Source organism: Tyto alba, unplaced genomic scaffold, assembly GCF_018691265.1.
Source record: "Tyto alba isolate M040663 unplaced genomic scaffold, T.alba_DEE_v4.0 Super-Scaffold_45, whole genome shotgun sequence".
Taxonomy (NCBI): domain Eukaryota; kingdom Metazoa; phylum Chordata; class Aves; order Strigiformes; family Tytonidae; genus Tyto; species Tyto alba.
Genome location: NW_024881321.1, coordinates 27,957,509 through 28,078,822, shown reverse-complemented (window position 1 = coordinate 28,078,822; position 121,314 = coordinate 27,957,509). Strand labels below are relative to the sequence as shown.

Below are 121,314 nucleotides of genomic sequence, written 5' to 3'. Positions count from 1 at the left end.
CAGACAGTGTAAAAGTGCAATGTAGTTGGTAGAAAAAGAACAAATATCTAATATTGCTATTAAAAATTCACCAGAATGTTGCCGAGTGTTAAAAACAAAGTCTTTGATTTGTTTCCAGTGTTTAGTGGACTTCCTATTGCTCCAATTATTGCAACAGATTCTAAATACAAAAAAGTTAAATACCACACATGTCAGACGATGGACAGTGGATATTTTTCTGAGCACAAACCTGAGCTTGGCTGAATGGACTCACTGGGTGAACCCAATGGGTTGGAAGAGGGATATGCTCTGCTGAGTATCTGCAGAGGCTCCCAGTCAAACTCCGCTTGTCAAAGGAATGGCTGGAGCCAAGGGGAATTGCAGTCATCTTGGCTGAGGTCCTGCCTGCGGCCTTCCCTCTCCTCATCACACAGAGGTATGTAGCACGTGCCCCGAGACTCTTGGCCATATGTAAATTGCAACATGCCAAGAAAGGGGTTTGAATGGTTAAAGAATCCCTGTGCTAAAACTGTCGTACCTGTAATTACCTTACTGTTCACATACTGGAAATTATGTTAATGGAAACACAAAAAGTCACCAGAAATAACACAGAAATTTCGGGTTACACTCACCCAAGAAGTGAAAAAAGTTTCATGATGCTCTTCTTGTCATATCACGTAGGTGTTCACCACAAATAAGACAGACAGGACGCTATTACAAGAATATCTGTGTGTAAAGTAGATAAAACTCACAATCAGTGAGTTCACAGGTGTTTCTTTAGAGTTAAGTTGAATTCCCTCCTTGTTTGGGAGAAGATAAATGAACCGTGTGGCCATCTCAGTAAAATCCAGCTAGATCCATTACATCAAGATAAACCTTTACAAGAAACTGCTTTATTTGAAGGAAATAAGATTTAGTTCAAGAAGGCCCTGAAGTACCCAAACTTGAAAATGAAATTTGTTAAACTATGTGGGGCAGTGTCTCTCCAAACAGCTTAATCACAGCTGGTGGTGTGTGCTGGAATGAAGGAAATGACACAGAGAAGACAGGAGGGTGGTTCATCCTAATTGTCTTTTATATGCTTTGTTTTCCTGTGATAAAAATACATATTTAAATAATTTCCTCAAGTAAACTAAGTGGTGGAAAGATTGAACGAATGGAAGTATTCTAGGCATTAAGATTGAAAAATGTGCAGTGGAGGGAGTTGGCAGGGAGGAAAAGATTAAATACACTGAGAATCTGGCTAGACTCATTATTATACCTGTACCGTGCTACTCAAGTCATCTTTTCACCAGAGTTAATAAATACTGGTATGTATCACTCTGAGCATTCTGTAGGAGAACGATTACTGAAAAGTCTATTTCTCAGTTGCCAAGGCAGGTTTTCCACTGTCCTCCCAAATTAAAACATCTTGCAGACCATGTATGGTACCCTCCTCCATTCCGCAAAACGTGCAGATAATTTTCTCACTTAAGACATTGCACCAGGGCCCCAAGGGCCCCGCCAGGCCTGGCTGTCCCTGCCTGGCCTCCCCTTACCTGCCCACGGCCCAGCACCCCGTGCCATCTCCCCTGGGGTCCTCTGCCCCTGCCCCAGCGACACCACAGCAGGGCTGGTCTCCAGCTCCCCACAGCCTGTCCCTGCCTGCCCACGGGCCGTGCCAAGCCTCGGCCCGTCCCTGTCCCCAGAGAGGTGCCCCCCTGCCCGGGGCTGGGGCTGCCCCGGTGCCCCCAGCTGCCATGCTGCTGGGGCGTAGGACGGGCCCTGGCTGCCGGGTCCTGCCCTGCTGCCCCGTGGGGAGCAGCCGGCCCACGCTGTGCCCTGACACCTTCCACAGCTACCCAGGACGTTTCCCAAAGAGCCACGGCCAAGATGCCGTCGTATTTCACCCGACAATCAGAATAATCTCTCCTTTTTCTCTTCTCCAGTTGCAGGTACCCTCCGTAAGCCTCACAAATACCTTGCTCCAATCAAAATGTACTAGGTTTACTTCTTGCACTTTAACTCATTTTCCTCATCCCATTTTTATTCTTTAATTCTTAGCTGTCCTCACCAGCTTCCCCATAAAAGTCTTTCTACTTACTAGAAACCTCAGGTCCTCCCTACTTGTTTTTAATGAATTACACCAACAAAAAACATATTCAGCATTGCACTGTGTCAACGGAATATGGAAAATCCTCTCAGAAGGGCAGATCATACAAAATAGTTTCATAAAACCGCCACACACACAACCAAAACACGTTGCCAGAGTCCTCTATATTGAGGACTTAAGTAGTAACATAGGCTTAATATTATTTGATAAGTTTGGAACACAAATTGGGAATGTTCTTTATTTAAACCATTCCTCACAGTAGGCTGGCATGTGGAAAATAATGTGTTAGTGAGCAAAAATGAGACTAGAGTAGGAAAAACATATAAAATTTGAAGTGTGAAAGCACTAGGTAAAAAGGTGGGAATAAAACAACGCAAGGAGAAGAAAAGGTTTTGAGTTAAGATGCTAGAAAGTCTTAAGTGTCTCCACCCAAATTTTAACTTATCAAAATGCCCTTTCAGCTCTCATCTAATACTGTAAAAAAAGGGCGGTAGCTAAGTGAAGCAGCTAGTATTTCACTGTCTCTCAGGCACCTAAAGAAAAAAATACACCACCTTGTCTGAAAACACCCTGAAAGTCTGTTTTAGTGCTTCATGGGGTGCACAGGCTGGGTATACCCTTAAACTAGTTCACTGGAGGACCATATGCCACGTGTTGTCACAGTGCATCTGTTAAATGTGATGGTTACTGAACTTCAGAAGGCAGCCAGCGGAGAAAGTTAACCACTGCTCAAGGTAGCAATTCATAGGGTACATCACCTGTGCAGCTGGGGATCAGCTAAAACCTTCTAGGCAGGAGTAGGTGCATGTTGGATTTATGGTGGTTGCACACCACTGCCTGGTTGTGCATGAACAGTGATCACCTGTTTGCTCCGGCCAGACTGCTGGCTGTCCTAAACCTCCTGCATCAAGTCTTGCTGATTGGGAAAAGCTAAAATGCTCTGGGTCCTCTCCTAGTAAATCTATGCATGTTTTAGAAGACTACTTTTGTCACCAAGCTACAAGGTGAGGAAGGAGAAACCAGGCATTAATGTGGGTTAAATAATGCCTGCTCTTGCCAAGTCAGGCTGTACCACTTGCAGCAAGTAATCAAAGATTAATCAAGCTATGGAAGAAAGTAGGAGGGAAAGAATGAGACTATCTAGCAGATGGGGTGATGGCCCTCCCCTCACAGAATAGAAAACTTGGTTCTAGCTATTGTTCCAATGGCTGCTTGTGTATTTTATATTAAACAGATAGTAGAATGACAGATCCAAGTATTTATGCGTACTTCATACATACATCAGCAACATATACACCTCATCAACTGATGAGAATCTCCAACATTTTCTCACCCAGTCAGCATTTACTTTGATAAGAAGAACAGCTTCAGCAAGAGATCCTTAGAAGGCGTGCTGAACAACCTATGGTGTTGCTGTTCAGGCATTTTAAAAAGGCATGGGGTATAAAACTTCTTGGGCACAGAAAGGACTGCACCTGCACACCTCACTTTCCAAGTGCATGCTCCAACCATTCACACAGTGTGCTCATCAACTCGTATTGCATACTTGCCTCTAGGCCTGACCCAAAGAGGCTGTGACTGTCACATTGCTAGTTTTAAAAGTCCTCTCTTCATTAATGTTGATGAAGGTCTACCACCTAAAGCCTTGATATCCCCATCTTCCTCTGGCAATGCCTGCTTTAGCAATTAGTGCAGCCCAACAGGAGCAGATCTGCTGAAGCAAAAGTCAGTCTGAGGACTTGACATCCACATTTTACATGTGTTCAGGTTTTCCTGCAGACTAGCTCCAGCCAGATCCTATTAACTGGACGCCCATTAGTGACTGGAGCACACTGAGGTACCTGTAGGTGACTAAAAACTGGAGCACTCAAATGATTACTTATCTTCTTAAATCTGGTATACACAGCATGTGTGCCCACAACAACACTCTTGCAACAGAATTTCATGGTTCAGGAAAGAAAGTTGGCATCTTGGTAAGTCTCTGAGCATGCATATTGGGAGCCAAAGAGTTTTCCAGAGCTTATTGCCTATATACTTTGGAAAAAAAAATGGTGTCTCCCTGACCAAATGGAACTCCTCAATGAAGATTAGGTGTTGTAAATGTGCAATGGTCATCTTGTCTGCTGAATTTGCTGGGGTATTTTATACTAAATATATACTATTTGAAATTTTTCTCCTTGCCATAAAAACTGCACAGTATATATTTTGGAAAAACACAATTTAAAACCTTGTATGGAAGAAGAACAAAATTAGGAGGATCTGATGTAACCTGTAGCCATTTACCGATTCCACCTGCATGATATTTGTGCAAAGCATTTGACACTGTCCTGCACAACATTCTTGTCTCTCAATTGGAGAGACATGGATTTGACAGGTGGGCCATTCAGTGGATAAGGAATTGTCTCGATGGCTGCACTCAAGAGTTCCGGTCAATGGTTTGAAGTCCAAGTGGAGACCAGTGACAAGTGGTGTTCCTCAGGGGTCAGTGTTGGAACCAGTGCTGTTTATCATCTTTATCAGTGACATGGACAGTGAGACTGGGTGCACCCTCCGCAAGTTTGCTGACAACACCAAGCTGCGTGGTGCGGTCGATGGGCTGGAGGGAAGGGATGCCGTCCAGAGGGACCTTGACAGGCTTGAGAGGTGGGCCTGTGCAAACCTCATGGAGTTCAACAAGGCCAAGTGGAAGAGGCAATCCCAAGCACAAATACAGGCTGAGCAATGAGTGGATTGAGAGCAGCCCTGCGGAGAAGCACTTGGGGGTATTAATGGATGAAAACCAGGCTATGAGCCAGCGATGTGTGCTCACAGCCCAGAAAGCCAACCGTGTCCTGGCCTGCACCAAGAGAAGTGTGGCCAGCAGGCCGAGGGAGGTTTCTCCCCCTCTACTCCACTCTCCCATAAGACCCTACCTGGAGTGCTGTGTCCAGCTGTGGTGTCCCCAGTATAAGAAGGACATGGACCTGCTCAAGAGGGTCCAGAGGAGGCCAGGAAGATGATTGTAGGGGCTGGAGCCCCTCCCCTGTGAGGCCAGGCTGAAAGAGTTGGGGCTGTTCAGCCTGGAGAAGAGAAGGCTCCAGGGAGACCTTATAGCGGCCTGCCAGTACTTAAAGGGGGCTACAGGGAAGGTGGGGAGGGACTCTTTGTCAGGGGGTGTAGGGATAGGATGAGGGGTAACGGTTTTTAACTGAAAGAGGGGAGATTTATAATAGGTAGAAGAACAGAGTTCTTTACTATGAGGACAGTGAGATGCTGGCACAGGGTGCCCAGAGCAGCTGTGGCTGCCCCCTCCCTGGAAGGGTTCCAGGCCAGGTTGGATGGGGCTGGGAGCACCCTGGGCTGGGGGAAGGGGGCCCTGCCCGGGGCAGGGGGGTTGGAACTGATTGGTCTTTAAGGTCCCTTTCAACCCAAACCATTCTGTGGTCCTGTGATTCTATGATACAATGTATATTTTTCCCTGAACTCAATCTCTTCACCTAAAATACCTTCAGGAAAGCATATTCCTGCCTTACCTTTGCGCTGGAATCAGGTGTCCTCTTGTTTTGGCACGCTTCAGGAAAGCACCCACGAGAGAGCCGCCCCCGCCACGGGAGGTGACAGACAAACATCTCCCCCGCCACGGGAGGTGACAGACATCCAACATCCCCCCCGCCGCAGCCCCCCGAGGTGCCCGCCCGCCCTGCCGCGCTGAGGGGTACGCTCCTGCAGCCGATGAAATGCACTGCTTTCGGCGGCGTCCGCGTGGCAAAAAGTGCCTTTAATTTCAGGAGTCAGCGTTTGAAAAGCTTCTTTTAACTTCCACTGTATTGAAAAAAAAAAAAAAAAAAAAGCGGCTTCTTCTGGTCGGAGAGACTCGGGGCGCCGCTCCTGGGATAGGACCGAGACAAAGGACATCCCGCCTGGGCACAGACATCTGCCGGGCAGCTTTCAAGAGCCGAGAGGGGCCCCGCAGCGCCAGCCTCGGCCCCCCGCCCCCACGGAGGAGCAGGAGGAGCAGGAGGAGCAGGAGGAGGAGGAGGAGGAGGAGGAGGAGGAGGAGGAGGAGGAGGAGGAGGAGGCGGCGAGCTGCCTCCCTCAGCTGCACGCACCATCAACCGCCCAGGGCGGGAGCCGGGAGCGGCCGCAGCCGCACCGCCCCTCCGCGCCCGGCGGCGGGGAACCGCGCTCCACGGAGCAGCGGCCTGAGGTGAGCGGAGGGGCTGCCCCGCCGTGTCCGTCCCCCCCCCCCCCCCCAAACCCCGCCGCGGGGCCGTTGGGGCGCAGGAGGGTGAGGGGTGTGTGGGGGGGGAAGCGCTCGGAGGGGCCTCTCCTCGGGGGCAGGAGGGAGGGAGCGGGGCGGGAGGCCGCCCTCCGCGGCGGGCCCGGAGGTTTGGGCTGGGAGATGGAGCGCGGCTGAGGGCTTCCCGCAGGCCCGGCGCTGCTCGGCCGGCTCCCGCGGCACCCCCGCCGGGCCCGGGCCTGGCCTGCGGGGCACGGCCGGGGTGAGGCGCGGCCCTTCCCCTGCGCCCCCCACCCCGGTGGGATGGGGTGTCCGGGGGCGCAGGCCTCCTCCGCCACCCTCGGGTCACAGCGGGGCCCAGGGGAGCCCCACGGGTAACTTCTGCGTGGGCGCAGCTCCGAGAATGGAGGATGGAGTAAATCTGATAGAAAGGAAGGAAAGAAGTGATGGGGAAAGGCTGTCTCGGCCTGTGCGTACTCACTCATTCTGCCTCCGCTGAGGTATCTGGGCAGCTTGTGCCTCTCCTCAGCTTCAGGATGCACCGTTGCGAGGTCCCATACAGCTAAAGCAGGCTTAGTTGGAGCAGCACTCCGGATATTCCTGACTAAATACGTTGGTCGAGAAGAATAAGCGTATCCGTGAGTTTGGTTTAACTTTGTTGGCTTTAAATAACACATGTTTTTTATTAAACGCATGCATCTGTGAGTTAAAGACCCTTATTGCATGTGTGCTTTTGCAGGCTCTTGCTTGACACACAGATTCATAGTTTACAAAATCAATGTGTTTTCTATGTAACGAAATTTATGTCAAATAGAGCATGTGTTAGGCTCAGATCTCTAGGAGATGGATTTCATTATGTACAACTTCACAGTTCCTTTGACTAGAAAAAATATCCAAATACAAATTTTCAAGGTGTTTTAAGGAATTTGAGGCATGAACATTTTAGACAGTAGTCACTATTTGAGCACTTTTTAAAAATCTAGCTGCTTACAAATAAAAGTATATTTATATACTGTAAATGGAAGTGAGTCTGAAGAATATTAGAAATAGCTCCAAAGGAGTTTATCAATATCTTTTCTTACTACTTAAGGAGCCAGAGTACTGCAAAGTTCAGTGGTAAACCAGGCAGATCTATATTTGATATATATCAAAAATGTTAAATAGATTTCTTTGAAGGTAGCAATTGCTGGAGGCCCTGTTCATGGTAAATGAGTTGGTAAAAATGTCATCCTTACAGGTGAAGACTGCAGTGTTACAAACACCACACAGTACATTTCTAAATTAAAAAAATATTGTGACAAGTGATGGAAGAGTCTGAATGGAAGATGTACTAAACCTTAGGTATTGCAGTAAAGTGTGGCCAGTAGGCCTAAGGTTAAAGGTCCAAAAAGCAAGCTGTAGTGCCAACTATTGTGGAAGATTGCCTGCCAGGGTGGCTCGAGCCAACAGGCAGGATGTCTCGCTATCCTGTGTTCGTGTTATTTACCTGTCGTGGTTTAAGCCTGGTCGGCAGCCAACCACCACGCAGCCAGTCTCTCCCCCTTCTCTTCTGGCAATAAGAAGGGACAGAGAACCAGGCTTGGGGTTTGAGATAGGACTGGGATGGGGAAAAAAATCCCCCTTTACGGTCACGAGCAAAAGGCAGACTCGTTAGGAAAGAAAAAAAAGAACATACATTTATTACATACACTAACAACATGTAACAGATTAGGACAGTGAGAAGCATTGCCACATACTGAGAACACCTTCCCCCCACCCCTCCCTTCTTCCCGGGTTCAGCTCTGCTCCCAATATCTCTACCTCCTCCCCCCAGCGGCGCAGGGGCAGGGAATGGGGGGTGCAGTTAGTGCTGCTGCTTCTTCCATCTTCAGTGGGGGGAGCTTCTGGAACTTGTCCTTCCTGCTCCATTGTGGTCCCCCTCTCACAGGAGACAGTCCTCCACAAACTTTCTCCAACATGAGTTCCTCCCACGGGCCGCAGCGTTCCCCACACTGCTCCATCGTGGGTTGCTAACTTTCTCCAACCAGATTCCCTCCCATGGGCTGCAGCCCTTCCTGAGCTGCTCTGGCGTGGGACACCCCCGCATGCTGCAATCCTCCCAGCACTGAACTACAAAAGCGGGGCTACCTTTTCCCACAAGACCCCGGCCTTCTTTGGGCACAGCACCTTGATCAATCAGGTGGAAGCCACAGGCCATAAATCAATGTCTGCTCCACCGTAGATCTTCATGGGTGGCAGTGGGGGGCCACCCTGCCGTCTCACCACAGGATACAGGGGGGTCTCTGCTCCGGCACACCTCCCCCCTCCTTTCTTCCTCCGTTCCTCCTCTGACCTTGGTGTTCACGCAGCTGCCACAACTCCTCCTCCCAAGTCCAACTGCCCATCACCACATCCCTTCTTAAATACATTATCACAGAGGAGCAGCTGATTGGCTCAGTTTCCAAACAGAAGTGGAGCTGACTTGGAGCTGGGGGAGCTTCGAGAAGCTTCTCACAGGGGGCTGCCCCTATAGGCCCCTCCCCTGCCACCAGAAAAACTCCACCACTCACTCAACCCAGGACATTACCTCTCTGTTCAAATTTCTGATACATTGATATTCATTTTGTAGATTAAAGAAACCTTGTGCTGGCCTTAGATCTGTTCTTGGAAAGGTTGATTTCAAGCTTTTTGCAACAGTGGGGGAAAAAAAGGGTGTAACTTTTCAGTGTGTGGATGAAGCAAGAGGCAAGTTCTCCTGCTTCTCTGTGGGTATGAAAAGAAAGGGATCTCCTCCATCTTTCCCTTTGTGTGGGGGTAGGTAAGGGTGTGAAGAATAGGAGAGACTGGTAAGAGTTGGACCCTGGGTTACTGAAGTGAGTGTCTGACCCTCCCTGAGACTGATCTGGGTCTCTCTGGCACTGGGTCAGGTTTTGGTAGCTGAGGGCGGGAGGAAATGCTTGGGTCTGTGCTGTGAAGCAGAGGTGTGTCCCATGATTGTGGTTTTGGGGTGCACTCTGGGTGCACTGACTGCAAGGAAGATACCTCTGCTAGGGGTTTTCAGTATCAGACCCCCATTTCTCCCTGTCAGAGGTCCTTCTTTTTGGAGCATGAGTCTGCTATGTGCCCAGGTTTCCTTTAGGAGGAATGGGGATGCGCAGCCTGCTGCTCAGCTCCTGATGCTGAATCAGAATGTAGCCAGCGTGCGTGAGGAGAGCAGAGCTCATGGGGGGCACCACAGGGGAGCTGTCCCAGGGGTTGCCCTGACCATAGGTTGGATGTATATTGGGGTGCATCAGACACAGCATATCCAGCTGGTCAAGAGAGGTGATTATCTTGCATGCTGTGTGCAGTTCTGGCCCCCACAATTTAAGAGAGATATTGAGGTCCTTGAATGCGTCCAGAGGAGGGCAACATGGCTGGTGACAGAGCTGGAAGGCATGTCCTGTGAGGAGTGGCTAAGGACTTTGGGTTTGTCCAGTTTGTAGAAAAGGAGGCTGAGGGGTGACCTCATTGCTCCCTACAGCTTCCTGAGGAGGGGACGTGGAGAGGGAGATGCTGAGCAGTTCTCCCGGGGATCCAGCGACAGGATGCGTGAGGATGGTTCAAAGCTGTGCCAGAAGAGGTTCAGACTGGACATTAGGAAGCATTTATTTACTGAGAGGGTCATCAAACACTGGAACAGGTTTCCTAGAGAGGTGGCAGTTGGACTAGATGATTGTTGTAGATCCCTTCCAACTGAAATTATTCCAGTCTAGTCTGTTCAGTCTATGTGTGCTAATATGAGGGGAATTAAATGAGGCCAGGTTTGTAGGAGATCCAGTGTATTTTGTTATATCAATTCATATATGTGGGAAAAGTAAACAAGCTTTTCAGCACAAAGAAACAACATGAAAACCTACATGAAACTGAGAGCTTGTAATTTGTGAGGGAAATGGTCCTTGCATCAGTGCATATAATGTGAGTATTTGCATGGAGGTAGGCATGTTGTGATTAATGGTAGACATGGTACTGTTCATATTGGAAAGGGCAGCATTAAAAGTGTATATGAGAGATGAGGTTCATTGCAAGTTCCTAGGAGGTGAATGGAGGAAAATATTAAGGGGGACTCTCAGGGATGTGGAGAAGCAGAAAGGGGACAGAGGAGGGCTAACAAGATGGTTAGCGTCTAGAGCACATGAGATACAAGAAGAGGTTGGGGGAGCTGGGCTTGTTTAGTGTGGTGGAGAGAAGGCAAAGAGGCACTCTAATAGCGGCCTGCAGTTACTTGAAAAATAGTTGCAAAAATATCAGAACCATTTTTTTCTTTGTAGTAGCAGATACTTGGTGAGATATATTAGGAAAAATGTTTTCATCAGGAGGAGAGTACAGCCGTACAAGAGGTTGTCCAGAGAGGTCATGGACTGTTTGTTCATCTTAAATGCCATAGGTGATGTGAACTGGTGTTGGTGATAGCCCTGCAATGGGCAGAAAGTTGGACTAAATGATCACCAGAGGTCTCCTGTGTACAACATTTCTGTGAGTCTATGATATATGAAGTAGAGGAGCCTATGGAATGGAGTGTATGATCAAGTATATATTGTGGGACTGTTCTTGGAGAGGTATGTATCTAGGAATAACCAGGAGGATGAGAAACTGAAGTATGTGCAGAAGAGAGTGAAAAGCCAGGTAGGGATAAACATGGTGGTAAGACAGAAGCAGCATAGGGGACTGAAATACTAAGAAATGGTAACAGAAGATCAGGTTTGTGGAGAGGAGTAGTAAGGATGAGTAAGGGAATAGGATAATTTTGTATGATGGAGGAGGATGCACCTGCCTGGGGACAGAGTTTGACGCAACTGAGCAGGAGCAGGGAAGTGTGACACGCTGAGCTGGCGAGTCCTGGGAATGGTGGTGAGGCATGGAGATAGGCACCGGTTGTTGGTTGCCTTGAAGAAAGGTATTCGGGCGTGAATGGTGAAGTAGGGGATGCGTGCAGGCCATGAGGTGCTTCATGGGGATGAAGTGTTTGGGATCGGTAGAGTGAGGCAGGAATGACAAACAGACATGGTGAGGGTGTTGGGTTAGATGGTTGTAAGAGGTGGTCTGGGGTGTAGTGACACCAGACGGGCCTGTATGGGTGTGATGAGGGAGGAGAGCATCGGGAAGCGGCATGTGAGGGGTATATGACCGTGTTAGGGTGAGGAAGGTGTGTGAAAGCCCCTGGCAGGAGGTTGGGTGTGGAGTCGCACCGCAGGGATTGCATGGAGCTACCAGCTGAAGCACGTGAGGGTGCCGCAGCATGAAGCAGATGTAGGGAGAAGTGGCGTGTGTACCGTACAGTGATGGTGGGGAGGTGACAGGTGTCACCACATTGGGGGGGTGAGTAGGTGAGGCTGGAGAAGGGTGTAAAACAGCACGGGGGTGGAGTGGTGTAACGGTTTGGTAGGGTGAGAAAGGTTTGTGAGTCAGGAGCAGCACGGAGGAGGGACAGGGTGGCGGGTGGGGAGGCACGTTGATGCAGCGAAGTGAGATTGGTCTGTAGGGTGCCACGTATAGACTTCTGTGGTGTAGAGAATGTGGAGAGAAAACGTACGGTGTGTAGCTGTGATGAGGGTCCATATGTGTAATAGCGTAGCTGAGGATGTTTTTGTTGGTGTGAATAACGTGTGAAGATGTCAGGGGATGCGTGGGGCATCCAAGGCAGGAGGAGCGCTGGGACCCGCGGGCGAGGGGGTGCTGAGGGGAGAAGGTACCGGGCCGGAGAAGGGGCCGGACTTTGTGCCGAGCGCGGAGCCGCGTCCCTGCCGTGGGACGCGGGTGCCGCCTGTCCCGGGGAGACGCCGCCGCCGCCGCCACCCCCGCGGCGGGGCCGGGCCTCACCGCCGCCTCCCCCCCGCGCAGGCCGAGGCTGCTATAGAGACGCGGAGGACGCCGGCGCCGAGCGGAGCGCGGACATGGTGAGCGCCGGGCCGGGCCGGGCCGGGCCGGGCGGGGAGGGGAGGTGGGTGCAGACCCGCGCTGAGCCGCGTCTCTCCCCCGCAGCCCTTCACCGAGCGCGCCTACTACCCGCCGGCGGCGGGGGGAGCCGCGGCCGGCGCGGGGCCGCAGCCGCCGCCGCCGTTTCCCGCCTTCCAGTTTCGCGGCCGCCATGAGGGCCCGGACTGGCGGCGGCTGAGCGCCGTGGACGTGGGCCGGGTGTCGCGGGAGGGGGACGTGTCGGCCCTGCAGGAGCACCTGGAGCACGTGACCTTCTGCAGCGCCGAGCGGGAGCGCTGCCCCCACTGCCAGGGCCCCGCCGACCCGCTGCTGCTCAAGCTGCTGCGCCTGGCCCAGCTCTGCACCGAGTACCTGCTGCACTCCCAGGAGTACCTCAGCGCCCAGCTCGGCAGCCTGGAGGAGGCCCTGCGAACGGCCCAGGCCCAGCGCGACCAGCTGGGCAAGGAGGTGGCTCATCGCACGCAGGAGATCAAGGGGCTCAAGGAGGAGTGCCGGCGGAGGAAGAAGATGATCAGCACCCAGCAGATGATGCTGGAAGCCCGAGCCAGCTACCACCAGGTGAGAGGAGAGGGCCCGGTCACCCACACCTTGCGGCTCCCGGCTCACCGGGGGCGGGCGGCAGCGCAGCCCCACGCTGCTGGGGTGCCGGCTCCTGCTGGGTGAAAGGCTGGAGCTGCAGGGACCAGTGACCTTACAGAAAGGGAGCGTGCGTTGCTTGCAGGTGCTTCGCTTCCCACTTACATTTCACAGACTGGTATCACAGACATTTGGGAGGGTGCTACATCATCCTTAACAAATCCTCTTTTTTTACTAACAAGTGCTCATTATTCTTCGATTAACTTTTGATGCACCTGAAATGTCAGATACACGCACGCACAAAACCTGTGATAAGCGTATTACTACTTTTTGTTGCTGTCTTTCCTTGCCTGTCAACTATGTGGTCAGTGAACACACAGGGCAGACACATCAGAACTGGTGCGGAGCAGTAACCTACCTGTCTGCAACTTGTCGCTTTCCTTCAGTAAGGTTGCCCAGGCACAAAGTTTCTGCTTGTGTGTGTGACTCAGAAGTGACTCAGGCATGACAGTAAAGAGCCTCAGTAGGGTAACACATCCCTAACTCCACAACAATCTGTTCCTTAAGAGTCTTCTTTAAGAGCCTTAGTATACTGCTGTTCTGACTCTGTGTCATGGCACTCTGGCTTTTTTGGGAGGGGTTTTTGTGTTCTGGGTATAATAGTTTGATTTAAATATTTTTCAACAAGTTTCGGGAATGCAGATTGCACCTTCAAATGTAGTCTGAAGTCCAGAGGGCAGATTGGACACACATGACAAGTTCAGCCTAGTTCTTTGTGTCTATTTATTTACATTTGTAGTTTTCTTCTTTTTATTTATTTTTTTTTTTTAATTCTTGGGATGCTGCCAGTCCTGATTGTTGAAATTCTCCTTAATCATGAAATAGTTGCAGTACAGAACCAATGCAAGTTTTCTTATAGTAAGTACAGTCTTATCCCACAGTATGATACCAATTTCAGCAGGTAGGCAAAATTTAATTTATTAAGACATCAGCTAAGTTGGCTCAAGTATTTCTCTAAGGGAGAAGGTACCTTATGTCCCAAGAGTAGAGCTATACATATGTTAGACTTCATGGGAATCTTGTCTGAGTGCATTAGAGTGTTAGCCTTAAGGACAAGATGATGATGTAGGATCAATTTTAAAAGCCTTTATGCAACTTACAGAGCAGTATGTCTGTCTGGTGTTGCAAAAGAAAACTGGTTGCATGCATCATTTTATGTGTAAATTTAAATAATTCTTATACTGTGGTTGCCAGCTAAATATTACTAAGTTTTCCTGAAATACTTGTAGAATACAAATGTCTTGGTGGAAGCTGGAGACCATGGTAGTGAACTTGGCTTATCACTAAATCTTCTGTTCAGTGGCATTTACAATAGAGCAGAAATAGAAAGCTATTTCAGATTTTTAATTTAATTTCATATAAAGTAAACGTCTGCCCTCCCCCCTTTTTTCCTCTCTGATACTAAATTCTTGTCTGTAGAAGTTATTTAGTCTCATGTGGGAAAAGTGAGTTTGGGGAGTGACATTGAACAGTTCCTACGGTGTTTTCAGGATTCTGAGTGTGAATGCCAGAGATAAATTAAACTCTTCCTAGGGTTTGTGGATTCAGGGCAGCAGTGTGATCAGTAAACCATAATTGTGTATTGCTTATCTGTGCCATGATCTTGGCTGATCTGCAGTGCCAGACAATAGGGGGTTTGCTGGTGTTCCTGAGCGGCTAGTTCAAATTCCATCCTCTCAGATTCCTGTCTGTTTTGCAAACAAGCATGTAAACAATTACTTGCCTTTTTTAGTGGAGGTACACTTTATATCTAGTGTAACCATGCTTTGGAATTAAGATTTAATGCCTTTAATCCACCACCAATGTAAATTTAACCATGAAATACTACTATAAAATGCCACTGGTACCAACAAGTCATAAATTTAAGACTTGTTGGTCAATACCTTCATCTGAGTAATACAAATTTAATTTTAAATAATAATTTTTCACTCTTTTGATACTTTGTTCAGCAATCTTATATTCTCATGGACAGGGTAGGCATAAAGGGCATGTTGTGTCTAACACTGAAAAGTAGTTGCAATAATTCAGAACCTAAATATTCCCTGTGTTAATCCTGTCTCCTGCAGTAAGGTCTGTCTTTCACTACCAGCAAGTCAAACTGACATGAAATTTGTGCTTGAATGGATAACATTATTTCACAGCCAATTTCATTCCATAAATCATGTGCAGTTTTACACTGTAAGCTCCCTCTTGGTTGGCAGCAATGCTTTCCTGTCATACTGTATCTCTTTACTTTGGTTTCATATTATCACTTTTTTGCATTCGTCCAACAAATTTTGTGTTAATAATTCATGGCTTTAGTATTTGCTGAAAGATGTGTTTAATAGGATATCTGACTATCAGTGTCAGTATTTTAAATATTAGATGAAATCTGGGGATTTGATTATGGTGACAAGATCTTGAATCTGTTAAGTCTCTCACAGTCATATCATACTGATAAGGAAAAAGGACTCAGCTGACTATTTGTTGTTTGCTACAGTATACTCATTTGAAAAAACGGTGTGAGAAAGAGGTAACAAGCAACCCTACCTAAAATGATTACGGACTCTGATTAATAGTCTTACTAGTATATTGCAAAATCCGTAGATGTAGCTTCTGCCCTTGTATGACCGATCTGTTTTTGATATTCTGAAGGTTAGTGGGATGTACTTTGAAGATGAACAAAAAAAAAAATCTTTTAAAATGGGTAGGATCCACATTTGACTTAAAATTGAACTTAAATAAAAAAAAAAGTATAGGTACCGTAATTTGAACAGTATTTCACTTCAGAAGGATGCTCGGTATCATACTAATATATATACATATATAGATATATAGATATACCTTTTCTTGCAAAATTGTGTATTGTTACTTTATTTTGGTTGGAATGTCCGATCTTTTTACATATCTATGGTCCTTCTGGTATTGTTATTTTACAATTCATTTATGTATACTCATAGCCGTCTTTGTTGGTTTTTTTCTGACTGTATGGTGCTCTTTTTGCTGTGATACAAGAATCTTAAGAATACCTGAGCACCTAGTTGACTGCAGTTTGTGTGTATTTTGCTGAATAGTGTTGTCGTTTTCCTTATACTTCTCTACCTGTCTATATTCATCTCTTATCTGTGACTTATGTATGAATTTAAACTTACTTGATCAGTCTTTTTTGTGCAGTTTGTACGGTGCTATCACAATGGGATTCTTGCCCCTGAGCATCACTGAGACACATTAAATAACACAAATATACTAATATAACTTCACAGAAATTTGTCATCATGAGAATTTTAGTCATTATTCTTGTGAAATGGAATTTTATTAAAGTTACCTACTTCTGACATCTGGACAAAATGTAATAATCTTAACCACTGTACTTACCAAACAGATGTTACTAGCAATAACTAAAATGTTTTTATCTGCTTTTTGTAGTGCCAGCTTTGTGAAAAGGCTTTTATGAACTATTCCTTTTTACAAAGTCACATGCAAAGGCGTCATGCGGAAGGATCTCAGATTGGTATGTACTTAATGTTATCAATAAAATTAAATAGTTTAGAAAAGTGTAAATATAGTGAGGATTTGCAGTCCATGCTATTGTGTAACTGCGAAGAATTATTTTCATGTTCCATTTTTAGGTGGTAGATACCGATTTGTATGAATGCAGACAACACTGACTGATAAAATGTATTGGGTGACACATGTTTCAGTTTCTGGAAAATAATTAACAAAAAATTGTATGCCATATTTACAGTACCTTTTCAAACTAGTATTTCCACTGAATACTTTAGTCAGCAGCAGAGTTCAGAGCACAGTTTCTCTTTATGCATGTGTGTTATGAAGGTGTGAGTAAAATGAAGTTGTCCTAAGGAGAATAAATTTTGTGAATATCAGTATGTGAATTATCAGTACAGAAATTATCCAGCTCACCTGAAATCAGTTTGAATAGGAATCAGGCTCTCCTGAACTAAACCGACTAAAATGTAATGAGAAAAAGAAACTGTCAAGAATAATCTAAATTCATGTATCTGTGATAATCTTGGTTGCTATACCATGAATTTATATACTTTTTTCTCTCTTCATTGAAAAATGTTTGGTTTGAAAAACATTGCTCTCAAAGTTTGTTTCATTCATCTCTAAATTCTCTCCTTCCTGTTAGGCTGCATGCTTATGATTTATTGCTAAGGAGTAACAAGTATTGACAATTAGAATGATTAGAAATGATTAGGCAGTGATTGGAAATGAGTTAGGAAAAAAGAGCATTTGGGAGGAGAAAGAATGGGAAGAATCTAGCAAGGTCTAAACTGTAGCTTGTCGTGTGAATAAAACAGCAGGAACAGTGAGAGTGGTCTGAGGAAGCAATAATATGTTGGGAGAAGAAGGAAGCTCTTGTGCACTTTACATTTGATAAAAATGGTAGTGGAAGGTGCTGCAGAACCAGTTGAACTAATTATATAAAGAATTTGTCCAAAATGGCTGTACGTGGGAAATAATCCATGCAGTTATTTCTGAAATAATATCTGCATTGTGCTCTGGTTCCCAGATGCTGGGCAAGTAAATCCTTGGTAAAATGATGAAATGTTTCAAGATCAAAGGTTGTTATCATTTTTACATATTTTAACATGTTTTATTACAGTGACATTCCCTCTGACTCATTCCAGATAAATAACGAGTTGTATTACAAATGAACTCCTTATAAAAGTTATTTAGAATAAATTTAACCTAACAGAATTGAATATTTGAGGTTCACTTTGTTCTTCATATGCCCTTTGTTTTGAGCCTGTGTTGCTTAGATTTCTTTGAATTAGATTGTATAATACTTTTTCTTGTAATTATTTCATAAACTGTTTATATGTGAGTAATATCAGTATTTTTCAGTCTTTGAGGATAATAATAGCAGTCCAGAGAACATAGGTATTTAAAAGCATCTTTGGAGAATCATGGTAGTGGGAGGGGTGTCTATGAGAGTCACAGTTCATAAAGGTGTTATTGAAATGCTACAGAAACACATTCACAGTATTACATTTCCAGAAATTACAACAAACATTTTTTTACGTATGTGTTTCTTTCAAACAGAACAGAAGAAGAAGGCAAACACAGACAAATTGCAGGATGAGATTGATAAATTGAAGGAGCAGTTGCAGCTCACCAAGTCTCAGTTAGAGGCTGAACAACAGGCTAATATGGTCAGGTTTTCTAAGGTAATACGTACTGAATAATATGAATCTCTCAAAAGAATTAGTACTTTGAATTGTGTTTGCTCATTTTGTAACTGGAACAGAACAAAGATATTTCTACACTTTGCATGCCTAGCAACAAGGGTGGTTGGGCATTAGAGCATCTCTTCTGCCTGCCCTCCATAATTTTGAGCATCTGCTTTCTCCTTACTTTTGTTTTAGACATACTTTAAATGAATGCTTAAGACAACACTTTTGTTAGCAGTTCATAAGGTAAGCATGATCTGTTATTGAAGCAGATAAAACTGCCTTGCTGTGATGAAATAAAAGCTATTTCTAATATTACGATATTTCATGATGATTAAACATTTCTTATATATGACTGTGATTTTTATATGTGAGTTTATAAACTGAGTAAGATTTATACTTTGCTGTGAAGAAGGCAGTCAAAGAAGTGAGATTGAGAAGAAACAAAGCAATCTAGACCTTTATCCTGGTTTCAGTTGGGATAGAGTTATTTTTTCTTCGTAGTAGCTAGAATAGTGCTGTAGTTTGGATTCAGTATGGGATTTGGTATGAGAAGGATGTTGATAATACACTGATGTTTTCAGTTGTTGCTGAGAGATCAAGGACTTTACAGCTCCTGGGTCCTGCCCGTGTGCAGGTGCACAAGAAGCTGGGAGAGAGCAGGGCCAGAGCACCAGACCCAAACTGGCCAATGGAATATTCCCTATCATGTAACATCATGCTCAGTACATAGAGGAGGGGCGGCCGGGAAGGAGGGGGGTTCTCTCTCACTTCCAGGATTGGGGTTGTGGGATTTTGGTATTTCAGGATCGCTAGCCGGGAACGGGCTGGGCATCAGTCACCGGGTGGTGAACAGTCGCATGGTGCATTGCCCGTCTGTACTTTCTATGATTCTTATTGTCTTATTATATTACAATTATTAAACTGTTTTCACCTCAACCTGCAAGTCTCCCTTTATCCCCTCCAATTCCCTCCCTCATCCCCTGGGTGCAGGGGAGGGTGAGCGAGTGGCTGTGTGGTGTCGGCCAGGTTTAAGCCATGACAACCTTGCATGGTGGTCCTTAAATGCTTAGAATTTGGTTGGCCAGAGAGCCAAATCAGGAAGTAATCTTAGCTACTGCTGTGTGAATAAAAAAGCTTAAAACAAAATGATTTAAAAGCAGTAATTATCTGCTTGTAATGACATGCAAGGCTTTATTTAGGGTAATACTGAGTCTCATGGTAGTGCTTACTGGCTCATAAAGAGAAAAAAAGAGTCTAAGTTACCTCTTTCTGTTTTTTTAAAAGCTTGATAATTTCAGACCATCTCCCAGTTTTAATTTCTGTTTAATTAAATATAATCATATAATATGCTATCAAAATAAGATGGAAATTTTTTTAAAGGGGGGGGGGCTGTGTGATTCACTAAGGAGCAAATTATTGGCATAAGAGACAAGATACTTCTAATGGTTCATTTAGATGTTGTTCTTGGTATTGCAGTTTGCCCTGTGTCACATTCAAAAGCAGGGTTTTGTGGCTGTTAACATGTGAGAACCTTGTTGTAATATATCACCCAATACTCAGAACTTCTCAGTGGAGTTTAAGGACCTTCAGACATAAACCAAACCATTAAGTTTGGAAAGGAACATTACATTTTTAATTTATAGGGAATCAATAAAACGTTGCTATCATTAAATATTTTCTTCCTTGTTTCCAGAGGAAAAGTTGGTCTTCTGTAAAACATGCAGTGTTTCTTTTCCTGAACACAGCTTCAGACTCTCCTTTCTTTGGCCCTCCTGTTCCCCCTCTCCTTGGACCATGGACCATTCAGCTTCCTTTTTTTTTTTTTTTTTTTTTTTTTTTTTTTTCCCCTCCATTTTCAAAAGTAACTGGATGATCCAATGAAGAGTGTGGGTAGTGTTTCCCCTAGGAGTGCTAGCAGGGTCAGAATAATGAGCCTTGGCCCTATGTGGATATCTGCTAGGTAGTCTACTCACTCATTCTGTGCCTCAGTTTTGAGAGGTACACCTATAACATATTTCTCCTGCCCCTGAAGCATTGTTTTTCTTATGAGATGGAACTTAGAGTATTCATAACAGTGGAGTGTAGATTTTTTTGGTGCCTTAGGGGCCTATTCTTAGCTGAGACTTCTAACTACAAGGGGACTGCCTGAAATGTCCTGAAGCTACAGCCTGCAGTGTTACACAAGAAGCTTTCAAAGCTTCTGTGTTTTTCTGGGATGTCAGGGAAGATAGTAATGTGAAGTGTGTCTGGTTGCAGTTTGTCTGTCATGACTGACAGCCACTGTCAACTCAGGTCTCATTATGTTGTTGTCTTTTGATTGAAAGAGCAGGAGATCCTTCCCCTGTGGTTGTGTTTTTGGTTTTGTTGGTTTGTTTTTTTTTTTTTAGAACCACTACTGGAGGGAATTTGGGTAAAAACTGTCAGGTTTCCATTTCTTGGTCCCTTCCACTTTTCTGAGGTGAAAGGATACAGAAGATCCTGTTCTTCATAACTGTACAATGATTGCTTGTTATAGTTAGGGAACAAATTCAGAGTGAATGCTGTAATGGAAAGATGTAGGGGTTGCCTAAAAAGCATGTGTATTCTGGACAGTGAAATGCAGGGCTTTGAACAGGTTGAGGACTATACAAAACTGAGTGACTGGGTAATAGAATGGTAAAAGTAATTTAACAGGTAAAGTGGGATAAATGTGTATGGGGAAAAAATAATTCAAACTTAGCTTAGAACCCATCATTTTGTAGATAAAGCGCTATTACCGAAGGGCAAAATCTTAAGGTTGTGATGCATAGTTCTAGGGAAATGTCAGCCCCGTGGTTAGTAGAATCCAGCAAAGAAAATCAAATATTACAGATTATTCTGAACAATCATTGTGTAAACCACAGTTTAGATACTGTGTGTAGGTCTAGTCCCTACATCTCAAAAAGGTTATGATGGGATTATAAATGTTACGGACTACAAGGATGATCAGTCTGTATTGAGAATGACTGAGCCTGCTAGGAGTTGTCAGTCTGAAAAACAGACCACAGCTTGGTGGGTGTGAAGGGAGAGATACTGATGTCATGAGTTACATAGAGTGAATAAGTATCAATCATTCACTCTCTTTTCCAGTTCAGGACCTAGCATCCATCAAATGAACCCAGCAGGAGCCAGATTCAGACCAAAAAAAAAAAAAAGTACTTGGCTCTTCATGCAACCTGCAGCAGACCTGTGGAGCTCATTGGCAAAAGGTGCTGCAGTTGGTGAAAGCTGAGGCAGCTGCAAGGGACTACTGCAAAAGTGTTTGAGGAGAAATGTATGGAAGGTTACTAAGTTTACAAAGCTGTATCAAGCTGAGGAAGTCCTCTGAGCTGAAAACAGTTGGCAGCTTGGAGACTATGAAGGAGAACCAATTGCCCTGGTATTATCCTTTTCCACCGATCCGCTTATGGCCTCTGTGAGAAACAGGATGCTGAACTAGGTGGATCTTTGATATGACTAAGTAAGGTCATTTGTGTGTTATTCAATGAAAAATAATGAACTACCGAAACTTCTTGAAGTGTACTTGTTTTGCTAGGAAAATGTATAGTTCTCTGCCCCGGAATTGTTCAGAAACCAGTGTTTTTTCATGTTTTTTCATGTCATAATGTTGCCCATTGAAAGTGACTGTTACCCACATGTAGTTGGAGTGCTTGAATGAGTATTGGATGTGGGGAAAAATAACAAGTAATGTTTTAAAAATAATTTCAGGAGTGTGAACAGCAAAAATCAAAAGAAGAAGAAATTCTACAATCATTTCATAAATGGAAGGAGGAGGAAAAAGAGAAATTGGCTGATGAAATAGAAAAAGTGAAAGAGATGTTTATGAAAGAGCTTAAGGAATTATCTTCAAGAAATTCAACGTTAGAAAATGTAAGTAATTTAAATTTTCCAATATTTTAAGGCATGAATCCCTTACAGTAGCTGGTAGTGAACTTCACATATTTGACATGCGATGTAGTCATCTTAGAGGTCTTCTTACAAAACTTTAAAAATAACATTTGAGTGATAGCCATAATTGTATTTTTTGTATACTGGTACTTTATGAACATAATTTCAGTTCTTTTTAAGATAGCATTGTTTTGGATGAATGAATTATGCCTTCAGCAACTAAGTCAGATTTTTGTTACTCCTCAATCTTTGAGTTCTCATTGATATAGATACTGTTGTTATTGCTGTCTGTTAGGCATCCGTTATACTAATATTCTCGTGAGTGGCATGGAGGGGACGAACCTCTGCATTATAGTGCTGACAGCAGAACTCCATATGTTTTCAATAGATGCTTTGGAAATGCTTTCCAGAGTTTTAACTAGAAAGAGAATTGTAAAAGTATAGGTGTGTCAGAACAAATATGTACAGCTTTACCAGCAGCTTATATTTTGTAGCTGATAGTTCCTGTGTATATTTGCAAAGTATATTTATGTTAGATGTCTATATTAATTATTACATGAAACTTGATAAATGCTGAACTTGTGCGAAGTGTCTGATGCAATCTCTGAGAAGTTATGTTTAAAGTAAATTTTTTATTAAATAACAGTTTTAGAAAACAAAATCTGTATGCATATTCAGGTCTTAATTTTTTCCCCCCTTGTTTTAGCAACTGTTAGAATTACAAAAGGCCAATATGCAACAAAAATCTAATTTAGGGACGCTGAAAGACAGCCAAGAATTTACAGAAGAGAAACCTCAGAGTCCTCAGGATTATCACAGTGTGGTTAAACTTCTTGAAAAACAGGTACACTGTAGCTTTTAATGTATTGCTTTTGACAGGCTACTTGTCTTATTTTCATTTTTTTATATCCCCAAGTAGGATTTTAAGTCCATAAGTAAAATTCTTATCCCTCTCAATGTCTAAACAGCTGTTTTTAAAGATTTACTACTATTTAGGATAATGTCTGTAATGAAAATCAAGGAATTATTTCCCTTACCCTTTATAAATAAATTGTTATTTATTTACTGATATTCTCTTATTCTTTATTATTAAATGTATCTAGCTCTAACAAGTATGGTTGCAGTTCAGTTCCAGAAGGCTCTAATAAACCATTTATGTCTGCTGATCTGTGAGGTCACTTATGGAAAAATTGGAATTTTCTATTTTCCAAGGTGAAAAAAAAATGTTAAGAAACTTTCTGACAGGATTTGTCAGCCTGTAGCTGATAAGGAAATAATAATGTCTTATTAACAAGAAGTAAAGCTGCATACATTAAACTAAATGGTAATGTGTTATTAAGAGGGATTAATACTGATTTCCTCTATGCAGGAGAGTAAGTGGACGTCTAGAATACAAGCCCTTCATCATGACCACGAGACAGAAAAGTCCCTAGTAAGTAGCACAGCAAACCACTTAAACTAAAAGGGGACTTTTTTCTTATTTTCTTACACTTTCAGTAGTTCTTGATATGCTATAATGTATCTGTTGGATTAGAAAGTCTAGATATCAAGAGTTTACAAGAGTGTGTCCTCTCAGATGTATTTATTATCTCTGTATTTCTGTTATGCTAGGGTCGTGATGTTTCAGTTAAGGCCCAGGGTTGAAACAGAATTTATAATTTAAGAATCTGACAGACACCTGAAACTGCATCTGTCTTTTGAAAAGCTTACAACTAATTCTGTGAGCACTTTATTATACAGTGTTTTCTGTTTTATGTGGATAGGCTGGATAGTTGAGATATAACTTGTCAACATGTAGCTTTCATCTACCCTGTACCTTCTGCTACCATGGACCTATGGCATATGTCTCAATCTTTTTTTCTCTTTTCTATCACTTCTCTGCTGCTTTTTCTGTTGTAGCTTTCTAACACAGAATCTGTTCAGCTTTTCCAGGAAAAAACACCATGGCATTTTATTTTGCATCAGTTTATATATTTTACTGTACAAATCTTTATTCCTCAGATTTTTATTTTTTTTTTTATGTTTGCATTTCCTTTTAATCTCTTTCCTGCTTTGTTTCTCTTGCTTCCTTTCCTTTCATTTTCCTTTCATCTGCGTGACCATGTAAGAACTGAGCAAATCATAGTGGTCTGACCAATGCTTCTCCTCCTCTGGCAAGAAAGCAGTGGGGAGGAACCATGGAATATTCCCCAGAAAGGATGTAGTTAATGATACACCCACATACAATGCAAGAATAGAATAAGGGAGAAGTAATGTAAGTATTACTTTTGGGATGGTGCACCTAAAATACTGTTCTCTTTCTTCTGTGTTCAGAGCTAATATATTAGGTTTATCATGCAAATTCACATCTCATCTCCTTAAGACAGCATTACTTGACACTTTTTATAACCAAAACCTTTTTATAGAATTGTGTGCTTTTTCCTGCAATCTTATTTTTAGTCAATCTCAGCAATGTGTTTGTATGTCCCTTTGTTTGTACTGAGATTTTGGTAGTCTTTGTGTAAATAAAAAGTGATCCAAACAGCTGTTTTGTAATACATGCAAGGCCCAGTGAACTCGCAGGAGACATTAAGTTTTGCTGAAAAAAATGTTAAAAGTATTTAAGCATGACACTTGCTTGTTTAAACTTTATAGCATTTAAATATTTTATATAATATTAATATGAAGTTACTTTTCTTCTGATTGCCTTCTAGCTACTGTCACAGATTGAGAAGCTTAAATCATCAGTGAGAGAAGACCTGAATAAAAATAACACCTTTTACAAGAGGAGGATAGAAGAATTGGGGCAGAGGCTTCAGGAGCAGAACGATCTGATTATTACTCAGAAGAAGCAGGTCTGTTTTGAGAAGTACTCCAGAGAGCATATGACACAGATAAACATTTTACTAGCATTTGGTCTTCGATATTCTCTGGTTGCATATTTAATATTCCAAATTTGTAATAGTATTGCTGTAATATTTGGGTTACAGTTTGGAAATTATGTTGATAGAGAAGAATAAATCTGGAAAAGAGACACAGGAATGTAAACCAGGATTTAAAACACAATTTTGAAGGAAAGGCTTAATAAGCCAAATGTTTTTAATAAGTTCAATGCAAAGTTAAAAGATTAGTAGGTCACAGTCAAAGACCTCTACAGATGAAAAATTTCTGATAGTAAAAGGATTTAATCTGCCACAAAATAATAATGAAATCTGGCGTTTGAAATCTGTAAATATGTTACTTCTCACACTAAAAATAAAGTATCATATTTATTGCTGGAAGAATAATTAATGAAATTATTACCGTATGAAGTTTAACAAGAACAAGTGCTGGATTCTCCACCTGGAACAGGGTAATCCTGGTTATATGTACAAATTGGGGGACGAGAGGCTGGAGAGCAGCCCCATGGAAAGAGATCTGGGGTTTTGGGTTGATGGCAAATTGAATGTGGGTCAGCAGTGCCCTGGCAGCCAAAAGGGCCAGCCATGTCCTGGGGTGCATCAAGCACAGCATAGCTGGCCAGCTGAGGGAGGTGATTGTCCCGCACTGATGCGGCCCCACCTTGAGTACTGTGTGCAGTTTTGGGTGTCTCAATAGAAGAAGGACATCAGACTACTAGAGTGTGTCCAGAGGAAGGTAGCCAGGATGATGAAATGTCTCAAGGGCAAGACTTACTAGGAGTGGCTGAGGTCACTTGGTTTGTTCGGCTTGGAGAAGAGAAGGCTAAGGGGTGACCTCGTTACTGAGGGGTGACCTCATCACAGTCTACAACTTCCTCAAGGGGAGCAGCAGAGTGGGAGGTGCTGATCTCCCTCTGGTGACCAGCGATAGGACACGGGGAAATGGAATGAAGCTGCATCAGGGAAAGTTCAGACTGGGCATTAGGAAAAGGGTATTCACTGAGAGGGTGATTGGTCACTGGAACAAGCTCCCCAGGGAGCCTGTCAGGGCTCAGACAGCATCTGGACGATGCTTTTAGCCATACTGGTTTAGTTTTAGGCAGTTCTGTGAGAGGCAGGGAGTTGAACTTGATGATTCTCATAGTCCCTTCTGACTTGAGATAGTCTATGATTCAATGAAATTACTTGTTTGAAAATGAATTGGTTTTTCTTAAAAATGTACTTTTGTTCGAACATGACTACTGATTTTTTTTGAGGTAGTTGGTGGGTGGAGGTTTGGTGGTCCGTACAACCTATTCCTCTATTAGATGATGTGTTCTTTACAAATCAACATCTAATTTTACACTTTCTTTCTTGAGGTCAATGCTAAACATATATTTAAGTGCTTACAGAATTGGAGAGACAAATAATAGCTTTTATGTCTCCACCTCAACAAATTTGATAGCTGGAACTATAAAGGACCTAATCCTAGACAAATTTCTTGCAGTAAAGTGACATTTTAAAACAGAACGGTATGACCACAGATGTGAAATAGTTCAGGAGGATCTTAGTTTGGTGTTTGTGGAATAAAGTTGTGAAGATCTACATTCTCAATCCCTTGAAACTGGAAGGGGGTGAGAAATAGCTAACACTTTTGTAGAATCCAAACTGAATGGTCAGTGAGCCGCGGCACTACTGGCTGTAAGCAAACTGATAAATAGAAGAGGACCAGGGTCCAATATCTTGTGTGTGTCTGTATGGTTTGAGCTTAGCTCCTGTTTGGGGAATTGGAGTGCAGGCATTGTTTTAATGATCAAATTACAGCCAGCTTGTTTCCTCTATGCTGTCAGTTTTGGACAGTGCATGTCTTGGATGTCAAATAGGCAAAACTGTAGAGCAGACAGAACTGTTCATAGTTTTAAAATCAGTGTGTAATTAAGTGTTTTCCTGGAGTGGAGCTAGACTTGCAAAATTGAACGTGAATTGCTGAAGCGGAAAGTATTGAAACTTAAGTGCTGAAGTGGCCCATAAGCCCAATCTCATTTCACTTTATAGCTTGTAATAACAGGGTGTACAAAGCATGAGTTCATACAAGACAACAAACAGAAATAAATCTTCAGCATTCATTAAACATGAATAAAATATATATTAGGCAGTAGAATAGAGTTCCACAACAGTAGTGTTTTTCTCCCCAAATCATAAAGAGTAGTTTTTGCTATGGAATAGTACTGAAACTATGTATTTTGTACTGAATGTTCATTTCTAGATACTGATCATTTACATTTGTAGCTATTCATGTATCTGTCGTTTCTCTCTTAGATAAAAGAACTGTCCACAAGATCAGTTGCAAGCATTAAACCATATGATGGTAAGTACAAACTGTAAGAAGAAGCAGATTTTGCTTCTGATTGCAGCAGCTTGGCTGAAAGAAATGTTACAATTCATTCAAAAATATAGACATCTACTTTACTAAATGAAATTGAAATCAAATCAGTACTGGCAATTTACTTGTGGTTCACAGGGTACCTACCTCTCTCCATGCTGTGATTTGGAAAGTTCGTGTTTTGCAGCTATAAGGACTTCTAATGTACAAAGTCAGTCACTTGAGTAGTGAAGAGATGTGAAATATAGCAACTCTATTTTGTATTATGTAAACTTTTGGCTTTGCTTTATGAAGTGTAATTTTAATTGTTTTTTCATGCCTGACTGTCCTTAGGCTGCAGAACTCACAAAAGGGAAAATACTGAAAGAGTATACAAAATGATTAATTTTTCTGTTAAGATACAGATGTTCAAAGAATTTTACGAACTCTGATATATTTGTCTGTGCAATGCTTTAACATCTGGAGTCCATTACAAATACCTACACCTGGTAATAATGTTTTAAGATGCAGTCCTGCACCACAAACACCCATATAATTGACGCTGCAGTTGCAGTGACTTGAAATAGGTTTATTGCAATAGATGATGACAGCTGAATTCATTCTAATTCCAGTTTGGAACCCATCTTGATCTATTAGTAAGATATTGGCTTGAACTGAATCTAACAGCAGGGAGTGGCTTAGGAGCTGGTCACATTCAGCTGCACTGAAGCACAGACAAGGATCCGACCGTGGCACACAAGCAAGTTTGCTCCTAGGCCCCAAGCTGATCTGAGGAATGTAGAATTACAGTGATAATTCACTCCAAGGCTACACTCTGTACGTGATATAGATAGGGTTTGCTCTAATTTAGATGAAATGAGGGTGCAGCAAATCCTCTTTGGGGAATACAAGCCTCAATCAGGCTGGACTTGACTAAGTAGCTTTGAGTCAAGGCTTCTTCCCTGGATCACAAAGACAGCATACAGAAGTGACCAAAGAGGTGATCACATTCCAGTTCAGAGATGATTTAGTTACTAGTTTTTTTCATGATTCTGGAAGTATTAAAAATGTTAAACATACGTAGAGATGTACTTCTGTGTTGTGAAGGACCATTTTTTACTTTGTAAATTATTTAACTTTTACCCCATTAAAGCCAAAAAATACATGATTTATAAATATGATTAAATACCTATACATTTAAGAATCTGTATATGCCTGTTATTGTTTACTATAATGCACTTACATTATTTTCTACTTCTATGCTGTTTTAGTGAACACTACGGTAGAGCCTCTTGAAGAATCTAAACCAAGTCTACCAGTGATGCATGGTGAGTTGTTTTTGATAGGTCCAGATCCAGTACTTTCAAATCTAACACTCTGTCTTCTCAAATGTGTTGCTTGTCAAATCATAGCTGTAAGAGTAGTTATACTGAAAGAATGTAATTTCAGTTGCTTTGCTGTGTCAGTACTGAGAATTCCTATCACGTAATTGTAAAGGTGCGCTATTGAAATGAATAAATGAAAAATAAAATAAAAGAATTTGAGAATATTTCCTAGCACGTGTATCTTATTGAAGCACATTAAGGTGAATGAAACAGAAAATAAAATTATGTTTTCTTATAGCATGTACTAGAATTTGTACAGGGAAGTATGTGGAGATGTTTGTTTATAAGTCTTTAAATACTGTATTTTTCATGTGACATTGAATGGCAAGGAGGAAAAATACAGAAGAAATAATCAAAATAGACAGTCATTCTGTCTAGATAGTTCTTCCAGAGTGTGTCTGTAGTTACATATAGACCATTATTTAGCTATTTTAACTTGTGGCATTGTGATACTGTTTAGAAGTGAGGGGAAGGGATGAAACTCAGTTTACATTTTGTACTATGTGAAAATATTTTTTTTCTCAGTATGCAAAGTAATGGAGAGTATTGTTACCCTACCAATATTCTGCAATCAGTTAATTCTTTATTTTCTTTTTAAGAAGCAAAGTAATGAAAAATAAACTTGGAGCAAGTAAAATGTTTAAATGTTGGAAAAGTTTATTAATTTGAATTATTGAATCCTAATTAAATAATGGGTTTTTATTATATTTCTCTTAGTTTTAAAACATGTCAAAGGGAAATGAAATGGAATTTGTCTAAGAAAAATGTACACAATTTTTCTTTTTCAACAAATTCAAAGTCCTGGAAAGGTATATGGGGAGAAGGAGCAGTATACAATAGAAGCTTTCAATAAGTTGATGAAGAATGAAAAACTGATGAATATGAAGTGTTGTTGTAACAAGAATTATTAAACAAAGGAAAATAGTTTTTATTTATTATATGGTAGCATTATTTGAATAATGCAGAGATTTCTTTCTAACCTGTGCAAGGCTAGTAGTTAACTGCTTGAAGCTTTTTAAGTGAAGCTATATAGATGAAGTGTTGTGTGGAGAAAAGTAATAATATATTAAATATAGATTATTAGTAATAGTATTTTAAATAATCTAATTATTTTTCATTCAAACCAGCTTCGTTGCACCAGCACAATAGTGCTGGTTCTGGCTAAGAAATCTCACAGCAAGTAACTTAGCTATTGCCCTGAATTTAAGAAACAGGTTTCATGAAGAATATTGCTGCTAAGGGCTTACACACCAAGCTTGTCAAGCATTGGTTTCTTAGTGCATGTGCTTTCATTTGTACTGGGGAGGAAAACAGTTCTGTGAACATGAGTATTTTCTGTACTTTGACAATTTGAATCAGCTCATGCAGATCTTTCCTGATTTCTTATTCCTCCAAATATGTTTGTGACACCTTGTGAAACTTCTCAAGATAGAAGAGGCTGTTCCTGCCATTGATATACAAAAGATTCACTATCAGTTTATTATGAAACCTCAAAGAAGGTGTTTCCTTCAGATTCCTTTGCTGATGATTATTTTATTTATCTCTGCAGGTCTCTCTGTCTGTCCCCTTTATTCCCTTCTGGATTTTTTTTAAACTTATCCTACACAATTTCTGGATATAAAGGTTAGCAGAAGTTATAGTGTCTTTCCCAAAATTTTCAGGGCTCCTCAAGGGATTGACTTGCATACTGAATTAAGACATCATGGCTGTGTCTCATGCCATTATGAAAATGAAAACGCTTGCTGGTAACTTCTGTATGCAAATTTACTTAGCACAGAGCATCTCTGAAATCACAAGAGCTGTAGTTTTCCTACCAAACAATTGCCTGCATATGGAATCTCTCTTTTTTTTTTCCCTTTTTTTTTTTTTTTTCTTTTTTTTTTTTTTCCTGTTTGAAAGAAAATTAAGTCTGGAAAACGCTCTCTAATGTGACCTTAAGTACACTTTTCAAAGTTGCTTGGAAGCTTTTGTATCTTAATATTTGTTTGTTGCATCCTAAATCTGTGTTATGAAAAGACACCCAAATTACAAATAAGGTATTTTAGGTGTAAAGTAGTGGAATAACTGTGTTAGTCTGGTGCTTTTGTGCTAATGATCCTAATTTCTTGTGAGAGCTAATACTGTGCCTTGAATGCCATCCTGGCTGACCATTTTTCTGTCTGTTTCTGAGCTAGCTGTAGGGCTTTGTGCAGATATAACTTAAGTCTTATTTTCAAAGATTACTTCAGTCTCACAAAAAGGTAACAGGTTAATTATGATTAAAAAAAATGTTTTGGCTCCTATATTACTCTTGAAATGTTGATACTTGTTCAATGTTTAATCTTTGTATGATCAATAATATTAGATAAAATTGAAGACAGTAGGTAAAAAGCAAAGATATTAATTAGATTGCCCATTAAAACCTATGTCTCGGTCTTCAAACACAATGCGAACTGAGGCCCAGCTATTATTAGGGACATAGCTGAAGCACCTGAGGAAAATTTAGTCAAAGTAGCCCTCCTAGACAGTTAACAGAGAAAAGGGGCATCTTCGGAGTTTGGTTCAGCTGAACTAAGATCTGAATTGCTCTTTGAAGTTGTCTGTGTCTCTTCGTTGACTGTAGGAGTCTGAGATGACTAGGCTTCTAATTTAGAGGCCTCAGGTAAGTGTCAAAAATTTATCATATTTAAGAATATTCATTTAAAATTTATATTTTTGCTACTTATGTGCATTGTAAGGCTTCCCATTGATTAGTTAGGAGAAAAATATACAAAGTGCATTGACTCAAAGACGATGGTCAAAATTGCAGGTATCACAGATTAAGTCTGGCAGCTTTTTGGATGTGAAATTTGAGTACAAATTAAAGGAGTGTAAAATTACTATAGCCATGAATTACATTCCTTACATCTTTAAGAAGTGCAGGAATTTACAGCAAATAAGTTTTATATTTTATCCTAGGTTTTCATATTGCAAGTGCACAGTGCTGACTGTAGGTGATACTCCACTATAGATAATTGTAACACTTCTGTTCGGACTAAAAGTTCTTTAGCATTTCATATTTTGGAGCAAATAGGCAGAATTTCTCCTTTAAGTGTTGGCCAGAAGACTGCTTTTTCAATAGTACTGTCAGAATATTGGGGTTTTTTTAAACTAGTCAATAAGAACAGACAAATAATATATGATATGCTTGAAATATACACAGCCTGGATTCTTCATTATTGTGAAATATATTTTCCCATTCCACCTGCATAGAAATTGTCTTCAGATATTATTTAAAACAGATATTTAATGATTTGTCAAAGCATGCCAGGCACATAATTTTTCAGTAGTATCATAAGCCACTGAAGAAATTAAGGCAACCTGTACTTTTTATATATCTCATCCATCTTTCCACACATACTAGCTGGCAGAAGAGATATTCTGGAAGATGTGGGACAGCAGACACATCATTGTGGAGGTCATCTTAAGGTTGCTGGCCTTACCGATGGCTAGTATTAATATGGCTGGATTCAGGCCAGTGAGAGATGAGTATGACCAGCCTGTGTGGACCGGTGTTGGAAGCTGCTATTTAGTTTGGTTCAAGCCTGAGGCTGACAGGACCCGTTCTTCTGAGGCTAAAGATAGGGCTAGGTTTGGGACTGAGGTTGGCTAATGACATATGGGGAGGACGTGTCTAGGATTTGCCACTGGGCCAGGTGTAGGATTTAGCAATAACGCTGTTGGGTAGGGTCAGGTGTGGGACTGTGGGGGAGGACTGAATGAATCAGGTTTGAAGTTAAGGTGGTTCATGCCAGCAGAAGTAGTTGACTTATGGCAGAGTCTGCAAAGGGCTGGTATCACCCAGAGACATTTGGTTATTGCTGAGCCAAAGTTTGACAGGGATCCCTGAATTTGGGTTAGGATTAGGTTTAGACAGACATCAGTTGGAAAAGAGAATTATGATGTGTTAAGAAGGATCAATTAAGTCAGGTAGCAGCAACAGAGCCTGACTGAATAGGTTTAAGTTTGAAGTTGAAATTTATCTCTATTTTATAGCCAAGAAAGCGGTGGAGATGAGAGACAGGATTCAAATTGCGTCAATGAACAAAGTATAACGGAGATTGCATTTGAATTGCAAGACTGATGTAATCTTCAGTTCTTCTACTACCCTGGTTATCCAAAGCAGGTCATCTTTTGGAGCACAACATGCCTTTTGCCTTGCTTCTGCCTCCAGGGATCCCCTTCCAGTAAGGAACTGAGAAGTGACTAGGAGCAAGTAATTTATTTCTAGGTGTGAGTCCAAAAGGGAAGATAGCAGTCTGCCTAGGTTCAACACTCGGGCTAGGATGAAAGCCGGGTGTAAGATCCTGGCCAGCAAGGTCTGATGTTGAAGAAGTTGATGTAAAGTAGTGTCTGCTAGGGTCAGCTGAACTAGGTTTAGGGCTGGTAACTGACAGGGAGGTAAGTGGCTCTACTTAAGTCAGATGTTGTAGTGATTACTTGTTTAAGGCTAACATTTGATTGTGGCTTGGTGAGGTTTTGGGCAAAAAGGTTGGGTGAACTGGAGGAGGTTACAGTAATTCAAAGTAGTTAGGATTTCAGCCCGCATCAGGAGCATTGTTTTAGATTTGAACTTGGGAAAAACTGCTTTGTACTGATTGGAGGTCTAGTTGGGGAGTCAGACTTGGATGATTCCTAAAGGTAAGTTTGGTAATATTTAGATGCTGCTGATTTCAAGGATGTGCACTAAGGTAAGAGCTGAGAGGTCTGATCAGTTGTCTAGAAGCATCACATCTCTGATAAACATAAGGAGAGGGCTCCTTAAGGGGGGTGATCACACCTGTGTATAAACCAGAGGAGTGGTGAACCAAGCCACTTCTTATATTTGATTCCATTGATGTTGAATAAATATCTCTTAGAATACATGTGCGGTAAAGAGAAAGAAAAGGCCCACTTAATGTTGGAGAAGTTGGTGTTTCCAGATGTTGTACTCTCTTGTGTCTTAGCATTCACTTTCCTCAGTTGTCATGCAGTGAACATCAATATTACATGTAACAGTAATACATTTTGGTTTTGCTCTTGCAACTATTCTTTTACTGATCTTTAACCTCCTCTGTTTCTAGTATACTGAGGAAGAGAAGCATGTACCTTTATGACAGATCAGCAGACTCTTTTCAGGTCTGAGCTCTGGGGACTGGGCTTTTCCTGTTAAGTTACTTGACAAGGGCTTGTGCAGAGATGAGTCAGCTCCTTTAAGCAGATTGCATTTGAGTAAAGTACAGGTAAAACAAGTATAGATTAAATCCAGTTACACAGCAACTGATTACTGTCTGGTATGTACAGCCAAGAAACTCGGAGGCCTCAACGCCTGTGCAGCTAAATTAAATCCCCCCAGAACAGCTCATCTGTGCTTCAGGCTCTGTCCTGCAAAACGGGCTCACTGCAGGCTTTTGGGAATGTTCCCAAACTGTGCCTGAACATTGTATTGGGGAACGTGAGTTGGTGGAGGGCAAGTGTGCCAGGAGCAATATTGTGGAGTCATGTTCCAGTGCTCAGGAATGCTCTGGCCGCTGTTAAATTTTACAGCTTTCACGACTGAAAGACCAGAAGCCTATTTGTCTCTCAGTTTGGCTTTTAAATGTTTCCATAAAATATATTGACATTTGCATCTTGTGGTGGTGTAAGAAGCATTTTTTTTATAACTTCTTACTTAGTGCAAGTTATATGGGAGCAAATCTTAAGTCTGGTAACCTGCTTGGAAAAGCAGGCGAGAGGCTGAATATAACCACAAGTACGGAAAGCATGGAGAGAGCAGCTACTATACCCAAGCATTTACACCACCAGTTTTAGTCCCCTTCACACGAGGAATATTGGAGATGTGACGGTAAGCGTCACTGAACTCCACGTGCTCCTTTCACTGTGATTACCCATCACAGTGCATCCGTGTTTGTACCTAATGTACGAGAAGTGAAGAGCAGGCATTTTCACTGCAGCATCGCCTCCTCCCCTTCTACCCATACAGCATAACAACCACGTATAGTGCCAAAGGCTTCTTGGGAAGGCTGGGGCCAATGTATGTTGTCTCAAAATATTGGCCAATAAATTGTTTTCTCCTATACTGACTGTAGTTGAATGCTGAAAGTATAGTTTGTACACATCTGTTCTTATTATGAAACCTAGAAGAAAATATAGTTCTAGTTTCCATTGAAAGAAAATAATTTATGGAAGGTGAATATTAACTATTTAAAAACCTGAATTTTTATTGGTCTGTATATAAGCATTTTCATGCATCTCTTATCTGAAGTCCATAAAGTTGTAAATAAACTGTACTCTGGCTTCATTTATATAAGGCAAATTGTACCTGACAACCTATACAATGACAATTTCAATGTGTTTAAGAAGCTGTGTTCAGCAGAGAACACTTAAAGCTTTTTTTAAAGCACATGATAATACTGAATCGCACTATATTGGAGTGACTGAAGATTTTTTAAAATTAGTTTTATTGGAAATTATTATTCATATGTATATGTATATAGAAAATGTTTTGTACATATGGAATCAGTACTTAATAATTCTCTGGAATAATGAGTTAACATATTTTTTTCCATATATTTTTGAGGATTTCTATGTTTGTCCATTTTACTTGCCTTTAGTAAACTTTTAGTATCAAATTGTGCATAAACAGTATTTTAAAATAAATTTAAGAATTAAAATGCTTCTTATGGGAAATGAATGACAGTATTCATTTACTTAATCCTAGGTGTCCTTGTCATTGTAGATGCCTAAAAGCATCCCACCTGGCCTCTGGGTGCCATTCCAGAAGGGCACGGGTTTTTCTGTAGTTGTGTGACCTGTCAGCCAGCCCTGTGCTGATGGCTTGAAACTCTGATATATCTGAGATGACACTAAGCACCCATGTTTGGGCAACTGCATTGCTTCTGAAGTGACTATTGTATTAGGGTCTCCTCTACTAGAATGTACCCCCAAGTCAGCGAAGAGTCACATTGCGTTGGGTTTGTGATTAAGCAGATTGTCAACAATCAGGAAAATTGACATCAGTGTGTTTTTTTTGCTTAACTTTCCCACTCTGGACCTTGACCTTCTTCTGTCCTGTTTGTCTGGTGTTCCTGTTCTTCCTCGTTATTAGAGCAGGCACCCTTGGTGCATATGCTGGAGCCCATAGAGGAGCTTTCAGAAGAGGAAAAAGGTAATGGTTGATTCAGCTCAAAATATAGCGGCATGTATTTCTTGAAAATAAAAAGTAAATATTATTTGGTACCGACAGTATTTTTGATTGTATTTCAGTATGCTTATGTGATTTGGGTGGGAACATTCCTTGTTTGCGTCAGTCTCCTGTTTGATATCGGTGCTTGCAAATATTATGATTTCCTTATCCAAGTTCAATGTTTTTATGAAAATCTGGCTCACTCTTTAAAGCAGGCATGTTCCATAGGTCTAAAGTCACCTGAGCTAAGCAGAGCAAAAGTGTTTGATGGGGAATACCCCTTTACTAGGAATTTTTTTGGTGCTGATGCTATTGCAAAGTGTGCTTGCTTTTTCTTCAAACTCTGCGTAAGAGGATAAGGAGTTCAGATAGAAGGAGGAAGTTGGTGGTGGAGCTTGAAGCTGCCTGCTTTCATAAATGCACCAAAGATACTTTTGCAAGTACTCTAAGTTGCACCTACCTCCAAGCACCCACGGCTCCAGCCAAGATTCTGCAATTCTGAATGAAATTATGAAGCCTGGTGTTGGCAGCTGTTCTGCTTCATCAGAGGAGAACTTGGAGAAGGCCACATGTACAGTGACCGTACAGAAAGCATTGGTTCATCCTGCATAGTATTCTTCTCCTGAAGAAGGCCAACAGTGCTTTAGATGGAACACCAAATAGCTGAATAGCCTGATAATCTGTAGTGTGTGCAAAAATCAAAATTGGTATTGAACCTTATAGCCAAGAAGTTTAAATTTTGAAGGAATGATGCTGTTCTGAAAACGAATTTGTCATTTGAATACATCTGTGCATAAGTGAGAGGTTTCTCCAGGGAAAATTAAGTGACTGGACAATCTGAAATAAAGACTGCTCACATTTTTGCCATTCTTTCTGCTATTTGTCTTGCTTGCCATTTTCTCTCTTGATGGATTGTCTTTGATTCTTCTGCTGTGCCTAAAGGCATGGCCTGCAGTAGAAAGAAAAAGAAAGAATGCAGTCTGAAAAGATAGACCAAGATTTTTGTGTTTTCGGTGACAGCCATTTGTAAGGGAGAGTGTGAAAATTCTTGACTTGGCACATTATTTCCTAGGATTATGTAGGAACTGAGCCAGTGGACCAGACTTAAGGTCCCTTATCTCCAAAGTTGCTAAATCTAGTATTCAGGATTTTTTAAAAAAACAAAGATCAGTAACAAGACAGTTCCTTAAATAGTTGACTCCAGCAAAGAGGATTTGGCTTGAGTTACTTAGCCAGAATTAATATTGTTATTAATTAGGATAATGCTGCATAGTCTTGTTACCCATATTTTAGTATGTAGTAATTACGAATTTTTGAATTAATTTAGATCTATTTTATTGTAAGGATTAACATCTGAATGGGACAGGATTTTCAGAAGGCTCCTTGGAGCCTTCCACTTTAAAATGTCTCATGTTTGGCTTTTTGGGAGGATTTCCTACTGCATAATGCACCTTTTTCTGCCTAGTCTGATAGCCCTGTTTCCTCACCGACCAGTAGTTTGCCTCTTCTAGGACTTGGCACTCTAGCCAAATCACTTTTAATCCCACTCCTGTCAGGGACGGAGTTGTCTACAGAGTTCCCAAAACCAGGAAAGATTTCAGCCAAATTCTGTCCTCTTCAACACAGATCTGTTAGTATGGTAGCTGGGCTCTCTTCGATTTTTCATTACCTACAGTTCTCTCAAGGATCCATCGGAAACTACTTCATCAAAACAACCTAAATATCTTTTGTGTATCTTGAGCTTTTTTTGGGTCGTCTTCAGGGTGCTTGTATTTCCCTTAAAGAAAAATCAAAAATAAATGGAATGACTTTTTAAGCAATCATTGTTGAAAAATAGGAAAAGTGGCACATTTGTTTTGAGAGAAAGCATTTGAAAGTCACAATATGGAATTATTCCTTCAATTATGTCCTTGTCTGTGGGCTGCCAAATGACTCTGCTGCCCTGTAAGGCATACTGGAAAGAGACAGACTCCTCCCAAGGTTTACATTTTATTTCAGGGGTGAAGTTGGGAGTGTGATTTACAGCATGCTTTCCTGGGATGTCGCATGTCCCTCTTTGCAGACCACTGCCAGACAGAAGCAGCTACCACGGTCCCAGGGATTATTGGTTCACTTGGTATAAGTGGCATTCAGTAAAATTTTGTCTTACCAGAGACACTTTATAGGCAGGTTCCAAATGGGTGTGTTTGCTTCTTTACTCCCCTGTATGACCCCATAATACTTTGGCCTAACTTAAATGTCAGTCTTTAATTTAGATGGAAGAATCTGTCTAGATGATTCTTTATTTCTTGCATAAGAGTTCATGTCATTACTGACACTTAAAGCAAGGGAAAGAGATAGAAACTTCTTTATCTGCTTTTAAGTATGTATGATGTCATAGACCTGCATAGAAGAAAACACGGCACTGAACTTTGTCCTTGAAAGAGTTTTGAAGACAAGTACTATCCGTCATGTATTTTCTGTGAAACAGTCTGCTTCAGACTAAGGTTTTGTCTTTACCAAGACTTTTGAAAGTGTTACAACTTTACAAAGATGTGATTTCAGTAGGTGTGTTTTATCAGAGAACTTTATGTTGTTTAAGCTTTTCTTGAGAACAAGTTTGTCATATTCCTGTTCTAATTCCTGCTAGGGTTCAGCTTTGATTTGAAACACCACTTTTAGAAAACTTATCAGAGATAGTCCTTCTTTATCAGAAGTTTCCAAGTACAGTTCTAAAAGTAAAGATCTTTGTTGCTAAATATTCAGGCAGGTATCTTTACAGTGATTCTGTAACAAGAGAAATAAAAGATATTTGTGATGATGAATAAAAGATGCTGAGGTATAGATTCCAAGTGAGCTGCCTTTTGTAAGTTAGCCCAAGATTTTAAAAAGAATACAACTCCATGAAGACAAAAAGTGTGCATGTATGTCTATGGTGCTACTAAAAAAATGCATGTTTCAGTGCAGTTTTTAATTGTCTCATGCACTGTGGATTTTTCAAATGTCTCTTAAATGCATTTTTCCATTCTTATTTCAGAAATGGAGAAAGGTGATCATAAACCAGGTAGAAGTAACCACTATTTAATAAATGCTTTGAAGACTGATCCTTCTTTAACTAAAGAATTACGAGTTGTTTTGGAGCAAGCCCTGGAGGAGAAGCTGGAATCCTTGGGAATTAAAGCAGTAAGATCATTTTGAGTTATTTAAGAAGATTAATCTTTGTCCCACTTCTATGCTATTCTCTTTCATTCTTGGACCACAGCCCCTCAACCTATAAAATCCAAAGCTACATTTCCATGTGTAATAAGTGTAATTCATTAACCTGAGAGGATATCCATCAAGTTACAGCTGCGGAGGATATGGCTACACCTGTGAGCACTGGTACCAACTCCTGTGATTTTTCTACAAGCTTTGTGATATTTGAAGTTTAAAAGAGTGTATATGATTGTAGGATATAAATCCCAGAAGTAATAGCCCCTGTGTTTACAATACAATTTGTTTCTTTAGGGTGTTCGTGGTATCCCAAATGATCGCTTAAATAAAATTTTGCGTGCTATTGAATCTGCTAGAGAATGCAAACAGAAGCAAGAGCCTGACATTCACCGAATTCGAGAGCATCTTGAACGCCAAGTTAGCTTTAGGGTTGAAGAGAAATCATCATCTTGTAATAGACCTGTTTCCCATCCTCAGCTTCCTTCAGAAGGTTAAAATGATTTTGGTTTTTTGTTTTGTTTTGTTTTGTTTTTTTTAATTCTCTTACATTTTATAACTGCTGTTTAAGGTTTTATTTAGCAGCAGTTCTGTATAGCTGCTTTTGTAATTTTTCATATACATATTCTATAGAGCTATGTCCAACTAAACAGTTTCCTTTAAAGGGTTCTTGATGTTGTGTTTAACTGCAGAAATCTTAGCTCCTATATTGGCAAGATACATGGTAACTTTGATCTGTCTTTGAAGAATTACTTTTTTTTCTTTTTTTTTTTTGGTAAAACTATAATGTGCAGCAGAGACATCTTTAATTTTATAAACTAAATATAAAAGGTACCAAACATTGTTTCTAATAGTGAGATAGATAACTTATCTCATAGATAAACAGAAGTGCAATCAATTGAGAATTTCCTCATCTGCCACACCACAAAAGCCAGTAAAAAGGTCTTCAACAACTGTCCGCCCAGCTGAACAAAGAACAGCCATCGCTGACAATACATCTACACCAAAGTAAGCAATGCTGTTTTCATGGTGCTCATACCTCAGGTAACAATCCTATGGGTTTGGGGTTTTGTGACTGATGTGAACATTTCCTGCTAATCTTGTAAGAATTGAGCAAAGAATTCACATTACTTTATATATAAACTTTATGCTTACTTAGTTGACTGTCAGTCTTGAAATAACTTGCCTTGTTCTTTTTAGATCCAGGAAGCTTTTTGGAAATGGAGTTTCCAGAAAGACATCTAGCATCACGTATGTTTTGTTCTCTTGTATTTTTGAAGAAAACATGAATATGGTGACTGAATATTCACATACTTGCCACACAAAAGCTATCATTAAGCTAAAACTATAAACACTTTCTGGACTGCATATTTCATATTTTGTTTTAAAGTATTATTCCATTTATTACTCCATTCTATTCCATATAATTGGTGAAAGATAGCATATTCTCCTTTCAGCAGATGTAATCTTTGTTGTCAACTAGAGAGGGACATTCAGTAAAATCCGGTAGTATCAGTTCCTTTAGTTTTGTTCTCAGGTCCTTTTTTTGACCCAGTTGAAAGCATTTAAAGACTGTGACCTAATCTTATTTTATTTATTTATTTTTATTTTTATTTTATTTATTTCAGTTTATTTATATTTTCTTATTATGACCAAAATTAAACACAGTATTCCAGATTCCACTCACATTAGGTACATTACTTTGTAATTTCCTGCACTGAAAAATTCCTAAATTATTTTCATCTAACAGAATGTCAGAACAGATTTCCTGTGGTGCAGATTCCTTGACCCTGAACTTTGTCCCCCCCTGCTGATCCATGAAAGCCTATCTTGGTTTGCCTGGCAAGACTTGTTATATATTGGCCTGTTGTTTTGTAAAGATAGTCACATAGATGGAAATGTCTACATAAGAGATAATTTTGTGATAACTTTTGAGCTTTATTTCTTTTAAGTAATTCTGTGGATAGTTAGAATTTATGGGAGCTCCTTTTTTTTTTTTGCATAAGAAAAATGCACATGTTATTGGACAGGAAAATACAAAGAAGCTTAAATAAGTATATAGCAATGCAGTAACTGAAACCCAATAGGTCCTTGAGTTGTATGTGGTTTTGCTCAGAACTCCACCATTCAGTTCAGAGGAAGAAGCAGATGAAGATGACGTTAAACAGTATTGCATATCACCAGAATTACTACGAAAGCAGTCAAAAACATCAAGCAGCAAAGTCAGTGCTTTTCAGAAGGCTTCTAGCAAAAGCAATATGGATGGGATGGGGGAAAGTGAAATTGAAGAAACTGGAACACCTCCCAAAACTTCAAAAGGTTTTTTCATTGCTTTTCTATATGCCTGTTGTAACAGCTGTGCATGGTTTTGCATTTCCTGATAATATTTCTGTGTTAGAAAGCATAATGAAGCCAGACTGTCTAGTCTTGAGTGTATATATTTGTGTGCAATTCACATTTTTGCTAATGTTTTTATATTGATATAGTACTTTAGAGGTGTTAGTTCAAATTAGAAGTGTATCATGCTGTTTTATGTACGCGCAGAAGCAGAGGCAACCTGTGCTGCAAAGAGACTTCTTTTACTTATTTTTACTTTGTGGAAGATTTCTAGAAGGTTTACAGTAGAGCCCCTTACTTGTGAAACTGTCAATATAATTTTTTTTATGAACTTTAGGAACAGTTATTCAAAAACTGACCGAACAAGTTGGAAAGAGTCTTTCTAACCATGGAAATAAGAACAAACCAGCCGGAGGGGTTAATGTCACCCAGGCATTTATTAAGAAAGAAGAGGTGAAAGAACTGAAGGTATCACTTTTAATAGTCATTATTATTTAACTAAGTAATTAAACTATGTATATATATCTGTTACTTTTTTTCCATGCCAAAACCGTCTTGACACAGCGATGAACTTCATTCTCAAAGACAGTTTTGGAATTACAGCTAAGTAGTCTTTTTGGGTACATCTGCACTGGTATATAGAAAAGTGCTATCTGTGGCAGGTGACCTTCTCATCCACACTGCTTATTAGTTGATACCATGACTGTTTTGGATCCCTACAGCTAGCCCAAAGTTTGGACACAATTGGTATAATTTTTATCTCCTGTTTTAGGAGCATAGAGGGAGCCCTTCTTTACCTAGTTTCCTAATATCTTCTTTTGATAGAGGAGAAAATGAATTTGCTCATCTAGTATTTTAAAATATTTTTATTTCTAGAGCTTTAACTGATATGGAACTTTTAAATACATTTTAATGAGGGGACAAATTCAATTTTTTAGCACAGTATTTGTTCTGTTGCATCTATTTACAATCATATACTGTTTTCAGACTAAATCAGATCTATCACTGATGTCTCTCCATTGAGTATGACATGTGTTCACAATCAGAATACTAACACCATTTATTCTTTACCCTTCATGGTCCTAAGGCGCCAGTCTTCCCCTCAGTTTAGAGTTTTATAATTGGTAAGCCACTTTGATGCAAATTGATCTTTGTCTGAACAATTTTTAAAAGGAACAAAAGTTACTCCAAATCAGAAGTCAACAGCAGGTAGTGCTTTTTATTTCAGTTTTAGTAGTTATTAGAGTGAAGTAGACAGACAGATACTAGTCCTAGAATCAAGAAAGTATTTTTTCACTAAACAAATATTAATTACTGAGAATCCTGTTACCCATAATAAAACTAATACCTTAGGGCTTCCTGACTGCCAGTTAGATCTGAAATTTATCACTCCTCCCAGAAGCAGTGACACTCCTACTTCAGTTTCCAGAAAGGGGTGATTGTCTTAATCAACTTCAGCTCTAATGGTAGGGTAGTCACATTTAGGCTGTGTGTTTTTAATTGCTGCTGGTGACACCTAACTTGTCCATTGACTGTGTGGAAGCTGAAAATCACACCAGACTCAAAATTACCAACTTGGGTATGATGATTGCAGTGTAATTTTCTGTCCAAGTGTTACTTTGAAATTTTCTGCAGTGTCAGATGATACAAGACTGTAAAATGTTCACAGTTAAATTTAGGGGATGTTACATTATGTAGAGATCTACAGACAGTGGGCCTCTGTGTTAAGGAATTTGTGCTTCAAGTGCAAAGAGCTGTAGCAAAACAAGCTTTAAAATCCATGTTTTAAAGATGCTGTAGTTTTCAATGATAACCTCTCTTCCCACGTGTCTCGGGGCAGGGACTGGGGGAATGAAGTCCCTCCCATCACGGGAGAAGATCGGGGTCAAGACCACAAGAGGAACCTGGACATACATAAGTCCATGGGACCTGATGAGATGCCACCCAGGGCCCTAAGGAAACTGACTGATGTAGTTGCCAAACCACTCTGCATCATATTTGAAATGGCATGGTAGTCAGGCGAAATCCCTGACTGAAAAAAGGGAAATGTCAAACCCATTTTAAAAAAAAGAGTAAAAAGGAGGACTCTGGGAACTACCAAGCAGTCAACCTTACCTCTGTGCCCTGTAAGATCATGGAACAGATCTTCCTGGAAGATATGAGAAAACATATGGAAGACAGGGAAGTGATTAGAGACAGACAACATGGCTTCACCAAGGGCAAATCGTGCCTGACTAATCTGGTGGTCTTCTGTGATGGAATGACTGTGTCAGTGGACAAGGGAAGAGCTATGGATGTCACCTACCTGGACTCTATAAGGCCTTTGATACAGTCCCCCACAAGATTCTTGCCTCTAAATTGGAGACATGTGGGTTTGATGGATGGACTCCTAGGTAGCTAAGGATCTGGCTGGATGGCTGTGTCCAAGGAGTTACACTCAGTGGCTCAGTGTCCAAGTAAACCAGCAGTGAGTGGTGTCCCTCAAGGGTCTGTACTGGGACCAGTACTGTTCAGTATCTTTATCAGTGACCTACTGGGATTGAGTGCACTCTCAGCAAGTTTGCCCATGACACCAAGGTGTGTGGTGTGGTCAATGTGCTGGAGAGAAGGGATGCCATCCAGAGGGGCCTTGACAGGCTTGAGAAGTGGGCCCACGTGAATCTCATGAAGTTCAGCAAAGCCAAGTGCAAGGTCCTGCCCATGGGTCAGGGCAATCCCCAGTATCAATATAGGTTGGGGGCTGAAGAGATTGAGAGTAGCCCTGCAGAAAAGGACTTGGAGATATTGGTGGATGAAAAATTGGACATAAGCTGGCAATATGTGCTCGCAGTCCAGAAAGCCAACCGTATCCTGGGCTGCATCAACAGAAGTGTGACTAGCAGGTCAAGAGAGGTGACTTTCCTCCTCTACTCTGTTCTCATAAGACCCCACCTAGAGTCCTGTGTCCAGCTCTGGGGTCCCCAGCATAAAAAGGACATGGACCTTTTGCAGCAGGTCCAGAGGAGGGCCATAAAACTGGAGCACCTCCCCTGTGAGGACAGGCTGAGAGAGTTGGGGGTGTTCATGCTGGTGGAGAGAAGGCTCCAGGAAAATCTTACTGCAGCCTTTCAGAGAATAAATAGGGCTTATAAGAAAGATGCAGAAAGACTTTTTACTAAGGCCTGCAGTGAAAGAGGGTAGATTTAGATTGCATATAAGGACGAATTTTTTTATGATGAGAGTGGTAAGGCACAGGCACAGGTTGCCCAGAGCAGCTGTGGCTGCCCCCTCCCTGGAAGGGTTCCAGGCCGGGTTGGACGGGGCTGGGAGCACCCTGGGCTGGGGGAAGGGGGCCCTGCCCGTGGTGGGGGGGTTGGAACTAGGTGATCTCTAAAGGTCCCTTCCAATCTAAACCATTCCATGATTCTATGAAAAATATTTTTGTTATAATTAATTTAGAATACATTATGTCCCTGATGTATCGACACAGTGGCATGTTCCAGTATGGACATGATGAGTTCAAAATGAGTTTATGAACACAGGGCAGGCATTGCTACTTGGTTTCTGGAATCTTTACAGAACAACACATCATCTTGTATTTTTTGCTAATTATATATGAATGTGCATATATTAATGTCCATATTTGTATATTTAAAAGTAGACCTATAGTTCAAGCGAATTCTTTAGATTTAAGGTGCAATTCTCAAAGGCACCCAAAGACATAAGTACAAAATGCCATTGGAATGATGGTTTCTCTGAAAATCCAAATTATTAAAATAACTTAAATACTAATAGCTTAAATATTTATAGCTGTTAATGGTCATTCTCAGAACCATAAAACTTTTATAAGGCATCACACTGTCATATGTTTTATAAAGGTCATGTTTCACAGACATTACTTCAGAAACATTTTAGAGAAAATTAATTTTGTGCCTGCCTGAAGCTGTATTACCTGAGTTCACCTGTACCAGACGTGGATTATGGTATTTCTTTGGAGGAAGTCTTTTGAGTTAATAAAACTGCTTAGCAGTTTTGCTTGGTGCTGTGTATTTACACTCGATCAAAACTGAATTCCATTTGAAGTTGCGATTTTTCTCACCAATCTGTAGTTTAAATATCAGTCGGGACTTAGCGAATGTTTGCGGAAACTCTTCCTCCAGCATTTCTCAATATACGTGACTCTGACTTTCCCATTACCACTCCCTCCAACTGCATATAATTTAAAACAGCAAAATGTTGAATCCTGGTATGTTAATAATACAGCACACTGAACAGATCTGTCAGTTTTTGAAAAAAAGTTTGCAATGTTAAAATTGAATTATGTTGCAAGATAGAGCATTGCTGCAGTCTCTTCCCTTCTTTCAAGACACTTGACACGTTCATATTTGTTGATTTTTCTCTAGTATGTACATACCTTACATTGTTCTCTAATAGCACCTGAGTCTTTCTTCTGTGCAATAGAAGCACCTTCTATATCTTACTGTAATGCTGAGACCCCAGTGCAATAAGGTTTTAGCTTTGTAAGAAACCATCTTTCACTTTCCACAGTTAAGCTCTCTAATAATGGCTCAATTTCATTGAACTGCATCCAATTGACAAATAGGGAAATGCTGTAGCTCTTCTTTCAAGAGCTGAATGAAGATATTTAGTTCTCAAGGCAGATGAGGTAAGAAAGTCTGTGAACTCGCTGCCTTCAGGTTCATCTGTTTGACTTGACTCTCACTTTGTGAACTTATGTAAATCCGCCACGTAATTAAAAATATGCTTGTACATACTGACTGTCAGTCTTAAGAGGAATACACATTTTAACTTTGAACACTATGTGGGTTTCTTAACTTTCATTATTTAATTTCTCTTTAAATAAATTACTTCTAAGTTGAAAAGGCCTTTATTGCAATATTAAATTTTTCTTCTGTGTATACAGAATGCTTATATAGCAAGCTAAATTGCCAGCTTGCATGATAACATGTCATGTCTTTATTTTCATGTAAGTAATATACATTGTACTGCTTAAAGAACTTTCCATCTCATTGGAATAGCTACTATCCCAGGAAAGATAATCCTTTTTTAAGTCATACCTGAAAACGTAGGCTTCTGCCAGTTATAGAACTGGCAGAACTTTAAACTTTTGCATTTCTTGACTTACTTTAAAAAAAAAACACTTTTAGCTTTGGAACTATAATAGTGAATTAATATCATTTAGATAATTTAACAATGTGGATTTTAAAACTTTGGTGATAGATGTCATGAAGGCCATGTGCCAGTGCATTTTTCTTTAGCAGTTTCACATTATTGGGTTAATGAAAGATCTCAGCGCAGCTTGAACAGAGGAAAAATGCATGGTTTTCTTCTCCCTGTTAGTTCACAGAAGTTGATGAAGATGATTGGGATATATCATCAGTAGAAGAAGACTTTTTATTGCTGAAAGATGGTAGAGGACAGAAGTCATTGATGGTTCAGAAAAATGAGTCAAATGCTGCATCTGTGGTACATGCATGGGGTCTTCCGAAGACAAGCGTAACAAAGGAGGAAGGTAACATGTTCATACTTCTACACTATAGGCCTTAAGCAACTGACACAACTAGAAGAGAGCTTAAGTATATTACTTACTGTAACTCAATATATGGTATTTTTGTAAGAAAAGAACAAGAAAAACTGTGTGTTTGGTTTCATGTCATAGAAATATCATATATGATATTTATGATACTTACTTACATGTAAACATACACACACGTGTACAGAGATGCCAAGAAACTTAAATTTGAGACTTTAAAACACACAGTACTGTCAGGCTTCAACCTCATCTTAAAAATCAATCATGCAGGAATTTTTATTTTAATTCCTTCCCAAATTTAAGGGAAGAGGGAAACTTTCTTACTTTATCTTGAGAATAATAATAAAATTTCAGGTTTGTTCAAGGTAGTGAAGTAACCTACCAGGCTGATGTAAGTATTTGAACTACTGGTGAAGTAATAGCCTCAATCTTACATAGAACTTCTATAGTAGTTTCTAGCCCTGACATTCCAGTATATGTAAAGGTTAAAGCTGTGTCAGTTATATAAAGATACTTCTGGTTATTTTTAAAGAGAAAATAATGTGGAAACTGTCTGCTTGTACTTTGCATTGTATTCTGTGACAGAAGCAGCCTTCGTATTATCAACACTTGTAACTTCTTCACAGGTTGAAATTCTGCACTTCCTAAAGTCCACAGGCGTTTGCTTATACAGCATGTGATTTTATTTCATAGATAAATACAAAGTGAAAATACCCCCCCCCAAACAGTATTAATAATTGTGGTGTTTGTTTGTTTTTTTTTATTATTTTAACAGGCCTTCATGAAGCTGATAATACAAGCACATTAAAAAGCAGCTTAGTCACAGTTACAGATTGGAGTGATTCTTCAGACATATAAGTGTTGTGTTCCTGATGGGAGGCACTGCTTTTGGGTTCTGTTGGGATTGAAAATGTAGTTGAAAACATCAGGTGTTTCCTATTCGTTCCTCATATTGGTCATGTAATAACAAGGAATACTGTTTACAGAGACCTTGTGTCTTTCAGTCCTGCATCTGAAACAAGGGTATTCATACACGCATTACTGGCCATATCTGTTTGGAAATTGGGAGTTAATTCTTTCTTGTGAATTCAGTGGTGAAAGTCTCTGATTTCACTGAGGTAAAGATTTTACCTCTAATGTTTACATTAAAGATTGAAACTGGTCTTGCAAGAAAGCCTATTAACCAATGAACAGAATTTATGGCAGAGTATTACTTTATGAAATTTTTAAATGCATATTTTGTCTTTTCTCATAAACTTTATATAAAATTGTGAAAATTTTAAAGAAAATATTTCCATGTATTAAAATGTTATGTTTCTACCATGGTTTACAATAAACACCAAAGACAAAAAAGAAAGTCTCCGCTATAAAACTAGTTATTATTAAATGCCTCCCATTTTGGAGGTCTTTGTTTGGTTTTGGGTGGTTGGGGGTTTTTTTTCTTTTTTTTTTTTTTTTTTTATTAGAGTTGAGTCTTAGTTAACATAAAAGCATAAAAAAAAAAAATTAAACATCAAGCTAAGGTGAGCAAAGCACTGACCTGCCATTGTGGAATTCCTTTCCTATTTCTGTTTTGGCCATATTGGCTGCCTTCTTAACAAAATGCAATAGTGTTTTGACTCAAATGAAATACAAAAAAAAAAGTAAAATAGAAAGAACCTTGAATGGCTTCTGATGTATTTTGGATGGTATCGAACACGAAACCTTTTCAATATACTTTGCCTTTATTAATTGAACTTTTAATTTTTTCTATTTATGCCTTTGTCCCAAAATAACCCATGTATTGCAACTCCAAGGCAAGGGTCCATCAGTTCAAGCCTCAAGACAGACCTCAGTTTGTGTCCTATTTTAGGGTCTCAGCCTAGAAAGCATTTTTTGGTTATTTATCTCTGATCTCGTTTGTTGACTTGTCACACAAATATTCCCTCAAAAGCCACCCCACTTCTACGGACAGGGTAAAAAAAAAAAAAAAAAAAAAAAAAGTGCTAGCAGAATTTTTGAACTGTCGTAACTAATTCAGGAAAATCAAAATACTGCTGTTGAGTATTGCCTGCTTTTATTTGCTCATCCATCCAGGAACACCTGGGGTTTTTCCTTCCCTTTCGTAACCCTGGGGCTTGGAGCCATTCTGGAGCCAAAGGTGCCCTGCGCCCGGCCCAGCGGGAGGGAGCGAAACCAAGGCCTGGCAGTGACTTGGCACGAGCCGGGGTGAGGGCCGAGGCACAGAGCAAATGCAGAGTGTAGGAACTGTCCCCTGTCTGCAGCCTCACTTAACCTTGGCTTTCCTGGTCACACATCTTCTCGTGCATGCATCCATCCTAGGCCGTGCAAGGCCCTCTCTGGTAACTGTTTCCATAACACCCGGCCCCGATTTTTCTTAGTACCTGCTCCTGCCTCCCCAAATCCCATACTTATTTCCACTTCACCCAGTCTCTTCCTTCTCTTAGTTCCATGGCACCAAATTGGCCAAGTTGCACGCTCTTCCAGCCTGGCAGTGTGGTACGGAGCTAGGAGCCTGTCCCTTCCCGCTGACTGTTGGCATCTGGCACTGCAGTTGCGATGTGCTCCTCAATTCCCATGTCGCCGCTCATCAGGGGTGAGATATTTTACATATTAACCTGCACAGAGTATGGCTGCTTTGTCCAGTTCTGAGCCCGTTTCAGAAACGGTTGCTGTGATGCACTGCAGGCAGTATGGTGTCTGCGATGCCATTCCCACAAGCAACTGACATACTGAATTGGTAAATACCTCATTTATTTTTCTCAAGAAAGCAACATCAGCTCATGATTTTCAGGTATAAACTTTACAATATCAATCTTAAAATATTATATAATAAAATTTACATCAATATGTAAAAAGCTGCAAGTTAATGTTTTAAAAAGTCATTGTCTTAGTGGTAAGTACATTGGGGTTGAGGGGGGAAATCACGCTGAATGAAACGTACAAACACATTTTTAAAACGCTTTGACTCTTCCAACAGTACAATTAAACATAAGCGTTCTTGTCAAAGTGCTTTGGTGGGGTTTTGTCTGGGACACTGTTGTGGACCTTCATACGCGAAGATATCACAGATGTGGCTCCATTATATGCATACCCCCTCCTGAAAAGAAAAGAGAATCAACCATTTACAGCTCATCCTACAGGCAGGTAACATCCCTGCATCCAAGCATTATAGCCATGAAACTAGAAGAAATGTATAGGAATGTACCTATAAATGTCAGGGGAGGGGGCAGGGGGGACACCTTCCTTCCCTGTGTGGTCTTACTCTGGTTTGACATTTCCCCTCCAGCAACTCTTTGCAATTCACTTTTTTGTAAAAGCATATTCCTTGTTCACAGCTAAGTAAATCAAGGCCCACTCATTAAATATTTAGGCTGTGGCAGACCCTAGGTGAATAGTTACTCCCTCCAGCTGTGCCTCTTCATTATCACCCCCACTCTGCTGCTGGAGGTCCCACTGCCACCACCGCTGTCCTTCACTGCTCTCACTTTTGATCTGATAATTTAGGATTAAAGAATCTTGTCTATTCACACCTGTAAAGTGACCTGACCACTTTTCCTACATCAGTAAATGTAATTTTTTTCCAGCTGTAGTAAATTTATGAAGTATATGTAATGCAAGTATTTGATCTGAGTCAACAGCTTTTATTAATTACGTTCATGATAAACAGAGCATTATCCTTAAACCCCATTATTTCTTTCATCCACACTATCTTTTTATGAACCTCACAATGAAGTGTTTGGAAAAGTAATCAAACCACATACGTATAGTGTGTACAAATCCACTAGATTGATTTCTTTCAGTAAGTACAACTTGTGTTTTACCTTGGAGAATTACTGTTTTCAGCTATTGAGAAGCAGAATATACTGCCACCAATTATGCAGAGTGAAGCTCCAGCCCATCCAATGAACAAAGCTGCTCCTAATTCGTACCTACAGGAAGTTAATAAATGGGTTTAATAAAAGAGAGCATGGATTTAACATTGTTTTTCAGAATAACAGAACTAACATTTATTTTTTCCTGAATAACTTTCCGCTGACATACACATCATTCATCGCAGAGTCAGCAGCTCTGCCATTCACCCTCGTTCTTTTCATTACTTCCCCCTAACTCAGAAGGCAAACTCTGTCCCTGCAGCCCCCTGGGGCAATGCTTACCTCCCCGTGCTGCCAGCGGTGCCTGGCTTTTCCACATCTCCTCCTGCGTCGCTTGGCTGCGGCGTTACGTGGCTCGCGGGCCCGTTTACAGGGCAGCACACAGCTCCTGTCCCCTGGGACCGCTGCAGGTTTGGTCCTGTTGGCTCCCAAACTGGACCAGGGCTTTTGCTGAGCCAGCGACTACGAGCTGCGCCCTGCGACTCTGCTTGACTCTCCCCTCTGGCTCTCAGGATCTCTCTCCCCTGCGAGCCACGCTCCAGCCCGCTTAAAACATGAGGGTTTTGTACACACGTATAATATACATATGCTATATATATACACACAGTTGTGCGATATATGCGTATACAGATGTATCTGATCTATGCCCATACAGATACGTACACACACGCATGCCTGTGCAGATGTGCATGTGTGTGCACACGTGCATGTGGCCAGCGTCCTCCTGCTTCTCTAGTCCCTGTGGCTGGATTCCGGCTGGAAGACACCACTGCCCTCCGAGCCCTTGGGCACAGCTCCAGGTCACCAGCAACGGTCCCCTCCACCGCCCGGGGCAGCCACAAATTGTTTGCAGCCACAAAGACTCCGAGAGGAGATGGTGGTGCTTCGGGAGTGTTACCACACAAGGGTAGAGTTTCTAAAGCAACGGTAATAAACGAAGGAATAGAAGGGCATGGGGAAGAGATTCCTGTCCTCCTCCTGCTCAAGCTCAGCGCCTGTAACCTGAGCTCTGGAGCTTCAAGACGAGCAGCAAGCCACGGCTGCCACTTGTCTGCTCCATTCCCCAGCTCTTTGCCTGAGGTACCACTCCTTAAAACACTTTCAGGACGACCTGCATTAGACCACAGGCCCAACAGTCTCATACTCCTCACTAGTAAGACAGACCGTGTGCCTCTTTCCCCTTCTTCTCTGCTCCAGTTCCATCTTGCGGAAATCTTTATCTCCCCCTGACTCCTAGGACCCTGTGCTGAAAACAGAGGCCCCAGTCCCTCGAGGCAGACAAATTAAAGGCTCTGCTGGACAGCCTGCCTGTACAACTGGAAGACTGTGCAGTTGCATACTTTTCAGCTAGATCTGAACATTTCCATCTGAACGGATCCTAATTTCACATTAGCTGAATTATGTAACAGAAAACACCTGTAAGCTCTTCTACAAAACTTGTATCTTTACAAAGATGACACTGCTGAAAGTCAAAAATTGCCTGCGAGACCAGACACACAAAAAACAATATAATACATCTATAATAGGTCACAACAGGGTGAACAGTAGTTGAAGAACAAAAAAATCACTTTTCCATGTTTTCTTGAGATTCTAACCAGAGGTAAAACACAGACTTTTTTAATAAAAAAAAAAAAAAAAAAACAAAAACAAAATTCACACACAGATAAAGCCACGCTTAGGATATCGGTGCTAGATGCTATGGATACCCAGGTTCAGGCAATTTCTGACTCAGGGGCTTGCTGCCACAAGGAGATGGCAACATTGGAGTTCAGAGGTAGGACACTTGGCGAGGGCTTGCACCTGACTCTTCATGGCCCCACTGGTGTTCTGACTTTAGGCTTCTTTTCATTTGCCATTCACATCATCTAAGGACCGTTTTTATTTATGATCCCTTACTAAAAAAGGATCAGATTCCCCCAAACATTCTCTGTACCCAGTGTGGGACTTAGGTGCCCAGCCCCAAATTAAACTGCTGGAAACCATAGCTGAGCTGCCTTTCACTCTGGAAAACTCTGCACCCAGCCCCACTTGACTTCAAAATCTGTCAAACCTGCAAGGCTTTAATTCGAACTATGCTCACATTTCCAACCACGTGCTATGGTTTTCATAAGACTTAAGCAGATTTCTCTCTGTTCAAGGACTGGGGCTTCTCTGATTCGAAGCAGGTAACTACATCAGAGCTCATCACCTTGTATCCCATTACAGTCAACACACAAGAAATACACACACAGTACACTTCTAAAACACCCTCAATGCACCTCTTTTAAGGAGCTGTAAAGGCAGATCAAAGTGACTAACTCTGATGTGAGGTAAGCCCCATCCTGGGGATCCCTCCATCCCCCCAGGTACTGCCAGAGCACACCTAAGGTACGTGGACCAGGGTTAGGCTCCCCACAAAAGTCAGCACAGACCACCGTGGTGCTGGAGAACACAGCTGGATCAAGACCCAGGAAGGCGGCTGCTGTAACAACTTATTTGCCAAGACCATTTGCCTAGAAAGTGGGAGACACAAGTTCATTTCCACGTTTCCATCTAACAACATTAAACAGTTGGCCAGTGGCTAATGGGAGAGAGATAAGACCAATTGCCATCTCCCCTCCTGAAGCTCTTCAGTTTTACAGAAAAGAAATCAAGACAACATTGGGTTTAATTGGGTAGAAAAGGGTTACCTGACTGTTCACTACTAATTGGGAAAGAAGACATGGGGTCCAGCCTTTGTTCTTGGGATTGTTTGTACTTTTTAAGCAACAGTTGTTACTGTAACATGTATAAACCGACTGCATATATGGACCCTTCTCAGGTGACTGTCACCCTACTAGGTCAATGAGTTGCAGAGCTGGCCTAATTGGTCTTTCCTCCACATCTTTAAACAGATGAAAAAACCTTTCTGATTTACACTGGTGCTTATGAGGAAAACTTAAAATTTTCAATTGCATATCAATCTGTGTATGGTTCCCTGGATTTTATCCAATCCATCTACAGCATTTAGGAAGCCAACCCTAACCTTCCATCAAAATCCAGTGTGTAAAAAAAACTTGCCATATGAAAAAAGCCTTATATACATTGGTACCCCCAGAAAAAAAAAGAAGAATAAAAAAAAAGGAGATAGGCTTTTTTAGAAGAAATTTCTGCACTTGCTGTTTTTCCTTTCCCTCTTTGTCATTGGAATATTTGCAGGAAACTCACTTTCCTGTTCTTATAATACTTGGTTTTAAGAACCAAAGCAGCTACTCTCTGAAGTCTGCGGCTGCATCTCCACTGTCTCCAATCAGCAAAATCAGATTAGAGATCACTCAGAGATCGCTGGCAGCTCAGGGGGAGAGTGAGACATTGATGGTGAAGTTCAGAGGCGGTGACCACTGAGGACTATAAGAATTCAACTGCAGAGAACTGAAAGCCACCTTCAACTGCACTGACCAAGACAGCTAAAAGTAGATTTTTTGCTGTAATCCAGGAAGGCAGAAATCAGTGAAAGAAAGTGCAAAATTAGTATATAGAAGAATATACTAGTTGTTACACACATTAGGGCCATTAAGTAAACTTCCAAGCAAATCAGTGGAAGCTTCATTAGCTGACTGGATGTTGGCATTTGTAAAGGACATACCTACCTACCTACCGAATCAGCACCAAAGGAAATACACATTTTGAATATCTAATTCTTACAATTCTTAGAAAATGAAAAATAGGTTCAAATGTGACAGTGGGACAAAGGAAAGTGGGCCTGCATGAACTGTGGACAATCCAGTCAGAGACAAGAAAGCTGAAGGGAAGCAATTCTCTATAAAAGAGAATGGGAAGTTAGTCAGATAAATTGGGTAAACTAACCTCATTCATCAGTAAGAATGATCACGATTATGGAGTTCAAACTATGGTACGGGCCAAAGAGGATAAAGACTATAAGAGGGTGTTTCTTTAATTAAAAGTGACAAAATAGTTTCCTAAGGAAAGCTGTGGGAGCAATGTTAGCAAGGCAGCAAAAGAGAAGCACAGATTTTCCCCTATTAGAGGTGTCTGGAGAAAAAGGAAATCCATCTTGGCTACAAGCACCAAAGTGTCCCGTGCTGTCCCCAAGACTCTGTGAGTGTTATTACGTAGGGTCAAGCAATTCCTCTGGAGCTGTTTTAAATTGGCAATGCAAACTGTCACACTGGGACACGAAGCCCAGCCTAAGATTTCTTTCTAAGTAGGGTGGGTTTTACGGTGTCCACATGGAGCCTGTCATTCCTCAGTTAGTACATAACTCAAACCAGATGTCTTTTGGGCAACACCTTTAGGCAGGTCTCTGATTCCTCCTGCACCCATACATAGTCAGAGTGCCTCTTACGAATGCAGAAGGCCAAAGGGAAATTCTGATGGGTGAGATTATGTTAAACATCTCGTGTCATTTGTTTTCTACTAACAGCATCTAAGCCTGTCCTGGGCACCACCAGAATAACTTCAGGAGAGAATTGGGCAGTAAAAGGTGAAAGGTTGAAACCCTCTCTCAGTGAAGAACCAATACCAAATTTCCACAATGTAACAGCAAAGCATATTAAATGCTTCTGCAATGTATATCAAAGTAAGAGTTCGCAGACGGCAACAAAATACATTACTCCAACATATTTTACATTGGTTGAGAGAGGAGTCGAATGCCACCATTAACTTAATCTGCCACAAGGTCACTGCATGAGCTACATACACCATGCACAACTCAAATCACAATATCTGGCTTTCCTCTCTGCTTTTATCTGTGCAGATGTGACTATGCGTGCCCACAGCTGACCCATGCTGATTGTTCAGGAAAAAGGTAATTTCTGCAGAGGCTGGTTTACTGCCTTTATTTCAGTATTTAAACTGGAATTCTCATTCCTTTGCAGTAAAACTCCACTGTGAGGGCTGCCTGCTCTTTTGCAGCAGCAGAGTTTAGAAATACAGTGTAGGAATTGGACTTCTGGCAACAATCATAGTATTTTTCACTAGGAACAGTAAGCCTGATGGATAAGTAACTTCTGGCTATATAGCCAGGCCCCATTTTCTTCACAGTACCTCACATCCTCATTTCTTTTGGAGGCCTTTTGATCCTATCCTCACCATATCAAACAAGCAGAAAGTATAGGAGAATTATGGAGGAAACTAATATGAGTTTGTTTTCAAGAGACGAGAAGAAGTGTCAGCCCTACTGCAAACATGGACCCAGTTAATGTTATTTATTCAGACCATTTTCTTCCTATCAAGGAGAAACAGAAAGGCTCAGGGTTCCTTACTGAGCTCTTACTTGGGTCTCAGGGAAATGTATACCCAATGCTTGGCATTTCCTGTAATCACCATCAAAAAACCTCTGAAACCCTTGCCTTTAAAGATTACATTACATTATGTAAGAAGCCAAACCAGGAAAGTCTACAATGTCATAATTTATAGCCAACGTTTTCAGACTTGGTAGTTAAGATGTGAACCCAAAATCCAAGCACTGGCTTGAGAATCGCTGCCTTTGTAGGTCCTGAGAACGTGCACAGCTTTAAAGGGAGTCTTTAGGGATGCTCATTATTTCTGGTATGGATCCTGCAATTCTATAAACACTCACTCCCTTAGATTTAATTACAAGTATAGTCAAAGCATTTATGTTAGTGCTTGTAAGATTGTAGGTTACAATAAGGTTTATGATACAAATTTCAGTCATCTCGATTTGAAAATCTGTCAGCAAAAATTCTACAGAGCCTGCAGAATCCTTCGTTCAAGAAGAGTCACGATTGCACAGTGCTCAACACCTTTATGGAAACCACCTGCTATCAAAAGCCTAAGGAAGTAATTTTCCTCCTTTCCTACCGAATGATGCGCCTAATGAGCGCCTCCACCTTGTGCAATCCTTTTGCTGCATCTCTGACATAAGCACAAGCTTCACTCCAGATTAACCCCATTTGCTCTGCGGCAAGCGGGGCAGAACCCCGCCGAGCGGCAGTAAGACCAGGCACAAAGATTACAGAGCAATCACTGTACGGGAAGGTGTTTGTTCATTAAATTTCAGCACACGGTTACTCCATTTGGAAAACATGGTTAAATAAAACTGCAGTCCTCTCTCCTTCTCTGCCCAACAGGAGAAACACCTGCTCTCTATTTAAATGGGCTCTGGCGTGCAGTATGATACTTAAGGTCTACTTCTTTGAAAGATTTATGGGTATAGGAAAGTACTTACTTTTGTGCAACAAAAGAAGGATCAAAGAACTCAGACGTAATCCTGTTTGCATACAGGGAACAACTAGTCATAGAGCACAGCCCTGAAAAGCATAAGACAAACCATTCAGTGGAGCCAGCAGAGGAGCTTTGGGCCTGACCCTGAAGCCAATGAAGTTATGGAGAATTGTGCATGGATTTCTGCAGAAAAGAAGCAGCTTTCGTATGACTTCAAATATGCAAACTTAGAGAAATAAGGTATATTTACCAGAAAGTATGAAAATCAGTCCAGCTAAACAAGCTATTTTTGCTTTAGTCTGATCGGAGCCTCCGACTTTTGTACACTTCATCCCAACCAGTCCAAAAACGGCACCGAAGAAGCCCAGGCATACGGCGGAGATCATCAGTCCTCTGCAGGCTTGGATGTAACCTGCGATGGGAAAGAGTAAGGCTAACGTGAGAACCGGGACCACAGTGGGTTTCGCTGTAGTTCCTCTCCCCCTGCGCAGTGTTAGGCATTCACTACTGCAAACCGAACCAGACCCCGGCTGGAGTAATGTCACCTCACCACGGGGTGTCTTCTTCCAGGTGACGCCTGATCATCACCTGAGCCCAGTTCATAAGCAACGTGCCACGGCATTCAGGGCTGCAGAAAATAATCCTATAGCACTGGCTACAGCACGTGCAAGAGACTGTACCCGGGAGGTTTCAAAGAGCAACCCCGCGTGGTCTGCGCAGGGGCTGTGGCGGGTTGCAGAGCCGCTCTGGGGACACAAGGCCGGCGTTACACGTCCGTCTTGTTGCGCCCGCGTGTGGCCGAGGCAACAGGACTGGCAGCAGGTTGGCAGCACAGGCCCTGACCGGGGTCCTGGGCCGGCCCGGACGCGCCCCCGATTTGATTTGGATCTGCCAAGAAGGCACCTCGTTCTGCAAGGAAGTCAAGCACATGCTCAGCTTCACGGGCATTCTGAGATAAAAGGAACGACTGCCATAGTTAGGCCTGGACAGATGGCTGGCGGCCGGCTTCCGCCACACAGAATTTTGCTGCACTGGCTGAGGCTGCTCTGAGCTGGACCTCCCAGGGACAGGGCCCTTCCGCAGGACAACGGGCTGCTTGGCCTCTTCTCCCTCTGGGAGTATCTTGTAATTGAACGTCCGTGATAATCTTCTATCGCTGCTTACGGGGTGGAACACTGCAGTCTTACACGGCTGAATAACTATCACAAGATGTTTTTCTTCATAGCCTGTTGTTACATCTCGTTTGAAATGAAAAGGTACTCTTCCACTATTAGGGCATTCATTCCTCTCGCTTTGATCTCCAGTGGGTGGAAATGTTGAGAGCTAAACCACGTTTTCATTGCCTATTACACCACATTTTATGTAATAACAAATAAACACCCCCCCGCTGCATAAAAGTATTTAATATACAGGGAATTAATATATTAAAACAGGAATGAGAGGACATCTAATGAAAACAGAAGGCATCAGATTCAAAACAAAAAGCGTGCTTATTCATTGAACAAAGTTGTGGAACTCCTTTCCACAGGATATGTGGATGCTAAAGGTTTACAGCGACTCAAAAAGATACTGGATATATCCATTAAAGAGAAATCCATATCTGGCTGGCAGGTCCTTGAGCTGCAGACGGCTACCACTGACGCTTGGCTGCCTTCTGCTCTCCTTACTGCCACCCTCCTTAGCCGCTGCTGGAGGCGTATCAGCTCCAGGATGACCGCTCTGTACTTGAATGTTTAAAAAAAAACCCGTTGATTCACAGCTTTGTGCAACAAGCAGCACACGAGAAGCAATCTGTAGCACGTAGCACCTGGTTTTATCAGTCCTACACAACTTAGGTGCCGTGCTACACGCCTGCGAATGCAACCTACTGGCATTTATCTATGTCTGCTGTCAGGTATACAGGCTTCTTTCATTTGCAACGTGCTTCTGCAGCCCATCCACTAAAGAAACACAACAGTCAATGAAATAAGTGTAACTGTCGTACGACTTGCCCATATCAGAAAGAGGGTCACATGTGTGAGACCCAAGACTGAAGAAAACAATCACGCTTTGTTAATTTTTGCTATAGGCATGGAAAAGTTGGCTTTTACTACTTTCGGTGGTGTGTAACGTATTTCTTGTAGCACACAGGTAAAGCGGGAGATGAAGACTGGCAAGGAAGCTATTATTTTTGACAGGTCCTATTTATTGACACTCTTAGTTGCTAATTGACACATTAAAGTGCTGAACCATGAACATATTTACCCGGAGGTCCTCTAAGCTTTCATTTATGTCTGAGCCTCCTAGGACTAACAGTAAATATTCACCCCAATCAAAATAACCAGCATATGCTAGGAACCACAGGGCTGAAATTCAGCTGTTCCTGAAGGTCAATACACCGTTTTAGAATAGGTAGAGGGTAGTGAGACAGCAAGAAATAATTAACTCACTCACCCAGAAATCATTTTCAATTATAAACAGCATGAGCTGAAGGACTGCTCAGTTCTGCTGAATGAATAACCTTCCTCACTAAATATTTCACCGAACTAGGCAGGCCAGCCATAGCGGGACTTGTTTCAGTTCACCACAGCAATCATCCAACTGGCACACATTTTTAAAACAAGATAGATGAAAAGAAAAAAAATCACAATCTACACCAGTAACGTGGAAGAGCAGAAGACTAGGTCAGTCCCACTAGGTTGACCAGGAAGCCTGAAAGGAAATCAACCTTTTCACCAAATCCAACATCCTATTGCTTGGACCCTTGGTTAAAACTGTGTATAGCAATTGGCTGTAGGAGTAATTAAACTTTTTCTTTGCTTCCTAGAAAGTAAGAACATTACACTGCTTACCAAGGCTTATAATGCAGGGAAGTGTAAAGGGGAGCTGCCCGCTTCTTTACACTCCTCCACTCAAGACCAAAGACCGTCCCCTTTCCAAATGATTGTCTGCATTTGCACCAACTCCCGTAGGAAGCTTTTCATGTACATATTAACCACCAAAATGAAGTTCACAAGAAACAAAAAGCCATATGTTTTAAACAGACAAGCAGACAAACATGCATTACTCATAAAGTCATGTTTAGCAGCATTCCAACAGAAACCTATTTCAAGGTGGGTTTTTTTTTTAAACAAATGTGTTTTGTCTTGCATTCAAATTAATCTTGTTAGATCTTCATCCTTCTTGCCTCACTGCTCTCACGCTTGCCTCTGATGCTCACAGAGTTAGGAGGAATTCATATATTCATATCATATGACAGTCAGAAAAAAAATTTTACAAAGTTCTGGGGACTGTCACTTTCACAATAAATGCCTATGGTGGCACCTTGCAGTCTGCATCACGTGAAGTATAAGAGGTTGCCTTACAGACACAGCACAGATTTCTTTTGAAAGTACACACCCATTGCTTTTGTATGTTCTTCTAAGCTCTAATACACTCTTTTATCTCCTAAGTAATTTTTTGTTTAGCTGTTCTTGTAGAAGGTCACCAGATCTACTGTTGGAAACATGGGAACTGACACATCCTCTTTTTGGGAGGTGGTTTCATCCCTAAGTTTCCACCTATGATCAGCAGCGCATAAAAGTAAACCCAAAATGATCATGTCACACAGACAGCAAGAATATTTTTGCTTGCATACTGAATGAGGGGCTGAGCCCTTAGTGAGGACTGGTCAAATCGATTTCTTGCACAGGAACACATGAAGGTGGAAGGGCCCCCCATGCAATTTTCTCTGGCGGCCACTCGTGCGGTGGAGCGATGGCCTGAAAGCCATCGGGGCAGCCCCGCTGCCCGGCCACCCCACAGCAATCTGGGGAGTGCAGTCCAAGACTGCTCCATGATGCAAACCAAAACAAGGGTAACGGGGAACCATCTCCAGATCGCTCCCGACCCAAACTACAGCACTGCTTCTGAAAAAGGACGGGCTTCTCCCGCACCCCACAGGAGAGCCCCATCAGCTGGCAGGGTGATACCCCGATTTTTTACCCCCTCGTTTTGCCTCTGAGCCTCCGGCAGACCTGAGCAGTATCTCCGGACAAAAAGTCCAGCAAAACTCAGAGGTTTCTGATTTGACAAAAGCTAACATTTCTGTAGAAGAGGAACTGCTCTGCAAGGCAAATCCCCTCCAGCTACGCGAGGAAGGAGTGAAGCGAAGCCACCTTTCCCTGGGACAACAACAATATTTCTAGTAATTTGCCAGTCATGCCCTACCATTTTGAGGAGAGCGAGACATTATCACTGGATGTATCTATAGGGTTATTTTTTCTGCTCACACACTTTAAGGAAAACAGGAAGCCAAATCTGCCTTTTTTTTGTGTCTTCTGAGTCCCGCACCTGAGGATGGAGTGAGGAAGTTCCCATGTTCCTGCTCACAGGGAACAGGATCCAGCTTAGCCACACAAATCTGCACAAAGAGGAAGAAGAGGGAAGGGAGAGGCTACTTGAGGGCCAAGGCAGATTTGGCCTCATGCTGACATAGAGATCCTTCTCAGCTATGCGTGACGCACTGCAACCCTGAGGTGTGCTCCTGCACCAGGCAAGGGTTGGGATGAAAAGAGGACATCCACACCCTCTGTCAGGTGCTAACGGGTTCCCAGCAGAGCCCATAACCACGAGGAGGGGACTTTGGGCAAGGTTAGATACTGAAAGCACCTCCGACTGTGGCAGCTGCCCCTCCACCCCGTCCCAGCCCGCTTGGCCTGTGCCATGGGGGTTACGTTCCTCTCTCTCCAGCCCACCTTTCATTCACACCGTGCCTGGGTACCAGGATCTGGCCCCACGGCATTTAGAGATGTTATTGACAAACACCGAAGCCAAGAACCTTCCCCTACTGATAAACAGTCTGGCCAGGAGGGTGGGATAAGGCCCTTCCAGACGTGCATTTTGGACTTACTTGTGTCCGAACGGAGTCAGTGCTCCGATGGCTGTTTCACTGTGCAGAAGGTGCCTCAGAAACTCATTCCCTGGGCAGGTGAGGCTTTCAACAAGGTTTCAACGCACGAGCGTTTGGAGGGAAGGGTGGAAAGCACTTTGCTGTCGAGTTTCTTTTTCTTTTTGGAATTGTAAATGTCCCCGATTCCGCACGCTCTGTAGCTACACTTTCCTTACTCTGTAAACCGATTAACCCAGAACTTTAAAAAAAAAAAAAAAAACAGCTAAACAATAGATTTGGTGGCTCCAAAAGGTTAGGTGCTGGCGATCGCTCCGTGCCCGCCTGCACACAGGCCGCAGCTCCTGGCCCAAGCCTGGAAACCACGTCCTCAGCCGCTACCCCTGGCCCCAGGGCGACCGACACCAGCGAGGCCGGCCAGCTCCCCTGCCCCTTCAGAGGGACGGCAAACCCCACTGCCACCGTGGGGCTGGGTCAAAAAAAGGTCTGGGGAACGGTACTTCTCCACCCGAGGGAAGTACCCTGCAATAGTGATGCTTTAAGGGTTGCCTATGTTACCGCTTTGTAGTATCTCGACCTCTTTTACCCCTTTGTACATACACAGGTTAAAGTTTTTCTGATATTGATATGAATTGGCTTCATGATAATACTAATCCCTCCTACGATAATATTAATCTCTGCTACTGATTTGACTAACAGACTTTCTTTTCCTTTTAAACAAACCTTTCACACCAAAATCCCCTCTCAGGTTCCAGTGAAAAGGGAGTGTCTGGCCAGACTGCTGAACAGCAGACCTGATATTTTTGTGAGTATCAAAGCCACTGGACATTGTATATTGTATTCATTTACGACTATCAAAATTTAGAAAAGGTACCATAATTTTAAAAACCTTTCCTCCCTTTCTTTACTGTCACTCCTGAGGCTATAAACTGATGCCATCCACACTTCCACTGTTTCTACCAGCCATAATCAGTGCAGATTTATCAACTACAAGTTTAGTTGTAAAGATTTCCTGCAGTGACCCAGTTTCCCAGTACGGCTTCCTTAAAGGGCAAAAATGTTTCCCTTTAACTAGGGAAGAAATGCAGCACCAAGTCAGTCTTTGGTTTCAGACACTATAGCAAACCTCTCAGCTTTACTTCAAAATAACACTGCCCTAGAGCTAAGATGAGCTATGCATCCCCTGAGCGTACCTTTGCATCCCTTAGGTGTCCTGAGCTTTTACACTGTCATTTATCAACGAAGCAATTACATCCGAGTTAATAACTGCTTCGCAAAAAAAGAAAGCAAAGGAACATTAATTAAAATAAAATGATGCCAAGGCTTGTTCTTCTCCACCGACCGTTGCACGGTTGGCAAAACTATAAAAAAGAGGAATGTCACGACAGTTGGAAAATAAATCGGACAGAAAAAGATTGCCTGCATTCTTCTTGTGTTAAATCCACATGCACGGAGTCTTCCGATGGGGGGGAAAACAAAACAAAACAAAACAAAACAAAAAAATAAACAAGCGAACAAACAAAAAAAAGCAGGCAGCGACAGCGAGGGGGGCCAAAGAGGACACTTCGGCACCAAACAGAATCTCAATCGGCCGGTTTTCGGGGGGAAAACCCCCACTTCCACGGGTGCGCAGAAGAGCAGCAAGGGGTGTGCACACGCCAGGGGGACACGAGGGCGCCTGTCCCCGAGCTCGCGTGGGAGCCGCCTCCGCCGGGGTCCCCGCCGCCCCCCCCCGGCCCGGCCCGGCGCGCCCCGACCCCCCCGCAGCACCCGGAGCCCCCCACTCCCGCACACCGGGGGGGCTGGGGGGGGGGGGTGAGGAGTTGGGATGGGGGTCGTCGGGAGCCTGACCGTCCAGCGCCAGCATGGATGGGAAGTCCTTGCAGTTGGAGACGCCGGTGGAGTCGGTCACGCAGGTCTTCCAGAGGTTGGCCCAGAAGGTGGCGGTGGTGATGACCGTGCCGTCGATGGTGGACACCTTCCAGTAATCGGTGGGCAGCGTGGAGGAGACCAGCACCCAGCCGGAGATGGTCAGCAGGAAGGCGATGATCTCCGCCGACGTGCTCGCCATGGGCCCGGCAGCCGGCAGCGGAGGGCGGGAGGGAGGGAGGAGGGCAGGCGGCGCGGAGCCGCGACGGCGGCCGAGTCCCGGCGGTGGCCGGGGGGGGGGCGGGCGGAGCGGGGGCGGCCGTGGCGGGGCCGCCCCGGGCCCCGCAGCCCAATCGGCAGAGGGAGATCCCGGCGCCCCCGGGGCCGCCCCCGGCCCCGCCCGGCCCCCGCCGCCCCGCCCCGGGGGTCCCCCCGGCCGGGCGGGAGCGGGGCGCTGCCCCCCCGGAGGGCCCCCCCCCCCCCCCGGTGGGGGCGTAAAAAACAGACCCCAAAACAAAGACAAGAGCGACGCGGCCCATAATGAGGTTTTAGTGTCTCCTTGCCCTGGAGGTGAGCGGTGCGGGGTGTGGGAGGGGGGTGGCACCAGCTCTGACAGGCGCTTCCTTAGCGCTTTCTGAGTAGTTTTTTCTTTCTTCGTGTGGACCCCAAAACGGAGCTGGGGGGGGGACGGTGGTTTTGAGCAATGCCTGCGGAGGACGGGTGTGCTGCCCATATCGAGCGCTCCATATTCCTGCGAGGGGGTGAGCTTCGCAAATAGGCGGCGAGGCTTTTTAATCCTCTGAATTTCAGCTGGCCTCCTGTTGTTATCCAGCCACAGACGATACAGCTTTTAGTAGCTGGTTTTGCAATGTGAGGTGGTGAACGTGGGATTTTCTGCCTCAGTCTTAATGCACTGGCATTCGAGCCTGCAGCTCGCAGGTGTAAAGTTATTCACTGCGGCTTCTTCTCTTGTTTGAAGGTGTTTACTTTCCACATCAGTAGTATATTTGCCACTGATGTGGAAAGTACACTGCTGGTCTTTACTTTCCTCCTGTTTATTTCAAAACTATTGTTAGGTTTTCTAAACCTTTTTGCCAGACAGGCAATCACGGGAGGATAAGAAGCCACATTTACATCATTATTCTTATGATGAATGCTCTTTGGTTTTGCTGTGTGGACACAAACCCGGATGTAATCACCTTATAGACATTTACAGAAAAAAAAAAAAAAAATAAAAAAAGGAGGAAAAAAAACCCAACAGCTAGAGTTGGGTGTACCCTTGGATGTGTGTCAGACCTCCACAGGAACAGGCTGTTTGCTGATCTGTCAATGCCCCAACAGGATAAAATGGGGTCCGCAGCTGCATCTCCAGATGCGATGGCTCTCAGCCCGCTCCCTGCCTCCTGGGTCCCCTCCAACTTGCAGGTGACACGCAGGGGCACGGGAAGGGAGGAGAGGGAGGGGAAGGCAGGCAGTAGGCTTGTTTGCGCAGCAGCATGGGGCACAGAGTATGCTACAGCTCCCGTTCAACCTCTGTGCCAAGATGTCCTCTCCTTGGGAGGGAAAAGAGAGAGAAAGGGTCTGGGTGTGGGTGAGCCAGAGCTCACTTTGGGACACAGAGAAGTGCTTCTAAGTCAAGGAAGAGGGCCATGACCATAGATCCAAGTCTCATCTACATGCCATTATGACCTATTTATTGTAGGGCATGGCAGCAGAAAGGGAAACAAAAGGTTTTTTGAATGTTTTCCCCATCGTAGCACCATGAGGGCTTTTCACCATTTGTCTTGGTGGTGGAAAGCTAGGCCAATCCAAGCAGCTATCAGCTGGGATCTAATCCAGTCTGAGGTAGGACACTCAAGTCCAAGTCTGGGTCATTGTGTTTTCTTGACGTGGGGAACTCACCTATTCTTTTGTTGATAACAGCACTTTAGTTGGTGTAAAGCTTGTTGAATCCAGGGACTAGTATCTGGGAAAATTTTGGCCAGGGCCCATCAGAAGTTTTCAGTGTGCTGAAAGGGACCTTAAAGACCATCTAGTTCCAACCCCCCTGCCAGGGGCAGGGGCACCTTCCCCCAGCCCAGGGTGCTCCCAGCCCCGTCCAACCTGGCCTGGAACCCTCCCAGGGAGGGGGCACCCACAGCTGCTCTGGGCAACCTGTGCCAGCATCTCACTGTCCTCATAGTGAAAAATTTCTTCCCTAGAGCTAATCTAAATCTCCCCTCTTTCAGTTTAAAACTATTATCCCTTGTCCTATCCCTACACTCCCTGACAAACAGTCCCTCCCCACCTTCCCTGTAGCCCCCTTTAAGCACTGACAGGCCGCTATAAGGTCTCCCCGGAGCCTTCTCTTCTCCAGGCTGAACAACCCCAACTCTCTCAGCCTGTCCTTGTAAGGGAGGTGCTCCAGCCCCCCTGATAATCTTTGTGGCCTCCTCTGGACCCACTCAAGCAGGTCCATGTCCTTCTTATATTGGGACCCCAGAGCTGGACACAGGACTCCAGGTGCGGTCTTCTGAGTGCAGAATAGAGGGGGAGAATCACTTCCCTCGACCTGCTGGTCATGCTTCTTTTGAGGCTGCACCAATGCTGAATGCAGCAGGATAATCACCTCTGTCGACAGGTTGGTTATGCTGTTTGACACACCCCGGACGTGGTTTGCCCTCTTGGCTGCCAGGGCTCACTGCTGACTCACACTGAGCCTGCTGTTGACCAGCACCCCCAGATCACTTTCTGCAGGGCTGCTCTCCAGCCACTCCTCTTCCAGTTTATACCTGTGCCCAGCGTTACTCTGTCCCGGGTGCAGAATCTGGAATTTGGACTTGTTAAATTTCATGCCATTGCTGATTGCCCAATTCTCCAATCTATCTAAATCCCTCTGCAAGGCCTCTTGTCCCTCAGGAGAGTCAACAGCACCTCCCAATTTGGTATCATCAGCACACTTGCTAATGGTGCATTCAACTCCTGCATCCAGATCGTTGATAAATACATTGAACAGGACTGGTGCTAGGATTGAACCCTGAGGAACATCGCTGGTGACCAGTTGCCAGCCAGATGTATGTAGCCTCATTCACTACAACCCTTTGAGCCCGGCCCTTCAGCCAGTTCTTCACCCAGCACACCATGAACCTACTCATCCCACAGCTGGACAACTTGTCCCGAAGGGTGCTGTGAGGGACAGTATCAAAAGCCTTGCTAAAATCCAGAGAAACTACATCCACCTCCTTCCCTTCATCCACTAGGTGGGTGACCTTATCATAGAAGGGTATTAAATTATTTAAACAAGACTTTCCCTTTGTGAACCCATGTTGACTGTGCGTGATGATTGCATTGTTCTTCAAATGCCTTTCAATAGTACCCAGTCTTCTCCATAATTTTTCCAGGAACTGAGATTAGACTAACAGGTCTGTAGTTTCCTGGGCCTTCTGTCATGCCCTTCATGTGAATTGGAGTAACATTGGCTAGCTTCCAGTCAGCAGGGACCTCCCCAGACTCACAAGATTTTAAAACTACATATATTTTACAAAGCAGAATGGAATATTATTCAGTAGTTGGATTTTTATAATGTATAAAAGTTTATTGTATTACTACGTACAGAAGAGTCCTTCAGAAGGGGTTTAGCTCCCAAGTTTGGAATACAGGATATTATTTTAGCTCTTGCAGGATCAAAATCACAAGCAATTGTTGTTGCCTCATAATTAAACGTTGGATCACAACAGCATTTGTTCTGCAGCCAGGATAAGCAGGCTAGGGTCGTCATGCCTTTGTCCCAGAGTAATTTTTCTTGTAATTTTACCATGCATAGGTTGGGCAACTTGAAACTCTTTCCTAGCTCTGCTGTGTTATGATTTTCAGGGTGCCTAGAGCACTTGTGCAAAAGAAAAAAAACCCCAACTTTATTTTTCTAAGGCTGAAGGACAACTTCCTTGTTTGCTAGGGTTTTCCTGAGAATTTGAATATTGAAAAAGTAAGGCAGACATGCAGGGAATATAGACAGGTTTGTAAGAGCATCACCACCTGGGCAAGGTCAGGTCTGCTATCAGTGATAGATCTGGGGAATACACCTCAAACTGGCATATGTATTAGAGGAGATTAAGTCAACTGTAAAATGATTAATTTTGCACAGTGTTCTGCGTTGTGCAGAACAAAAAGTGCCGCCTAAAAAATGAGCAACCAGATCCTCTTCTCCAAAGGAGAGTAGACAAAGGAATGTTTCTGTGTTGCCTAAAAAAAAAAGAAATCCGTCAGAGTGGGAACATCAGTTAATAATCACCAGTCCTTGCTGGGGTAGTCACTGTTGTTTTTCTTGAGATATCAGAAATTGAATTAAATTAAATTACTGCACGTCTTTTGTAAACTGCCAGGACAAGAATGATTTTAAGCTATGTGGTTCATATATTACCTAACAAAAAAGTAAAAAATTAATAGGAAGTGACAACCCAGAGCATTTTAAAGGAGTGAAAAATTGCATTCCATGAGCCAATAAACTTTCCCCTCTCCCATTCTGTGCAGCATGTTTGGACATTACAGACTTTGTTTCTTGCCACCAAGATTAATACATTATTTCTTCTTTTTTTTTTTTTTTTTTTTCAGCTCAGCTTAATTTTGTTGAAAAAAGCCTGTGTTGTTCCCTGAAAGTTTGTAATACAATGCTTTTAAAAATAGATATAACCTGTTTAACAAACTAAGCAGGAAATGTGAAGAAGTGCATCTCCTACTTTACTGGAGGTGCATTCCACCTGGCCAACAGCACAGGTGCAGCTCTTGGCGTTCAGAAGTTGCCTCCACATCAAATTACGTTTCGCTAAGCCCAGCTGGGTCACAGTGGAAAGGAGGGAAACTTTGCAACTGATCTTTAGAGCATGCGGCCCTATGTAATGTGATTTACAGGGTGCTTGCAAAATAAAAGGATAACTAATGGAATTTGAAAGGATTTAATCGAGGTGGGAGGCAGAGAAGTAAGCAAATGTCTTTTCCAAAGCAGCCAGTGTTCAGAAGCGATCCCTGCAGTGAGCCGTAAGTTGCTGAGTCCTGACCGGTGGCTGAGCTGCAGGCCAGGGCTGAGACCTTGATGTTCCCAGAGTGGGAATGCTTTCCCACCGAGCGCGTCCTCTGCCCTCCTGTGCCACAGCCGGTCTCGGCCATTTCCTGATCAGCGTGGTGGACCTGGGCAGGAGGAGGCTGTCACCTTTCACGGGCATAGCTTGTAGGATGGCTCCCAGCCGGAGGACTTGGAGAAGCTGGAGCCGACCCTCTGGGAGGAGCACATCAACAGGACAAAGGGCACAAGTTGGAACACGGGAAATTCCCATGAGGTATTAGGAAAAAATTGTTTACCATGAGGATGGTGAAGCACTGGAGCAGGCTGCCCAGAGAGGCTGTGAGATCTTCCCCCTTAGAGGTATTCAAGACTTAACGGGACATGGCCCTGAACAAGCTCATCTGTTTATGCTTGTTTTGGACACGATGACCTCTGGAGGTCCCTCCTAACCTGAATTATTCTATTACCCAACGGTTTTGTTACCTCACTGAAGCAAATAGAGTAGCACTGGGATGCATTTGGCTTATTACAGCTCTAAGTGGCACATCAGTGCACTAATGATTACATATTATATGTTTTGCTTAGAACATGACTGCATGTAGCCTCTGCTACCCTGTTATTTAGCCCACATGCTGAAATCTTCACAGATATGTGTATTTCATATATATATATTTCATATATGCTAAAGAAGACCCAGAGTGGAGAGTGTGGCATGGAGGCCTTTAGCTCTGCCAGTGTAATACCCCTCCCAAGACAGTGGAGCAGGGGTGAGAAGAGACGAGCTTCTGGAAAAGAGGGACTCATTTCCTGAGTGGATGCAAGGAGCAAAGCTGGTAAGCGTGTGCTTTAGTTAATAGGGGGTGGCAGAAACTGAAGACAGTGGTCGAGGAAATGACATGGTGGGAGGTGACTGGCAGGCATGGCAACGGCCCTGGAGAAGGCAGAAATAATGTGCCGGAGAGCATGGGTGAGGGGTGATAATTTACACCATGCTCTTTGTACCTAGCTTTGCTTAGGTACAGCTTAGCCCTCAACACAAATTTGTCCCCGTTACCAGCTGGGAGACAGGAGAAGACGAGTGTCTGACTTACATCCTCCCACCAGTACCTCCATCTGCAAGGAAGCTCTTCCCTATGTCCTCCTCCAGTTCCTCTCCCCAATTCCCACAGCGGCCCCTTATTTACTCAGAGAAGGGTTGTGCCACGAAGAGGGTGTTGTGGTTTGCCATCTCTGGCCCCACTGTTTATCAGGCACCAGTTAACTGAGAGCATGAAAACCACAACCTGGAGCAAAGCAACTTCTGTAACGTGATTTGAGAGCGAATGGGCTGGGATCAAAAAAGGTCACGGTGACAAAGTGGAGTTAAAAGCTGACTTAGATCAACATACTCAAGCACTCAGAAACAAAGAGAATAAGGAAATAATATGTCACTTTTTTTTTTTTTTATCAGTACAGATTCAACAACATTGAGAAACACTTTGAAATTAACACGCATTCGTTCCATCAGCAGTGCTGCTTCTTTTGATCCTACTGGTTTGATTCGGTTTCTGAGGCACTGTGTGTATTTGGAATAGAAGTGATAGCCAGACTGATTTGACAGAAGTGGGTAAAACCCTCCAGCAAAAAAGGGGGCTGCCTGCGGGCACAGAAGCTGTTGGATAAAGAGGACATCAAAATAAAGCTTGAACTTGCTGAGCTTAAGGAATCAGAAATAAAACTGACAGTAATGAGACCTAAGGAGAAGAAAAACACACCTGAAAAACATAGATGGGAATGTGCATGTGCTGGGGGACATGATCAGGTCCCCTCCATCTTCCTGTCCTCTGAGAGCACTGCCTCGTCAAAAATTAAATGGATCAAATGTGCTCGGAAGTTTTTTAGTGTACCAAGCAGTGCTTCGGCTCATTTTGTGTGCAATTTGTGTGCAGCACAGTGTCTTCCTATTCCTCGGTGCAATGTCATGCCCCCATGCTGGCTCTCAAGGAAGTAGTCTGACAGGGTCTACCTCATGTAGCAAATGAAGCAGTATGTTACCTAGGAAAAGATTCATTTGGACTGCTTATTTTTGCTGGGTCACAGTCCAGAGTAGCCAACAAGACATTCGCCAAGGACGGGACACAATGTGCTCTGCCTGTTATGTTAATGCTTTCATGTTCCCATACTGAAAATATTTTGCTTTCATTACACTGAAGTAGTTCTACCTTGCCATTGCCCTTGTAGAGAAATAAAGCATTTTCCACTGATAGTAAGGATTCAGGTATGCACTGTGATTTTTTGTTTTCCTCTTTCTTCAAGTGCCTTTTCTCAGCTGACTAGTTATTTCAGTGGCTCATTTAGATATTCATTCTAGTATTTTAATTCATTTTAGCTGCAAGCCAGGTGAAGAAGAGCAGAGTCACTTTTGAGAATTTTCAGAAATGCGTTTCAACTTTTAGAAAAGGAGAAATTCTTAAACAGTTCTGACTGAAGTTCAGTTTGTAAGGAAAGTTTGCAGCACTGAATGATGCCTCATACATACAGTCAATGTTTTTGATTTTGGTGGTAAGGCTTTTGTATGGATTTAAATATTGCACTGCACTTTTTTTCAGTAAGCAAAATTGTAAAGTGGGAGAAAATGCGATAATGAAGCAATTTCTTTACTTTGTGCCAGCTCTGAGAAAAATTAGTTTATTTTTCTTTCCCAGTGTTTGGTGTAGTTATCTCATATGCTAAATGTAGGCAGGAATCATTAAACCTTCCAACAGCAAATTCATAAATTTCAGAAGTCTCCCTGTGACAAGGTGGCGGCTTTTGTTGTAAATCGCTTGACAAATACCAACAAAACAAAAATGCCAGCGGATGCCAAGCAGTGAGGTTGGAGACACCCATGCTTGTTATACTGACTGCTCTGTTTTTCTGCGGGATGGTGCACTATTGACAGAAGTGGCTTTCGGTGATGTCTGAGGATTAAGGGTTTATTTGGAAAGATGGCCTAGAGCATTTTTCATGTGGTATTCAGGGAAGTGTTAACGTTTCTATGTACATACGGGAAAAACCTGATTTGGTAAGAGAGAGTTAGGACATAACCTGGCATGCAACAGCCACAGGTTTGCTGCGTCCATTAAAGAACCTGATACAAATGTTAAAATTCAGCTGGAGGAAGTGTTTGTGTTATTGGGGGATATACTGTTAGTGCACAATACTGTGCTTTAGTATGAAATGCAAAACATAATCATGCATGAAATTAATTTCTCAGTCATAAATCTTGTGCCCCCTCCCCCCCCCCCCCCGCTCAGTTTACACAGCCCCGTTAAATACAGGGCATCTTTGGAAGATGTGAAGATTTATGGGAGGAATTTTCTTGCCTGTGAGGGGAGACCTAAAGGGACTGCCTTCGGCGTAGGCCCCGGCTGACAGCAGCCGGCGCGCAGTGGGTCAGGGAGGGAGCGCGCTGGAGCCTTGCGGAGCCGCGGTCCTGTGCCAGCCCTTGTCCTCGCCAGGCACGCTCCGGTGACAGGTCACATGCCCTGAGCTTTGAAAATACTGATTTGGGGATCGCACGCCTGAACCGGTTTCGTTTTTTTCTCCCATCCCAAATGGGAGCTGACCTCAAGTTGAGATCCCCGTCAAGCCGATGCAATGCCCTGGGGGTTACTCCAAGCCCTCTTGCTGCCTATGCTTTGCAAGAGGTTTTACCCACCTCTGCCACAACCGTTTTCCAGCTCTGGCAGCACAAGCCCCAGCGCTGGACACCTCCACAGGCTGTGCTTTGCTTAATTAAGTGTGGCCCAAGGCACAAGTCCCTCTCGCCTGCCTGCGAGCTCTCTCTGCAGAGCCCCACAGCAGCTCTGTTTCAAGCCACTGCTTCTGGGGGGACGCTGGCTGAAGGGCACTGGCCTCAGCCTGGTGTTATGCCCCAGTTCTACATAGCTTCAAAGAAATGAAAAAAATGATGGGTTCTGAGGGTTGAGTTTCAAGTATAGAAAGGAAAAGCAACAGTTAAAGGGAAAATGTAATCCTCCTCTGTGCTCAACAGAAGTTATTTGGTCATATTTTTCTAGCAAGCCTCACTCCTGGCGTGCTGACCGAGCAGCCTCCGCCTGCCCACTCCACCAGCCCAGTGTTGCCCTGGGCTCTCCAGGCCTCCCATCTAACCGTACACGTCGGCTGCCTGCTCTCATCCCCACGAGTTGTGGCATGAGCAGCTCAGCTCGCAGGTGTCCTCAGGTTTTGAGCCCTCATCCCTCTGCCCCTCTCACGTCTTCATCAGTGGGAGAGTGTCTCATGCAAGTGGAAACCGCCCAGTTGCCCAGTGAATGTCCCGGGTGCTGGTGTGTTCCTTGGCGTTTGGCAGGGACCGGCAGCATCCTTGGACGCACGCCTGGTGGCTGACAGGCTCTTTGCCCAGCTGCATTTCAGTGATTAACCTGCTACCTCCATCTGTCAGCTTAGGAGTTTCTACACCACACTGAAAGGACAGGAAAGTTAAAGATTTGCTTGAACCCTCTGTGTTGGTATGATGACCCAAGGGTGGGCTGGTATGATGCCCATCTGGATATTCAGCTAGATATCTACCACGTGGTCCGTGCTATAGGACCAGCTGTAAATAAAGCCCCTTAAAGCTCGTGTTGTAGACCTTGCTCTCCAAACAAGGCTTGCAGGAACCAAGGGGACATGTTTTCCAAGGCAGGACTGTAAGAGGTCGCTCTCCTGTTTGTTTTGCCCCTGAACTCAGCCCCTCTTCTGTGAGACTCTTAGCACGCCGGTGTCTGTTGGCTTGTGAGGAGGAACCCTGCCAAGTTTTCAGGCATGGAATAGGTTGTTCCCTTCTTGGTTTTGAATTGTCGTGGTTAATTTCTAATGAGAAGTGCCTCTGAACTTCTGAACTTTGAACTCATCAGAGTAAGCCCTCCCTTGAGGACATCAAAGCCTGTAGCTGCACTTCAGGGAACGATTCATGCCACCTACTCATCATGCCAAGAAATTATCCCTAGTCCTTTATGTGGCACATGCATCATTGAGTATATTAATATACATGAGTAAATAAAATAAAGCTATTAGACTAGGATACACTTCCCCGAGACCAGAATTTTCACTGCAGACTATGAAACGGACTAGGATACCCATCACCAATCTTTCACAAAGAAAATCTGTCACAGCTTAGAACAAATCAAACAAGCACACATACATATGTATATATATTTGTATATATTGAAAGAATGTGATACAAAGACTTTTTTATATCCCTGCCATATATTATGTCTAAGAATAGGAAAAAGAGATCAGACTCTTACCAAAACTGCTATTTCCTTGATATAGGAGAAAAATTATTAGCCAGCAACCCCAGCAGCCACTTTCCATTTTTTCTTAACAAAATTAAACACCGATATGGCTTAATAAGTAAGCATTACCACTACAAGCTGATGAAACCAGTTCATAAAATAGCAAGAGATAAAGAAAGATTTAGGATAAGCAGAGGACACTAGAGTAACCCAACCCCCCTTTGCAGATAAAAATGTTCTTTTCCCTCTCGTTAAAGAAATCTACAGCTAGGGACCACAAATCATGTCTGATCACAGGCCTTCTCTTTATTCATGGAATTTCTTCTGCATTAGATAATCCTATATACCACTACCAACCACTTGTATATCCCTAGAATTTTTCATTACTAGAAGTGGGATGGGCATGTAATAATTATAGCACTTCATTAGCCTTATCAGGGATTATCTAGATTTACTTGTAAAACAGAGAGGTGCTTCCCTTGTAGTTTTGCCTTAAATCCCCCTGGCCTAAAAATGCCCATCAGGACACTCATTTCATTAGGATTTTGCTTTTCATACTTTTTTTCCCTCCCTTCTACACTATTTGTGTTCTTGCTACTAAGAACTTGCTTTAGGGAGCTTAATTCATTTGAGAAGATTTCCCAAATGAGCCATTTATGAATCATGGGTCTCTGTCTTTCATCAGCTCCACTCAAACAGCGGGTTACGACAAGGTATGACATTCTGGCTTGGTTTGTTTGTGCAATAGCTGGGATTTTTGTAATGGGGAAGTGAAGTACTTGGGTAATCTCCATTTGTTTTCAATAGGGCTGCAGTAGCCTTGAATGGAGACGTGTTTCTGAGGTTCTTTCCCTGTTGGTTTCCGGCATTTGATGCTGATTTCACTTTTTTCTTTTATGGCTGCAGTCATGCCTGGCTAAATAAGCTATCTCAAGCCCTTCCTGATACTGAGAGGGGTAATAAGGACAGTGTTCAGCATTTCTGTGGGCATGCTCTGTAGCGTTACAGCACAGTATTTTTCACTTTAGAGTCCCATCACCTTCAGTGACTTTACCTTTACTGTCCCAATATATTTGTAAGCTTGGGAGTACCCAGAGCTTTGATGGTGGCCCTGTATAATCAGTCTTGTGCACGTGATTTTGGAGTAATTTGTACTCATCAGTAGAGCTTGCCAGATTTTCTATTAAAAGGATGAAGTTGCCAGGTCATGTAAATATGCTGTAGTCCAGCTCTGCCTAGTGTCTTCCTTCAGAACATCCAGCCGCTGGTTTGCACAATTATTTTTGCAATGTGCATCCAGTGACTTACAGTCTTATTTGAATGATGTTTGTTCACAACCAACTCACTAAATAGTTCACATCCAAAAGCAATTGACAATGATTCGTTCTCCATTATGAGCCCAGTCCTGGTGGGTTTTATTATTATTTTGGAAACAGTGAAGGATCAACACCATAAGAGGCCAGTCAGTGGGGGATTTAATTTGTTATTGTGTTAATATCAGAGTATTTTAATGTAGCTGTGAAGCAGCTGTGAATGCTGTTTCTGCAGCTCCTAAAGGCTTTTCTGATGCCTATTTCAGGAAGGATCTCTAAATTGTGATAGTAAGGGTTGGCCTTGCCTTATGTATTAGCATGCTCATGAATTTCTCTTCGATTCACTTTTGCTGTTTCTTAAACTAAGACAATACTACTACTACATAATTATTATCTATCCCTGTTTGCTGGGAGCAAGGGTGAGGTTAAAATGCATTTGTGTCTGGGAAGCAATCTTCAGATGGGAAACCCCAGAGAAATGTAAAATTTTCCCCACCTTTGTAGACTGAGACAACACGAGGACACACTGTGTAACCTCACCATTTGGCTGGACCAGGGCTAGAAATGTGATGCTTGCTTTGCACATGATATGCAGAGACACCTTAACAGAAGTGGTTTTATGTGATAACTACTATATATATGCTTAAGGGGCAGGGTTACATCTTCGAGCTGAAAGCAACTCTTTGTGAATACATAAATCACAGAAGGACTGTGTTTGAAGATTGTATCATATCCAGTGGAGGTGATACAATCTACACAGCATGTACATCTCTGAAATGAGTCATTATCTTGAATAACGATCCACGCTTGTTCATTTTCATGTGTACAGTTATATGAGGAAGGTTTAGCAGGAAGGGCTTACTTCAAGTTTTCAACCCCTCATCAAGATCCACCGGTCTGTGAAGTTTAAAGAGCACTGACAAAGGCCATGTGAAGTGGTAACAAGGATTGATGACGTGAATAAACGGCGCTATTGATCTGTGCGACAGGGGGCATAAGTAACAGTGTGGTCTAGCCACAGTGATGCTCCTCTTCCTCTCCCCTTGCCAGCCATTTTCATCATGACTTCTTTAGCACCTCTGCAAGAGGGCCTTCATCCTGGTCTCTATTGCAACATTGATAACAGCCCCGCGACTGAAGTAATCAGAACTTTCCATAAGTTCATTTAAATTTGCAAGGAATATGATGTAATACGACAACTGGTATTTGGCAATAAGCAGATTATGGGTGACCCTGTCCCACGCTGTCACTCTAGAGCATTACCTGGCAAATGCAAGAGGTGGGTTTCTCTCTAACTTAGATGTCCAAAATGCAGATGTCCACATCTGGGCTAGTCATTGGAGCTCCAGGCAGTATAGTCAAAGGAGTCTGGAGAGCTACTCAGGTGATCAAATATAGGGTGAAATGGGATGAACTGTGTCCCTGAAGTCCCTGTTTTGTTTTATGGACTGTAAAAGGAACCAAGACACACAGATTCATATGTAGTCATCTACATTATAAATGTCACAGGATGGGATCTTTACTGTGTTTAATGTCAAATCCCATATTTACAAATGGAGTCAGAAACAGTCTGAAAAGGTTTTGGTGTTCACAAATACAGGCTAGCAGTAACTAGTTCTTTTGTATTGCTGGAGATAAATTTTGCGCCCTCTTCTGGAAAAAAATGTTCGGCACATTGATGTGATAAAACAAATAAAAGCCATCTGTACAGTGAAGTCCTCTCCTCATTTTCCTAGAGCAGACTTGGCACAATGAACAACTTGTTAGAGGCTAACTGTTCATTCTACACTTACAAGTACCAGTACCTATGGGTCCTGATTTGTGAATTTAACTGCTGAAGAAGTTAATAATCAGCCTGTTGTCTCTTGTGAAATATGACTTCCAAAAGAAGACACCAAAGCTCAATGAAAACAAAGATTTGTTTTTAAAAAAGTCTATTGGTATCTGTTCACCTGGAAAATCCAGAGAGGAAAAGGACCTGACAAATCTGAATATAATCTCAGCTGTGGCAGTTTTACAGCAACAACACTTGACTAGTGTCTACACTGTTAAGATCTATGCAGCTCTGAGTTCATAATCAGATCCGATATCCAGTCACAAGAAAGCAAACGTCAATTATTATTTCACTTGTAAGAAGAAATGGTACTTTTCAGGGCTAAATCACATGCCTCATCTCCCTGAACAAGCCGAAATGTGGCAGACAGGTAATGCAAGCAAAAGAAATGTTTGGACCTAGCGAGTTCAACCTTGGAAGAATGGTAATTTCGATTATCAAAAAAAGAGAGCTACCAGTTCACCCATTTATGTGGATAGTTCATTGCCTGAAACTTGAAACATGTATGAGAAGGGGCATAAGAACTGTATGGACAACTTTCCAGGTGGGATCTGCACATTCCTGTCTCAGAGTGGTTTCGTCCAATTCAGCTGAATGACAGCTCTTCCAAACTTCTCATTTAAGCTGGATAAACTAAAATGGAGCAGGCAGTTACCAGAGTTCCCAGCCTGTATGCTCTTAGCAGAACTGTTTGCAGGGTATTTGCTTTCCTCTGATACTGTGTGGTCACATGTTGGAGATCTGTGACCACTCAGATGCTTGCTGCATGCTGACTAGATATTAGCAAGTGAATAGCAAATAAACACATCAACAAATGGATTTACCGCATTGAAATTGCAAAGATCACAAACTACTTTCTACTGCTGACAGACCAATAATGTGTATTAACCCTGGTCATAAAGTCTTTGGCAGAGCCTTAGCCAATGGTCTGAAAAGGGTCACTGGAATAATCAATTCCATCCAGTCATTTTGAGCTTCAGAAAGAACAGAAGCTTGGCCAGGGAGAAGAAATGAGATCTGTTTTGTGAAATCAGCTGTCTTTCAGGCCAGGTCTCTTCTCCAGTCTGGATAAGGCAGGATCAAGTCAGACACTGGCCTGACTGTTAGTTTTGCTTTGTTGAGCTATTAGGTGTTACCTTTGCTAACTGTCCTTGAAAAGGGAGGAGCAATGGGGCAGCATATGGATATGAAAAGATGTAAACCCACCACCTCCTCTTGGGCAAAGGACTAACACTGTAGTACATATATAAAAATTTTGTGTCCAGTCCTTTTGCCATTCCACAAAGAGCAGTCTGGGTCTGAAGCTGCTCTTACCCACAACTACACAAAAATGGCTTGATAGAAATGCCCATATCTTGCATCAACAAAGGCCTGGGGTCCCAGCATGCCTCTCCTGCTCAGTGCTGGGAGTTACAGCAACCACCAGCATTCCCTGTGTGGTGGGTAGGGCCACGCAGGGTTAGCAGAGCCCCAGTGGCACCCCCTAATCCCAGAACCATCATCTCGTACCCTGAAATGGAGACCTTGCAGCTCTGGCCAAGCTCTGTGCCCAGGGAGCCTTGACTGCTCCCCACTCCCAGCCTTGCCTCTGCAAATTGGTGGTGGCTCCCACCTCCTGCGGACCTGAATGGCAGTTTGGCTTCCTGCACTCCAGCTGATCTTGGACCAGAACACGTTTTGCTACTGGGACCTTGCAGTGATAGGGCACCTAGGCTTTCCAATGATGGGAAAAATCTGTTCTTTTGGAACTGCATTTCCTGCAAGTTCCCAACCTCTGCACTGGGACAGAGGAATAGATCTGTTCACACTTCAATACTCTGTAAGAGCAACATGGGAGCATGGGGATTCAGAGTCTGCAACAGGAGTGGAAGGTGAAAGAAAGTGAGAAAGCAGAAGAAAGAAACAACCCTGTCTCAAACAAACCTGTGTCAAACAAACCTGAAAGAAAGAAACTTGTCTCCTGTGGACTCAGGAGACATGGAAATGTGTGGCACTTCAGAATATGATGCCCATGGGCAGGGAAAACACAGACATGAAAAGTAGTCGCAAGCCCCGAGGAAGGACCTCTCAGCACTTAGGAGTGTTTTGGCATGGAGGTAGGAAGGCACAGCAAAAGTAGTTATATGGTCATTTTGTAAGAAAGATTTACTCTTCATGTAATAGGACTATGAATACGGAGGAGTCCATGAGGAATCTGTAATTCACAAGCCACAGGTCTCACCTTTGAGCCACGAGCCTGAGCCACGTACTCATTTTGGATGGGAACTGTCTCTTTTAACTTAGCTGTCTAATGTTTAGGATTTAGCCTAAGCCACTGACTCTAAGCTCCGTGTCTAGTGGGTAGACACTTCCAGAGGGTGATCTAGCCCACTGCCCTCTGGGGACACCTGTCTTTTTTCACTTATTGCAGAAGGAATTTAATATGATTACCTTAGGCATCCCCTTTAGATTGCTAAAATTAGCGAGGTGAGTCCTACCTCCTAAGCACAGCTCAACACAAGAGGTAGTGCTGTTGAAATGAGTGACTGTATCTGTGTGCCTTTGGAATAGCAACTTTCTGGACCGGTGATAAATTGCACATACTGCCCACAGTTTGGTACCTGTCTGCATCATCTCCCGCTTGCGGACAGACCCTGTGGAAACACGTGGGAAGGATTTCTCTCCCCTTAGATGATGCCTGCTCCAGCCATGGTTGGATGAACCCAGCCATTGACTAATAAGGTGTAGACACAACTGAAAAATCTGCTTGCAGCATAACAAGTGGATCGTCTTTCCACACATGTGGAAAGGTATGGCCTCAAATTATGGTGGAATTGGGGTATCGTACTGTGGCTGGCTAAAACACAGTAAAAAGGTCACATTGGGAAAGGGGAAGGAGTACACGTTTGTTCATTGTCTTCCCAGGAGCTTCTACTATTTATGTAATTCATTGGCTGTGCACCCTGGCTGCCAGAGTACGCAGTTTTTGAAGCATCTTTCTTTAACCAGGCAGGCAGCAGGCAGGATCAGTGGGCAACATGGCCATCCTTGCAGCATGAAACCCTCCAATCTGCCCTTCAGGGCTAAGGAGCAGGGATGCTACATTTCCTCCATGTCTGCTCCTCAGGGAAAAGGATGTGTCTGACCAATACCTTGGGAAATACAACATTCGCATTTACTGTGTTATTTATGATAGGGTGAAATTTCACAGTGTGTTGCAAGTCATCTGGAATGTGTTTGCCTTGGCATGTCCTCTTACTGCCCTCAGTTGAATTACGGCCATCTCTTCAGATATCTATTCATGTAGATCTCGTTTATCAAGTCATTCACTACCTCTGGGAGGAAGACATGGCAGGCTGCTGCTGCTCCAGGCTCCGGTACCGGGTTCTTCTGGCACTCCATGGGCAGGGAGGGAGGGAGGGAGGTATAGGAGAGCTTTACCACTCTGGGCTTGCAGAACTGTGATCTGATTAACATATAGAGCTCAGGACCTGTAATTGCCGCCTGTTAAGAGACTGCCAAATTTTTTTGGTGTGGAATGGGAGGAGTTTATAGGAGGTTTTGAGACAAATGTATTCTGTGCAAAATGATCTGTGTTGTTTCTGTTCTTTGGCATTCAGCAGGATAATAGGGAAGCTACAGTGTGAATGGTTTTGTCCTTAAAACAATGCTTTTCCCAGGTAAGGTCTACTGCTGCAAACTTTGCCATTTGAGTAGGCCTGGATTTTTAATGAGTGTTTGTTGGTCAAACAATCATGATTCTCCTCAGCTAAGTTATCTGACGGGCTTTACATATATTCACTCACACTCCATGGCATCTCTGTGGGGGAGGGAACGTTTTTTCACCTACTTCATTTCCTACCTGAAATCCTTTGCTACATTTTTGCTCTTCTGTCACCGCTTTTGTTTTTCTTGCCTATTTATTTTTTCCCTTTCATAGCCCTAAATCAAAATTATGGCTCACTCCTTCCCTCTGTACTGACTGGTTCAACTTTACCCCACCTAGTTACTCTTTATTTTTTCTCTTTTAGATGCCTCAGCTGTCTCTGTGTTGTGTTGAAGAGTTTCAGATGTTACAGGGCAAATTATATGTCCCCTATGGTAGTGCACCTTGTATTCCAAGGAATATTATTTTCTGCTCTTGAGGATTCATCTGTCTCAGCTGCACCACAATTGTAAAATGACTGCAAGAGTTTTCTGAAGGTGGGGATTCATTCTTGTTTTGATGATAGAGAGGAACACGGGAACAAACATGCTGGTAACAGCATAAAAATGGCCATCTGCCTCCCTCTTACAAAGTCCCATAAAGCTGTCCCTCACCATCACTTCTAAGGCAAGCTCCATTTGCAGTGTCCAGTTGCTCCCTGGGCAGGAGGCATCTCTTTGCTCTTGCAGGGGAGAGACCTGTGTATGTGGGAGATGTTCTGTTGCTTTTCCCCTGCTAGCATAAAAAGCTGAGACAACATGGTATTGTTTTGTAACACCCCTTCATTTTTTCCAGACAATTTATTTGTCTGATCCTCTTGGTGGTACTTTTAAAATACTTCTTTTATTGTTTGGAATTGGTGAATGAATGTGCTTGACTTCCCAAGCATCAGCTTTCTGGGTATTATTACATTTCAGCCTTTCAGCGGAATTAAAAGTAAATCATAGTAAGTAACCTGGTTGGTGGCCCTTCTGAGGACATGAAAGCATTTGTTTTCCTCCTACCATATAATTTTGTTTCTCACATCCGAGCCTTGCAGTATTTGAAAAACAACTCTATCTTTTCTCAATGGCTTCTGTATTTATCTTTTTTCTTATGAGTAGATTTTTCTCTCAGTTGCCCCAATGTACTATATTTTCCCTTTCTAAAACCTTCCTAAGGTTCTAAAACTTTACCTAAGATTTGACATTTACCAGGCAATGCATAACAGGCTGGGCTTGAGGATCTACAAGACTCCCATGCTTGATTGTCTCAGCACTACTGCATGGAGCTACTCCTGCCTTCTGTTCAGCCTTTGTGATGGGTGATCTCTGTAGGCACCAGGTGGATAAAGGCAAAGCTGCAGAGCAATGCATGTGTTAAATGCCTGGAGGTCAAACCTGGGTCAGTGCTACAGATTCATAGAATTATAGAATTGTAGAATAGTTTGGTTTGGAAAGGACCTTGAAGATCATCTAGTTCCAACCCCCCTGCCACGGGCAGGGCCCCCTTCCCCCAGCCCAGGGTGCTCCCAGCCCCGTCCAACCTGGCCTTGAAACCTCCCAGGGATGGGGCAGCCACAGCTGCTCTGGGCACCCTGTGCCAGCGTCTCACCACCCGCACAGGAAAGAATTTCTTCCTTACATCTAATATAAATCTGCCCTCTTTCAGTTTAAAACCATTACCCCTTCTCTTATCACTATACTCCCTGACAGAGGGTCCCTCTCCACCTTCCCTGTAGCCCCCCTGAAGTACTGGAAGGCCGCTATAAGGTCTCCCTGGAGCCTTCTCTTCTCCGGGCTGAACAGCCCCAACTCTCTCAGCCTGGCCTCACAGGGGAGGTGCTACAGCCCCCTGATCATCTTTGTGGCCTCCTCTGGACCCACTCAAGCAGGTCCATGTCCTTCTTATATTGGGGTCTCCAGACCTGGACACAGCACTCCAGGTGGGGTCTTATGGGAGAGTGGAGTAGAGAGGCAGAATCCCCTCCCTTGACCTGCTGGCCACACTTCTCTTGGTGCACCCCAGGATACAGTTGGCCTTCTGGGCTGCGAGTGCACATTGCCTGGTCATGTTGATCTTCTCATCAACCAACACCCCCAAGTCATTCTCCTTGGGGCTGCTCTCAATCCACTTATCACCCAGCCTGTATTGGTGCTTGGGATTGCTCCAACCACGTGCATTCATTTCCCTAACCTTGATTACTCTGCTGAGACAGTTCTGTAAGGAATATTTAAAACTTTATTTAAACACAGGCTTGTTCCCCAGGTGATGAAGTGGAGCCCCACTAATGGGATCATGTTTGTGGCCCTGTGCCGTCTAAAGGCCTTACCAAGGTAAGGGTCTTGGTGGCCCTGATTTGGTAGTTCTTCAGAAGTTCTCAACTGAGGCACTTAAAATACTTTGGGTAACTGAGTTAGTACCAACCGCTCCTAAGATAACCAAACTATACCTCTGTGAACTTTGTTCTCAGATTTACCAGACTTTTTTTTTGGCTTGAGTACAGGGAAATTTACTCCCTGGAAACCTTTATTAAAATTAGGCCTTGCAACTTCATTGTATGCCATGCTCCTGAGATGCAAACTGTCTGGGAACATAACATACGGACTCCACAGCCAGGGTTTTCAGGTTATGGAGATAAAATTATCTGCACGGGCAGCTACAGAAGGTGCACAGGTACTAAATGACCATTACAATAACAGACACTGACCATCTGCCAGTGTCACAGAGGGGTAACTAAACCTCCCTTTCAAGAGGTGGTCATCCTAGCTCGAGGATGAAGTACTGCTGAAGAAACTTACACTGTTAAGACATGTCTCATCTAGCCCATCTTGAGCAGACTGCAATTTCAGGGAGTAGTTTATGCCAATTCCCTAGGCTCTCACTATTGGCAAGAAAGAGACAACAGAGGGGTAGGGACATCATATCCAAAAATAGTTGTCTGAGATAGGTGGAGTTGCCTCTTTCTTTCTCTTGACAATAGGGAGAGCAGAAACTGATTGTTTAATTCTTACTGTCCTCTTTGCATCCATTTTTTGGACATTACTGGATTTCCATCTTCAGCTGTGACAACCTGATACCTCCAGTCATACAGTATTTGAAAGAAGGAGGTATCTTTTCCTTTATGTTTGCAGGATAGTGATCTACTTGGCTGGGGAGAGATAGGAATAGTTATTTGCACTTTATGCATGCTTAAGTGGACAAGAAATCCCTGATGACCTAATCTTCAGTGACCTTGAGGTCTGTCATATATCTTTGAGAACAGTTTTCCCCCAAGCCAGCTCTGGACCGTGCTTTCTAATGAACCTAATTACTAACCTGTTTATCTCCTTATTCCACTGCACTGAGCTACTGTTTTAAGGCAGCTTGGGGTCTGTAAGTGACAAAACCTTGCTGGTTTTATATAACTTCTTTCTATAAACAACTTCCTGGTAGAAGATTTATCTTTTATCTATACATCCTTTCCCATTTGAACACCTCTTTGTGTCTCCATCACCTGTCGAAGAACATAATGTTTTCTGTAAATAATACTTAGCTGTATTCAGGATATCTCATTCTACTGTATATTGTTCTCTGTTCTCACAGAAGTGTCTCACAGAGGTTTGGACTCTGCAGCTACTCTGGACACAGTTCTTGCAAAACTGGTTATGTCTAATGTTTTGTAGCCATTCCAAAACACCTTCAGCAATATCTGCTCTCCCACCTATTTTAACAATTTCTCATTTATTAAGTTTGAATGTTCTGTTGCTTGTATGGGCTTTGTATTTTGGGGCTGACCTTGGAAAGTGTGAGGCATGTGGCAGCACTTTGGTTAGCAGCAGGAGTTAAGCACAGAAGATTTCAGGGCGGGCTACGTGAATGCGGAAAGCAAAGATGAGCAGTCTTAAGAAACACTGAAACTGGATTCAGGATCAGCTTGAAGAGCAAAGGAGGTGCACCCTCATAAAACAATACAGTAGCTCAGGGTTCAGATCTAGTTCAAAGTACCTAAATCACCAAGGTGGCTTAATTTTGAATTTGTTCTGTCTGCTTTGAAGAGAGTAAAGATCTGCAGAGGATTTCCTTTGCAATGCCTTTGTGACTAATACCTTTGGCAGGTCCCCAGTAGCAATGGCTTTGCTATTGACTGGGATAGCGTTGTTGTGAGTTGCAGAGTCAGCTGGGCTGGCCGCTGTGAACAGTACATTCCTGCACAGCTTTGGTGCCTTCCTAAAGGCATAAGAATTGCAAGCTGCCTCTGCATAGCTGAAGGCAGCTAGAAGCACTCCTGGGCATGAGATGGTGCTCGCAGGCCAAATTTTACAAATTTTAAGTCTGGCTCATATCTGCCCACTAGCTATTGCTAAAGCAAATTGGCTGGGATCTCATTGTATGTCGTTTGGTTTGGATCTCTTCCAGATCTGATGTGATGTCTCTAAGACATAATTATGAATTTTAAGGTGTTTTTTTTTCAGTGTTTTTCTATCATGAAATTAAACTGAAGGTTTTCACATCCCAGTATAGCATGTTGGCATGTGTGAGAGAAGATGTTGCCTATCAGTAAAAGCAATCTGCGGAGCCTGCTGTCCTCAGAATTACATCCCAGTTTATGTTTTGGTCAGACTAATGAGTTACCTCCAAAAGAGATCCTGGAAGTGAACTAAATCACATAGTGTGGACAATGATGGTGAGGGTGATGAAGGGCCTGGTGAAGACCCAGTGGCAGTGTGGGCAACTCTGCACCTGGAGACTTCAGTCTCTAAGAACAGGACCCCAAACAGCCTGAAGTCACTACAGTGTATCCAGAGGGGTCTAAAACACTAATAAGGAGCCCTACCGACGCTTCCTTATATTGCAGCAGGGTGCATCTCAGCCAACTTTAGCAAAAAGATTTACCCCATATTTGTCATGCAGATTTTTCTAGTTTGCAGAGAGAGAAAGTGGACGTCCCAGAGGACACCTCTTTCTCTGGTAAGGTCAGTTACAGTAGACAAAACAACTAAGGAGCAATGCAGGTACATAAGCATATGTGACTAGTGCCATTTTAATTGCCTCCAGTATCCTCCAGTGCCCAGACTGAGGGATGTGAGTCTCCTCTATCATATTTGCCAGGCCTATGGAAAATCTCAGATATTTTAAGGGCTTTTAAGATGGTCTATGTTTAAACATCTCAATTTTTCCCTTCTCTCTACGTTAGATGAGCCCTCTTCTCAGGCCCCGATTCCTCTGAGTTAATTCAGGAGTGTAACTAACTGCCCTGTGCTCTTGCTCCCTGCAGAGAGGACTGGAGAGGGGTACTCAGTTTACCTAAAATTTGATCCCCCTCCCATCCCTGCCCTGGAGATGGTTATACAGTGCTGAAGCTGAGCATAAATGCTGGTTGATAATATTTATTGCTCAGTTTACAAGTATGCTTAGAGAGTATCCTATTTCTCACGGCCTGCTCAAATAACAAACAGGTAAACTATAAAGGCTTCCTCTTTTTTTTTTTTTTTTTTTTTATCCTAACCAAGCAGACAAAATGACCAACTTCTCAGTGTGCCACTCCAGCTTGGGCTTCTCTTTATCCACTGAGTGCAGTGGGAGTCCAATGCCTCAGTTAAAGGTCTCGATTTCATGGCACATCCAAGCCCCTCACCTGAGAGAGCAATTCACCTTTTGAGATAAGACGTTGTCTGCCCAAACTCTACTATACCAGAAAGCTCCTTACCTGGGATCATGCAAAACTGCAGCAATATTGCATCTATGCCTGAGAGGCTGAACACCCCAGCATGTTTGGAGAGAATCACTCACTCATCTGAACACAGGTCTGGGAGCGAGGACAGCCAGATACCCGTTTCTGCCCAGGACAAGCCAGTTCACCTTTGTGGTTCACTTTACTGTGTGGTAAGGTACTACAAAAGTATGCATGCTTCAGACTTAATTTTAGATAAATTTTATCATTAAAACCACTGCTTGTTGATAAAATCTATGACTTTCCTTAAATCTTATTTCTTTTAAGCTCTCATACAACAAGAAGCAACTCTTAAAGTATTTATACTCCTCTCCTTTGTAGAGCTCCAACACCTCTCCAGATAAGGAATACATCTGAGAACTGCTTTTGCGTTAAGACTTGATTGATCGGGGCAATGCCACAATTCACCGAATCGCCTTTAGAGGGAAGCAGATCCAAAGAATCCCTGGAGAGAGAGGCAAGCATTTTGCGAGAACAAACTGCCAGATCTTGGTAAGCAAAACACCAAGCTGAGACACTTGGCTTGTTCTCCTTGTCCCTGCCCTAGTACTGGGTGAGATTTGAACACTCCTCACATTATTCCAGTCTGAAACCTCTCACAGAGCAAAGGAAGCCAGGGCTAAATTGTCTTAATCTGCTAGTGTCAAGAAGTATTGCTGCTTTGTCATCTGGGGAGTCTTCCTTTAGCCTTCAAAAATTCAGAGTAGGATTTTGGGATGATAGAGAAACACAGGAGCATCAGGGTCACTCATGATATCTGGAAAGAGGTGCCTCCCTGTTGTACATTATAAAGAACGATTTGAAGTAAATCTGTGACATGAAGCTTCCTAACTTCTGTCTGCTCTCCTGTGAGGAATCAGGCAAAAATGTTGTCTGAAAAATACCTAGATACAGTCTTAGAGCCAAAATCTTAAAAGGTGATTTTAAAATATTACATATTTGAAGGGATCTGATATGTGTGACACTGTAATTAATTCCCCTTTTTTGAAGCATTGCTTTTACCCTAAAAAGTGTTATAAAGACAGATTACTTTAAAGATCTTTAAAGATCAGAAGTGGCAGCAAAATCTCTATGGGTAAAGTTCTCTGCCCTTGCTATGTCCTCTTAACGTCTCGGTGGCATGTTGATGGTGCAGGAATTCCCCAGTGGGTGTTCAGTCAGGGCAGTGTGCCTGTGTGCCACAGTTTTGGCAGACCAGAACTGTTGTTTTATGGGGAGAAGGCAGATGTCCTATATATAGCCTGGAATGAGATAATGAGTTTGAAGCAGTCTTAGGGATGTTCACTCAATTTTCAGTACATGCATACTTTTAGAGAAAAAAGGTCCAAGCAATGAGCTCTGGCGTTGGATTTCTGATTGCCAGTTGTACAACTTTATGGCTCAGTTTAGGCCACAACAACTGGCTCTCCCCAAGACATATTTGCTCTGGAGCGTGCCCTGAGCAATCCTGGACACCAGTCTGGCCTGTTTTATTTTGTGCCATAGACAGAGCCTTCACAGGCTCATGGAGGATTCATAAGTGGCAGAAGCCTGGGAAAGGACAAACAGAGCCAAACTTAAAAAAACAAACAAACAAACAAAACACAACAGAAGCATCAAGGAATAAAAATTCATACACCTAGTGTCAATTGTTGGAATTTTTTTGATCAGTGAAATAAACTATTTATAAATACCTGTAAGACATTGAAGAGATGCATAACAGCCCGTATAGATAAATCGTGTCAGTCAGTCTAATTTCTTTCCTGATAGAGTAGAAGGCCTTCTGGGTAGCTAGCTGTCTTTAAATGTTGTATACCTTGAGTTTTTTACACTCAATAAAAACAATATGAAGTTTGCTGAAATCACCCTAAAGCAGGACCCCAAACACCTGCTGAATCATCAGTGGCTTTCTGTCCACGATGCCCTCAGAAGGGCTCTTCAGGGATCCATGCTGAACCTGCTACTCTTCAGTCCTCGCTTGGGGTAGCTAGCAAATAGGAACTCTGTTACTGCTGGCAGAGCTACAGCATGAGCTACTGAAATTACGTGTGTGTAAATTAAAGTGTTCTCACTTCTGTCACATTATTTGCAAGATTATTTTTAGACTTGTGCCTAGTTCCCTGGCAGCCCCTGCCCCCTCTGAGTGTGAGTGCTGCCCTAGCTGACACAGGACACGGTGCTCCCAGCTAAGGCTCTGGAGTTTCCAGGTTTACAAAAGGAACTGCTAAACCTCTTTTAAATGAGATGTCATGCCTCAAACTTACATAAACCCAGGTTAATTTCATCAGGTTTGGTGTATATCTTTTCACTGATATTGCTGAGGGAAGCTATAAGAAGATTAACGAGTGCTGGGTGTAAGTTTAAACTTTAATCATGTGTGTTAACATCCAAGGGCTGTGCAAGACAGCATTTCAAATGAAAGTTGTAAACAACATTTGATAATGTCTTACATGTTGTGGAAGCCTTACCAGATTTGTATATTCTTACGTGTGTTAGCCATAATTGGACTGAGCATCCTTACAGAACTATTTCAGGTTTTTACGGATGAGCTTTTGAATCTCTAGAAATTAGGAGTTAAAGTCATAGGAAAAAAACCAGGCAAACAACAAGGTTCACATTCTCGGGCATTTCAAGGACAAAAAGGATTATCCACTGTAAAACCGCTTGTCTTTCCAAGTAAAGCCCAGGTGAACATGCCAGCATAAAGAGAGAGAGAAACTGGAGAAAGAAAAAACACCTGTGCCTGGGTAATGTGATACTTCCCTCTCCTTTTTGTCTGTAGGTGAGAAAAAAACTGTTTTTCTGTGTGTACAGTAATTTGGGGATCCTCTAATAAAATTTTTAGACATGTTTATCCCAGAGGATCACATTAAAGTTTTTAATCCTGCTATCAAAGGCAATTCTTGATTCAGTTACATAAAGATCTTCCCCTAACGGTTGTTTCTTGGACACTAGTTTTGTCTGTAACTGGTTATATAAGAGCTTCTGTCATATACGTGTTAATGGACAATGATAAACAAATTATTAGCAGAAAAGCAAGACACAAACTTAAACAAATTATCTGTTTCTTCTTAGGTATGACACAGAAACTCAGGTAAATGTCCAACACATTCCTGCTCAGATGGGTAGGACCAGACTGGTGTCTACATTGAAACCTACTTCCTGTGCTTGCAGATTAATTTCTCCCAACCCATAAAAAAAGAAGAGCACAGTATAAGATACATGAACTGTAGTGGAGGGGAAAGTCCAAATTGTTTTATGGGATAAAGGTTTCAAATTATGCAATTAAGAGCACATTATCAGTGAGGACTACTATCTTTATCTCTTCCTAGATTGTACCAACTGACAACCTCCTTGATCATTCTGGAGGGACAGCATGGGAAATCTCCACCACTGAGACTTTATGTGGTGGTTATTGAGAATCTCTATGATACAGACATCAGTCTTTTTCCAATTATATAAATGTTCCCTACACATGTTCTTCTCAGCCTCAGATTTATTGTTTGAATAGAGTAAAAGTTAGAGATGTCTTTCCTCTCCTCAAGAAACTCTTATTATTTTAATCCAAGACCCCTCTTTGTAAAACGTGACTTGTCTGAGGTGGTGAGTGGTGGTACCATTTGAATCCTTCTTGTACTGATACCAGAAAAGTATGATGGTGCTATCGCCAATTCAGAAATCGTTAAACAATTTGAGAAAGTAGCCATGGGGTTACAGAGCTGAGATCTTTTCTCTTTCATAATTAGTTCCTTTTTCACAAGCTGGTTCTCTAACTTCAATTTTGATCAACCAGCCCAAAACACCCTTTCAACATACGGACTGTTTTGCCCTAAAATGCTTTGTCTGAGACTAAGGCTTTGTGTGAAACTCCAGAGCTGGAGAGGACTGGATCCAGTTTCCCGTGTCTACCGCTGTGCTGCTGGTGGGCTGGGCGCCTGCACGGCCGGGCAGAGGAAGGTGCCCTCCGCAGTCCCGTGGGTGCTGCAGAGCAGGCGAGGGCCACCGAGCCCCCGGCTACTGCCCACACAGATGAGGGTTCCTATCTGGTGGTCACACTGTGGTGAATCGTTCTGGCTCCCATCTCATTTCTGGGTGCGGTGTGACTGCACATTTCGATCCTTTTCTTCAAGACGCCGAAGAACTATAAACTATAAAACATTTCAAAAGGAGAGCTGGGGTGTTGTACCTTCTTGATTTAGACAGAAATCATTCCAAGCTGGGAAACGCAGCAGTGGCTGGTGGAGTAACTCCCAGCGCCCTGGAGGAACAGCCTGACAAAGAGCCTACAGATTCCACCAATCCAAAGGATTTTTTCATTTTGCTTTTTGTGAAGCAGTGTGATCAAATGACCTCGATCTTCTTCCACCTCCTTTTTCCTCCTCCTTTATGGCATAAACCTACCCACTTCTTTTGAAGTTTGCTCCTAGATTATAAACACTTTGGGACAGAGCTGTCCTTTGTGTTCTGTGTTTTCACAGTGCCAATTACAAGAAGTACTCCTAGAAGCCAGTAATAATAATAATAAATAATAAACATTTATTCGGGTTTCAATGGTTCCTGGTAAGTGCAAACAGAGCACAATGTCTGTGTTTGGTTCCTTTGTGGAGCACTACGTGAGAGAGATGTAATCCCCAAAGTATGTGAATATAGCTGACCATCAGCAAAGCAGTGAAAATATCTCATGAGGCAGAATCAGATTCACAAATGCCCTAAACACCCTACGGAGCAATAGGTTCCTTCTAGTCCTTGTCAGTTCTAAAATCTGTGTGGTTTATGTTAATAATGAAAGTGGCACAGCCTTTCTGATGTAAATACAGTATTGACTTCAGTTTGATCCATCAAGAGAAAGAACACAACATTATTTCTGGAATTAAAATGTAGATATGGAATTCAATAGTATGCAAACTACTGTTAAAAGAGAAGAAACTCAAGTCAAACTTTAGCACTACTATTGGACATGTTGCCAAATCTCAACAAGGCTCCTACATTTCCATGAGGAAATGTGGAATTTCTCTATTTTGAGGATATTCGGATATTCTACCAAAGCATATCAACATCTGAATATCTACATCTGAAGCTTGTTCCCTAGTCTAGGTGATGGCCTGTCCTTTCGTGTATACAAATGTTGAATACATTAATGAATAAATGTGACAAAGGCTGTCACTTTTAGGATATGTCCTACTAAGGGACTTGGTAAGTGAGGAGCATTTTTAGTTTTTGGGAGAGATATCTCATGGAAACAAGTGCTTGGTAATGGAAAGGGGAGGAAATCCTACATCTGAGGGACGTTTCTGTACTGCTTCTGCTAGGAATCCAATCATTAACTTGAGCTGAAATGCATTAATTGCTTCAATACTTGCGTATGAGTCATCCCTACTCAAGACATGCCCTTGCAGGTCTCCTTGCCTGAAGGACACGATCATCAGCTGCACTTGGCACAGGGAGGATTGGAGCAGGACAGAGGTGGCCACAGCTGCATGGGAGGGGAGCGCTGGCACTGGCACAGGGAAGCATGGGATGGGGGGACAGTGGGAGACTCACGTCAAGGCTGCAAGACTCGATGTATCTAAATGCACTTGAGGTAAAGGAGAATCTACCCCCAAACCCTTCCAGACTCACTTTCAGAGGCTCAGACAATCGAAGCCAGTGAGAACTGCACCCTCTATGCACAAGGCCACTTAATCTGCTTAAGTATCTGATTTAGGCTGAGATAGTAGCTATTAGGAAATGAATGCTAACTAGATAAGAAAAGCTTCCTCACATTTTCAACTTCCTCAACCCATTTAAAAGCAGTGCTTCTTCCCTCCCACAAGCTGCTGCCTGGTCACACTGCTACAACCAATGGTCTCTCTTTCATGCCCTACTTATCCCCTCCCAGGACTTGGGTACTTTGCCAAACTGGCAGGCATCCCAAGGAATGAGGTAGGGACACTGGTAGCTTTTAAAAAGTGTTTTATATGAAAATAGTGATTAATATATGAGCTAAACATAAGGATAACTGGAATAATTATAAAGTTATCACTGTTATTATTTTGTCTGTATTTTAAGACAAGAAAAATTTAAAAGAGTTCAGATTGTTTGTGTATTTTAGACCTAGTAAGGTAGATTACTTAATGCAACGTTTGGAATAAGGCAGTCATGTTGCCTTATCCCAACTCATGTTGCCATGTGCTACACATCCCCTGATTATTTTTTATTTTCTGTTGTTGTAGAATGTGATTTCTATAAACGTATCCTGACGTTTTCTTTCAAAAAGATTTGACAGTACATTTTTAATAGGACTAGGTTCTGTTGGCCTGATTCAGTCTGAGTCTGATGTAACTTCATCAAAATCTGTGGAGTTTCCCTGGCATCAAAACTGCACTAATTTAGGAATGACTTAGGCTTTGAATTTCTTGGATTTTGCCAGTAGGAACTTGGAACCAGCAATTCAAAAATTACTTTTAATTGCATCCGGAGATCCCCATTTACTTTCAAAGATACAATCTTCATCGTCACATACTCTGGAACAGCACACTTGCATTCATGTTTAGAAGCTTAATTATGCATCAATTACATGGGGGAATTTTAAATAAGATTTGCTGATCCTTTTGTTTCATGGATTTGACTAAAACATTCTGTTTATTTTGGTATCACTCTCATAGTTGGCATGACTGATTTATCTGATGACTAATTTATTTGACTCCAGCCAGAGATATACTGCCAAAATTTCAACAAAAGGCTCCTTTGGAAAGGGTTTATATTGTCTCAGTGCATTCTAACTATTAAAGACTTTATGAAAATGTTAATTGATTCCCAAAATCTGCCTGGCAATGATATAGCCTTAAACAACTGAGCTTAAGCAATCCTTCTTCTTGATTAGCCTTTTTGCTCGCTGTAACTGCTTCTCCACCAGCCTGGTATTAGTGAATCATCTTTCAAGAAGGATAGCATTATTTCTGCACAAGAAAGCTGAGGGACAGCTTGAATTTGTGTGTGTGTGTGCATAGAGCATGTTTTATGTAAAAACTTGGTCAAAAGAATAATTGGCAGGCTTAGTTTTTGAAATAGCTGGCGTTACCTCTTGCGTGAGTGAGAACCCAGCTGTCAGCAAATGCCTATCAGAAACTTGTTTTCTGTACTCATGCTCATCACTGCATTATGGCTAAAGAAGAATGTGGATTTCATTGGGGCACTTAGGCTGTGTGGAGAGAGGGGGTGACAAGGTTTTGCTTGTCAAGGACGCTTTGACTCCTGGTCAGCTAAAAGTCTATTCAATGAAGACTGAATAATGTGAGATGGAGAGGGGCTTCTCAGTCTGAGGTGATGTTTTAAGGGCTGCAGTGGTTCACCCCTGCAGCAGCTTTTGGTGAAATTGTTGCTCCCTTTGGACACAGATTGGGAGACAGGAGAGATGTGAAATATGGGAAAATTAGCTACAGGAAGAAAGAAGGAAATTGCTCTCCATGTGCACCCGTTTGGATTGAAAGCTGTGGGTATAAATGACATCCAGATGATCTGAGGTAAGCTAAGATGCACCTGCAGGTATCTGCTAAGTCAGGGTGGGAATCAGTTGGATCCTGCCAGATATGCCCATACCTTCACTAGTCATCCATCTGCTTTACTCTTAATTAGCATGTCTAGAGTGCTCCTCTGACCTGGTGTATGTGTCTCCCAGGGATAAGATAGATCTTCTCCTAGAAGGGGACAGGATGCCCCATTCCTGTTGACTATAAGGTGATCACACGGTGACTAACCCACACACATCATTTTACACCACAGATGTCTAAATTGGTCTGGGTCAAATCCTAAACTTATGCTTAAGATCCAGAACAACAATTTTACCACTTCATCTGTACCCAGCTTCAGGTGCCTGATAAAGCAGGACATCTTCTAGGTAGGAGGAAAGAACTTTGGGACCCACACCATTCAGGATTACTAATGTGTGACTCTCTCTTCTGTTATCTACACAAGATAACAATCTCATGGCAAATCTCAGCTACTACAGAGGACATGAAGCTTATTGAAAGCATTGCCTAACCCTGCCAGCCTCGTTTGACTCATCCCTGAGCTGGCCATTAACTGAATGGTTTTTGTTCAGATTCCAGCCTAATGCTGTTTATATTTGATACAAGGAAGATAACGCATAGTTTAAGTACTTCAAGCATTTTGGCCTATATTGTCTCTGAATCTCCTCCATTTTGGGCTGTTTCAGATACATTAGGAGAATATTGTTTGGCAGTGAAAACAGCACAGAGAAGTGAAATAGGATGAATGTGAATGTGCTGCCTTTGCACAGGGCTGTAGACTTTTCAGCAGTATCTAGGCCAAATCTTGAGCATCAAATGTATTACACAGAGCTACACGCTCTGCAAGCACAGAGCAAAGTGCTCACTCCAAATTCAGACAAAAGTAGGAAATGTATATAAAAAAAGCACAAGAGGATTTAATAGCAACCAACCTTTGCAGACCAAAAGTTCACTAAAAGACCTTTGTAGACCAAGGCCTACTGGCACGTGGATCTTAGATACTTTATAAATTATATTTTTGGAATTACAGCTTTCCACCTAAGTAGGCTGCAAGGGGGAGTCCAAGAGAGAAGAGGTGATGACTTCAGGGGGCACATTTCACTTCTCGTAGCTAGAACTGACCATGGGGTATAAGACTGAGCTGATTCTGACAACCACAGAGCAACAAAATTAAGCTAAGGGTTAGAGGTAAGTTGCCTGTAGACAGACAAAAAAGGACAGTTGCTTTTACAATAGAATGCTAAAACTGCTAATAGAACTGCTAATAGTCTTCGTGGTAAGCCAGGCTCACCCTTTCTTGTGGTATTGCTACTGGACATGGAGAACTGATTCTGCTCTTCCTGTTTGTAGCCGCTTTTTACGTATTTGAAGGCTATTTTTGTGCCTACAGTTAGTTTACTCTTCTTCAGACTAAACAGTCTTAACTCTTCCAGTCTTTCCTCATAGGTCATATTTCGTAAATCTGAGGGATTGTCGTCACTCTTACCTATTTGCTCTCTCCAAGTGCTTTGCATCTTGCTTCAACTGTAGTACCCAAACTGGTCACAGTACTGCAGCAAAGGCTTTGCCTGGGCCAAGCAGAAGCCACCTCACATCTTACAGACAAGCTATTTTTCATAAAGACTTGGATTCATTTTTTTTTTTTTTTTAACACAATAAAATCTATATGTCATGCATTGCCTGATCCCAACTGGGAGGAACCTGGATATTGGACTGATCCCTGCTGGTCCATCTACACAGACTTGAAAGCTGACCAGGAGTTTGTGGGAATTTTTTTCTGTTGAATTTCCAGTAAGTTATTTGGAAAGGAGAAGGTAGATATTCTGAGGCAAAGGAGGAGATAGATTATAAAAATTTAACATTACTTGAGCAACAATACCAGGTCAGACATAGCACTGAACTAATTTATGATCCTGTCTCTGCTAGTGGCATGAAGGAGACAGTAAGGCTGCAAAGATGTTGAGAGAAAAGGGGAAAAAAATAAATTCACTTAGAAAATACTGCTGTTGGTCGAATTGAGTGAAAGCAGATGTAACCCAGTGAACTTCAGACCTTGAAGTAATGTTATTTCTTTTGCTTACTGAGAAAAGTGAGCAATGCCAGTGAAAGAATCTCTGGCTCTAAAAATCACTTTGCATGACTCATGAATAATAGAAATGAGTCTTGTTTGGAAGCAGACTTTTCCTCATCATTCCTTCTTCTTTTAAAGAGCTACTTAGGAGCCTTGAACACCTAAAATACATTTCTTTGCTTCCTAGTTCCTCTCCCTTGTTCAGCAGTGCTTTTCCTTCAGTATTATAAACTATAATCATCCTGCTGCAATGCTGTGTGAACATGGCACAACATGGAACTTCATTGCTAGATACAGATTTTTATTTGAAATTATTCAAGGTGGTAAAATTGTAAAGAACGGGTGGTTGAAAGCACTCAGATTCCTTAGATAAGAGCTCCCACTCATTCTTTTCATTAAAATGCTAGACATTTTTAGAAATTATCTAATTTCTCTGAGTTGAGCTCTTGGCCTTTGCTGAAATTGTGAAGAACTTGGGCCCAGTCCCTTTTGTACTGAAGGCAGTGGCTGAATTGTCACCACCAGGTCAAGGCAGAGCCTTGCACCTCACAAGCTCACTTTCTGCTTTCCTAATGATCTGCTTCCGTCAAGGTGTCTGATGTATTTCGGGTGGCTGTGGCCTCTGCGTTTTGTCAAGAGCTCTTTCCCTGCCCCATGCTCCAGCTGCTATACACTAGACTTGCTTTCCTTGGCTGTGTTTCATTTCCTTGCAAACTGTTCCCAGGAAAGAGAAAGTGCAAGAGAAATCCACTCCTGTCTTCCTGACTCTCCTTTCACCAGGGTTCAGTCTTGCTCACTTAGATCTTGCTGATTGAGTGCAAATCCTATCAGCTGGCCCAGACAACCCTGCCTTACTCTGTCCTGAGCTTGCCCTTAGGTCTCTGCAGTAATTGGAGCAATTACCACACTGCAGCGTAACTATCAAGTGACCTCAGGAAGCGCTCAAATATTTGCATATTATTGCAAACGTAAAAATAATAATAAAAATCTGTGGGATGTGGGGTTGTGTGGAGTATCTCTTATCAACAGGCTCCACAAAAGCTCCTTCTTTTGTTTATAAGGAACCGCAGTCTAGAGATGCCTGGATTTGCAGACAGGAAGGGTGAGGGGGGGAAAACAATCCCACTTGTTTTCTCCTTTGAGCAACAACATTTCTCTTAACCTTAACCAAAGAAGGTAGTGAAACCACTTGGCAAACAGACTTGTGTCAAGTACCTTGGCTGGAAATGTTTCTGCTTGTTCCTGTTAGCACACAGAGCGCTCTGCTCCGTCGTGTGTGCCGAGGGGAGGGAGGGGAAGAACTTGCTGCCCCATGCAGCCATCCCCCTCACACCCCTATGCCAGGTGCCCGGGCAGGAGTTTGCCCTGACAGTAACTGCTGCCTGCAGGGTGGGATGCTGGCTTCAGCCGCCCCTCTCTCCTCCTGCCTCTCTCCCTCACCACGCCAAGCACAGCCCCTCGAGAGGGGCCACTGCCACCAGCTGGGGCAGGGGAGCTCCACCGCTCAGAAGGGAGTTACCTGAGCCAGGGGTTGGGGGTGTCTGCACCTCGGTGAAGCCCGGGACAAAGCATGGCTATGGCAGTGCTATGGGCAGGTCGCATCACCATTTCAACAAATCCCACCTCTGGGTACACCCAATGTGGAGATTTGGTAGCCTAGCAAGATGGCACCCAGCTCATCAGGAAAGCTGAAGAAGCTTTGGATTTTGCACTGAAAGGTCATCTCTGCAGGGAGCTTTGATCTGAAAGAGGATGCGCTCACGAGGGACAAAACCCCTGTTGGGTGCCAGCCTTGCACCAAGCCAGGCCAATAGGTCTGCTCGAGGGGAACCTGAGCCTTGCTGCACACAGAAGCACAAGAGTCACTGACACTTCAAAATGTTGAATTTCTGTGAAGAACTGAGTTTCTAGGGGCAATATTAAGAAAACGTGATATTGGGGGTTTTGCAAAAGCCACCGAGTAAAGCAAAACTACTTGCGGCATTAAGATGCTGAAAGGTGGTGTAAATTAAAATAAAATTGTCTATTGCATTGGGTTTGCTGGAATATAATTGTATCATCTGTTTTAAAAGGTGGAATGTTTCCATTAAAAAGCATGCTATGGAAAAGCCAGATGCCATTTATGTTTAGTTAATTAAATTACCTCTTTTTCCCACTTTGTGAGATAACTACTTCTGTTATTAATAAAAAGAGGCTGACTCAGGGCCCAGTGTGTGGTGTGATGCTTGCCTGGGATGGGGTGTCAGCCTGGGGCAGCAGCCTGGGCTTGTGGTGGGCTTGCAGTGGAGAAACTTTATATCTCCGGAGAGTCCTGTTCTCCTGGTTGCCCAGTTAAACATTGCACTGAGGTATGGTTAGTGAGTCACTTTCATTGTTTCTTAGTGGCTGGGATTTGGTTTCTGCTTTTGCCGCTTACAGGATGAAATATCAATAGAAAGGCTTTTATGTGACATTCTGTGGTATTGTTTAGAAATTCATTTGTGAAGAAGGAAAAGGCAGTCTCCAAAAAACAGAAGATTTTGGCAGATTTCCATCCACAACGGAAATTTAGAACTTTTGAGCTCTCATTTCCTTTGGAAATATGAATCGGTGTGCATTGCCCTGAATATGAGCCCAAGACACATCTTCAGGTCTGACTGGTGTCTGCAAAAGAGTAGCCTCACGTCTTAGCTAGGTACAAAAATAAGCAAGTATAAAAATTGGTAGAGTGGACCTCGTGGAAAACCAGTATGTACTATTATGAAAGCAAATTCATGAGAATCTTCAAGTATTCAGTTTTGCTTCTCATTTTGCCTGTCAGGTTATGTGGATGTACACTTTCAAATACCAGTAGAGTCTGCGTAGTTAACATTTGGGAAAATGGGGGGGCTAGAAGGGAAACTTTGGAGTCTAACCTAAAATAATCTTATAAAATAGGATTAATGACATATCCAGTTGATAGTGTACAGTATTAAAACCTACCACGTGGAAGTCTTGATTTATGGAAAACTGTTCAACAGTACAACATAAACCTTAACTCTGGATGTGGAGTTTAAAAATTCTATCTTTAAGCAGGTTAATTGTGAGGATGTATTTTACTAGAGCTTGGTTAATTACCACCAGACTAACATAGGTTTTCTTTGGAAAATTAACACGGTAAAAGGAAACATAACCATAAAACGATCACATCAGTAGACTGTTGGGCATGATCTTTCGAAGTCTTCAATACCTCTATTTTTTTAACTATTTCAGATCCTTCTTTGGAAATTTAAAGGGTAAATATCTGAGTGACCAGTACAAGGTGTTTAAGGTGAGAGATAAACGAAATATTATCAGTAGACTTCACATGTGCCTTAATTTCATTATGTGCTTTGCTGAATTAAGACCATAAATGTTTAAGTTCTAGATTTTTTAATATTTGGGCAGGCAACAGTGTCTCCCAGCATCCCATTAAAGGTCACTATAGGGGCAGAACAAGAATCTGGCCTTCCAGCTTTCTCTTCAGGCCAGCACATCTGCTCCTCCCCTGTCAGTCCTGCACCTGTCATGAAGTAGATATGAGACCATCTTGTTCTACAAGTCTATCCTATTTAGCCACCATCCTTGGTCTTGAATGACCTCAGCTAGCTAAATGACAGTTTGTAGGGTCTACATTAACAGATTCTGGCAGATGTCTGCTAGGTGTTGTTGGTTATCTGTGCCACCTCACCAAATGTTTCTTCCTAACACCTCTTGATCTGTTTCTTTGATCCCGGTTTCATGACTTTCTGTTCATTTCTCTCTAACAGAAAGCATCCCTTGGAACAGAAATACTTTGCTGGTTTATTATTAACAGTGAAACTAATGAAGGGTTGAATATTTGGCTTTGTAACTTGAATTTTGTTTTGAATATATCTGTGTTTCAAAAAAAAAAGAGAAAAGTAATAAAATCCAGGAAGATTTTAATGATACAAAACCATTATTAAACCCTGAATACCATCAAAAGGGAGGTGCTGCTTCTGCACTTCAATGGTGAAATGTCATCAGGAGTGCTCCTTTCCTTGCCAGGTACCCTGCTGCTGGGCCTGTCCGCCTCATATGTTCAGCTTGGGACCCTTCTCAGCTGACTAACTCCCAGGCCTCTGCCTCACCTCCTGCACCCCTGGCTGCTCGCCCCCATGCTAAAATCATTTGGTCAGCAGGTCCATGATCTGTTGCATGGCTGTGCTGGGCATATGAGGCCATGGACTGAGAGGCATGGAGTGGGAAAAGAAAGTGCCCCTGCACATAACAAAGCCCTGCTTTAAGGCATAGACATATGAGCTGATGCACTCTCCTGTGTTAGGAAATGAGTCCCTGAAGAGGAAAGCCATGCAGGAGCCCTGGGCTTTGATGTCCTGTCTATACAGAGAAGATTGAATGGACTGCAGGCATCTGCTGGGCACAGCCAGAGGTCCCTCACAGTACTGGCACCAGGAATGAGTCAAGGAGTAAATGCCCTGAAGAAGGGAGAATCTGAAACCCTCAATAACACCCCTGTTAACACCTCTGCTCCAAGCATTTGATTTAATTTGAATCAGTGAAACACCCAAGAGGATACATTGATCCATCTCTAAACCACCAGAGTCCCAAGGCACCCACTCTGGGGAAGGCTTATAAGGATAACCAGACACTGTAGGACTTGATGCTCTGGGATATGGAGAGGAATCCTATGTGCACAGCTCTATCAAAATGAGTGTGTTTGTCTGACATCCTGCTTGACATTGCAAAACTATGTGTAAGTACCATGAAACATAGAATAACACCTGCATTCAGGGATTTGATACTTCTATTGTCTGTGCAGTGATTTGTTTTCTCTACCAAATTGGTACTTAACTCACGGTTGCCCAGCAAACACCATATGGTATCCGCAGCAGAGATTTTTATGTACATATTTTTTTTCTCTACAATTTATCATCTCATGACCATTGGCAACATTCATTCCCCCATGCCCATCCCCAAGCTATTTGCTGCTCAGCCTCTGTCCTCCCCCTTGCACCACTCCCTGAAAATGTTATAAGGGCTAGAAGGCTAAAGATTTAAAATCTTAAATCTCAGCAGTGTGAATTCCAAAATCACCAGCTTTAATGGTTTGTACTTCAGTCTCTTTCTCTCACTCATCTGCCTACCATGGCCGGTTTTGCCAGGTCTCCTCTCCCCTCCTGCTGCAGGGACTTGTAAAAATTAAATGGATCGTATCTCTGTAACTTTGAATGGAGCTCTGGTTGTAGCATGACTGCTAAAAAGATTAGAAGAGGTACATTGGCCTTAGGCTCCTCAGCGCACGCTACGGGGAAGCTCCCCTCACCCACCTCAGTGCTCACAAGGCAGACCAGGGTACAAAACCTGTTTGAACAGAGGTATTTTAAGACATTGGCTGCATACCAATTACTGCCGAGTCCTATTCATTTTGCGGTACACTCTCTGCTGCTGTGCAGGAGTAATCAAAGAAAGCTAAAAGCAAAGCAGAGATAACAATCTATCCTGGTGTGAGTAGTAGGAGATGAAAGCTCTTTGTTATTAATGCACCAATAATAAGCTTTGCGTTCCCATCCTTGCACCAGCTGCATGGGAGCCATGCGAGCAAATAGCAGCACTCTCGCACCTTCCAGATTTCCTCACTGATTTTCTGAAAATGAAGGGCATCTCTGTGGGACTGTCCACCAGGTAAAAATCTGCAAGGATGACTGAAGAGAAGCACAAGCATCATTACTCTTGTACAGGTCTTGACAAACGTGAAAAAGATCTCAGCACCGCAGCCTCTGCCCTTGTCCAGAGGGGGAAGACATAAGGCTTACAGCACAGAGGATTGCAGAGATGCTGCCAAATTGCCAGGTGTAAGCAAGAGCTAAAAAGGAAGGCTAGTCTGCAATGCCTTATGTTTTCCTAGAATCCTGCAGATTTTAAAGCAATGTCAGAGTCTGTCCTTTGTAACCTGCTGTCAGCTTCTCCTCCAAAACTGGCAGCTGTCTGTGAAAGCTTCCATCCCCAGTGTTTTCCACCTGGTCCTGTGCAGTCTAGTCCTGCAGTTCTTGGACTCCCTTTGTGTATCTCTCTGGCTGCAGATCCCCCAGTAGGCACACCTCTTCCCAATCTGCCCCATAGCTCTGGACTATTCTGGTTCAAGTAATCAGCCAGAGCCAGACAGTCTTCATAGTAAACAGCAGTAAATAGTGATTCACTGTGGTTTAGATTAATGAATTTTCAGAGTTTATAGATTAAAATCTTAGAAACAACGAGCTCAAAGAGAAAACAAAATCTGGCAGCAGTATTCCTTGCAAACCACTTCAAAATCTCTCAACCTATGTTTCAGCCCTGAGATCCAAAAATCCAGGTTTCACAGAGTTGTCCTGCCTCTTGGGGGATTCCTGGGCTCTGGATGCTTCCTTTGGAACTTACCACCCCCACAGAAGCCCTGGGTTTTGCTCCAGACCTAATGCAAAGCTGCTGCTGGAGCTCCCTGGGAGGAAAATCTCTTGGATACTTGGGAGTTAGCCCCTTCCTTCCGTTCATTCCTGTTCTTCCAGGGGCTGCTAAGTCAAACCCGGCTCTGCTTCGTGAATAGCTCTGCTGCATATGAATCAATTCCTTCCCTTATTTAAAGCCACCCTAATGAGACCTGTTATGTCTCAGACTAACTCCTAACTAGGCTGACCTGTTCAATTTGCTTTCTTCTTTCACTTTTGGGGGTGGGGGAGGGAAGAGGGTGGGCAATAATATACAATAAAACAGATTCCAAAAACATTTACTCTACATTATCATGATGTCTTATGACCTCTGATGCATTACCAGCTTCCTCTAAGGACCAGACATGTGTTTTGGGCTATCTTGTTGGAGCAGAGCGCAGACCTAGTCATCTAATATCCGAATGGAGGCCATGAGCCTGGAAAGAGGCTTGTTACAGAGGGAAACTGTGACAGTGGAGAACCTTCTGTTACCAAGATTTAGCACCCTATTTTTCTGCATACACAAAAGTCTCTGTGCTGGAATCAGCATTTCAGTCAGTCCAAACAATGACCCTGCTGCCTGCTGAGAAATGGAGAGCACTTTGGAACTGAGCCATAAAACTCTGAGAGGAATTCTGCCCACGTCTCATGGTCACCATTTCCAAATCCTAGCGTATATTTCTTTTTATATTGACGCAACTTTGCCAATGCTGTTTTGACCTTGTTTTTCTAAATCAGCAAATGGAGGGGTGGCTAAGGATGCTGAACACAAATCAACCATATTTCCCTTCAGTTAGCACTTTTCCTAGAAGGATTTGCTTGCTACAGGAAAGTTCTTAGATGCAGTTATCCTCTAACCTCAATATCGGACCCCCATGACTCTGTCCCTCTGACTGTCTGGAGCATCTACCAGCAGAGCCCTCTGTGGCTGGCCATCAGTCTGAAGAAAACCTCCCCAATGGATTTCTCCCTTCCTGCTGATGACTGCAGCCATTCACCCTTGGCTGACGGCCCAGCCCTCTCCCCTTTTGAGCTCCCAGAGGTGCACAAAAGAGCTTTGCCATGGCTCTGGGTGCAGCTGAACCGCCCCTCTCCTGCGGCCGCCGACCCAGGGGAAGGGGAAGCTGGAGGAGGGGAGCGCTGCCTTTTCCAGGGCGAGACGGGGCTTGTTGCCCCGACCCGGGCGGGACGGCAGCCGCCCCCGGGGCCGCGCCTGCAGCACCATGGAGAGAGGAGCTCGGGGCTCGCAGGGAGCGGGCAGGGAGAGGGCAGGGAGAGGGAAGGGAGAGGGCAGGGAGAGGGAAGGGAGTGGGTAGGGAGAGGGAAGGGAGTGGGTAGGGAGAGGGAAGGGAGAGGGAAGGGAGAGGGCAGGGAGAGGGCAGGGAGAGGGCATGAAGAGGGCAGGGAGAGGGAAGGGAGTGGGTAGGGAGAGGGAAGGGAGTGGGTAGGGAGAGGGAAGGGAGAGGGAAGGGAGAGGGAAGGGAGAGGGCAGGGAGAGGGCATGAAGAGGGCAGGGAGAGGGCATGAAGAGGGCAGGGAGAGGGCAGGGAGAGGGCATGAAGAGGGCAGGGAGAGGGAAGGGAGAGGGAAGGGAGAGGGAAGGGAGTGGGAAGGGAGTGGGCAGGGAGAGGGCAGGGAGAGGGCATGAAGAGGGCAGGGAGAGGGCAGGGAGAGGGAAGGGAGAGGGAAGGGAGTGGGCAGGGAGAGGGCAGGGAGAGGGCAGGGAGAGGGCAGGGAGAGGGTAGGGAGAGGGAAGGGAGAGGGCAGGGAGAGGGCAGGGAGAGGGAAGGGAGAGGGCATGAAGAGGGCAGGGAGAGGGCAGGGAGAGGGAAGGGAGAGGGAAGGGAGTGGGCAGGGAGAGGGCAGGGAGAGGGCAGGGAGAGGGCAGGGAGAGGGCAGGGAGAGGGAAGGGAGAGGGAAGGGAGTGGGCAGGGAGAGGGCAGGGAGACGGCATGAAGAGGGCAGGGAGAGGGCAGGGAGAGGGAAGGGAGAGGGAAGGGAGAGGGAAGGGAGAGGGCAGGGAGAGGAAGGGAGAGGGAAGGGAGTGGGCAGGGAGAGGGCAGGGAGACGGCATGAAGAGGGCAGGGAGAGGGCAGGGAGAGGGAAGGGAGAGGGCAGGGAGAGGGAAGGGAGAGGGAAGGGAGAGGGAAGGGAGTGGGCAGGGAGAGGGCAGGGAGACGGCATGAAGAGGGCAGGGAGAGGGAAGGGAGAGGGAAGGGAGAGGGAAGGGAGTGGGCAGGGAGAGGGCAGGGAGAGGGCATGAAGAGGGCAGGGAGAGGGCAGGGAGAGGGCATGAAGAGGGCAGGGAGAGGGCAGGGAGAGGGAAGGGAGAGGGAAGGGAGTGGGTAGGGAGAGGGCAGGGAGAGGGCAGGGAGAGGGCAGGGAGAGGGTAGGGAGAGGGAAGGGAGAGGGCAGGGAGAGGGCAGGGAGAGGGCAGGGAGAGGGAAGGGAGAGGGCATGAAGAGGGCAGGGAGAGGGCAGGGAGAGGGAAGGGAGAGGGTAGGGAGAGGGCAGGGAGAGGGCAGGGAGAGGGAAGGGAGAGGGAAGGGAGAGGGCATGAAGAGGGCAGGGAGAGGGCAGGGAGAGGGCATGAAGAGGGCAGGGAGAGGGCAGGGAGAGGGAAGGGAGAGGGAAGGGAGTGGGCAGGGAGAGGGCAGGGAGAGGGCAGGGAGAGGGTAGGGAGAGGGAAGGGAGAGGGAAGGGAGTGGGCAGGGAGAGGGTAGGGAGAGGGAAGGGAGAGGGAAGGGAGAGGGAAGGGAGAGGGTAGGGAGAGGGAAGGGAGAGGGCAGGGAGAGGGCAGGGAGAGGGCAGGGAGAGGGAAGGGAGAGGGCAGGGAGAGGGAAGGGAGAGGGAAGGGAGAGGGAAGGGAGAGGGTAGGGAGAGGGTAGGGAGAGGGAAGGGAGAGGGAAGGGAGCGGGCAGGGAGAGGGGAAGGGAGAGGGCAGGGAGAGGGAAGGGAGAGGGAAGGGAGCGGGTAGGGAGAGGGCAGGAGTGGGAAGAGAGCGGGTAGGGAGAGGGAAGGGAGAGGGCAGGGAGAGGGAAGGGAGTGGGTAGGGAGAGGGAAGGGAGAGGGCAGGGAGAGGGCAGGGAGAGGGAAGGGAGAGGGTAGGGAGAGGGAAGGGAGAGGGAAGGGAGAGGGAAGGGAGTGGGCAGGGAGAGGGTAGGGAGAGGGAAGGGAGCGGGTAGGGAGAGGGCAGGGAGTGGGCAGGGAGAGGGCAGGGAGTGGGCAGGAGTGGGCAGGGAGAGGGAAGGGAGAGGGTAGGGAGAGGGCAGGGAGTGGGCAGGGAGAGGGCAGGGAGTGGGCAGGGGAGTGGGCAGGGAGCGGGTAGGGAGAGGGCAGGGAGTGGGTAGTGGGCAGGGGGCAGGGGGCAGGCAGGGAGTGGGTAGTGGGCAGCAGGCAGTGGGGAGGCAGCGGGCAGTGGGCGGGCAGCAAGCGGGTGGTGGAAGAAAACAAACAGGCAGCAGGCAGTGGTCAGTGGTCAGGGCGCAGACAGTGGGCAGGGAATGGGCAGCGGGCAGGAAGCAGGCAGGGAGCAGACAGGGAGTGGGCAGGGGGCAGGCAGTGAGCGGGCAGTGGGCAGGGAGCGGGCAGAAAGGAGGCAGGGAGTGGGCAGGGAGTGGGCAGAAAACTGGCAGGGAACAGGTAGTGGGCAGCGGGCAGTGAGCAGGCAGGCAGCAGGCAGCAAGCGGGCAGTGGACAGAAAGTGGGCAGGGAACAAGCAGCAAGCAGTGGATGGAGAGTGGGCGGGCAGTGGGCAGTGAGCAGGGCACAGGCAGGGCATGGGGGTCTGGCAGGCAGTGGGGAGCAGGAGCACACTGTCTGGCCCCAGCTCCCACTTAGCCTGGCCCCCATGTAATCCCACTTGGTAGGTGTACAGAGCAGTGGCACTGACCACTGCGGGATTTAGCACTAAGTTCCTCCTCCGAGGCTCAGGAGAAGCCTGGCCTTGGCTGTTACACAGGTACCTGACTGGCTCGCTGTTGACTGGCAGCAATCAAATGGGTGGTGTGTTTTCCCTGGCAGTAGGTTTCTGTCTAGTGAGGGAAACTCTCATGTCAGTCCTTTCCTGCTCTAGGTTGAGTCCTCTGTGAAGGTTTAGTGTTGCTCTGAAGCATGGCTGTGTGCTGGGTTTGTGTGGCGGGGTGTTTGGTAGCAGGGGAGGGGGCTACAGCAGTGGCCCCCTGTGAGAGGTTTCTTGAAAGCTCCCCTGGCTCCAAGTCAGACCCACCTCTGGCCAAGGCTGAACCAATCAGCTGCACCTCTGCGATAATGTATTTAAGAAAAGGAACCTGGAAAAGGGAGTGGGAGTTGTGAGGAGGAGTTACAAGAAGGACACTTGCACGGACACCAAGGTCAGTGGAAGGAAGGAGAAGGAAGGGGTGAGGTGTGCCAGAGCAGAGACACCCCCTGTATCCTGTGGTGAGACGGCAGGCCCCACCACCACCACCCAGGGAGGTCCATGGTGGAGCAGAGGCTGACCTGAAGCCTGTGAAGGAACCCTCACCAGAGCAGTCTGAAGCATCTGAAGGAGGCCGGGACTCTGTGTGAAGAAGTGGAAGCCGCTACTGTAGTTCAGCACTGGAAGGACTGCAACACGCAGAGGTGACCCATGCTGGATCAGCGTGGGAATGGCCACATCCCATGGGAAGGACTCACACCAGAGAAAGTTCATGGAGGACTGTCTGCAGTGAGAGGGGAACCACGCTGGAGCAGGGGAGAATGTGAGAAGTGCTTCCCCTGAGGAGGAAGAACTGGCAGACTGATGGTAACTCCCACTCCCTGTCCCCTGTGCTGCTGGAGGGTGAGGAGGTAGAGAGATCGGGAACAAAACTGAGCCCCAGAAGAAGGGAGAGGTGGGAGGAGGTGGTTTTTTAAGATGTGGTAATGCTTCGGTGTCCCATTCTATCTGTTAAGTGTTGTTGTTACTGTTTGAATTAAACTTTTGTTCTTTTTTTCTTCCCCTAACAAGTCTGTCTTTTGCCTGTGACAGTAATGGGTATGTCACCCCTACCTGTCCGTGTCTCATTTCTAGAGCCTTTTTGCTTTATTTTCTCCTTCCCAGTCCTGAGAGGAAAGGGGGGTGTGAGTGGATGCGTGGTGCTCATTTGCACTTTGGGCTCGAACCAGCACAGACTGGAATTGCTCTCCACACCCCGGTGAACTCAAATGGTGTTTGACTATGCAAGACTGTTCTGGGTACAGGTGCTGCAATAGTAGTTGCCTTGTGTTAGCTTCCTTCCACCCCTTAGCTGCATTACAGCGGCAGCTTCATGAAATGGCAGCTCTGAACCTGTCTGCTGATGTGACCCAGAACGCCTGGGCATTCCCCTTTCCATAATGGCTACCCTCAGGATCGCACTAATTGCCCCACCTGGCTCCATCAAAACAGGCATTAGCCAGACGTAGAGATGCCAGCAGAAGATCTGAGGCTCAGACAAGCAAAGGTTCAAGGAAGCATATTTCTTCTACTTTCTGGTACACCTCCCTGAATGCATGGCATGGAAAACCAGAGGGTGCAGAGGAGTCATGAAACAGCGCTGTAGGCTAGGCATACCAAACGCTGAACTAATTGTTTGAAGAAGCCTAGTAGCTGCCCTAAATGACTAGGGAAGTGTTATAGAAAAGGGATGTGGGCACAGTTCAGTTTGCTAGTTACACTTCTGTATTTTATGTGAACGAAACAGTGCTCTGTAGCATCACCAAAAGTAAAATAATTAAATAAAGTGTCAGTTAGCAGTGCTAGACAACCAAAAGCTAGTTCTTGTCAAATCTGGATAATTCTGGGATTGTAAGAATTCAGGATGATACACCTGAGAGGAATAAGAAGAAAAGTAACTACTGCCAGTGGAGCACTGAGGAATTAGCAGGAGGCAGGGTGAGTGGAAACTCTGCCTCCAATATCTCTTTGGAGTCCACAACAGCTCTGACCTCAGTGGAGTCAGGAACTTCAGTTCCCAGGCTCACCTTTTGACGGGTCTTTGTGGGTCTTCCTTACTGATAAGGACTGACAGAGGTTAGTGGTTTTGTTAAAAAATATTGTCTCCTAGTTTTAATTTCTGGTATTTATCGACTGTGAGTGTTTGTGCCTGTGTGTAATAGTCCCCCGGTTTTGATCATATAATTTCCATGAATATATCTGGTGCAGTGATTATCATAACCAAGTTAACTGAAGAGACAATGTTCCCAGATAATATTTAGTTTGAAGCTTGCTGTATTTGTGTCAGATCTGATGAATGACTGTTGCATTCTTCTCCCAAAGCAGCTGATTTAATAAATGATACTGCTCCTTCCCACAAACATTGCCTCAAATGACTGTAGCTACAACACTATTACTACCTGTACTCCTCCAAGAACTTCCATCTGTTTCAGCCACTGCAGCGGAGTACACTGTGGCTGTACATGTGGATGTGCATGTACATTTGGCAACAGCCCAGCTAGCTTGGATACCGTTAACAGTGTGACTGCTCTGACCCAGACTTCCAGAACATGAACCCCTCAAGACCCGTAGGTGGTCTGGTTTGCAGAAGCTGAGCTGGTATTGCCTTGGCTGTGCTTCTGTCAGCACAAGTAGCCCGTCAGCTGAAAGTCAGTTCTGGCAAATGCCTACATACTGCCTATGACCACAGGGTAATCCTGTTCAAAGATAGACCTCTGGAGTCTTGTTTTTTGTTTACTGTCTTTTAAATAGGAAAAAAAAAATCTTCATAGACCTTATGTAGAAGCCTCTCCTGCAAAATCCTCCTGAAAGTGCAATCAAAACTTTAATGATCAAATTAATCTGCTTGGAGTGGAAGTGACTTATGTTATTTACTGCTAATACTTTCTGTGGGGTAGCTTGAAGATGAATAGGTAGGAATGGAGTGAGTAGCCTGTGTAACATTTATCTTTGGCTACAGGACAAGCTGCAGATAGATTCCATAAAATCATAAACACGCAGAAGAAAAAGTTATATTGCCAGACCACCCTGATGTCAGCATGCCAATAATGGTGATATATTGAAGCTCTGAGGACAGAGATGGGCGTTCATCATTTCTTTAATCTGAGTGTTTTATTGTTTTACAATGTAGGGCAGAGTGAGAGTGCAAAGCTCTTTCCCTGTTGAACTCTTGTTTTCCTTGGATTACCAGGAGTTTATGTTTAGCAGATTTTCCAAACAAAATACCTCACTCCTTCCCAGTAGTGTTTATGCTACGTGTAACATTACCCTTTCCTGGTGCATGCACTGGCAGGTTAAAATTAGACTTCTAAATGTCAGTACAGCAGCTTGCTACTCTCTCACTTTAACAAGAGTGTGCTACTTTAATTTGTTGTGAATTTCTTGTCTATGTTACTCTAAACAGCAAATAAGCAAAATCTTACTCAGATGCTTAAGTATATATTAAAGGATGCGCACATAAAGATGCGTATTTTGTTTATTCAAATTTCAATCTGCCAGTGATCAAAATAATAGTAACAATACAAAGTGGCAAATGGATTACATCCGATTATTCTGAAATCAGCCTTTGTACTACTAAAATAGCAATAATGGTAGTTTCTAGTTACTGAAGTACTTTACATTGCTTTAAACAAATTTGATCATATGTGCCTGAGAAGAAGAATTGTTGGTTTTTTTCTTTAAGTCCTGGCAGAAACAATGTATAAACGGTTATTTGTAAAGATAAAATATTCACTTTTAAAGCGTGTGTGTGAGTTTCTATACCTTTTAAGTAATTTTTGATGATCAGCATTCTTTAAAAGAAGAAAACTATACTTATCCATTCACATCCCTCATGTGCGATTTGTGATGGTTTGAAGTGGCATGATAAAATGTTTACAAAAATTATGCTGAGTTTTATTTCAAAATCCTCTGTACGTGTAAGAGTTGATCTGTATGTCCCAGCATACAATCTGATGTGGCAGGGGCATGGCAGGCAAGAAACGGTATAGATCTGTAACGTCCCCATGTTTCCTATTTCCATGTTTGTGAAAGGTATGTGTGTGTCTACGACCTTGTTTATGTAATACGGTAACAACCGTGCAGCAGTACATTTTATATTTAATTCAGCCACTGGCTGTTAATATCTTAGAATTGTGCTTCTTTCTGGTCTCATAAAAGCTTTGGAACACTGGTTCTGTCTACCCTGTTTCTTTTCTGGTTCCCCAAAATACCTGTGTCTTAATCCATTTTCCTACTCTACCCTGACTCCATCTTGCTCATCTGCTGCCCACATCCAGAAGGGAGCAGTCCCTCTGCCCTTGCCCTTGTGAATGCTTACACAGTTTCACTGAAAACACTATCTTGCCTACTATCTCAAAGCTTAACAGCAAATAGAAAACAAACCTCATAATTTACTGCTTTACGCACAGAGCAAACAGAAAACATGGCATAGTAAACCTTTAGTTAGTCCCCGTCTCTGAGAAAACCTGTTCCTGATATAAGGCAAGAAGACCCCATTTGTTTTTATGCTCTGATAGATGGCTTCTAAATCCAATGCTTTCCATTAAAACAGACGTTCTGAAACAGCACATCTTTGATCTTTAAAGTTAAAATATTAGTCTGTAATACAGCAAGTATATACACGCACGCTTAATTCCCAGCATATGAATATTTTTACAGTATTCATGGATGCGGTTCTTTGCTATCTAATTTCCTTAGATAGTAAAAAGAGTACCGATAGCTGTCACAGACCTTGCTATCTTTCTTCTCCCCACCTAGCAAGCAGGATGCCTATTTTTGCATGGAAATTAGAGCTGGAAGACAGTTTAGTCCATCACTCCGCTAAGAGTGGTTTGTTACTGATAGCGTATTTACTGGAACTTTGTCCACTATACTTATCGCATATTACCAACCACAGAGTAGAGCTTACTGTCTTCCTTGGAATACGTATCATTCCTACAAAGTTGTTTCTGATATTCTGCCTACAATATCCTTTACTTATATTCATCACAATGCTTTAATCATAATCTCTTACACAAGCCAAAATGATCTTTTTCTCCTCAGGCTCACATCTTGCAATAGACATAGCTCTCCATATGCTCCAGTTAAATTACACTTACTTACCTTCTACTTTGAAGATAGTAAGGTGAGGTCTGCAGTGAAAAGCACCCAGTGCATTGCCAGCACAATTCATCCAAAGACCCTGGAAAACCCACGTTGCAGTGATAACAGATGATGCTCGACTAGTGACTTTCCACTCATTTGATGCGGTAGCAGCAATAGCAGCTCCGAGACCACAGAAACAAAATATGAAAGCTATAATCTGTATTCCTAACATGTTTCTCTGTAACCCAGGGACTTAGTAATGCCACTGTGTGGAGAGAAAAGTACTTTAGTCATGTGAGTAAGCAAAAAGGCATAACATAAGCAAATTATACTTGAACAAGTTCAGTAACACTTGCTACAGAAAGTTAATGTGGCTGAAAGAAATTGTCATGCTTGAGTGATTTAAGAAAGGCCCTAGGCATTACAAATGTTTAGAAAGTAAGTCAAGGTAGAACTTTATGGGAACTAATTACTAGTATTTACTTACTAATTTCTAATTGTAAAAATTAATTAAAATGTTTTCATATTTTTTTCAATTAAGGTATTCCAGTTAATGCTTAATTTTAGTTAATTGGAAACTTACAACCATTGCATCTAGCAAAATAAGTTCAGAGTCCAAACTGTACAGCGCTATTTAACAGATTACCATAACATTTCTGAAGGATCACACTAGACTTGAAAAATAAATTTTTTAAATAGCTGTGAAATTAATTCAGCCATAACTAGCTACCATAGAAGCAGCTCTAAAACGGTAGCATCTTGGAGGTAGTGTCTGTGGATATATTTGTAGAATAGCAAATCTAGAGCAACAACAGAAACAGCAAGTGGTCCCTGGCAGTGATGCAGCTGCAGTAGTCCGCAGAATGAACCTTGCGTAGCCCCTGTTGAGACTTCTTCTTTGGTCAGTGTAGAAAAATTACTGCTTTTTATGGTATGTCTGCTCTGCACGATGAACAGAGTGCAGAAACGTCTGTTCCACCACTGACTGAGCTCCTGCAACCTCATGCCATGAAAAACCCTCAAAGGCTATCACTGATTTAATAAAATGTCATCTTTAAAGAAGTAGGCATGACAGCACTACACTGAAACAGATATTCTACTTCCCGCTCCTGAATAACCTATCATTACTGGTGTGGGACCTATACACGGTTTTACAGACATGTGTGGCCTTCATTTTTTTAAGGTGCCAACTTCTGGCTTTGTTCATGCCTCTCCTCATTCTCTGGTCCTTTCGGCCTCCTCTCTGAAGAAGGAGCATGTGCCTCTTCTCTTTGGTGTTACTGTACGACATTTGGTGACATGAGAACACCCTTGATAGTGAGCAGACACCATCACTTGACAATGAGAGTAGTCTATTTTTTTTTCCATTTGGGTGCTTCTAGTGTTGCTTCTCCATTACAGCTGTGGTAAGCACCACACTGAACTTTGGCATCAGAGATTTTCTGCAGACTTTTCAGACCTGAAGGAGCCGTAAGCAAGGATGCTAAAACATCATTGACATTCCATGTAAAGAGCAAGAGGAGTTTTACTGGCACTGTCCTGTTGAACCATCAACCGCTAATTCCACTTCAACCAGCCTTTGGCCCATTGCTGAGAAGTAGGACCCAAAAGTACGATTACACAGACCAGAGATTACACTACAAGAAGGAATTTCTTTTCAGAGTAACTAGTAGGCTCACATCCCACACATCAAGGACAAATAGAAAGTTTTTTATTAACACAGCCAGCTTGAGAGACACGGAAAGTGGTTTTGCTACAGAACAACACTATAATATAGCAGGTTGTTTTAGTGATGAGGACATTACATAGACAGGAAGCAATTTTTCCATGCTGTCAAATAATGCAGTAACATATTTATCTTATGTCAGGGGTCAATCTTCACGTAATCCTTCATATATCTTTTCACTGAATTTGAAAGGGTATAGAGGAGAATACAGAAGTGGGTCCATCTTTGAATCAGATTGCTGAGAGCTAATCTTTTTTTGTTCTACTTCTGCCATGCAAAATGTTGGGGGCCTGGTTTTTTGTTTTTTTGTTTTTTGTTTTTTTGTTGTGTTTGTCAAAGGCTATGTTAGTTCACAGAGGAGGCTGAGAAGAGAAGCCACTAGGTGCCTGTTACTTTTTTTAAAACAGCCCAGTGACTGTGATGTTGGCTGAGTGCTCAGAGAAGCTCAAAGGCATTTTTATACCTGATGCTAAATTCAGGCTTTGTTCTGGACTTTCCCTGAGTATCCTCACTGATCCAGAAAAAAACTGAGAAGCTGCTCATTTGGGCTGCAAAAGCAAAGGTGAATAGATGCAAACACTGTCCCATCCTCCCTGCTCTGCTTTTTGTTATGTGTAGCAGCATGACTTATCAACATAGCCTGTGAGGAGCTACCCAGGCCCATCGGGACAGGGCTACCCCATTGCTTCTCAGTCACCTGGGCCAAAGGCAGCCGTGCCTCCTCAGTAAGACTTTGTTCTTTTAAGCCCCTATCATGCCAGGAAGGGTCTTCACATTTCTGTTTCTAAATAAACTGCAATACAAACTCCTAAATTATTTCCCCTTCTCACTCTTAGATAGTCTTATACAAAGGTCCCATCCAGTACACATTCACTCAAGAGTGTCATGTTTGTGGGACACTGAAAGCCACTTACTTTAGTGGAAATTGCCCGTAGGCACCACTGATTTCTTGGCCTTTATCCTGTCTAGTGCATGACTTTGTGGAATTCATGGTTACAAGCACTTCACCCTGCATTGTTTCTAGGCAGTTGGTGTGTGAGTGATGAATAAATTAAACAGATACTTAAGTGATAAGAAAGAAGTAAGCAGTCCTGTTTACAACCCTCATTTCTTCTATAAACTGTCAGGAAGTAAGTTAATCAGTCTTTTAAGAAGTTCAAGGCAAAGTTGAAAGTTAACCTGTTAATGGCATTTTCCATTATATCAAAACTTCTTTTTTCTGTTACTGAACAGACAAAAGTTGGAACACAGCTGGGAGCTTAAGGAGTGTTTAAATACAGAGTGGGAAAAGGGAAAACATTGCTACAGGCCTTCACTGAACTATTTTCCCAAAATTCCACAAATACACTTGCTGCTCATGTGATGTATTGCTGGCTCCGTTTACTTGAACACTGTGTCAGTAAAATGTGATATTTCTATTATTAGTGATATTCTCTTTTAAAATCAGTCCAATGCCAGTTTTTAAACACAGCTAGCATCTTTGCAGCAGGGTGACTTGGGTCTGAGGGACTGGTGGGGTTTTTTGGAAGCAGGGGAGGGGGCTACAGCAGTGGCCCTCTGTTAGAAGCTTCTCAAAGCTCCTCCAGCTCCAAGTTGGCCCCACCTCTGCACCAAGGACAAGCCAATCAGCTGTGCCTCTGCAGTAATGTATTTAAGAAGGGGAACCTGTGAGGAGGAGTCAGACTTGTGAGGAGGAGTTATGACACTTGTGTGAACACCAAGGTCAGTGGAAGAATGGAGGAGGTAAAGGGCGGGGAGGTGCACCAAAGCAGAGGCCCCCCCTGTATCCTGTGGTGAGATGGCAGGGCTGCCCCCCTGCCACCCATGAAGGTCTATGGTGGAGCAGATGCTGACCTGCAGCCTGTGAGGGGTCCCACACTGTCTCAGGTGATTGCGCCTGAAGGAGGCTGGGACTCTATGGGAAGAAGCAGCCCCAGTGTTGTAGTTTGGTTCTGGGAAGATTGCAGCATGTGGGGGTGTCCCACGCCAGAGCAGCTCGGAAGGGCTGCAGCCCGTGGGAGGGACTCAGTTTGGAGAAAGTTTGTGGAGGACTGTTCCACCCCGCCACACCAAGATGAAAGAAGTGGCAGCACTGACTATTGCCCATTCCCTGCCCCCTGCACAGCTCAGGGGGAGGAGATAAAGATATCTTGAGCAAAGATGAGCCCAGGGAAGAAGGGAAGGGGAGCGGAGGGGGAAGATGTGGTATAATTCTCACTCTCCTACTCTGTCTGTTAAGTGTTGGTTTTATTGTGTCTGTATTAAATTTACATTCTCTTTTCTCCCTCTAATGAGTCTGTTTTGCCCGTGACCTAATGGGCTATTCATCCCTCCCTGTCCTTATCTCGAATCTCAAGCCTTTGTTTATTTTCTCCTTCCCAGTGTTGGGGAGGTGGGGAAGGCAGGAGTGAGCAGCTGTGTGGTGCTGTCTCCCTCTGAGCTCAAACCATGACACAAGGAAATCAAAAATCTCGGAGACATCACTGCTCAACACAGGCAAGGGCTAAGCTGTATGTCAATATGGCTAGGCAAATAATACAAATACAAAAAGGGTTTCTGAGAATTGGCAGTGAAATATGAGATGGTGTTGAAAGTAGGAAGGGTGCATTCCAGCTGAGTGCCAAATCCTGCTGTCTCTTCCAGATGCATGCACTCTAGAAATGGGGTAAACAGGGTAGCAGGCTGTTGTGGTTTGAGCCCAGAGGGCAACTGAGTATGAGGCAGCTGCTCACTCCCCCCTTCCCCCATTAGGAATGGGAAGGAGAAAATGAAGCAGTAATGGCTCAGGAATCCAGAAAAAGAGAGGGAGGTATGGCTCACCCATTAAGGGCAAAAGACAGACTCTAGGGGAAGAAAAAAAGAATATCATTTAATTCAAATGCTAAAAAAGACAACACTTAAAAGACCTGGTGGGACAGTGAGAAATGCTACCACATCCAAAACCACCTCCCTCCACCCCTCCTTCCTGGGCTCAGCTCTGCTCCCGGTCTCTCCACCTCCTTCCTCAGCAGCACAGGCAGCGGGAGATGGAGGTTACAGTCAGTCCCACTGCTCCTTCCTTCTCAGGAGGTGGGGTGAACGCTGCACATCCCCCCTGCTCCATGTGGCTCCTCTCTCACTGCAGACAGTCCTCCATGAACCTTCTCTGGTGTAAGTCCTCCCCAAGGGATGCAGCCATTCTTGATCTGCCCTGGCGTGGGTCACCCCTACGTGTTGCAGTCCTCCCAGTGCCGAATCACAACAGTGGGGGCTGCTTCTCCCCTCAGAGTCCCAGCTTCTTTTAAGTGCAGCACCTGTCCTGGTGTGGGCTCCTCCACAGACTTCAGGTCAGCCTCTGCTCCACCATGGACCTCCAAGGGTGGCAGAGTGGGTGGTCCTGCCATCTCACCATTGGATACAGGGGTCTCTGCTCCGGCGCACCTCCTCCTCTTCCTTCTCCTTCCTTCAGCTGACCTGGGTGATCACACAGGTGTCCTTCTGCCAACCCCCTCCCAGGTTCCCCTTCTTAAATGTTATCACAGAGGCATAGCCACAATCACTAATTGGCTTGGCCCTGGCCAGAGGTGGGTCTGACTTGGCACCAGGGAAGCTTTCAAGAAGCTTCTCACAGGGGCCACCGCTGTAGCCCCCTCCCCTGCTACCAAAAACACTGCCACACAAACCCAGCACACAGGCAAAGGCTGAAGGGGCACCACCTCGAGAGGAATTTCAAGGAGCAGTGAAATCACTGGAAATGAGAAAGTTGAGGGAAAAGACAATTTCACAGTTTATACCAAAAGGACAACATCAGGTTCTAGTGGTATGAAGCAGTTACGGTTTGAGATGTTTCCTCCTCACTTTCTTAGTCACAAAGTGCTGGGTGACATACACAGTTAGAGAAGGTAATGTCAGTCTTATGCTCATTCCAAATTTGTTGCTTTTTATTGAGCACTGCAGTCAAAGTACAATAATATTATTAGAATATTAGTGTTACATACTGTAGTATAATCCTATTATTAATAGTACAGTTTTTATATCGCTGTAGAACAGAAAGAGAAACTTCATATACCCATCACTAGGAGAATTGCTACGAGAATATAAGGAGACAGCAGGTAACCCAGTTCAGGATCTATACTGACTTCATACAAGCTAGGTATACATGTGTTTAAGAATATACATATATGTATGTATTTAATATCTATATAGATACAAGCTATGCTTTATTACATTTTTAAGCATATATGTTAGTTGGTTAGTGGGCAAACTACTTACTCATGTACGTTAATTACATGAGCACTTTTTGAATATTTGCCTAAGAATGGGTAGGATTTTGAACAACTGATTCAAATCAGCGTTTAGTGTGAGAGCAAAAATACACAGGATTAACCTTGGGTTTTTTCCATCATGTTCCTTAACTGGACATTAAAGATAAGAGATGGATTTGAAAATGTTACTTTTGGATGATCTATCATTAGAGTCCTTAGTTTATGCTGTTGAAACTGGACATTAGCAAATATTTGGATTAAAGATATTTGCTATCATTAAGTGTATCATTATTATTGGCACACTTTGCCTATACTTGCAGTAAGTGGCAGAAAGCCAAAATGGTTGCATCTACATAAAACTACAAAATGCAAAATACTAAAATGCAGTGAAGTTGAAACGGTAGTACAAGTCATATGCTCGATCAGTACTGAAAGCCAGGGTGAAATTCAAGGTCATTGTGCTTTGCTGAGAACTTCTGAACAGACAAGTGATGGGCGCAGTGAAGACATCATGTTTTTATAGAGCGAGCTCATCAAGCCCAACCACTATTAGAATTAGCCTGTGATATAGTATACTGGTAGCATTACTGGATAGCAGTAGTATTAGGCATAAACAAACCCCAGGGTGCTGCGGGCAGGAGAGTTCGATGCTTTGAAAGATGGCAGATACTGAGTGAAATGATTGCAACAGAGATGAAGAAGGAAGGAGGCTGCAAAACAGGGAAAGAGGGTTGTAACAAATATTGTGATGTGCTACAGATAAACACTGAAGAAAAACGTCACAACGCTGAAAAAAAAGTGTTAGTCTGCCATCCAAGTGAACTCAACCTCGAGAAAACCCATGTAAGGGCCCTGAGTGCATCCTCCCCGCCTGGAGGTTTGGCTGCCAGGACTCGGGGCCAGCTTACAACCAGTGCAGCCGAGCGTGGCCCCCTTCCTGCTGGAGCGGTGGGGAGAGGCTCCCAGGCAGCGCGGTGCTGCGGGGAGGCTGCAGCAGGCATCCCTCTGTGCCCCGTGGGATCCGCTTTTGAGCGAGGCTCCGGGGCTTTGCCCTTGCTGGAGCTGCAGCGCCCGCTGCCTGGCAGCCCAGCTTGGCCAGGCCACTGATCCGGAGCCGGGCGCTGTCGCTGAGCTGCTGACTTGACTCCCCGGCTTGACCTTGGACCTGCCATCCTCGCCACGGACCTGCCGGGCGATCGCTGGGCTGTGTCTGGCGCTGGTCGCTGTCACCATGGACCGCCGCTCCCCGGGGCTGCCCCGCTCCCTGGCTGGGGTGTTGGGACGGGCCCTGCCCTGCGGTCCCCGTGGGGAGCTCCCGCTGCCCCACAGCCAGCTCGGGCCACCCTGAGCTCTGTGCTGAGCGCCATGGGGGCCGCTCCCTGCCGATCCTCCCTGGCTGAGAGCGGCAGGACTGCCCCGAGGCTCCCCACAGCGCCCACTCTTAACACAGCCCTGAGCCCTCTGCGACCCCCCGGCTCGGCCCTGGGTCCCCAACCTCCTCGGTGGCACCTGAACCCCTCCAGCCAGACCTGAAGTCCCTTGGGGCAACCCCAACTCCCTCCACCCCCCCAGAGGTCTTCAGGGATGGCCTGACTCCCTTTGCCCCCCTGCCTGCCCTGGACCCTGTAATCACTCTCCAGCAATATCAGCCCAGGACCACTGGCTGCTGGTGGTGGAGCTGTCACCCACCCCATCCTGAGCCAGGGACCTGCACAGACCCTGGAAATAGCTCCATGGGGACTCCCCACCCAGACTGGGACCCATCAGACATTTCCCAGGCTCCCCCCATGGCCAGGGCACTTCATACCCAGCAGCTCTGACCTCAGGTCTGCGGGAGGTGTGAGGACACCCCTTGTCGAGGTGGGGGCCATGCCAAGGTCCACCCCATCCCACGGGAGCTGCTTTGAAGCCAAGATTTTGGTGCTGGATCCCTAACAGAATCATGGGACCCCACTGTGGTGCAGCTGTGGACCCCGCTGATCCTGACCCAGACCCCAGCCATGGGCCAACACCCGAGCCTGGCCTCAGCTCACCTCCCTCCCCAGGGAGGTGACCCATGCCTGGGCCTGGGGCTGATCCGGTGCCCCTGGCTGCCATGCTCTGGGTTGGGGGGTGAGATGAGCCCTGGCTGCTGAGTCCTGCCCTGATAGCCCCCAGGGAACCATGCCCTGAGAAGCCATTGTCCAAATGCCTGGGCATTAACGGCAGAAACCACGGTAGAACTGAGGAATCAGAAATCCTGTCTATGCATGGTTCACGTTATCTGATCATGTTAGTAGTTCTGAATTAGTATACTTACAAGCACATGCAAATAACCATTCCTGAGTACTGCACCATGTTATTGAGTAGGACACAGAGAGAAAAAAGCTTAACATGGAGAATAAACCTGAAATAATATTGTAAACTTTTAAGATAAGGCACAACTGTGACAAACTAATCAACATAGCATAAAATATTTTAACATAAAATAACATTAGGAAAATTAATAATGAAAATGAGCTACTGAATGACTTTCCTAATACTATGTTTTGCAGACCAGAAAATGTTCTCGTGCCTTCACAATATTCCACCTGATAGTACACGCCTAAAATTGCAACACATAATCAGATTACAAAACTCTCTCCACATCTCTTTAGCTTATATCATAAGGATTGTGTCCAACACATCTCTTTGCCTTTATCAGCCTGCCATAGTACCAGCCCTTTAGGATGCTATCATCATTTTACATGGGATTTAGGCAAGAAGGAAAAAAGTGTTGTTGCCTTCCTGCAATTCATCCCCCCACCTCCTTCAAGAAGATTCCTCCAACCAGCCTGCTTCCCATTCTGGTGTGGTGGGGAACCAACCCCTCCTCTGAACGACTACATTTGTTGGGCATCTGCCAGTGTGCAGCTCTAATTACTTTTGCTATGCTGTTAATCACTCTTTCCCTAAAGGCAGCAGAAATATATCTGCTTATAATCACACATATGTACTCCTCTTATTTTAAATGAGATACTCAATGTGATATGCAAGTTCCTTTGAGCAATGCCAAACTCTCCTTCTCATAGAATCCCTTTAGTACCACCTTGTCTACTGACAAAATCTAGGTGATTGTCCCTAAAGCTGATGCCCAAAACACAGGACAATGCCTACACATCCAGGCATCAATTCCTGCTACCTGCTCATATGATCCTGAAAGCACAATTTGGTAGAGTTTAGCACTTCTATGCCACTGAGAAATCAACTTCAGTAGGGCCACTAACATATTTGCTTATCACCACTGACATCCCCTATCCATGACGTGCCAAACACACCTCTTCATCACTTTAAACAAGTTTTAATACCAGAATTTGGATAGGTTCTTCTTGCAAATTCTCTGGATTTCTTCTCAGAGCAGTCCAAAGTGCTCCATTCTTGCTTCAGCTGTGTGTGCCTCAGACAGTTTCCTCTAGAGCAAGTAAAGACTCTTGGGGCTATATATTTGCTTTTCCTTCTTGAATCTTAGCGGTACTGCTTACCCTGCCAAAAAGCCCAAACCTAGTGTTTCATAAAACACATACAAATTAGCTTTCAGGTTTGGCTGGTCTCCAGTCCCCTTCAAAGGGAAGCTGTCATGGTTTGAGCCTGGTTGGCAGCCACTCACTTTTCCCTTCTCTTCCAGCAATGAGAAGGGACAAATGAGCCAGGCTTGGGATTTGAGATAGGACCAGGAGGGGCAGATCACCCATTAAGGTCATGGGCAAAAGGCAGACTCATTAGGGGAAGAAATAAAGAACATATACTTGTTACAGACACTAACAACACTTAACAGAGTAGGACAGTGAGAAACATTGCCACATCTTGAGAACACCTTACCCCCACCCCTCCCTTTTCCTGGGCTCAGCTCTTCTCCCAGTATCTCTACCTCCTCCCCCAGTGGCGCAGGGGCA

At 43.6% G+C, this 121,314-nt stretch overlaps 2 protein-coding genes and 1 long non-coding RNA gene across 6 annotated transcripts; 2 read left to right on the top strand and 1 right to left on the bottom strand.

The window, feature by feature from the left end:
- The first annotated feature begins 6,162 nt into the window (after nucleotides 1-6,162).
- On the top strand, nucleotides 6,163-48,219 carry DZIP1 (DAZ interacting zinc finger protein 1). 3 transcript variants are annotated; one of them, XM_042806075.1, is made up of 20 exons: nucleotides 6,163-6,257; nucleotides 12,150-12,205; nucleotides 12,291-12,803; nucleotides 16,287-16,371; nucleotides 17,928-18,052; nucleotides 21,785-21,946; nucleotides 22,671-22,808; nucleotides 23,334-23,396; nucleotides 24,658-24,798; nucleotides 27,142-27,190; nucleotides 28,456-28,512; nucleotides 35,675-35,734; nucleotides 38,769-38,914; nucleotides 39,239-39,434; nucleotides 39,820-39,949; nucleotides 40,142-40,192; nucleotides 41,058-41,260; nucleotides 41,616-41,746; nucleotides 46,619-46,790; nucleotides 47,587-48,219. In XM_042806075.1, the coding sequence occupies exons 2-20, from the start codon at nucleotides 12,203-12,205 to the stop codon at nucleotides 47,667-47,669; spliced, it is 2,508 nt and encodes an 835-aa protein (XP_042662009.1). In that variant the 5' UTR covers nucleotides 6,163-6,257; nucleotides 12,150-12,202; the 3' UTR covers nucleotides 47,670-48,219. The 3 variants fall into 3 exon arrangements, with proteins under 3 accessions (XP_042662009.1, XP_042662007.1, XP_042662008.1); XM_042806073.1 differs by lacking the exon at nucleotides 6,163-6,257 and having other exon boundaries at nucleotides 11,784-12,205; XM_042806074.1 differs by lacking the exons at nucleotides 6,163-6,257; nucleotides 35,675-35,734 and having other exon boundaries at nucleotides 11,787-12,205; nucleotides 47,587-48,218.
- A 1,357-nt stretch (nucleotides 48,220-49,576) lies between these two features.
- On the bottom strand, nucleotides 49,577-111,665 carry CLDN10 (claudin 10). Of its 2 annotated transcripts, none has more exons than XM_032997160.2 (5): nucleotides 111,452-111,665; nucleotides 57,102-57,263; nucleotides 56,856-56,937; nucleotides 50,636-50,743; nucleotides 49,577-49,911 (listed from the first exon to the last, which is right to left on the bottom strand). In XM_032997160.2, exons 1-5 carry the CDS (start codon nucleotides 111,663-111,665, stop codon nucleotides 49,797-49,799), a joined length of 681 nt encoding a protein of 226 aa, XP_032853051.1. In that variant the 3' UTR covers nucleotides 49,577-49,796. The 2 variants fall into 2 exon arrangements, with proteins under 2 accessions (XP_032853051.1, XP_042662178.1); XM_042806244.1 differs by lacking the exon at nucleotides 111,452-111,665 and adding an exon at nucleotides 63,570-63,861.
- On the top strand, nucleotides 64,100-70,877 carry LOC116962657. The gene is made up of 3 exons (XR_004407720.2): nucleotides 64,100-64,157; nucleotides 69,314-69,458; nucleotides 70,076-70,877. It is a non-coding gene; the product is annotated as an uncharacterized LOC116962657 (long non-coding RNA).
- Nucleotides 111,666-121,314: the final 9,649 nt, after the last annotated feature.

What these genes read in the sequence shown, in the direction of transcription:
- CLDN10 (XM_042806244.1), bottom strand. Translation starts at nt 63,789, where the DNA reads ATGGCGAGCACGTCGGCGGAGATCATCGCCTTCCTGCTGACCATCTCC. An exon ending in ATCCATGCTGGCGCTGGACG is followed by an intron (nt 57,264 to 63,569) that starts GTCAGGCTCCCG and finishes TTCCCATCGCAG; the next exon opens with GTTACATCCAAGCCTGCAGA. An exon ending in GAAAACAGTAATTCTCCAAG is followed by an intron (nt 49,912 to 50,635) that starts GTAAAACACAAG and finishes TTTTCTTTTCAG; the next exon opens with GAGGGGGTATGCATATAATG.
- DZIP1 (XM_042806073.1), top strand. Translation starts at nt 11,921, where the DNA reads ATGTCAGGGGATGCGTGGGGCATCCAAGGCAGGAGGAGCGCTGGGACC. An exon ending in TTAAACTTCTTGAAAAACAG is followed by an intron (nt 22,809 to 23,333) that starts GTACACTGTAGC and finishes TCCTCTATGCAG; the next exon opens with GAGAGTAAGTGGACGTCTAG. An exon ending in AGAAAGACATCTAGCATCAC is followed by an intron (nt 40,193 to 41,057) that starts GTATGTTTTGTT and finishes GGTTTTGCTCAG; the next exon opens with AACTCCACCATTCAGTTCAG.